This window comes from Brassica napus, chromosome C4, assembly GCF_020379485.1.
Source record: "Brassica napus cultivar Da-Ae chromosome C4, Da-Ae, whole genome shotgun sequence".
NCBI classification, from domain to species: domain Eukaryota; kingdom Viridiplantae; phylum Streptophyta; class Magnoliopsida; order Brassicales; family Brassicaceae; genus Brassica; species Brassica napus.
The window spans coordinates 22,727,953-22,872,131 of NC_063447.1; the positions used below are offsets into that span (position 1 = coordinate 22,727,953).

The following is a 144,179-nucleotide window of genomic DNA, read 5'->3' on the forward strand; positions in this document are numbered from 1 at the left end:
AATATATCAGGCCATATAAGTGAGCATAGATATTTCCATCTCAGATTGAATACGGGTCATAAACCAGACATACACCATCTTAAGAGACTTTGAATAAACCACCACAGACATATGTGCCGTCTAAGATGGAACCTCAGAAGAGGATTGGGAATATATGTTGGATAAGAGTATGACTTTCTCCCACGACTTCTAGGAGACCTTGAGCCAAATATGGGTGATCAGAAACTGGCCAGGTACACGAATTGTATGATCAATGAATCCGACTATCCAACATTAAAAAGAGAAAGCTATAAGCTGGTAAAGAGTAAAGAGTGATAAGAAACAGACTGGTATCAACCATCATTGTCTTGGCAAAGATCCTCAGATTAGAATTATAGACGTCCAAAGAAAGAAAATATTATACATAGCTAGCTAATCGAGATGCCAGACACTGACCCGAAAAGAAAAGAAAAGAATGACTAAGTCATAACCAGCTTAGCACCAAACGAAATCTGATGTCCTAGAAAGAGACACAGTCAAGTTGCTACAGAGTCTATACAAGATAGACCAAAGTGTTTCATAAGATTAGGAACCTCGGAAAGAAAAAGAGAAAGGTGCATAGAATACAAATTCAAGGTCATAAAGAAACCAGACCAGACATTGAGAAAAGGCTGCACAGCTAAACATCTAAGGTACCAAACAATGTAGTTTGGGACGCCAAGCTACTAGGTAACAAAGGTCCTGGATAATGAAATCTCAAATCGATTAGATCATGTCTGGAACACAATGGAACCATATATAAGTGTCGACACATAAAGATATATTTGTACATAAGAGAGTAGCACTTGAACATAAAGATATAAACGAGGATCAAAACCCACAAAAGAGTACTCATAAAGAATAAAAATTAGATTGAAAAGATAAACGTGGGGTTTAAAGTATTTATAAGAGAAAGATACGCGTATTGGCCACATATATATATACAGAAACGCCATCTGATATAAACCAGTAAAATAGATGGGTCTTGTGAGGAAAAAGAAACTGTGAGATATGGTACATGATCACGAGGTCTAAAGGTGTTCATGTTTCCTACTAACAGCATTCGATCATAGCTTGTTACACAAGGATACTCACAGAGACCATGGAACAGATTATAAGGAGATAAACTCCTATGTGGTGGATACTGCTACACAATTTCGAAATTGACAAAGGTCTGGTCATAAGAAAGAAATTAGATTGACATATAAAGATGTAGTAAGCAGCATATGGATCACTAGATAAATGACAACATTGTTTCTAAGCTGTTCATGGACTGAAACAAAGCAGCTGCATATAGTATGTAATACTAGTAAAGGAGTTCTATAAGAACGATCAAATTCAGTCCATATGTAAACTAATAAAGAAATTCGAATTCCTTGTGATTATACTAAACCAACCTAAAGAGAGGTTAAAAGGTATATACAGATCTGTGACACTAGCATGGACCGACTAGATTGTAGTACAGGCTAGTGGAAAAGGAAGATCAGCTATCATATGGCAGTCCATAAGCACGTGTGGTCGAGGTCCATGACCTAATATATATTCAAGTGCGTGGTATGATCCATGGCAAGAAAGGTCATGGGACGCCATCAAGATATAAATATAGGACTGCAATATCTAATGTATGTGGCATTGCCGAAGGCAAGAAGAATCGATAGTTATGTATGAGGTTCATGAGTGTATTTAGCCACAGTGCCATAGTTAGATAAGATTGTAAAATTCATTACAACAATGATCATTGATCAAGTCATGATCTTGGACACTCATGAGACAAGTTATGAACATGTATAAAAGAAGTCTATGACTCAACATGGATCGATCAGATTAGAGTATGGCTGATGATAATAAAGAAAGATCAAACTGTGATGGACAAGACATTGGTGCATATGGTCAATATACATCTGTGTGGAGAAGATGCACCAGAACATAGGCTTACGACCTGAAATTACAAGTTCATGGTACCATGCTCAGTCTATATTATCTATGAGTATGTTTAGTCAAGATCTGTCCGATCAAAGTTTAGAGTGGTCGACAGCAAAGACTCACGTCTTGTCCATGCACACACGAGTTTCCAGAAAACATGAGAAAAAGACCGGAGAGGTCAAAGTGATCCAAGTATGGTCCAGTGATAACTCGGCCGATTTGTTCACTAAGGCACTTCCTACATGTACGTTCAGGAAGCTCACGCATCAGATTGGGATGCGTAGGCTGAAAGACCTCCACTGAGGTTCGTATCAGGGGGAGTAGTACGTGTTGTACTCTTTTTCCTTCATCATGGTTTTGTCCCACTGGGTTTTCCTAATAAGGTTTTAATGAGGCAACATTAAGCGTATTACAATCTCTGAATGGTTATGGCATCCAAGAGGGAGTGTTATAAATCAATTGATGGATGTCCATAACCGGTCCGGTCCATAACCGGTCCATACACTTAGAGAGAGAGACGGCTCAACCCTAGAGAGAGAGATAGAGGCGGCTTATGCTTTGGAGAAAAGGAAACTCTATTTTCTTTTCCTTGTAATTGTTATCTTTCCATTATTATGTATTAGTAGTTTTCCTAATCCTAGTTGGTTTAGGTTTTGAATATTTTCCTTTTTCTATGAGTTGTAATCCTTATATAAAAGAACTCATGTTATGATTAATAACATACAGAAACATTCAGTCTCTAAACCGTTTGTTTTACAACAAAACTAATATTTTTTTTGTCGTAAAAAAATTAGTTCTTTTTTTTTGGGTCGGAAAAGAAACAATTTTTGTTTTCTTTTTTCAGATAAACAACTTCACAAGCCCTATACGTTGCCGTTTGCTCTAGCTCAACGTAGGCCTGGGCGTTCGGGTACCCGTTGGCATTCGGATCGGGTTTTTCGGGTTTTCGGATTTTCGGGTTTATGCTTCTAGGTCCCATACTAAAATTTTATTAGTACGGGTCGGGTTCGGATAATAACACTTCGGGTTCGGTTCAAAATTGTATTGCATCATAAAACCCATAAAGTAATCATATATCAAACGGATTCGGGTTATATCGGTTCGGTTCGGATATAACCAAAGTAAAAAACAAATTTTTTGAAGTAAAACATAAAGAAAAACATCTAAATTAAATAAAAACTAATCTATCACATATAAAATTGATAAAATAATAATAAAATGTTAAATCAAGCATGAAAACAAACATCATTTGTAAAAAATATGTATTGCCTTATAGAGAGTAGACTTTTTATTTCAATGAGCAAATTAAAAAATACTTATTTATAACTAATTGTGTACTTAAAGAATTTATTAGAATTTTAATATTTACTATTATATATAATATTACCACAAATATTGAATTTAATAATTGAAATACTTATATATATTTCAAAATATTTATATTGATTATTAATTTCAAATTTTTCGGGTTACCCGTTCGGATTCGGTTAATAACACTTCGGATTCGGATATTTTTTGTACCTCCCTACAAGATCCGTTCGGGTATTTTTACGTTTCGGGTCGGATAACGGGTCGGGTTTTTTGGTTCGGGTTTGGTTAGGATTTCCGGTTCCGAATTTTATGCCTAGGCCTAGCTCAACGCATTAAATCTCCCACTTTAGTCAATCAGACGGACTCGGTCATTTTACCTAAACCCTAGATAGACTGTATTTACTTTGTGATTTCTGATGATTTTTTTTCCCGCTCGGTCTCTGTTCTTCAATTCTCCGGAGCCGAAGCTCATATCCCACGAGCTTAAGCTTAAGGTCTCTTTCACTCTCGCGTATGGTTCATCTGCGTCTTTCCGTTTGATCTCTCTCAGTCGATCTGAAGGGAAATGTGTTCGTGGTTTTGCGTCTGCTAGTGAAGCTGAAGCTGAGAAAAGGAGTGATGACACGTTCTACGCCGACCAAGCTGTTTCGTGGAAGTCTCAAAGGCTTTTCTAGACTCTGGGTTCGGAAGACCCTCTCTTAACAGAGAAGTTGGAGAAGCATTTGCAAATGATGAGTTTCTTTTTTTATATCATCTCATTCACTCGAAATCTTGAATGGTTCGGTTACTTTATAATTGTTGCTTTCAGATGGATACGTTGTGAAAGTAAAGTGAGAATCTTTTTATTGTTTACTAGTAAACTCAAAGGCTACCCATTATTGTGAATATAAGACTGATTCTTCTCTATCATTTTACATGTTAGGCTGTTTGCATACCGTCGATATTGTCCGGGAAAGATGTGATTGTTGCAGCAGAAACCGGTAGTGGATATCTTGCTCCAATCATCGATCAGTTAACCAACAGCAACACCGTTCTTGATCCAGAGCTTACGAATGGAGAAGAAAGGCGGAATCCAGTTAAGAACATCTCTCTTGTTCTGTGTCCTAACGTGATGCTCTGTGAACAAGTTGTTCGGATGGTTAATGGTCTTCTTGGGGAAGATGGTAGTCCACTTCTCAGAGTTGAAGCTGTTTGTGGCTCACAGGTAACTAATCTATCTGTCTTTGTGTTCTATGAATCTAGCTGAATATGGGAAGTTGTGTGTTTTGCTCCAGGGCTGGCCAGATAAACAGCCTGATCTAGTTGTTTCCACACCTGCTGCTCTTTTGAATAACATTGAACCAAAGAGAAACAGGCGTGTGGAGTTTCTTCCATCTGTCAAATATGTGGTATTGTTTCGTTGTTCAGAGTTACGTTTCTGTTGCGTTTGGAATTGTAGATCCTCCTATTGAATGTTTTGTTCACCTTGCAGGTGTTTGATGAAGCTGATATGCTTCTCTGCGGAGGTTTCCAGAATCAGATTAATCCGTCTGATAAACATGCTTCGTTTTGATGAGAAACAAGTGTCTCGTTTGGCACCTTCCACATTTGGAAAACCACATACAGAATCTTTAGCACAATTTGATTTAGAAAATGAGGATGATGCAGATTTCGAAGAAGACGGGTCTATCTGTGACGAAGAGGAACTCGAGTATCTTGATGATACCACTCAGATCCCCACCGTTGACAATGGAGCTGGTCCAGACATTAAAAAGGGATGGAGAAGAGTGAGAAAGATATATAGCCGTAGCAAGCAGTATATTTTCATTGCAGCCATACTTCCAGTTAACGGGAAGAAAACTGCAGGCGGACTTCTGAAACACATGTTTCCAGATGCTGTTGGGTTAGCGGGAGCTTTCTTCACCGAAACAGTCCTACGTGAAACCTTCTCTCATTCACATCATTAGTTTGTAATCCACTTTAACTCAGAGTTGTGATTGTCGTTGCCATGTTGTAGACTTGAGCAGAAATGGGTTGAAGTCACAGTAGATACACAAGTTGATGCTCTCATAGATGCTGTAAACAACAACAACAACAGCACAGACAGGAGGACGATGGTGTTTGCAAATACTGTTGAGGCGGTTGAAGCAGTAGCTGATATATTGGAGAAAGCCAGTATCCAATGTTATCGTTATCACAAGAACCATACACTTGAAGAACGTGCTAATATATTAGCTGATTTCAGAGAAAACGGTGGTGTATTTGTCTGTACTGATGCAGCTGCACGTGGAGTTGATGTTCCTAATGTCTCGCATGTTATTCAGGTTTTTTGTTTCCATCTCACACACAGTTTGAAGTACTCACCTCTCTAAAAACTATTGTGTGATTTCCAGGCGGATTTTTCTAGTTGTGTGGTGGATTTTCTTCACAGGATAGGTCGAACAGCTAGAGCTGGACAATATGGAACGGTGACAAGTCTATACACCGAGGCTAGTCGTGATTTAGTGGAAGCAATCCGTGAAGCAGTGAAAGACGGGTCAGCCAGTGGTATACATTCTGTCAAACTTATTAATTTGGTTTTTATCATTATTCTTTATAGAATGTAGCTCCTGGTGCAAGAGCAATAGCATATTCCTTCTGGTGATTCATTCTTGTGCTGTGTTTATATGAAATATTCAGGAAACTGCATTCAGCAGGAAAAGAGGTTTTAGGGACAAGCTTAAGAAGAGAGGTAAGAAACTAGACTCCATAGATGCAAAAACATTGTGAAGCTAAAAAAACCTAAAACGTTGTGTTTTATGTTCAATGTTTCAGCTTTTCTGAAAGGAGACGCAAAGGAGTCTCAAGCTTTGCGAGTTTAAGAAGTATTCTGTTATTTTTTCAGTCCCTTAGGCATTGTTGTATATAAAAATACGTCGTCGAAATCGATTTTTAAACTTGTTTCACTTTGTTGTTCCAGAAAAGAGAGACCTAAATATGACCCCTATTTTTTCAAGTTTCAGTTTAATTGTTTTCATATTTTTCGTCGGCAGCAATTTTCTCATTTCTTGGATTTCTTTGGATTCTCAAGAATAAAATTAAAGAATCCCCAATTGTAAAACGAATCCTTCAAAACCTTCGTGTTCCAAAGAAAACTTGATAGGAGTTCATAGTTCCCATACAACATGTTCTAACACCTCCGGATCCTCATAAAAAAACACGGCTCAGAGCCTCGAAAGAGGATATATCCAGGTCATTGACCACCTGCTAGGTCTGATTTGCTTCAAAATATCATGATACTTTTTCAAAGTCTAATATCTCCTGAAAAAAGAAAGGAGAAGACGCCTAATCTCCACCTGAATGCTGTTCGTAAACAAAATGCCTCCTGCTTTGAAAGAAGCTCCGAGAAGAGAACTAAGCAGCCAGACTAAAATCCCATTGGGGGAGAAAAGATAAAAAAAGATCTGGAAAGGTGACTACAAACATAGCAAAAACTACGAGGGGCCGAAACATGGTTATCCAAAAGAAGGGCACAAAGGTCAAGTAATAGTATACCAATGGGAGGGGTAAAACTAGGCCTGGGATTTTAGACCGAACCGAAATTTTCGAACCGAACCGAACCGAGGTTTTATAATTTCGATTTGTTCCGGTTATTAAGATGAAACCGATTGACAGCAAGGCAAAATAAGTTCGGATATCGGTTCGGTTAGGATAAAAAACCATGTAAACTACTTTAGTGTTTCTTTGCTAAATTGCAATGAAGAAGACTCCTTCTACATCATTTTATTTGACTCATTTTTACTCCGATGAAAATTCTTCATCTCTTAAGGTGGCGGTCAAAACGATAAACACAGAAGTCAATTAAGGTTGATGAAGATACATGTCTTTTTAGAATTTTAATAAATGAGACTATTTCGTGGATTAAAAATGAATCCAAAACTTTACATAAAAGCCCAAATTAACCGCAGGCCCAATATTTAAGTAACCTGGCCCTAATTTTAATTATTCATCTTCTATATTATCTTCGGTCGCCATCTTAACGAACCAGATCTCGGCCTTTTCTCCTCAAGATCGTCGGCGATGACAACGGTAAACCATCTCTCAACGAACCAGATCTCGGCCTTTTCTCCTCAAGATCGCCGGCGATGCAATATCTTCATGTATGAACCGAACTTTCTATTACAAAACCGAACTAACCGAATTCAATCATAATTACCCAAAATTGTACAGCTCTAACCAGATTTGAACGAAGAAACTTAAAATTTCGGTTCAATTCGGCAGAACCCGAACTAACCGAAACCGAACCGACCCGAACCATAATTCTATTCGGTTCAATTCGGTAGAATTTTTTCAATCCGAAGAAACCGAGTAACCGGACTAAACGAACCGAAGAAACCGAATGAACCGAATCCGCAGGCTTAGGTAAAACTCAATGCGTAAAGAAAAAGGCAGAAATGTTTTCAGAGACAAAGAAAGGGCATCAAAGGACCAATGACAAGTCCAAACATAAAAAAAAATACGGCAATAAAACAGAAAGAACAATCAGTAGGATGAGCCATCATCGAATACCAATCCTCCATTAAGAATCATCATGGAAGAAGAGCCCCCCGAATAATCATCAACCCCCATAACCAAATTATACTGGCGGAATTCCTCCTTGGGCTTCCAGTGTTCAAACTGCTTGCCCAGCCATTCCCGCATAAGTTCCAAAAGAGCATTAGCGCTCACCATCTGAGTCGCTAACTCCTCATGCCTGATCAAAACTTCAACCTCCCCCCAAAGAAAGAGGATCTCGCTCTGCAACCTACCCCACTCAGATCCTTGACAAACACTCCCAAGCTCACAACAAAAAGATCTCATCACCTCCCGCCCGTACTCCTCCAGATCAACAACTGAAAGGAAGGAGCATCTCTGGCCTGCATGATAGATAGACAGGGAGCCTCCTCGATATCTTCTACTTCTGGTACTCGTCAAAAACAACAGCTGCAAGTATCTCAAACCTACTCCCTGCAAATCCGAAGGACCGACAATTTCAAAATATGAGCGACGATCCGAAAGAAGAAAAATAATACTTACCCTAGACTTGGTTGTGAAGCAAAGCTTCATGACTCACCAAGCAGGACACCCATATCCACCTCCTTAAAAGGCTTAACGCCTCCTTCACCGATGTCTCCCCTTCAAACGACACTGGTCAAGAAACAACTACGGACACGAGAATATGTACATGTCAGAAAAAATAGAAAATTATTCATATTCAGGAGTCAAAAAGTCTCACATACACGACACTAATACATGGGGAAGCCGGAAGCTTCGCCAACCTTCATAAACATGTACCTCCTATTCTAACGGCTACCAAAGGACATGTTATCATTGGTACCATTCAACGATTCCTCGACAATCGGTTTGCCGTCCCGGGAATGGATATAGTAAAATCATTTCTTGTTAGCCAAGGGAGCAAAGTAATAGGCATATAAGATCTCGTGTATACCAAAGGATATGCCACCCCCAACACATAGATGGCAACCAGAGTTCTCCAAGTCAAAAGACTGAGCTGCAAAGGAGAAATAGCGAAGTACGAAGAAACCTACGCCACTAGGACTTGTATTCCTCCCTAAAAGCTCGTCTCCAAGAAAGCTTCGTAAAAAGAACTTTCTTCCATCCATCCGTCAGAAGCCTGCTCAGACATAGACGGACTTTGGAACTCCATTGATAGGAGCAAGGAAAATCTCTTTCAGATCTCATGAATTTCGTCTTCTCCAATCTCCGAACATGGGCCGATCCCCATGTAACCTAGGGGATGATAGTGTCTTAAAGGAGCCGACAGACAGCATCCTGATCAACCTCATGAATATCACACCATGTAAGTCTAGGCAAAGAGAAAATATTCCCAAAAAGCTGTTAGTATATACTTATTTATTTTGTTATTTATATTTTTTTTTTATTTTACGGTTTTTGAAAAATTCACACTTATACATTGATATTTTGAAAGTTTGTCATATGAGTAAAATGTTAAGAATTCATCTATCAATGACATTATATTTCAGTAAAATTTTAAAAAATCAATGATAAACAAAATTTTTGAATGATGAATGATTTAAATGGATTTCAAAAATTCTCAAAACAATTACAACAGGGTTTTCTAACATTTCAGAATCCATGAACCAATAACCATCAATCTTTTTTAAAAAAAATCCTTAAGAAAAACTTTCCCACTTACTTTTACCAATTTTGAATCCTATTATTTTTTTAGGATTGTAGTTTCCTAATGAGTTTAGGAACTTAGTTTTCTATATAAGAATATGCAAGAGTGTTGCATAGATTGTGAGAATAGATTATTGTGTGTGTGAGCTTAAGTTTTTGAGAGAGTTTTCTTGAGCTAATAAAAAAGAGTTTTCTTATAATCTTTGAGTTCATACGTTTGAGTTAAACCAATAATTGGTATCAGAGCAAAACATGGGTGACATCACGACAACTACAACACCGGGGAAGACAGGGGTTTCATCTATCAGTTGTCTGATGCTCACCACAACCAACTACACTGTTTGGGCAATCAGGATGAAGATCTTACTGAAAGTACACAAAGCTTGGGATATAATAGAGAAGGGATCGGACGAAACCGATAGGAATGATATGGCCATAGCTTTGATCTTTCAGTCGATCTCTGAAGCCTTAATCTTACATGTTGGAGATATAGATGATGCGAAGAAGGTATGGGAAGTTATAAAAGCAAGGAATATGGGTGCCGACAGAGTCAAAGAAGCTAGACTACAAACCCTAATGGCAGAATTTGATCGACTTAAGATGAAGGACACAAATTCAATTGCTAGTTTTGTTGGGAGATTATCAGAAATCGCGTCAAAATCTGCTGCATTAGGAGAGAACATTGAAGAACTAAAGCTGGTTCAGAAGTTTTTTCAAAGCCTTCCTCGTAAGAAGTACATACATATTGTGGCTTCTCTTGAGCAAGTCTTGGATCTTAAAACTACTAGCTTCGAAGACATTATCGGCCGCTTAAAAGCTTATGAAGAACGAGTATGTGAAGAAGAGGAAGAGAATCAAGATAATCAAGGCAAACTAATGTATGCTAACTCATCGAAACCTCAATCAAACCGGGACTACAGCGAAGGCTATAGAAACAGAGGAAGAGGTGGACGTTTCTATAACAGAGGAGGTCGCGGGTGTGGGAGAACATACAGGGACGTCGATCTGTCTAGGATTACATGCTTCCGATGCGATAAGAATGGGCACTTCGCTCTTGACTGCCCAGACAGACTACTTAAGTTGCAGGAAACTGTCAAGAATAAAGAGGATGAGACACATGAAGTAGATGGATTACTAATGCATGAGGTCGTATAGCTTAACGAAAGGAATGTGAAACCTAAAGAGTTCGATTCTGGTATGGATAATGAAAGAATATGGTATATCGACAATGGCGCAAGCAACCACATGACATGGAACCGTAATTACTTCAACAAGATTGATGAAACTATCACGGATAAAGTACGCTTTGGAGATGATTCTAGGATCGACATAAAAGGTAAAGGATCCATCCTGTTTGTAAGTCAAAACGGAAGCGAAAAGGTCTTGGCCGAAGTATACTTTATTCCTGCGCTAAAAAGCAACATCATCAGTCTTGGACAAGCCAGGGAGTCGGGATGTGAGGTAACGATGAAAGAAGACTATCTGATTCTGAATGATAAAGACGGTAACCTAATCACGAAGGCACCAAGGTCGTAAAACCGTCTTTACAAAGTAATGATGGACGTTGTCGATACGAAGTGTCTGCAACTTTCTGAAGAAAACGAGTCAACAAGATGGCATGCGAGGCTTGGCCACATTGGAGCAGACTCGATGAAGTTGATGGTACGAAAATAAATTTTCATAGGGATGCCACACATCAAAATCAACAAAGAAATCTTCGAATCGTGTCTCCTTGGTAAGCAAGCAAGACAAGCGTTTCCGAAATCAACACAATATCGTGCTACAAAGGTATTGGAGCTCATTCATGGAGACCTTTGTGGACTGATAACACCTCCTACAGCCGCGAAGAATCAATATATATTTGTGCTTATAGATGATCATTCACGCTATATATGGTCGGTCTTGCTAAAAGAAAAAGGAGAGCCCTTCGACAAGTTCAAGCGTTTTAAAGCAATGGTTGAACAAGAAACAAGACAGACGATCAAGACGTTCAGGACGGACAGAAGTGGAGAGTTTACCTCCACGGAATTCAATAGTTTTTGCGAAGCATCTGGAATACAAAGGCATTTAACAACTCCGTATACGCCGCAGCAGAATGAAGTAGTAGAACGTCGAAATCGAACGTTACTTGAGATGACGGGAGTATTCTAATTTCTAAAGCATATGAAGATACCTAATTACCTATGGGGAGAAGCCATTAGACATGCCACCTACATCATCAATAGAGTAGCAACAAAGGTTCTAATAAATCAAACTCCATATGAAATCTACAAAGGCAGAAAACCTAAGGTCAAGCACGTGCGGGTATTTGGATGCATTGGATACACTAAAACTGACAGTGCTAATACAAAGAAGCTAGATGATAGGTCGAGAACTCTTGTTCACTTGGGAACAGAACCTGGATCCAAAGCATACAAATTATTTGATCCAATAAGTAGGAAGATTGTGATGAGTAGAGATGTTGTTTTTGATGTAAACAAAGGATGGAAGTGGAGCAACTCTAATGACACGGAAGATAATCCAGGAATTTTTAAACTTACTTTTGGAGATTATGGAAATCTGGGTATAAGCGAAGAAGTTGATGTAGCAGAAGCTGATACCGTGGCGGAGATAACCGAAGAAGATGATGAGACAAACTCACATGAAGAAAACGATGTAGATGAAGTACAACTGAGACGATCAACGAGGAACAGGAAACCACCAGGAACAGGAAACCACTGGGATACCTAGAAGACTATATATACCTTGCGGAGATAGAAGGAGAGCATCTTTTACTTTTGGTAAATGACAAACCATGGTTCTTTAAAGACGCTATGGAGGAAAAGGTATGGCGAGACGCCTGTAAGGATGAGATAGCTTCCATAGAAAAGAATAAAACGTGGACAATGATAGACCTACCTAAAGGAGCCAAAGCAATAGGACTGAAGTGGATATTCAAGATTAAACGCAATTCAGACGGGAGTATAAACAAATACAAGTCGAGACTAGTTGCAAAAGGTTACATCCAACGGCATGGTATTGACTTCGAAGAAGTTTTTGCTCCAGTCGCACACAGTGAGACTGTTAGGTTTATCATCGCTTTAGCCGCATCACATGGGTGGGAAGTTCATCATTTAGACGTCAAAACAGCATTCCTTCATGGTGATCTCAAAGAAGATGTGTATGTTACACAACCAGAGGGTTATGAAGTCAAGGGAAGTGAGCACAAGGTTTACAAGTTACACAAAGCTTTGTATGGCTTAAAACAAGCTCTTAGAGCTTGGAATGAGAAGCTAAACAAAATTCTTGGAGATCTCGGTTTTGTGAAGTGCTCGAAGGTACCTTCATTGTATCTAAAACGTTCAGAGGAGATTCTTTTGATGGTCAAAGTTTACGTTGACGATCTCCTTATTACGGGATCAAAGACGACGATGATTAATGAGTTCAAAAAGAATATGTCAACTATCTTCGAAATGAGTGATCTAGGGTTCTTAACATATTACGTGGGCATTGAGGTTCGTCAAAGCAAAGAAGGAATCATGTTGAATCAAGAAAGCTATGCGGGAAAAATATTGAGTGAATCGGGAATGCAGGACTGCAACAGTGTTCATGTGCCAATGGAGTTTGGTCTCAAACTCTCTAAAGCAGAGGACGAACAGAGCGTTGAAGAGAAGGAGTACAGGCGAATGATTGGATGCCTCTGGTACCTAATACATACTTGACCTGGCCTTTGTTTTTGTGTAGGACTATTGAGCCGCCATATGCATTTACCAAAGACGTCGCATGCCGCAGCATTGAAACAGGTCGTACGGTATCTAAAAAGTACTCTCTCGTACGGACCTGTATTCAAAGCTAACGAACAGAGGAGACTGGTTGGATATAGCGACGGTGGACATAACATTGATACTGATGATGGAAGGAGCACAACTTGACATAAATTTTATCTGAATCATTGTCCAATATCATGGTGCTCGCATAAACAAGAAACATTAGCTCTTTCGTCGTGTGAAGCTGAGTTTATGGCAGCCACTGAAGCAGCAAGATAGGCAATTTGGTTACAAGAATTACTTGAAGAGGTAACTGAGCGAACCAGTGAGAAAACAACCATCTACATCGACAATAAATCGGCCATAGCACTCATGAAAAATCATGTGTTCCATGGAAGAAGCAAACACATGCACAAAATGTATCATTTTATCCGTGAATGTGTTGAGAATGAGTTAATAGAAGTTCAAAATATTCCAGGAAATGAGCAGAAGGCGTACATTCTAACAAAAGCACTTGGAAGAATAAGGTTTAAAGAAATGAGAGATCTTATTGGAGTTCAAGAGATTGAAGAAGTTAACTTTAAGCTTAAGGGGAAGAATGTTGGAGATAAGGTTAAAGTTAACTTGGAAACCAAGTTACCCTAATCCTAAGTGAGATAGGTTTGGGATTGTAGTTTCCTAATGAGTTTAGGAACTTAGTTTTCTATATAAGAATATGCAAGAGTGTTGCATAGATTGTGAGAAAAGATTAATGTGTGTGTGAGCTTAAGTTTTTGAGAGAGTTTTCTTGAGTTATTAAGAAAGAGTTTTCTTATAATCTTTGAGTTCATACGTTTGAGTTAAACCAATATTGTAAGTCATTTACAAAAGCAGTTTCACCAAAATGGGAATATAACATTCAACCATTAAGGGATTGAGAGAGGCAAACCGGTCGGTTCTGAACTTGCATGGGCGATAAGAGAATCAAGGATCTCAATCGTTGTGCTCTCCGGGAACTATGCTTCTTCAAGTTGGTGTTCGAACGAGCTAGTGGAGATTATGAAGTGTCAAGAATCTGTGGGACAAATAGTAATGACGGTTTTCTACAAAGTGGATCCATGTGATGTGAGAAACAGATAGGAGAGTTTGGGAAGGCTCTTAAGATTGCTTGCCAAGGGAAAACAGAGACCGAGATCGAGAGTTTGATCCAAGCTTTGACTAAAGTCGCCGACATAGCCGGAGAGCACTCTTTCAATTGGTTTGTTTTTTTTTTCCTTCTAGATTAATTCAACAATATTAAAAGTTGTCATATTTGAAGTTGAAATTTAGTTGGCAGCTTATCTATGGATTAATCGGTCAATCCAATGTTTCACTACAATGACATAAGAAGGTTATGTAATCTTTTATAACTTTTTCTTTCTTGTTAGGGACAATGAAGCAAAAATGATTGAGAAGATTGCCACAAATGTTTCAAACAAACTAATTGCTACACCCTCTAGGGATTTTGATGGGATGATTGGACTTGAAACTCATTAGGGGAAGATTTAATCTTTGTTAGAATTAGATAATGATAAACCTATGACCTTAGGAATATATGGTACTGCAGAAATAGGTAAAACTACAATTGCAAGAGCTTTATACAATCATCTCTGTCAAGATTTTCCGCTTAGGTATTTCATGGAAACTGTCAAGGGAAGTTATAGAAATATTGAGTCTTTTCTGTTCCACTAAGAGTAGTTGGAGGACTAGCTAGTGAATCAGCTGTTAGGGGCAAGGTTGGGTGACAAATCGGCCATAGGAGTACTCCGGGATATAAACCAGATACGGTAGAGCTAGGACAGTTATTGTATGAGGTCAACTAATGAATGGTAGGCTTTGCCCTTCTATTAATCTATTTAATAGAAATGAGCAAGGTTCAAAGCTGCATTTACAAGAACAACTTCTTCCACAGATTTTGAACCAAAATAGCATGAAGATATGTTACTTAGATGTGATATATGAAAGGTTACAAAACCAAAAGATGCTAATCATGCTTGATGATGTAGATAGTATCGAGCAATTAGATGCTTTAGCGAAAGATATCTATATATTTGGTCCTAGAAGTAGAATTATTGTGACTACGAAAGATCAGGAGCTTTTGCAACGGTATGGCATCAACAAGACTTACCATGTGAACTTTCTATCTAATGAAGAAGCTCTTGAAATATTTTGTATCTATACTTTTAGGAGAAGCTCTCCCCATTATGGTTTTGAAATGCTTGCAATAAGAGTAACAGAGCTTTGTGGTAATCTTCCATTAGGGCTCCGTGTTGTGGGTTCACCTTTACGTGGGAAAAGTGTGGATGAATGGGAAGTTATGGTACATAGGCTAGAAGCTAGTCTTGATGGAGATCTTTTGAGAGTATTAAGTATAGAATATGAGAGTTTACATTATAAATATCAAGCTTTGTTTCTTTACATTGCAATATTTTTCAACAACAAAAACGAGGCTTATGTGAAAGTCATAATTGGTAGCTGTAATTTGGATGTAGAACATGGGCTGAGAAATCTAGTCAGTAGATCTCTTATAGACATATCTACCAATAGAAATATAGCGATGCACACATTACTTCAACAAAGGGGTAGACAAGCCATTCATAGACAAGAACCTTGGAAAAGCCACATCTTAATTGATGCTCATGAGATTTGTGATGTTCTAGAATATGATACAGCAAGTTCTTTTCAGTTTTTTTTGTATTGGTCAGAACAACTATATTACCATAAATAAGGAAGCATGGTGCTAAAATTCTTCTAATTTGGAATTTCGTTTAGGGTACTCGAACTATGTGCGGCATTTCATTCGATACATCTGAAATAAACGAAGTGTTTGTAAGCAAGGGAGCATTAAAATGAATGCGTAATCTTCAGTTCCTCAGTGTCTATCGAAGAAAATATGATAAAATGATAGAGTGAGCATACCTGAAGACTTGGAGTTTCCACCTCGTCTTAGGTTACTTCATTGGGAGGCATACCCGAGAAAGAGACTTTCCTCTGAGATTTCATCTTGAAAATCTAGCCGAACTCCATATTGTTAAACCAAGTATTGATGAAACACAAGAGTGATGAAGCCTGTACGAGATGAAGACAAACCACGAGATTACTAAACCGGGATGAGACTTGGGAAACACAAGATTGAGAATCGAAGTAGTTTCAAGTCATGAGGAAAATAAGGAAAGAAGATCTCGTGGATATTTGGCATGATCGAGTATAAAAAAAAGCAGCTGGGAAAAAGGATTGGCTGCGCTTTTCGGGTTGAACAAAAATAGGGTTTTGGGTTTGAAAGCGATAACAAGAGAATTGTAAGGGTAGATCCCTAGGTTATGATTTTCACGTTTTGAAATAGGAGTTGATCAGTCTTGATAAACGGCTATGTGTGATCTAGTAAAACTGATTAAACAAGTTTGTTGAGATTGTTTAAGTGATTCCTAATAAAAGTATTTTGAAGTAATCACGAGTTCTTGGAAAGATTACTATAGTTGTTCCGGTTCTTGGTTTTACATTTGGTATCAGAGCGGTCAACCTCTACGATATCAACATCGGCTACAGGTTGAGATCTTGGGAGAAGAACATGGAACACATGAAAGAACTGATTTCTGTCCAAAAACCACTCATGTTGAATAAGGACAATTGGAAGGTTCGCATCAGATATGTCATTTGTGGCACTGATGAAGAAGCTTGGTCGGCTGTGATGAATGGGTGGTCAGAACTCACAGTGTACGATGAGAATAGAAATGAGATAACCAAGCTGTTGGATCAATGGACGACAGAAGAGAAGAATGCATCCAAATTCAACTCGAAGGCTATTTCCACAATCTCCTCGGCTGTTGACATTGACCAGTTCAAGATAATCCAAGGATGTGAATCAGCCAAAGAGGCCTGGGATACACTGATGAATTATTTTGAAGGAGAGACGAGTGTGAAAAGAACACATCTGGATCATCTTGAGACAAAGTGGGAAAATCTGAGGATGGAAGAAGATGAACCACTGGGAGCTTTCACTGCAAAGCTGAACACGATTGCAAACGAGGCAGCTCTTTTGGGTGAGAAATATTCAGAAAAGAAACTTGTCAAGAAGCTCATCAGATGTCTTCCCAAGCGTTTTAAAGCCTACAAAGCCGTAATCAAGGCTACCATGAACTCGGATGAAACTAAGGTTGATAAACTGGTCGGATTACTCATGTCATATGAGCTGGAACAAATGGAAGATCTTCCACCTCCAGTAAAAGGGAATGCTTTCGCAGCTAATGCCGATGATGAAAGTGTTGAGTTAAGCTTGAAGAAAAAGGAAACTTAAGAAAACAAGCAATTAACCTAATCCTATCATGTTGAGGAATTGGAAGTTAACATATATTCTAGATGTGTTATCTAATAGGATTAGGAAATATAGCTCTCTATATATGTTGATGTCGATGATAAGATATGGGTGTGCGTTGTGAGTTTAAGAGAGCTTGATCGAGTTGTTGTTAAGCTTTGCTTGATTGATTGAATAAGAGAAGGACTTCTTATTATTGCTTTGTGATTCTATATTTGGTATCAGAGCTATACAAGAATCTATGACGGACGTGACGGAAGTGAAAGAAGAGACCATGGCAAACAAAGAGTCTAGCCGAACCTCCATAAAATTTCCTATGTTAACGACATCTAACTATACCGTATGGTGTATGAGGATGAAGATAGCACTTAAGGTTAGCGAGGTTTGGGAGACAATTGAACCTGGAATCAAAGACGAAAAGAAAAACAATATGGCGATAGCTTTTCTATTCCAATCTATACCGGAGGCACTAATACTCCAAGTTGGCGACTTGGACACAGCAAAAGGTGTGTGGGATGCGATAAAATCGCGTAATCTTGGAGCTGAGAGGGTCAGAGAAGCAAGACTGCAAACTTTGATGGCAGAGTTTGATAGGCTTAAGATGAAAGATGGAGATACGATTGATACCTTCGTGGGCAAGTTATCTGAAATTTCTTCTAAATCTGCAGCGTTGGGAGAGGTGATTGAAGAATCAAAAATTGTTAAGAAATTCCTAAAGAGCCTACCAAGGAAGAAATACATCCAGATAGTTGCTTCAATTGAACAACTTCTCGACCTTAACACAACAAGTTTCGAGGATATTGTTGGGAGATTGAAAGTTTATGAAGAGAGAATCACTGAAGATGAAGAAGAGGAACACGAGGACCAAACAAAACTGATGTACGCTGACTCTGGACAAGATAACTATGGTGGTTATGGAAGAGGTCGAGGACGGAGTGGAAGATCATCTTGGAGAGGAAGAGGCCGTGGATGCCAAGGAACGTTTCAAAGTTAAAGAGAGGCTTATAAGAGACGTCTACCCGGTGATACATCTCATATCACATGTTTCTGTTGTGATAAGCTTGTTCATTATGCTTCAGATTGTCCAGATAAACAACTTAAACTCCAAGAAACTGTAGAAAAGAAGGAAGAAGACACCCATGAAGCCGATGAATTGATGATGAACGAGGTAGTCTACCTCAATGAAAGAAAAGTAAATCCAAACATGTTTGAAGCAGACTTAGACACGATGAATGTATGGTATCTCGACAATGGAGCGAGTAATCACATGAGCGGGAATAGGTTATTCTTTTATGAGCTTGATGAAACCATCTTAGGAAAAGTGAGATTTGGAGACGACTCGCGAATTGATATAAAAGGAAAAGGGTCTGTTCGATTCGTCTTCAAAGATGGCGAGAAGAAAGTATTGAGCAACGTCTATTACATTCCTGGTCTTAGAAGCAACATAGTCAGTCTGGGACACGCTACTGAGGTTGGGTGCGAAGTACGAATGAAGGATGAAACGTTAACATTACTCGACCGCAATGGGAGGCTGATGGTGAAAACCACACGATCTAAGAATAGATTGTACAAAGTAGTCTTACAAGCGGATCAAGAACATTGCCTGCAAGTAGCATCAACAAGTGGAACATCAATATGGCATGCCCGTCTGGGACACATAAACGGAGAGAAGCTAAAGACGATGATTAACAAAGAGCTTGTGGCTGGAGTGCCTAAACTCTCGTCTAGTAGAGAAGAAACTTGCGTGCCGTGCCTACTTGGGAAGCAAACAAGGAGGCCCTTCCCTCAAGCAACTCAATATAGAGCCTCAAAACCTCTCGAGCTCATTCATGGCGATCTTTGTGGCCCAATCTCGCCTCCGACACATGCGCAGAAACGTTATATATTTGTTCTAATTGATGATCACAAAAGATATGACCTGTTGTGCTTTTCCCATCGTCATCATCCACATTGTGAGAGGCATCACTGTAACCCTCAAGCTTCAAGCCTTTACCACGCGCAAAGTACAAACCAAGAGAGCATGTTCCTCGCAAATACCGTAACACCTGTTTTAATGCAGCTCCGTGACACTCCTTGGGCTCCTGCATGTATCGACTCAGCAAACCAACAGAGAATGACAAGTCCGGCCGGGTATGCAACAAGTAGCGGAGACAGCCAATGCTTCGTCGATACATAGTCTCATCAATCCTCTTCTCATTTGGTGCTTTTGACATCTTTGCGTTTATCTCTAACGGAACGTGGGTAAGGTTACATGTACTCATCCCGGTTTCCTCAAGAATCCTTTGTGCATATCTTTCTTGAACACCCACTTAAGCCCAATTGGCTTTGCTCCAGCCGGAAGTTCTTGTACAAGAAAGATATGCACAAAGGATTCTTGAGGAAACCGGGATGAGTACATGTAACCTTACCCACGTTCCGTTAGAGATAAACGCAAAGATGTCAAAAGCACCAAATGAGAAGAGGATTGATGAGACTATGTATCGACGAAGCATTGGCTGTCTCCGCTACTTGTTGCATACCCGGCCGGACTTGTCATTCTCTGTTGGTTTGCTGAGTCGATACATGCAGGAGCCCAAGGAGTCTCACGGAGCTGCATTAAAATAGGTGTTACGGTATTTGCGAGGAACATGCTCTCTTGGTTTGTACTTTGCGCATGGTAAAGGCTTGAAGCTTGAGGGTTACAGTGATGCCTCTCACAATGTGGATGATGACGATGGGAAAAGCACAACAGGTCATATCTTTTACCTTGGCGAGAGCCCTATAACTTGGTGTTCAACTAAACAAGAGATAGTTGCATTATCAAGTTGTGAGGCAGAATTTATGGCTGCAACCGAGGCTGCAAAGCAAGCCATTTGGCTGCAAGAGCTACTAAGTGAAGTTCTCGGTGAGATATGCAAACGTGTGGTCATTTATGTTGACAATAAATCTGCCATTGCTCTTACAAGAAATCCAGTGTTCCATGGCTGAAGTAAGCATATACATCGGAGGTTCCATTTTATTCGAGAGTGTGTCGAAAACGAGCAAGATGAAGTTGAGCATGTACCGGGGAACGAACAGAAAGCTGACATCCTTACAAAATTGCTTGGAAGGATTAAGTTCAAAGAAATGAGAAGTTTGATTGGAGTACAAGATGTATGTGATGAGGAGTTCAAGCTTAAGGGGGAGAATGTTGAGTTAAGCTTGAAGAAAAAGGAAACTTAAGAAAACAAGCAATTAACCTAATCCTATCATGTTGAGGAATTGGAAGTTAACATATATTCTAGATGTGTTATCTAATAGGATTAGGAAATATAGCTCTCTATATATGTTGATGTCGATGATAAGATATGGGTGTGCGTTGTGAGTTTAAGAGAGCTTGATCGAGTTGTTGTTAAGCTTTGCTTGATTGATTGAATAAGAGAAGGACTTCTTATTATTGCTTTGTGATTCTATAGAAAGAGTCAAGAAAATGGAAGCAGATGTCAGTCTGATGGCAAATAGTTTCAATAACATGGTGAAAAGGCTTAACAAAGGAGTATCTAGAACCTTCGGTCGTTCTAGTAGAGGTGGGTTTCAGCGGAATTCAAGGTCATATGAAGATAGACAGGATTGGAAGAAAGATGCACAGTGTCATGAATGTGAAGGGTATGGTCATCTTCAACGAGAGTGTCATTTATTCAAAAGAAAGGAAATGAAGTGCACCGAATGCAAGGGGAGAGGACATCTCAAGGATGAATGTCCTAATGGTCAAAAGTCTGCTGAAAAAATCACTGATCTGTTTCAGTAATACTGAATCTGAAGGAGAAGAGGAAGATACCAAGGACTTGTTGTTGAATTTTGTGGCCTTAGTGGGATCAGAAAAGGCAGGTTCAGACTAAGAGTCGTCAGATGATGATGGAGATGAGATTGATGTCAGGAAGGAGTATCGAGAATTATATGATCAATGCATGAAGCTGAGTCATGAGAGTATTCAGCTGATCAAGGACTGCTAAACTGAAAGCTCATATAAATACTCTGACTATCGATGCTGGTGATCAAGAAGAAAAGGAGAACATTAGGCCAAAATCCGAAATTTTTTAGAGGGATGTGAAAGACATAGAAAGAGAACTGATGAATGAGAAGTAGAAGACTCAAGTTTTGGAAGATCGAGTGTCCAAGTTGAAGGAAGTTTTTTCTGAAGAACAAATCAAAGCTCGAGTATTAGAGTATGATTTATCCGACAATCACAAGAAGATTCGGATGTTGAGCAGTGATAGACCATAGATTTTACCCACTTTCAACCATGGTCTATAAGTGTTTTAATAACTAATTACTATTATATAGAGTCTATTTAGAGTATTTACAGGTTCAGGTACGTTCTGGAGAAATATGGTGATTTTGGAGTCTTTTGAGGTGCAGAACTGCACAGAAGTGTCATATTTCTAGCTATGGATGGAGACCTTCCCACCGTTAGATTGAGCTCATCTTATAACAAAATATATACCTTTGAGTTAGCTTTCTAATGCCACCGGTTTCAGGTCAATCAGCATCATATAGCAGACGTTATGCCCGTTTTACCGAAGAGTGGTCAGTCTGCCTCGCGAGAGGAAGCTGTCGAGAAGAGGAACGTATGTCGATCGATGCAGACCTCTTGACATCGATCGATATGGATGCCAGAATGCGGTCCGAGCATATTTTATGACCGACTGAAGCCCAGAAGCAACCTAAAATTACCAGAATACCCTTGGACGACCAGAAACCCTATTTATGTGTTTTCTAAGCCATTGTTGACGGCTATGCGATCTTAGCTTTATTTGATTCATTGTTCTTAGTTAGGAGAGAAGAGAGCAACTCCTTCAGAGTCCTCTTGGAACTCCATTGTTTTGGTTTTATATTATTTATGCTTTTCATCTATTCATCTATGATTTCTGTGACAAACTTCATGTCTGAATAGATCCACCTGTTAGATTTAGGGTTCAGATAGGTTAGAGGGATTAGCCCCAACTATAGATTTTCTAAGTTATGATATTCATTGATTGATTGTTCTTAATGCTTGTTTTAGCCTTGCTAACTAGAACATGAACCTAGGAATTTGCATGAGTCAAGCATCCTTGATCATCCTGTCCTGAATCTAATATGTCATGCTATGACTGCTAGAGAGAGCTAACCGCTGATCTAGGAGACTAGTGAGCATTATCAACCCGTGCCTAGGGCTTAGTTAGAAGCTATCGATCGATATTGTCTTCTAACAATCGCTCGATATTGCGAAAGGTGTATCGATCGATATCCCTATAGGATCATCGATCGACACTTTTTTTGTGATCAAAAGACGACAGTTGAGATCCAAGATCTAGTTAGTTAACCAGTGAAACATTGTCATCGCTGATCACTGTGATTAAGGAGTTGAGCTCTAATATATCATGCATGCAACTGTTAGGTATCTATAGGATTATAATCTCCAACACCTGAATAGAAACCTTAGATCTAGCAACCATCCTTCCATCAAACAACTCCCTGCCAAGCTGAACAATAGTCTTGTTCAACTTGTTTACTGCTTTGCTATATTTATTTACTGCTTTAAAACTATTAGCCTAGCTTAATCATAAACTGTTTAGATCTAATTGGTTCCCTAGCTCCCTGTGAATTCGATCCCTAAGTACTACAACTCGACCTCTTATTTGAGAGAGTATAAATCACTCCTTAGGGTAGTTTGAGTGGTATCAAATTTGGCGCCGTTGCCGGGGAGCTTTGATCGCCTTTAGATCTTGTCTAGTTAGATTTATTCTAGGTTTTACCAGTGTTCGAAAAACTAATAAATTTTTTTTTTTGTGTTTCAGGTACATCCATATGAGTACCAGAAGCAACAAGGGGGTATGGCTCTTACTAGTAGAGCCACTGGATTTGGAACGTGTGATCCATAAGTCTAAGAGGGCAGTCGACACCCTCCAAGCAGCGATTGGCAGCGTAGAAATCCAAGCGTCGATCGACACTATTCATCCCACGTCGATCGATACTGTTCAACCTACGTCGATTGACACTGTTCAACCTACGTCGATCGACACTATTCATTCTCCGTCGATCGACACTGTTTATCCCACGTCGATTGACACTGTTCATCACGACACTGTTCACCGTGACAATGTTCACTCGTGCACTGTTCATCCCGACACTGTTCATCCAGTGAAAAATGACAGCACTTGCGGGGAGACAGAGAAGATCGAAGTGCTCATACTTAAGGTCGATGAGAATGGGATGTTAAGAGACGAAAAAGGTTGCACTCGCGACAGCGCAAAACAATTGATTAATGCTCAGGGTGATGTGATCCCTGATTTGATTGTTGTTGCTGAGATGAATGACTTTGACTTGAGCCAAGAGTGGTATGATTGGGTAGGTCAAGACCCCTTCCAGGGTCTTCCTCACCAAGATCCCATAAACCACATCGAAGAGCTGGAGGATCTCGTGTCAAGGAGTGAGCAGAATGAAGTGTCTGAATACCACATGCTCTGCAAAATCTTCCCCTATTCTATCTCTGGGGATGCATTCAAATGGTTCAGTCAACTGCAACCAGGATCTCTAACCAGCTGGGATGATATTGAAAGAGTCTTCCTTTACAAATTTCTTGATGATGCTGAAGCAATTCGAGAAAAGGAGAAGAATGATAAATGGGACAGGTTCTTGGCATCGTTAGATGAGGAGTATATGATTCCAATACAGCTGCTCGACGACATTATGGCAAAAAGGGATGAACAACATGTGTCTGGAGAGCTGAGCAGAGTAGAGGAAGCTGGTACTGAAGACGCGACCTCAACGTCGATCGATATCACAACCTCAACGTCGATCGACGTTACAACCTCATCATCGATCGACGATGTAGACAAAGAAGTCACTATGGAAGACTCCTTAGAGCTAGAGGAATGACTTGAAGATATGGATCAAAATTCGAAGAAGAAGCTTGATGATGATCAGCATACTTCGAAAGGAGATTTGGAAACTTCAAAGGCTAGCATCGGTCGACACCAACCTGATGAAATCGATCGACAACCACCCCACATCATCGATCTACACCCACCCGACATCGATCGAATCCGCCAACCACTTATCGATAGACACCACCCACCTAATATAGATCGATTCCCATTGCTAGACGTTCCGCCAGGTTGCATAATTGAGATGGAACCGATTGAGGAGAGGATGTACATGTCTAAGGCCTCACACCTTGCAGTCCCTAAACATCATAGACCACCTATCTGGGCAGAAGAAGCTGCTGGGTTTCACAAAAGAGTGAAGAGGATACATGATCTTATGAAGATTGTGGCTCCATGTGCTGTATTTGAAGCTGAATCTCCTATTCTACCTAATAGAAGTATGCAGATCAGTTCTTACATTGTGAGGTATTGGATGATCATCAGCACGTAGATGCTTCTCAGAGAGGGTTGCGATTTAGAGATGAAGTCGATAAGGGCCCAACAGAAGCAGCATCGATCGACACCGACGAGATACCATCGAACGACACCAACAAACCGGCGTCGATCGACATTACCACTTCTCCATCGCTCGACACTGGACGTGTATCAGAGCAGAAGGAGTTCGATGTGTGTGGAAATCTTAGGGATGAAGATACCACCACGCGATCGGACAAGTCTGGGGGAAAGAAGATGAGGAATTGGAAGAAGAGAAAAAGGATCAAGGATGGTCCTCAGGTATCATTGACCCCTCACTTCTCAGATGGTGTCAGAAAATCCAGAGTTCGTAGCAGATGCTTCTCACAGCCATTTGAAAAGCTTCGAGCACTCCTTATTGCTGAGATGATAGACAAAGGAGAAGATTCTATGGAGGAGGCTTTCACACAAGAATGATAAAGCTTCAAAGAGCAGACATTGAGACTTGTTTTGGAGCATGTTCTCATTCTCTTCCGGACTAAATCATATCTCCAAAGTCAAGCTAATGACTTAAAATAAACCCTAAGTGGGAGGCAACCCACTGTTAGGTTTGTTTTAAATTTAGTTTTATTTTCATTTATTATTGATTCTTTGTTTTCTAATGATTTCAGAAAAAAAAAAACAGATGAAGGTACTGTAGCAACCCCACTGTAGCAGAGGCACTGTAGCATCGACCGACCCTGTAGCAAAGAAATCGATCGACACTATAGCAAACAAATCGATCGACACTGTAGCAGAAAATCGGGAGTCACTGTAGCAGCGGCACTGTAGCAGTCACTGTTCATCGAGAAAAAAATTTTTGAATTGGTTTTATTAGTTATCTATTACTAACTTGTAGTATTTTATTTATGTTAGGTAAAAGGAAAAGATCCAAGGAAGACGAGTTTGCAAGAGGATCGACGATGGATGCGCAGCATCGATCGACAGAGCATCACTAGCATCGATCGATCGCCACTTAACTGTGTAGATCTACAGAGCTTCAACAGTATTGATTGCCACTTAAATGTGTTGGTCGACACTCATATCAAAATCAGGTATACTATTTTTTCTTGTTAAATATTGTCCTTATGATTTATTTCCCCACCAATCTTAGACTGTATAACACTGGAGATAGTGTTATTTATGTCTCGGGGAGGTTCAACTAATATTGTGTTTTAGTTAGTAAAAAAAAAAAAACAAAAAACAGAAGAACCGAGTAAACGATTGCCATCTGTATCGACCGACGTGAACCTGTCGACATTGATCGACATTGCTTTACCTGCGTCGACCGATATGAACATCCTTCCATCGGTCGACATTCATTCCGGTCTGGTATATCGTTCTTACTTGTTACATTGAGTCCTTATGATTTATTTCTAACCATAGCTCCGACTGATTTTACACTGGGAACAGTGTAATTTATGTCTGGGGGGATGTTTACTAATATTAGTGTGTTCATGAGTCTTATCAAAATGTTTTCAAAAGAGTTTTATTGAGTCAAGAAGGGGATAATGAACTTATTAGATTTTTGCTTGTTATCTAACCACTCTTTAGCACCATTCTAGACTTATTGATTGCAGATAGTACTAAAGAGACTAAAGTGGATAGACCTGTCAACTGTTCACACTTGCTGAGATTGTTTGAAGGAACCAAAGCTGACCTCCAACGCTAAACCTGACACAACTGCTTGTCTTGGGGCTTGGTATACATGGGATCGGATTCTTCAAAGGAAGGTAAAGCCTTGTGTAGATTTATCACCTTTTCTCTCTCTATTTTGACCCTAGATTTATAAGTAGAGATATTTATTTAAAAAAAAAAAATTAATAAAAGAAATAAAAAAAACGAAAAATAGAGAAAGAAAAAGAAAAAGAAAAAAAAAATGTATATATATATATATAATAGGTGTTAGTTAGGTGGAATCCGAACAGGACTTGGTGGCTACAACCATTAAGGCTTGATTCATAAGGATTCCAACAAAAAGAATTCGAACGAGACTTGGTGGCGGCAATCATCAAGGTTCGATTCACATGAATTCTTGGATATAGGTCAAAAGGAAGTGAACATGACTTGGTGGCACCCACCATTAAGGCTTGATTCATGGAAGCTTGTCCAATCTTGGTCAATAATCTTGCAATATAAGCAGACTTTGACTAAAGAGAAGAATTAGTAGAGAGAAAAGATAGGAACTAACTTTTACCTGCAGATCCTGATACTTGTTTGAAAATCCTTGCATCCTGTGATCGATACTCCCAAGGTAAAGCCTGCACTTTTATTTATGTTAAGAAATGAGGTTGGTAGAGGGGAATGTCAGACAGGATTTGCTAAGTTGTTGACTAGGTGAATCTGGTTGCTAAGCTAGGATATGGTATAATATGCTTTTGTGATTAGGACTTCTTAGATGTTGATTGCAATATTGTAGAGGTGGTGATTCTAAGTTTTAAATCATGTGAGTCCCTGCTGTTTTCAAACCTCTTTCAGAGAGACTGCCCGTCTGTTTTGCTTGAGGACAAGCAAAAGGGTAAGTCTGGGGGAGTTGATAGACCATGGATTTTACCCACTTTCAACCATGGTCTATAAGTGTTTTAATAACTAATTACTATTATATAGAGTCTATTTAGAGTATTTACAGGTTCAGGTACGTTCTGGAGAAATATGGTGATTTTGGAGTCTTTTGAGGTGCAGAACTGCACAGACGCGTCAGCTATCTAGCTATGGATGGAGACCTTCCCACCGTTAGATTGAGCTCAGGTCAATCAGCATCCTGTAGCTTTTCAATGCCGCCGGTTTCAGGTCAATCAGCATCCTGTAGTAGAAGTTATGCCCGATTTACTAAAGAGTGGTTAGTCTGCCTCGCGAGAGGAAGCTGTCGAGAAGAGGAACGTATGTTGAGCGATGCAGACCTCTTGAAATCGATCGATATGGATGCCAGAATGCGGGCCGAGCATATTTTATGACCGACTGAAGCCCAGAAGCAACCCCAAATTACCAGAATACCTTGGACGACCAGAAACCCTATTTATGTTTATTCTAAGCCATTGTTGACGGCTATGCGATCTAAGCTTTATTTGATTCATTGTTCTTAGTTAAGAGAGAAGAGAGGAACTCCTTCAGAGTCCTCTTGGAACTCCATTGTTTTGGTTTTATATTATTTATGCTTTTCATATATTCATCTATGATTTTTGTGACAAACTTCATGTCTGAATAGATCCACCTGTTAGATTTAGGGTTCAAATAGGTCAGAGGGATTAGCCCCAACTATAGATTTGCTAAGTTGTGATATTCATTGATTGATTGTTCTTAATGCTTGTTTTAGCCTTGCTAACTAGAACATGAACCTAGGAATTTGCATGAGTCAAGCATCCTTGATCATCATGTTCTGAATCTAATCTGTCATGCTAGGACTGCTAGAGAGAGAGCTAACCGTTAATCTAGGAGACTAGTGAGCATTATCAACCCGTGCCTAGGGCTTAACTAGAAGCTATCGATCGATATTGTCTTCTGACAATCGATCGATATTGCGAAAGGTGTATCGATCGATATCCCTATAGGATCATCGATCGACACTTTCTTGTGATCAAAAGACGACAGTTGAGATCCAAGATCTAGTTAGTTAACCAGTGAAACATTGCCATCGCTGATCACTGTGATTAAGGAGTTGAGCTCTAATATATCATGCATGCAACTGTTAGGCATTTATAGGATTATAATCTCCAACACCTGAATAGAAACCCTAGATCTAGAAACCATCCTTCCATCAAACAACTCCCTGCCAAGCTGAACAATAGTCTTGTTCAACTTGTTTACTGCTTTGTTATATTTATTTACTGCTTTAAAACTATTAGCCTAGCTTAATCATAAACTGTTTAGTTCTAATTGGTTCCCTAGCTCCCTGTGAATTCGATCCCTAAGTACTACAACTCGACCTCTTATTTGAGAGATTATAAATCACTCATTAGGGTAATTTGAGTGATATCAAGCAGAGGAACCAAAGATCTTGATCAGATCTTGACGAGAGGTCAACCTCCAAAAGTGAACCGGGTCTTGGATAGAATGGGAAGGAATCTGCTTCAACAGTGTTTGTGTATGCAACCAAACCACTGGAGGAACAAGTAACCAAAATCAAACACAGCGCATGTTCGGGATCAACTAATGAAACAGAAAAACAAGTCAAAGTTGGAGAGGTAGAAGTCCGAGCACCTGTCAGTGGAAGGAAGGACAATGATGTTACAGAGAAGCAGGAGGAAACAACCGTGAATCCACCTACCATCAGATACAGAGGATGATTCGCTTGTGGGAGAATGGGACATAAGAAGGCTTTTTGCTATCGATTCACTCGCAAAATCCATCAAGCTTGGAAAGCTGGAAAGTGTTTCATTGAGAGAAGATGGTTTGGGAAAGTCTGGACCGCTAAAGATGATTTTTATCCTCGTTCAAGTAAGGTGGATGAGTCCGAGGAGATTGTGTGTAATCATGTCATGATTGACACTGAGGAAGATGAAATCAACAATGAACCCGAACTGGCATTAATGGTGAATGAACAAAACGTTGTGGGAGACTGGTACTTTGACAGTGGATGCTCAAGACATATGACGGGTAATGGCGATGTACTCAAGGACCTAGTGGAGTCGACTGGGAAGAGAGTTATGTTTGGAGATGGCAAAAAGGGAATAATCCAAGGAGTTGGAACAATCGACCAGCATCAACAACCGACCCTGGTAAACGTCTACTTAGTGGAAGGTCTAAAATCCAATCTTATCAGCGTAAGTCAACTGTGTGATAAAGGGCTGATGGTAATGTTCACTAGAACGAAATTCAAGGCTGTGGATGAAGAAGGAAATGTTGATTTCTCTAGCATTCGATCTGGGAGTAACTGCTACATGTGGAGAGAAATGGAGCAGTTGAAACAGTTCAACTGATATCAGATGGACATGACTCGAGTTACTGGCAGAAATGTTTGGGCGAAGAAATCTTGGAACTAGCTGCGTTTGAAGTCTGGAAAACACGGTCATATCAGAGCTGTCTGCACTGCTACGACGACATGTCAAATGGCCAGAGCCAATCCCAAAGTAAGCCGTCTGAGGAGATCTGCCCGTATGAGTGGAGACATGATTACCGGTTTGTCGTCACTAGAGAACTGTCCTACTTCCAAGGGTCCCTATGAAGATGCTTAAATCATGAATTGCGAGCACTGAGCCTGACAATGCGCTATGACACTGAAGCAAGCAAACTTGTAAGCCTGCAAAGCAGTCTGCGACTAATAGTTCGATGTATCAAGGCTCTCATGATCAGCCTTGTATACATAACTTCAAGTCAGCCGGAGCTATGCACTGATCTTTGTGTGTGTGAAGAAGGGGAGTTTGTTTCATTGTCTACTTATCTCCATGTAGTGAAGCGGGTGATCGAGTACATTCGAAAGGAACTAGTTTGTAATTTTTATGAACTAACTGATAAGAACACGTGCTATGGAGTTCTGCGAGATGGATGCTGGTCCAAAGTGCATGAACTGTATATTGGCGACAGTCAGGATGCATATCTAGACACGCTGCAGGAGTACTTTACTCTGGGGAAGCATTGCGTTCAGATTCTCTGGATGAGACACTTGATCAATGGTTACGGTAACATTCCTAACTACATAAAGTTTATTACTGATACTGAAGTTGATCAATTTACGCTTAAGAGAAAGGCTTATGTTAGAGCTAGGCACATTAACGTACAACATCATTTTGTGTTCAACATGTTAGAAGAAAAATTAGCCATACTCAAACATAAGACCTCGGTGAATCAATTTCTAGATGTGTATCGAAAGCCCTTGGATCTCAGTAGCCTCTTGCATGTACGAGAGGCTCTTGGAATCAAATCCCTCTGAATGCAAACATAGATCTCTAGATGATTTCCCCTTGTATATAATAAATCCCTCTTGTTCATAAACTCGTGCACCCTAGTGGAGAGTATCAAACTACCTTAGGAAAATTGGTTGAAATTACAATTGCGAGTCTCAGAAAGATGAACACTCTTGTTGGATCAGGCTGTTACAACAGTTTGAGTCTAAATTAGATGACTGTTTGGACTAAGTTGAATCTAGTCTTCGGAGAAGTTCACTGCTCCTAGTAAAACCTGACGAGCTATCTGTCTCTGTCTAGAAAGGTTATGGTCACAGACTGTTAAGAAGGGGCCTGATGAATTCTTAGAGCACTCATAAAAAATAAAATAAAAATTGAGGATGAGGTATGAATGCATCTCAATTGGGAAAAGCAGTACCTTAGTGAATCAGTTATGAGGTATGAATGCATCTCAACTGGGAATCGCAGTACCTAAGTAAATCACCTAGTGAATAGAGTTCTCTTCAGACAACATGATAACTCTTCCGATGACATGAACTTCTTTGAGATAAGATACTGATAGTAATGTAGACTAAAACTTGAGGATAAGAGGTACCACATTAGTAAGATAAGATTGCATCTCGGCTGAGAAAGGCAGTATCTATTGGTTGCAATGATGTTATTTAATGATGTGGGGTAGAAACGTGCAGGTAAGGGAAAAATGATTCGATAATGAAGAGTGTGAGTTTGTGTAGAGGACTAAACAAATTTGAAAAGCTGAGCTATGAGGTTACGTGTTTGAGTTGGTGAAATTTCTGAAAAACACTTGTCTTGATCATGTTCAAAATGATTGCATCTAAACCAAAATAGTTGTATCTCTACTTGCTTGAAATAGTCTAATACTGTGTGTAAATGAAAGAGAGGACATAACAGGTTATGGGGGAGTCGCCTTCTGGTGCTCAGATTGTTGTCTGATAAGTCTCACACCCAGGGGGAGAAGAGTCGTTTGGGTGGTGGTTCATTCCTGTGGGATGTAATATTCATACAATTCTTTTACGTATCATGACTGTTAGTGACAGGAATGTTTGAGTGATTTGTGTGCAGGATCGTTATCATTTATGATGATACTCATGCAGACAAAAAGGGGGAGATTGTTAAACCAAGTATTGATGAAACACAAGAGTGATGAAGCCGGTACGAGATGAAGACAAACCACAAGATTACTAAACCGGGATGAGACTTGGGAAACACAAGATTGAGAATCGAAGAAGTTGCAAGTCCATGAGGAAAATAAGGAAAGAAGATCTCGTGGATATTTGGCATGATCGAGTATAAAAAGGCAGCTGGGAAAAAGGATTGGCTGCGCTTTTCAGGTTGAACAAAAATAGGGTTTTGGGTTTGAAAGCGATAACGAGAGAATTGTAAGGGTAGATCCTTAAGTTGTGATTCTCATGTTTTGAAGTAGGAATTGATCAGTCTAGATACACGGCTGTGTGTGATCTAGTAAAACTGATTAAACAAGTCTGTTGAGACTTCCAACAACTACTGTGTCATCGTATAAGGAAAAGTGACTTATACCTCCCCAGAGATCATTGTTTATGCAGTTCCCAGGATCCGATAGAGACATCTGTTTATATTCCACTCCTACTTGTTTGAAGAAGAACGCGAAGTGAAGAGCATGGATATATTATTCGAATTCAGCAGCGAATTTGAGATTGTTGAATGTGGTGTCCATATTTGGAAGGACCAATCCGGAAGAGACAACAGTGGTGGATACCAAACTGCATATGGTGAGGAAGAAGTCGACAATAACAAGCAGGATACATATGTGCAGCAAAGCTTCTTATAAACAAGAAGATGGCAAGTATGTGAATTTGAACCCAGTACAGCGTTCAAAGAGATGATATTGCACGCTTTCTCTCAGTGTGAATGTAAGGGATTATATGTGTTTAATGTTGATGCAGCAGCATCTATATCAATGGCGCCAACATAACTTTGAATTCGAATAGTTTCCTTTTAGCTTATGGTATAACTAGTAATACTGGTTCAACAACGGCAACTTTAGTATGATTGGTACAAATGGTACAGCTAAGGGAACATAATAACACGGTACAAATGGTATAGCTAAGGGAACATAATAACACGTAGTTGTACCAGTTTTTAAGTTGTACCAGGTTAAATGTAGTTGTACTTTGGCTGTAAAACTGAAAAACTTAGTTGTGCATACACAAAATATAATTGCATCAGTTGTGCATTTATTTACATGTCTATACTATGTTTAACATCTCCTGAAATAATAAATATTGTGAAAATAAGTTGGGTGTATGTTTTTCCAAAATAATATGACTAAACTAGTAAACAAACTTTAAAATATAAGGTACATAATGGAAAGTTATGGAGTGATATAGTAATTGTAAAAAATTTGCAAAACTTCAAATAAATGACGAGAAAAGTTTATGACCACTTAAAATTTTGGATATCTGAATGTTTTTCCGTAATTAATACACCGTGAGTTTTTCTAATTTCTAATACATATTGAACTTTTTTTATAATAATATACTTAATAATTAAAAATTAACCATATAATATAAAATGTTAAAAAAATAAATATTGATGCAATTAATATTTATAATTGGTTTTACGTTATACAATTGATATCAAATATACCCATAATTTAATTTTAATTTATAACTGTGTTTGAACCAAAAACGGTGTGTTTGTTGAATTCATGCAATGAAGAATTTAAGAAATAAATTTCTTAGATTCTTGAGGCTTAAGAGAAATCAACATCGAAATCAAATGGAAAATGAACATCAAAAAGAGTTTATTGATCAAAGATTGTATTACAAGTATGATTACTAGTGTAAAGTAAATCTAAGAATTCATAAACTCTTTACAAGATGTGTTCTAGATGTAAGTGGAAAAGAGAGATCCTTCTTAAGGAGAAGGGTCTCCTTATTTATACAATGAGAAAGTCTATGGCTTCCTAGCAAAATGGGGGTAATTCCTTGTCTTGTGGGCCTTGTTAGAGGATCAAGATCCATCCCCAAAAGTAAGTCCCCACAAGTTCGTAGAGAGAGATGAAATCGATCTCTGCGAATTTTACGAATAGGGTTTATGAGACAATGAACTAGGCGCATTCATGCCTATGACGATTTAGGCGAGTTTACTTTGAACGTGTGCCTAGTAAAAGGCGGGTTTATTTTAAACTTGTGCTTAGTGAAAGACTAGTTTATTGGACTCATGCCGAGACAAAGGCGAGTTTACTGAACTCATGCCTAGTAAAAGGAGAGTTTGTATAAACTCATACCTAGCCAAATGCGAGTTTTTGTATACTCATGTCTAACAATAATCGAGTCGACCGCAAACTCGTGCCTAATAAAAAACAAGTTCAATTTAAACTCGTGCCCAAAATACAAGTTTACCGAACTATCTCGTGTCGAGATCGTTGGATGCCGAGCAAGTTGTTGGCTTGTATGTTCGTCGGTTTATGATGACGCTGAGGAATGTGCCGCAAGGTTGACTTTGTGGATCGATGACAAGCTAGCAATCTGTTGGAGAAGAGACACAGCCTTGATGAGCTGTCATGTTTGACTTTTGTGGGACTAAGTGATTCTCCGTCTCTCCCATATCTAATACGAACAACGCTAAATGTTTTGAAATGGGCTTGACGTGTTGTTGACGAGGTAAGCACGTTGCTAACATCCTTTTTGACGTGTTTCTAGCTTGGAAACATTGAGCCGACGAGCTCTGTGTATGTGGTGACAACGTTGCCGCCGAGCCGAATAATGAACGAGCTACTAACGTTTATGCTTACGTCTGGACGAAACAAAATTTGAAGACGTTCGACTCCTCCTTCTAGCGCCAACTGTTTGATCCAAAAACGGTGTTTACGCTGGTGATGTTTGTTGGAATCATACAATAAAGAATCTAAGAATATATATTAGATTCTTGAGATTTAGGAGAAATCATCATAGAATCAAATGAGAAAAAGAACATCCAAAGATTTTATTGATAAAAGATTGCATTACAAGAATCATTTCTAGAGTAAAGTTAATCAAAGAATGTATAAAATCCTTATAGAATGTGTTCTATGACTAAATGGAAAAGAGAGGATCTTTTGCTAATAAGAAGGTAGCTCCTTATTTATAGAAGAAAGATGTCTAGGGTTTCATAATGAAGTGGACCTAATTTAATGTCTAATGGGCCTTGAGGAAGGATGTAAATCCACCCCCAACAGTAAGTCCCCCCCCCCCCCAAGTTCGTAGAGAGAGAGAGAGACATGAAATCGATCTCTGCAAATTTTATGAATAGGGTTTATGAGACAATGAACTAGGCAAATACCCATGTCGCAGATGATTGTCATGAACGGGCCGTCATGGTTAGGTTTCCATAAATGAAGCGTCATAGACGGACCGTCTCGGGCGAGTTGTCATTGACATACTTTTGATTCCGATCAGACTTCTTACTCCAGGATGGTTGCGCGAACGATCTGTGGAGACAGTGTTCTGAACCACCGGAGTAAGTTGCCGTGGATGAAGCGTCAATCGAATAACTGCCAAGAACAACTCCCCATATACATCACCATGAACGTACCACCATGGACGAACCGTCACAATCAGATCACCACGGTGGACATGTCTTTGCGGTATTGTTGTGATCCATGTGTAGATGGAATTGTGGAGTCGGCACATCGAGTCGTCTTGTTGGTCTGCGCGCACTGCCGAGATCAAAACTAGACTGTCGTGGCTGTGACTTCACTGGTGGGGTTTGGCGCATTGAGATATCTTGTTGATCCTCATGTTGTGGCAAGCTGATAGAGCTTGAAGTCAGAACAAGCTTCTAGCGATGGAGCTGTCGAAGACGTCATGCTCGATGGAGCTCAAGAAGCCTTGACTCGTCGAGAACCAGGTGCCTAGTAACAATAGACAAGATGGCCTTCTTGCTGAGATCGTGTGAAGCTCTCTTTTGACGTGGAGATCACAAGGAGGCTCGTTTGTCTATGGTTCCTGCCTATGGATGAGTTGCAATCTCCATCTCTCGAACATGTTGCAGTGGAGATGAAACACAACTGTTTCCGTTGGGGTTGGAAACAGACTTGGTGACCTCGCGACGAGTCTCTCTAGAGCATCTACCTCACGTGATCGCTACTGTCCGAGAGGCCGAGCTTAAAGACGGGATCAGAGAGGCGACTGGAATGAGTCTTGACTAGTGAACAAGCTTGTGAAGCCTAGTGGAATCATAACAGCGGAAGTAACAAGCTGGAGCAAACTGCTGCGGTGTCACAAATCAAGAACAGAGCCGAACTCGTCTCTCAGCTGCCGTTGATGGAGCTTGGAGATGTTACAAGCTTCTACTGATGAAACGAGAATTAGAATTCTTGAGGAGCTTAAGCCGGCATTCTCGTCGGGCTCTGGACTCTCTCTCCGACTGGGTCTTCGAATCCTGCGGAGAAGATGAAGATGTGATGATGCTTCACCCCTGATCCCGAACTGCTTGCGACGAGATGTAGTCTCGAGCTTTGATGAAAAGAAGAGCATAGACGGAGATGAGAGCATCGAAGTCTTGATTCCTTCTTGTCACACCAGTTGGCCGAGAAGAATCACCAGAGAAAGCTCTCTTGTTTTGGAGCTTCGACAGAGCTTGAGATGACAGAGTCTATGAAGGTGTCCTCACCAGCCACGAGCCTGGAGGCATAGAGAGAGACAGGACAGAGCTTGACGAAGCATCTTTTTGTCTGGTTCAGAGACTCTTTGAGAAAGGTTGATCTTGAGATCGAATCATGGAGAGGTTTCTGCAATGTTGCAGCATGTTCATAGCTTCGGTGAACTCGATCTCTTTTGGCTAACTCAAGATCTTCATCTTGGAGCGATGACCAAGAGAATCAGCACGTTCATAGCTTCGATTAATTCGTCAACCTCACGAAACAGATGACGAGATGACGAGGTGATCGACTCAAAATCCCTCCTTTCTTCTTCTCTCAAGTTCTTGCCAGTTGCGGTAAGTCCGTCGGAGAGCTCCAGAGAAGACCTTATTGGAGAGTTTGATGTCGGCAAGATCATGACCAACTGAAACACCCCCGAGTGATTGCGCAGATCGACCCTTCGTCTCCGAGACCTTTTGACGATCACAAGATGGTTGTGGTAGAGCTCGAGATTGACAGAGAGAGGCAGAGAATTGGTCTTTGGTCGCAATCTATCAGGATCCAAAGATAATCGTGCTCCTGTCCAATCTAACTTGCTGTCAGCGACAATGGAATGGAACTCGACGGAGGCGAGAAAGCAGCGACAGCGAGATAGACGTGATTCCGTCCTCAAGAGTCGTGGTGGTGGAGAGAAGGTCAAGCTCGTGAGCTTCGCCGAGATCAATTCTCGAGCTTTGTTGCAATCTTTCTAAGCCAAGAGGAAACAGAGGCGACAAGCTCCTCCGACATCAGTTCTCGAGCTTTGGGAGGAGATGACTGCGAGTTTGTTGGGCTCAATTTGGGCTTTTGCCTCAGAAAGTTATCGGTCGTTGAACCCGACGAATACAGCTCCAAAGTGGCCGATAATAATTCTAAAAATGGAGTTTGAATTGCATTATTAGAATTCTTTTTATACTCTCCAACTTCAGAGCTAATCGCTGTTGTAATAATGAATATAATTTTGATAATGAAATATGATTGTGAAAACTTATCTCTTTCGGTTTGGTGACATCAAAAGAGCTTGAGATGAACTTAGATCTAGGGTTCTCACAAATTTGATATGCTTTGAAGATAGTTTTCCTTTTCCCCCTCTTTCTAGCGCCAACTATTTGAACCAAAAACGGTGTGTTTGTTGGATTCATACAATGAAGAATTTAAGAAATATATTTCTTAGATTCTTGAGGCTTAAGAAAAATCAACATCGAAATCAAATGGAAAATGAACATAAAAAATAGTTTATTGATCAAAGATTGTATTACAAGTATGATTACTAGTGTAAAGTAAATCTAAGAATTCATAAACTCTTTACAAGATGTGTTCTAGATGTAAGTGGAAAAGAGAGATCCTCTTCTTAAGGAGAAGGGTCTCCTTATTTATACAATGAGAAAGTCTAGGGCTTCCTAGTAAAATGGGGCTAATTCCTTGTCTTATGGGCCTTGTTAGAGGATCAAGATCCATCCCCAACAAACTGCATATTTGAAATAGAAGATATTAATATCTCTTATATATTAATTGAGAAGCACTACAATATTCTTTTGTAGCCACGTGTATCATTAGGATGATTCTTAGAATTTTTAGAAAACTTAGTTGGTCCATATAAACATATATTATACTTTTTATTAAACTAAATATAAAATTGATTAGTAGTATACAGAACAATATTCTTCTTTCTTCCCTTAAATAAAGGCTACGGAATTACCTAATATGATTAACATAAATGTGACAATTAATAATTTTGAATAATAAATATTTGATAACAAATTGTGTAGTTTTCATCATTTTTGTCTAATTTTATAGTGTTAAAGAAAGAAAATCACATTAATCATATAATAAAAAATAGATTTTTTATATATTATATTTTTAATTTTTTTAAATGACTATAAATTACTAATATTGTTAAAAGTCTCAAATTAAAAATAATTGTGATCAATAATTTAACTTTTTTTATAACAAGATACAAATGATCATAAGGTCATATGAATAAGAAGTTTCATTTAAGAGATATTCAGATTAAATATGTATATATATATAATATTATTAAAATTAAACTATATACAATATAAAAATACGTAAATACCTTAATTTTCAAATTTGCATTGCAAAAGTATTGAGACGTTAATATTTTAATTTTAAAATTTTGATTGAAGGTTTAAAAACCGGTTATAAATTACTAAAATTATTAAAAATCTTATACTGATATTTTTTTATTAATGGTTTAATTTTTTTGTACCAAAATATACAAATATTAATAAAATTATATTAGTAGAAAGCCTCAATTAATAAATATCCATATTAAAATATACTATATATATATGTCAATATCATTTAAATTTAATTATATAACATATAAAATAAATAAAATGATTTTTTTAATTTATTTACCAATAAAACTTATTGTAAATAAAAAAATAGATTATTTTGATTTATGTGATTAGTCTGATTTAATTATATAAATTATAGTTATTCGCTTATCAATTATTAAATATATTTATTATTTCTTAATAGGTAATGAACACAAAATAAATAATAATATGAGAAAATAATTTGTATATATATATTATTCATTCCATGTTTTTATTCCGCGCATGGTTGGATATTCACCTAGTGAATAAGAATTTATGGAACATTTTCAAGAGGTCTACTGTAATATTTATGTATACGTAATGCTGATGTAAATTTTACTAACTAGTCTACAGCTCTTTCAGTCAGGCCTGGTCTTTGGAGGAAGCCAATGAAGCATGGACTTCCGGCCTTTAATATTATCAATTAAAATCGGCCGTCAGTGTGCACAATTTCCTTTAGTCTAGTGGCAAAAGCATGTTAGTTAAATGTTTCATGTCACGAGTTCAATTGTCAGGCTTGCCATTTTCAGCCTTTCTTTCTTTCTAGCTTCTGGTCTTGACAAACTCATGACCGGTACTGCTTTCAGCAATGGTTAAAGATGTTGTCCACCATATAATGGGGACCCCATATAATATCAGAAAAGCTTCTTTAGGCAGAAGTACATTTTCCTCACAAATTGGCTATGCCATTCGTTTCACTCCCTGCAATCAAAGTTAAGAAAAGCAAATAATTTCCTTGGAGACAGAGCCGTACTTAGAGGCTTTTGAAAAAGGCATTTGCCTAGGGCTCTCAAGTTTTGTAGAAATTTCAAGACCCCTAATTACAAAAAAAAAATACTTTTACATGGTAGTTAACTCTTATTAGATTTTTATTTTTATTTGATTTTGAATTGGACTTCTGTTTAAAATAACTAGCTTTGTGATCATTTTTTGCTATATTTTGAATAAAACTATAAAGATTCTACTTCTAAAAAACTGCAAATATTTGATCCACATTGGTCTTTTTTTATATATCCTTTAGTTAGATTTATTTAATATATTTATGAGAATTTGATAAAAAAATATATTATTTTGAATATATAGTTTATCATATTTAATTTAATTGCTAAGTTTTACCTCTTTTACAGCTACCAACATTTCAGTCAAAAATTTGTATCTTTGTATTTATATTACAAATTCATACTTTTTTTATCATGATTTAAAAATTTTAGTTTATAAAATTTTGGTGAAGAATATTTAGAAAACGTTTATGTAATAATCCAAAACTTTTGAGTGTTATATATATATATATATATATATATATATATCAAGTATTTTATATAATTTGAATTTAAATAGAACTATTATTAAAAAGATATCATGTAAAATGTATTTTTGAACTTGCCTCGGGCCTACAAAAACCTTCGCACGACACTGCCTGGAGAGAATATTATTATCACACTTCAGCTTTCACTAGAGGACCTACAAAGAGCGGCATACTCTGTTCTCTAATGTCAAAACTAAGCTACAAGCTAAGCAAGTGAAACACAAACATTCATTAGAACGGTTTTGCTGAGAGTAATGTTCAGAGAGGAGAAAATATAATCAAAAACTCCAAAAAGCTTGCAATTTATTGAGGGCTGAGAATGTAGATATGGAAAGGACTGTTATGTAAATGATATTACCCTAGTTACCTCTAATAAATGTATTAAAGGTAAACACATTACATATATACTGAGCTAGTGTCCTCTCTAACTAGGGTAATATCATTTACATAACATTCCTTTCCATATCTACATTCTCAGTCCTCAATATCATGTTCCTCTTGTTCAAGTTATAACCTCTGTTTTTTTCTTGTTATAAAAATTGGTAAGCTTAACTTATTTGTGGTCTTTAAATTCAGATTAGTAATTAATGATGATACATTTTTGTGTCAAACAAGATTTCAGTGAAGGAGCATTGTATCGAGGACTGAGAATGTATATATGGAAAGTATTTTTTATGTAAATGATACTACCCTAGTTAGAGAGGACACTAGCTCGGTATATTTTGTAATGTTTTTTACCTCTAATAAGATACACATTCCACAATCTATATGGTATTCCACAATCTATATGGTATCAGAGCTGTCGCTCCTACAGACCTAATTTTCTCAAAATATTTCTCTCTTTCACGAAAATCATCATGTCATCCCCAAACAACTCTGCAACGATCACATAAACCATTACCACAAACCCAAACACACAAACCCTCCTAAACATAAATATGTCCAATGTTTCAAAGTTGTCAGCCACATATTACCTCATGTGGAGTTTCTAAGTTCATGCCTTGGTAGATGGATATGGTCTTATTGGCCATCTTGATGGATCTATGGTGGTACCATCTCATGTGGTTACAGTTGATGGTCAAACCACACCAAATCTGAAACATACGATCTGGAAAAGACAAGATCGTTTGATCTACAGTGCTCTGTTGGGTGCCATAACCCTGCCTCTTCAGCTGTTGGTCTAGAGAGCACTCACCGCTGCTCAGGTGTGGGAAACGCTTGCTTCTACTTATGCGATGACTAGTCGTGCTAATACACTCCTAGGATGCTTCTATGGTTGGAATGGGATAGATCCTTGCAAACAGAGAATCAAAGACTCAATCTGCTTCAAGGTTTGTGGAATGAATGGTGACACAAAGAGATGTGAGAGGTCTCCTTGATACTCCTAAGTGAATCCCTTGGATATGACACACCAAGACAATCACTCTTGTGGTTTTGTTAGATATGAAACACTAACAAAGACTCAAGAAATCTCAGATCTACAAGACAAGCTTGCGGCCGACTAGAGAGAAACAAGAGTTTAGAAATAAAGATTGGATAGTTCTATTAGGGTTTTCAGACACATATTTATAGAGAAGGCAAGGAACAGGCTCCTTGGTCTCTAAATGAGCCTTAAAAATAAACCTTATAAAACCTTATAAGGGTTCTCAAGTCTGGCAGCTTAATTCTCAAGTCTAGCAGCCTAATTCTGCTTCATGTTAACAAAGATAAATAATTAAAATAAAGTCTTGAACTGAGATCATCAAATGAGTGATAGGAAAGCAACATATGGCCTCATTAAAAACCTATCTTTGGAAAACCCAGTGGGACAAAACCAAAGATAGGGAAAAAGAGCACACATATGTTACTTGCTCATTTGATGTCTATCTTGGAGCTGAGATGGCTTGAATTGTGGCAAGTGTGTCTTGGTTGATCAAGCTTCTTCCAAGACTCTCTTCTTGCTTCAGTGATGTATTAAGTAATCCTCCAATGGCTTCTTTGAGTTGCTTGCTTCTGGCTCGAGTCATAGGACCTTCAGATATGGCTAGAGCTCCTCCATCAGTTGGATCATCCATGCTCTCATTATCTTCTTTGTTTGGCTGGTCCATGATCATATCATCCCCTCCCTCTTGAAAACGATTTGTCCTCAAATCTAGCTCATCTGCAACAAAAGGAGCCAAGTCAGTAACATTAAAGCTATTACTTATATCATACTTACCTTGAAGATCAAGCTTGTAGGCATTGTCATTGATTTTCTGGATGACTTCAAAAGGGCCATCAATCCGCGGCATGAGCTTAGATTTTCTTTCATTTGGAAACCTCTCCTTGCGCAAGTGAACCCACACTTTATCACCTACATCAAAGATCATCTCACGCCTGCCTTTGTTTGCTCTTTTAGTGTACTGCTTGGTTTTCTCCACAATGTTTCTTCTTGCCTGCTCATGAATCTGCTGCACCATTTCTGCTTTCTTTTTCCCATCCATGCTCACCCTTTCACACTCAGGTAAAGGCATTAGATCCAAAGGTGAGATGGGATTGAACCCATAAACAATTTCAAAAGGAGAATACTTAGAAGCAGAATGCTGAGCATGATTATAAGCAAATTCACAGTGAGGCAAGTACTCTTCCCATGATTTCAGATTCTTTTTAATGAATGCACGCAAGAGAGTTCCAAGAGTTCTATTAACTACCTCAGTTTGCCCATCAGTTTGTGGATGACATGTAGTAGAGAATAACAGCTTAGTACCTAGCTTAGACCAAAGAGTCTTCCAAAAATAACTAAGAAACTTAGTATCTCTATCAGAAACTATAGTCTTAGGCATGCCATGAATGCGCACAATATCTTTAAAGAACAGGTTAGCAACATGCAATGCATCATCAGTTTTATGGCAAGCAATGAAATGTGCCATTTTTGAAAACCTATCCACAACTACAAAGATAGAATCCTTACCTGTCGTGGTCCTTGGCAAACCCACAATAAAATCCATGGATATATCATTCCAGGGGTGAGTAGGAATAGGTAAAGGAGTGTACAAACCATGTGGTTGAACCTTAGATTTGGCAAGCTTGCAAGTGGTGCATCTACCACAGATTCTCTCAACATCTCGTTTCATGTGTGGCCAGTAAAAGTGATCCTGCAAGACTTTAAGAGTTTTTGCTATACCAAAATGACCCATCAAGCTTCCTCCATGGGATTCCCTGACAAATAGATCTCTCAAAGAGCAATTAGGCACACATAAACGATTGTCATAGAATAAGAATCCATCATGCCTAAAGTAATGTCCAGCAGCATACTTAGCACATGAATTATAAGCTTCTTGAAAGTCAGGATCAGATTCATACATTTCTTTAATCTGCTCAAAGCCTAGCAACTTAACATCAAGAGTATTCAAGAGGACATACCTTCTGGATAGTGCATCAGCAACTATATTTTCCTTACCTTGTTTGTATTTGATCACATAAGGGAAGGTTTCAATGAATTCTACCCATCTGGCGTGTCTCTTGCTGAGCTTGCTTTGTCCTTTGAGGTACTTGAGAGATTCATGGTCTGTGTGAATGACAAACTCCTTTGGCCAGAGATAATGCTGCCAAGTCTGTAGAGCTCTCACCAAGGCGTAGAGTTCTTTGTCATAAGTGGCATAGTTGAGAGTAGCTCCACTGAGTTTCTCACTGAAATAAGCAATAGGTCTTTTATCTTGCATCAACACAGCACCAATTCCAATTCCTGAGGCATCACACTCTATTTCAAATGTTTTAGAAAAATCAGGAAGTATGAGAAGAGGAGATTGAGTAAGCTTCTCTTTAAGGAGTTGGAATGCGGCTTCTTGAACTTCTCCCCACTTGAATCCTACATCCTTCTTGATTATCTCAGTCAGGGGAGCTGCTAGAGTGCTGAAATCCTTCACAAAGCGCCTATAGAAACCTGCCAGTCCATGGAAACTCCTTACTTCTCCCACTGTAGTTGGACTCGGCCACTCTTGTATTGCTTTGATCTTCTCCTGATCCACCTTTACACCATCTGCACTTACAACAAAACCTAGAAAGACCAAGTTATCTGTGCAAAAAGTGCACTTCTTCAGATTGGCATAAAGTTTTTCTTTTCTCAAAACATCCAAAACAGCCCTAAGATGTTCTATATGATCTTCTAAGCATTTGCTGTAAACTAATATATCATCAAAGTACACAACAACAAAGATGCCTATGAAAGACCTAAGGATATGATTCATCAGTCTCATGAATGTACTAGGAGCATTGGTTAATCCAAATGGCATAACTAACCACTCATACAAGCCATGTTTAGTTTTAAAAGCAGTTTTCCACTCATCTCCTTCTTTCATCCTAATCTGATGATATCCACTTTTCAAATCTATCTTAGAAAAGAAGCAAGAACCATGTAACTCATCAAGCATATCATCTAATCTAGGAATAGGGTGGCGATACTTCACTGTTATGTTGTTGATTGCTCTACAATCAACACACATGCGCCAGCTCCCATCTTTCTTAGGCACAAGGAGCACTGGAACTGCACAGGGACTCAAGCTCTCTCGGATATGACCCTTCTCCATCAGCTCCTCTACTTGTCTTTGCAATTCTTTAGTCTCCACTGGATTAGTTCTGTATGCAGGTCTGTTTGGTAGTGTTGAACCAGGTACAAAGTCGATTTGGTGCTCAATCCCACGAACTGGAGGCAATCCAATGGGGCTATCTTCTGGAAACACATCTGCATATTCCTGTAAAAGAGAGACTAGTTCACTCGGATGATCCGGTGTGTGATCAGTAACTGTTAGTAAAGTCTCCTTAAACATAAGCAAGATAATAGAATTTTGAGAGTAAAGAATTCTTTTGATATCTCCCTGATTGGCATAGAGGCTGTGATGCTTGTTCTGATCAGGTTTGAGGTCTATCTCTTTCTCCTTCTTTTTCTGAAGCTGGAGTTGATCTTCATGAACCTCTTTAGGAGATAAAGGCACCAGTACAGTCTTCTTTCCATTGAATTCAAATGAGTGCTTGTTGGTGAAGCCATCATGATTCACACGTCTATCATACTGCCAGGGTCTTCCAAGGAGTATATGACTGGCTTCCATTGGCAACACGTCACACAAGACTTCATCTTCATATCTACCAATGGCTATAGGAACCAGCACTTGAGTTGACACTCTCATTTCGCCCTCCTCATTAAGCCACTGCAATCTGTATGGTTTTGGGTGTTTCTGAATCTTCAAACCCAATTTCTTCACCATTGTCTCACTAGCTACATTGACACAACTTCCTCCATCAATAATGAGACTGCACACCTTTCCCTGAACCATACACCTTGTGTAAAACAGATTCTCACGCTGCTCAAGGTCTCTATTCTTAGTTTGCAAGTTCAAGAGTCTTCTTGTCACCAACAACCTTCCTCTCACTGGTTCTACTTCACTTTCTTCTCCAGATTGATCAAGATCAGATTCAGACTTCTCTTCTTCTGATTCATACTCTCCATTCTCAAGAAGAATCATGACCTTTTTGTTGGTGCACTCATTGGCATAATGCCCACGCCCTTGGCACTTGAAACACTTAACATCTCGGGATCTGGAACTAGTAGCTTCTGCTTTGCCTTTGTCTTTGTCTCGGTCTTTGCTGAATATGCTACCCGGCTTACTATCTTCTTTCTGCGGAGGCTTACTGTCTTTCAGGTAGGATGGTTTCTCATCTTTAGAATGTTGGTACTTGCTGGAGCTATAGTTGCTACGGGAGTGATGCTTCCTTTTGATCTGCTGCTCCACCAGAATAGCTTTGTGCAACATCTCTTCTATCTCCACATAGTGTTGCATCTCCACACTGTCCTGTATCTCGCGGTTAAGTCCTCCAAGAAACCTTGACATAGTAGCCTCTCTGTCCTCAGATATACCAGCTCTCAAAATCAGTAGTTCCATGTCCTGATAGTACTCCTCCACGGTCTTAGATCCTTGTGTAAGTCTTCTCAATTTCTGATGCAAGTCGCGGTGATAATGGCTAGGCACAAACCTCTTCCGCATAAGAGACTTCATCTCATGCCAAGACTCAACTGGATACTCCTGATTCAACCTCCTTGTAGTAACCAATTGATCCCACCAGCTCAAGGCATAATCATGAAACTCAGTAGCAGCAATCTGGATTCTTTGAGCATTGGTGTAGTGTTGGCAGTTGAAAACGAGCTCAATCTTCTTCTCCCACTCGAGATAAGCGTCTGGATCAACCTTGCCATGGAAGGGAGGAATTTTAATCTTCAAACCAGCAAACTCATCACGGTAAGATCTTCTCCCATCACGATCACGATGATATCTCCTTCTATTATCTCGCGATGATGATGATGAACCACTCTTCTCAACTCTGTGGCGCTCATAATAGTTATCAGTCTCCTGTGATCCACCATGCTCTTGTCTAGTATTATCTCGTCGGTTCTGCCTTGGTTCACGCCTCTGTTCTGAAGACTGGGCATCAAGTTCTTCGCGGAAAGAAATCAATCTCGTTTCCATCATGTTTTGCATACGGCGAGTCAAAGCTTCCAGCAAAGCTTTGTGTTCGAGACTAACTCCTTCATCCTCTTCTGGATCTCCTGCCATAGTACCTGAAACAACAGAAGAAAATCGACAGTAAGAAGTTCAAGAAACAAAAAGAAATCAATTCAAATAAGGAAACAAGAACAAAAGATTAAATAGGCGGCAAAAGAGATTTCTATCAGATTTGAATTTCCGGTAACTTATCCAATAAGAATCTCAAGAGTCTTTTCGAATTCACACGATCAACACCTCTACTTTTATCAGATTTTAACAAAACAACAACAGATCTATCAAAGAAACAACAAGAGATGATCGGATCTATCACAGATCTAAAATAGAAACTTTCAGATCTATCAATTTAAAAACACACAGCAACAGATCTAGCAATACTGAACTCAGAGTGAATCAAATCGACAGAAACAACACAACAAAACTCAGATCTATCAATAGTTATGAAACCAAGAGACAGATTTGAGTGAAAACTTAAAGAAAACGAGAACTTCCCTAGCCAGAGTTGCTCTGATACCACATAATACACTCCTAGGATGCTTCTCTGGTTGGAATGGGATAGATCCTTGCAAACAGAGAATCAAAGACTCAATCTGCTTCAAGGTTTGTGGAATGAATGGTGACACAAAGAGATGTGAGAGGTCTCCTTGATACTCCTAAGTGAATCCCTTGGATATGACACACCAAGACAATCACTCTTGTGGTTTTGTTAGATATGACACACTAACAAAGACTCAAGAAATCTCAGATCTACAAGACAAGCTTGCGGCCGACTAGAGAGAAACAAGAGTTTAGAAATAAAGATTGGATAGTTCTATTATGGTTTTCAGACACATATTTATAGAGAAGGCAAGGAACATGCTCCTTGGTCTCTAAATAAGCCTTAAAAATAAACCTTATAAAACCTTATAAAAAACCTTATAAAACCTTATAAGGGTTCTCAAGTCTAGCAGCTTAATTCTCAAGTCTAGCAGCCTAATTCTGCTTCATGTTAACAAAGATAAATAATTAAAATAAAGTCTTGAACTGAGATCATCAAATGAGTGATAGGAAAGCAACATATGGCCTCATTAAAAACCTATCTTTGGAAAACCCAGTGGGACAAAACCAAAGATAGGGAAAAAGAGCACACATATGTTACTTGCTCATTTGATGTCTATCTTGGAGCTGAGATGGCTTGAATTGTGGCAAGTGTGTCTTGGTTGATCAAGCTTCTTCCAAGACTCTCTTCTTGCTTCAGTGATGTCTTAAGTAATCCTCCAATGGCTTCTTTGAGTTGCTTGCTTCTGGCTCGAGTCATAGGACCTTCAGATATGGCTAGCGCTCCTCCATCAGTTGGATCATCCATTCTCTCATTATCTTCTTTGTTTGGCTGGTCCATGATCATATCACGTGCCCATATCAAAAACCTGAGAAATCAACTCAAATATTGGAAGAAATAAAACAAGACCATTGATGCCTACGTGCAAGGAATCACAACTAGAGTGGATCAACTTACAATCCTTAGAAAACCAATGGATCATGAGGATCAAACTGATGCCCTACTTGAAGGATTACCGGAAGAGTACAAGCCGGTGATTGATCAGATTGAAGGTCGTGAGACACCTCCAACGCTTACCAAAATCCAGGAGAAGCTCCTTCATCATGAAACCAAACTCGCCTCTAATGTGCCTGAGCCATTGTTCATTTCTCTGCGAATCTTATTCAACAAAAGTCTTAGCCTGCATATCACAACAAGAACAAGGATAGCAACCACAACTACAACTATCAACAGCGGCCATACTTCAACAACAACAATAACACGGATTGGCAGCATCAGCCTAGAAGTTAAAGACCTTACCTTGGAAAATGCCAAATTTGTGGAACTCAGGGACATGGAGCCAAGTGTTGTCCTGAGCTCCAGACTTATCAGGCAACTGCACATAAATCACCATTCACGCCATGGCAAGCACAACCTGAGCTAGTGTCTTCTCTAACTAGAGTAATTTCATTTACATAAGAGTCCTTTCCATATCTACATTCTCAATCCTCAATACATGAGAGAACCTACAGTTTCATCCTTTATAAAAAAAGGGATAAGTTTCTGACTTGTCTCCAACCTCGCTTCTTATTCATAACAATGCAATATCTCTGAAAATCAGTGTTAAGACGAAGCTATCCACCCTCACCCTCATATAAACACTATATTCTCCCTTATGCGACAAACCTCTCAATGCAGACACCTCATGCATCTTGTACATCTGGCCATTCCGAAAATCCTCAAAACACTAAACCATCTACTCAGGGATGTGTGAGATCCTTGGGTCCTCCTCGGCGTGATAAGGTACTGCACCTTCTTCTCTATGATTCTCCTCGAGTCATTTTCTGACTGTTCAGCCTCTAGTGTCTTTGGTTCTGGTTTGTGATACAGAGGATCTATATTGAAGAACACGATAATCCAAAGAGATATTCCTTAAATACCTAATTAGTAGCTCACATGCAAATGATCGTAAAGTAGAAAGATCTCTCTCAAAGATGATATCAAGAATTACACAGAGAAGTACTCCAAGAATGAAAGTTTTACACAAATTTATGAATGAATGAAAACATCTAAAACACTTTGTTTTAAGCTACTCGTAACAAACTAACATAACCAATCAGACGTCACCACGTGTTTTATTTTGACTGGCTTTGTCTTTCTGTTACGAATGTCTTCAACGGCTTATTGCCACGTCACCACCTATGTTTTCCTGTAACAAAGCTTCCTTCCTTTCCGAACCTTGACCACAAGGTTATAGCTGAAACGTTGGGTACACAATTCAAACAAGTACTCCCAAGTGGCTTCATCTGCAGTTTGATTCCGCCATTGGATCAAAATCATTGTTGCACGTTGAACCATCTTCCTCGCCAAACAGAACTCTGGGTCCTTAAGTACCACATCGGAAAGAACCGAAGGCAACTGATTGGACGTGTGAACGTTTCCCACTAACTTTTTCAACTGATTTGGAAAGAACCGAAGGCATCTTGTATGGAGTAGTCTGCGTTGATGTGTAAAAGCTCATGTTGTACCATAACTCAGCAAGAGGTAACGGCTATACAACGTTGGTTTATCACTTGTCATACACCGAATATAAGTTTCAAGACACCTATTTACCACCTTCGTTTGGCCGTCACTTTGAGGGTGATAAGCCGTTGAAAGATGAAGAGCAAACCCTTGTAACTTGAATAACTCTTGCCAGAACTGACTCACAAAGACCGTGTCTCTGTCACTGACAATAGATCTAGGGCACCCATGAAGCTTATACACATTGTCAGGGAATGTCTGAGCCACTGAAACTGCGGCATAAGAATGACTAAGGCTCATAAATATGTTGCTATGCTGAATCTGTCTACAATGACCAAGATCACCGATTTACCAAATGATAAGGGTAATCCATCAATGAAATCAAGCGAGATATCCAACTAGACACCTTCTGGAATATGTAAAGGTTGTAACATCCCCGGTGAAACTGTGTTATCGTACTTTCATTGTTTACATGTGCATGACTAAAGATAAGCTTGAATGTTTTTAGCCATTCCTTTCCAGTAGAACAGACCTTACTCTTTGTAAAGTCACATCTCTTCCTGAATGACCCCCTCGTCCAGACCCATGAAGCCACTCCAAAATTGAATCCTTCAATGATACTATATTAAGTACCACTATCTTGTTTTTCGTTCTCAATATGCCATGCATCCAGTCATAATACTTCCTACCCTTCAGATCGTTCTTTAACTCCACAATATAGTTTTCACTATATCATCATTCTCAAAAGCTTCCTGTATTTTCTTCAATAGGTCACACTCTAACACTGACCATATGCAATATCTCTGCTGTATCAACTCGAGATAATGCATCTGCAACAACGTTATCCTTCCCCTTCTATAACTGAATTTCGTAGTCGGATTCAAGAAGTTTAGGTAGCCATTGTTGTTGCACTGGAGTGTTAAGTATCTGCTCCAACATTTACTTCAAGCTTCTTTGATCCTTTTTAATAACAAAATGATTCGTCAATAGGTAATGCCTCCATTTCTGTAATGCAAAAACCAAATCCAACAACTCCTTTTCATAAATTGATAAGCTCAGTTGTTTTCCTTGTAGATGACGAGTTATGTACGCTAGAGGGTGACCTTCTTGCATCAACACAACCCCCAATACATCTGCTACATGTGTCTGTCTCCACAATTAATTGCTTATCAAATCGTGGAAGTGCCAATACTGGAGCAGAACATAACGCTTCTTTCAACTTCTCAAAAGCTGTATGCGCCTCCTCATTCATTTTGAAACCATATTTCTTGGTTAATACTGTCAAAGGTCGAGCAATGATACCAACGTTTTGTACAAAGCATCGATAATATCCAGCCAGACCAAGGAACCCTTGTTTGGTACATGCCACTCTGCAACTGCCTTCAATTTATTTGGATCTGTGGACACACCCTCCTTCTGTATGTAATGCCCAAATACTCCACTCTTATAGTGGCAAAAGCGCATTTGCTCCTCTTTGCAACCATATGATTCTTCCTCATTATTTCAAACACAGCCCTCAGATGATCAAGATGCTCTCTTAAGGAAGAACTGTATATTAAGATATCCTAAACGAAGATGAGAACAAACTTCCTCAAACACGTCTTAAACACATCATTTGTGAGTCCCTGAAACATAGCTGGAGCATTAGTCAAACCAAATGGCATGACCAAGTACTCATAATGACCACTATGTGTCTTGAATGTCGTTTTGTGTATGTCATCTCTATCCATTCTTACTTGATGATAACCTGCTTTTAGGCCTATCGTTACATATACAGCAGAGCGTCCTAACTCATTCATCAAGTTATCAATGAGTGGAATTGGAAAACGGTCTTTGACAGTCATATTGTTTAACTTCCTGTAATATACACATAGTCTTCATGTGTTGTCTTTCGTCTTGGCCAGTATCACATGAAAATCATACGAGCTTGAACTCAGTTGTAACGTTCCAGATTTCAACAAATCTTGCACCATTTTATGAATCTCATCTTTCTGGTATACATAATAACAATAAGGTCGTTAATTCACATGATTAGATCCCTCAGTCAGTACAATCATATGGATCCAATGAGTTTGGCGGCACTAGGGTATACAAAAAAACTTCTTTGAACCCCACTTAAAGCTCATCTCCAATTTATCAAAATCCCAAGTAATAGAACCAAGCTGTGCCAACCATTGCACTCCCAAAACTACATCATGACACCCCAATGGAATTACCATGAAATCAGACTTAAACTGATGACCATGAAATTTCCATTTGAAGTTGTCTATCTTCCCTCAACTCCGATCTTACTGCCATCTGCTACTGAGACCTTGGATCTACCAGCTCCCTCGAGTTTACAACCCAATATATCTGCAACCTTCTTGTCTATGAAGTTGTATGTATAGCTCGAATCTATCAAAATATATAGAGTTCGTTTTCCATAGTTGTATAATATGTGATGCCTGCAATTGCGTTCAAAGAGATTGTATCCTTCCCCATATTTTCTAACTTCTCAGTGTCCTCTGATTCCCTCGCCTCATGGAAATCTTCTTTTTTATGCTTGTGATAGTGATCAGGAGTAAACTTCTCATCGCAGTAATATCGTAGACCCTTAGCCCTTCTCTCACTCATATGCGCATCGGACAATCTCGCTGATTGAAATCCATTCTTTGTAAGAATTCCATCTCCTTCTTTTTTACTCTTTGGATTGCCTTAAAAAAATTTTCATCCTTTCGTCTGTAACACACTTCCTTCATTGTTATGAGTCCAGTTACTTTGCACCGGTTTCCTTTGATGAGCTTTTACATACAGCCTCCCCAATAATAAACAATGATGTGTGGACTGTGGTCTGAACATCCTGATGTGCATTTGTGTATCCAATCGCAAACCAGCTAGATAAGCATTCAAGAGATACTCTTCTGACATTGTAATTCTTGCGCGGATCAACTCGAACTTAACATGATATTTCAGCAATACTTTATCTTTCTCTTAGATCCTTCAACTCAGCAATAGGATCATCTAATAGTTCCTCAAATCTTTCTTTGATAACTATTTTATATATCTGCCAGTTCTGCACTAAACCACTACCTTCTTCTCTAACTAAAGCCTGATGCCAAGCTTTTGTCACACCATCAAAATGTAATGATGAAATTGATACTTTAGATTCTTCCGGTGTATAATCAATGACAAAGAACTCTTCCGCAAGAATTAACCATTCTACAACCTTCTCACCATCAAATCTTGGAAAATATATCTTCGCTAATCTTGTCATTCTAGTATAGTTATTGTGTATACCTCCCAGATTAGCATGATCATGCTCCCTTTGAATTTCAGACGTAATTGAATGTAGCAGCGAGTTTCACACTTGATATTTTTGCCACTAATCGATGCAATCATCAGTTCTTTTGCGTTCATCATCTTCTTCATAAACGCTAAGATATCCTTCATACTCTCTCCAAACGTCGCCATTGATGTTTCTAGAGCTTGTGTTCTCTCTGATATCTGATCGAACCGTTAAATCAACGCTTCCTTCGTTTCACGAGTGACTCCCTTCAACATTGCCAGCGATCTGGTTTCTGCCATTGATTCCGATTGACTTGCGTTGATTTTCGAGGAACAATTAGCTCTGATACCACTGATACAGAGAATCTGTATTGAAGAACAAGATAATCCAAATAGATGATCCTTAAACACCTAATTGGTAGCTCACTTGCAAAAGCTTGTAAAGTAGAAAGATATCTCCCAAAGATGAACTCGATAATCACACAGAGAAATACTCTAAGAATGAAAGTTTTACACGAATTTCTGAATGAATGAAAAAGATCTAAAACACTCTGTTTTAAGCTACTCGTAACAAACTGACAGAACCAATCGGATGCCGCCACATGTTTTATTTTGACTGACTCCGTCTTTCTGTTATGAACGTCTTCAACGACATATTTCCATGTCACCACCTCAGTTTTCATGTTGCAGTTTGGGAACCAATCTGGAGTGACAAAGCTGGGATAATCGTCATCTATAGCGATGGTCACTTGTTATTAAATGTGAAGTGACGACCGTTGACGACATTAGCCACCTATGGCGGATCTGTCTGTCACTTGCTATAGACGGCGAGCAAAAATTAGTACCGACGAGTCTTAACGTGTCATCCTTGTTGATTCTGACGGTAGCTCCATCACTATGTATCAAATCTAGATTTGTGCTATAAGAGACTCCTAAACCGTATAAAAGGCTGATCAACTATTATTCACTTTTGACTATAGAAGCAGCTGGCTAGAACTAGTATTTCCGGACCAATACATTGTACTCATGCTCTATTGATCAAACACTATCTTTGATCTATTCTTCTTGCTTTACTATACTACTTCATTTTTTTGTAGTATCATGAAGAATCCTACTTTATTTTACTCAAACATGTATTTGATCAATAAGAGGTATTTTTGTGTTGTTTGTCTTCTAAATGATAAAAATTATTTTGTTTCGTCGAAAACATCGCTAACGTCGGCTATATTTTACGAGAAAACAAAGTATTTCTTATTTCTACGTAAAATTTCAACGGCAAGTCCGATTGCGACGAAACAAAGAATGTATCAGACTGAATTTACACAAGAACATGATGAATAGAGGAAGTGGCGATGAGCCATGAGTGACAGGTCATGGGCGATGAGCCATGAGTGACAGGTCATGGGGGATGAGCCATGACTGACAGGTCATGGGTGATGTGGTTTGGCGATGAGGGCATAAAGAGAAGCTGAGGGCAACAAGAATGGTCGATTAAGAGAGAGGAAAAGGTGTTGGCGATGTGATTTGGCGATGAGGCCATGGAGAGAATCTGATGGAGATGAGCTTGGGCGATGAGGTATGGCGATGTGGAGAGAATATGAGGTCGTGGGCGATGAGCTTGGGTGATGACCTTGGGTGATGAGCTTGGGAGATGAGCTTGGCGATGAGGATATCCTTCTGCCTTGTCTCTGCTCTATTCTCTGTTGACGGTCTCGAAATTTTTCTTCGCTATTTTTAAAAAACTTTTCTGTAAAAAAATTTCGATGTTTATTTTAGGAAGATTGTTTCGTAAAACTGTGATTTTCCGTAAAAACCTTCTGAAAGAACGTTTTCCGGTTATTTCATGTTTGGATATGAATATTTGTTCTTTTATGTGAAGAAACATGCGGAGTGTGTTCTATGTATTTTTATTCAAGTAGGCACAGCGTACACGGAATTGCTATTCTGTCATTTGTGGCTCATTCTTGTAAATGATAAAATTATCGGCTGATTTTACCTGTTGATTTGGCGATGAGCCAGGCATAAAGAGAAGCTGAGGGCGACAAGCATGGTCGATTAAGAGAGAGGAAAAGGTGTTGGCGATGAGGCCATGGAGAGAAGCTGATGGCGATGAGCTTGGGAGATGAGGTATGGCGATGTGGAGAGAATATGAAGTCATGGGCGATGAGCTTGGGTGATGACCTTGGGTTATGAGCTTGGCGATGAGGCTATCCTCTTGCCTTGTCTCTGCTCAATTCTCTGTTCACGGTCTCGAATTGTTCTTTGTTATTTTTACAAAAGCTTTTCTGTAAAAACAATTCGAAGTTTATTTTTGTGGAAACCTTCTGAAAGAACGTTTTCCGGTTATTTCATGTTTGGATATGAATATTTGTTCTTTTATGTGAAGAAACATGCGGAGTGTGTTCTATGTACATTTATTCAAGTAGGCACGGCGTACACGGAATTGCTATTCTGTCATTTTTGGCTCATTCTTGTAAATGATACAATTATCGACTTATTTTACCCGTTGATTTGGCTAAGACCAATTTTGACCCAGAGAGAGAGAGAGAGAGAGAGAGAGAGAGAGAGAGAGAGAGAGAGAGAGAGAGAGAGAGAGAGAGCACGGTTAGGACCGAGTGGTCAACCCAACTAGGCGAGTGGTTGGATGGTCCGGTCAGAAAGTCTGGCAAGGCGGTTTGGCAGTTTGTAGAAAGAACTGAAATGGTTCCTTTTATGGTTTGCGATTTTTTTCCGTCTTATTCTTTCTGACTAGCTAAGGTGAGTGTGATGACGTAGTGCTGGAACCAAAGGTCTATGACTGACTGAATCATGGTCATGGCCTTTAGGTTGATCTAGGGTTTTTTGGTTGGATTGATTGAGTATTGTGTGATTGAAAGATAAGGCATTGAGGCCGAATTGTATTACATTTTTTTATTGCATTCATGTAGATTACTCAAACCGGCTATATTTCCTATAGACCCTAAGTATACCGTCATATGCTTGGGAGAGGGCGAGGGCGAGGGCAATTGGGTTAATCGGTTATACAACGTGCTAGGCGATTGGACTAGGCAACCAACAGATCGGAGGAATTCATTAAGGCCTTCCCTTGGGAGTGAACCATACCTAGTGTGGGAACCGGAATTCACACCGTCGAGATTTGTTAATCGGAGGAAAGTCAAGCTAACCTAGCCTTCCCTGAAGGTCCCGGTTATCTGCTGGGCCACGCACAACACAATCAATATGAAAGAGTCGAAAGTAATAAATCGTAAAAGAGCGAAAAGAGAACAAAGAGACCTTATTTCCGAATCCGCGTTTGAGCGTGAACAATAGGTAAGATCCTAGGCCACGAGAGCTGTCGGTACATTCGCTAGTCTAGCCACCTAAGTTCTAACCTAGTCGAGTCGCAGCTCGATAGTAAAAACGGAAAAAATGCCTAAATTGCTCTAAGTATTAAGTTTGCTCTGAGAAAGCTCTCTCTTGCTCCTCGCCTTAAGCCCTCCATATATACTCTCTCTAGGTCGGTTTGCGCCTTTTCCTGGGCCGGATTCATCGCGAGATGGGTTTTTCCATTTTTCGTCACCCTTCATGATTATCTTTGGAAACTTGACATTTATCTTTTCCTGCGAAATAAAAAATAGACCGTCTTGGCCGTTTTGGGACTTAGACGTTTTTACGATTTTTCCTAAGAAACAGCCGTTGGTTTTTACGAAAGGATTCCAATTCCCCGTATAGTCAAGGCAACTGGTGTTCAAGCTAACCATAGCCGTTTTATACGGCAGGCAGGAATCCGTTTCGACGACCAAGTTTTTACAACTTTTCCCGAAGTCTTTCTTTGATAATCCTAAGCGAGACAAGACATGGGTATTGCGTCCAAAGGCCCGAGGATTGTGTTATGGGAACTTTGACGAGGATGCACGGTTTCGGGACAGGAGGTCGGTCTTCTCCCATGGGCGAGGTGACCTCGGTGCGGGTCGTCCTCACCCATGGGCGAGGTGACCACGGTGCGGGTCGTCCTCGCCCATGGGCGAGGTGACCTCGGTGCGGGTCGTCCTCGCCCATGGGCGAGGTGACCTCGGTGCGGGTCGTCCTCGCCCATGGGCGAGGTGACCTCGGTGCGGGTCGTCCTCGCCCATGGGCGAGGTGACCTCGGTGCGGGTCGTCCTCGCCCATGGGCGGGGTGACCCGTGTTGGGATGGTCCTCACCCTAGGGCGAGGTGGTTGGTCCTTGCTTACGATCGAGACCTCATCCAGACTGATCCTCTTCTCGACATTCCTCGGTTCGCATCCGCGAAAAACTGTCTTTTACTTGATTAACCGTTTTCCGGGAATATCTAATTTTCAAGGATCGATCGAGAGTTGGTTTTCCGGGAACTTTCACGCATTGATTCCGTCGTGACCGGTTTTGACCCCAACAGTTAGCCCCCCAGCTAGCTAGGATCCGTGGACCTGGGTGTGAGGTCCTAGCTTGCGGTATGACTTGTTTTGATGGAATTAGACGTAATCGTTTACCGAAAGTCCGAGAATGAATAGTAACCATTTTTCCTATATATAGGTGGAGTAAGTTTTTTTCAAAGTCTTCATTAATTTCTCTTCACAAGAAAATTTCTCCAAGGTAGAAATTTCTTTTATCATCTCTCTCTTTACTTTTGTGTCAAAGTTTTTGTCTTTCAAAAAATGACTTCAAGAAAGATATCCTCTAAGAAAAAGACTTCCCCTCAATCATCTTCTGGCAAACATTCCAGTATCACATGTACACCTCAAATCTTCTCTTTTCCAGATAATTTTCGGCTGTCTTCTAGAACATCAACACATTACCAAAACCATCCCAAATTCCATTTATTATTAAGCAACAAAGTCACGGGTTGGTTATAGAACACTAGCAAGAAACTAATCTGGTAGGTTTAAAAAGCAGTATAAATATAAACTAATTAAACATACATTATAAATATAAACTAATTAAAGGATACATTACGATTTAATTATGCAGTCATTGAAGAAGCTTAAGAACATGAAAAGTCAACGCGTAGCCGAAGTTTTAGATTAAAGAAGTCAAAAACATCATAAAACATCTTTAAGCCGAATTGGAACACAAGACCTGGTCAGCCGTCCGCATTACGTAAATGACGACATTACCCTCCTCTAGATTCGCGTGAAAGCCGAGTAAGTGGAGGTCGTTTTCGTCAAAGCGGCCACGCTTTGGACATTGGACCGTATCTCATGAATTTATTTTTAGCATTTATACTATTATTTGCGAAATAAATTTTTGCAACGAAATTCTCACCTTAGAAATTAGACTGGTTAATATCGTTTATACTCTTAATGAATAATTATATAAATTAGTCAAAATATAAAAACGAATTTCAAATCTATCAGATTCAAAAAGTGATTAAAATTAATTATTAGTCGTTTATACCCTTAATGAATAAATTATATAAATAGTCAAAAATAAAAACAAATTTAAAATATATCTGATTAAATAAGTGATTAAAATTAATAATGCTAAGAATTCTCTAAAATATAAATAATTAAAAACGAATTTCTATTAATACTATTATATTTATATATTATATTAGATAATTGACTATAAATAAATATAATAAAAAAATTAAAAATAAAAACATGTTTTAAAACATAAGATAATTCTTAGATATATTCTATTATTATCTGAAAATAATATTTTATTATAAAATTTATAGTTAGATATAAAATAATTTATAATTAAATGCTAATCAAACAAATAAATATATTTTCTAAAATATATGTGAATGTTTTTAAAATTTAACACAACAGTAAGCATATATATATTTTGATAAAAACTAATGAATATATTAATAATATTTTATTTATATGTTATATTTGATAATTGACTATAAGTAAATATAATAAATTCTCAAAAATAAATATATTTTTAAAACATAAGATAATTTTTAAATATGTGTTTTTATCTGAAATAATATTTTTTATTATAAAATATAAAATTTAATGTTTGATTTATTTTTAAAAAAATATAATTAATAATTTATTATGTTGGTTTTGATTTAATATTTATAAACAAATAAATATTTTTAAAAATATGCGGGCAGAACCAAAAAGAGAAATAAATATCATTAAATGTGTAAAATCATGAAATTGGTTGTCATGTTCATCGAATCATTCAACACATTTCCTTCTTCGTTGTCAAAATCCACATTTCAAAAATCATTCAACACCATCTTAGCTCCGCCGCGTGAAATTCTAAACTCCGGTAAAGAACCGCCGCGATGTCTTTCCTTTTCCGTAAGAACGGAAGTAGTTCGCGGAGGCGGATCAAAGAAAAACTTCGAGGTCGGAACTCAGATCGCGGGAAGAGAGAAGACGAGGAGAGAGTAAGATATGAAGGCGGATCCGATTCGTTACCTCCACCACCTTCTCCATGGGGTTTTCTCTTCCCGGAGGATTTCGTTCGAATCGACGGAAATCTCAAAGCAGTTATTGTAGATGAAGAAGGATTAGATGTGATTTACTGGAAAAAGCTACTTGAGCTTGAAAATAGCGGGAAAATCAAGAAAAACCCCAAACCGAGAAGAGGTCCCGGTGAGAAATCGGACGGTGGATTTAGAAGAGCTGGAGCAGATGAAGAAGACGATGGAGGATCGGGCAGTAATCAGAGGGGAGATGAATCGATTGAAGAGGCGTTTTCGTTTCATGTGAAGAACTCTCAATCTGCGGGTGGTGAAGTTGGAGATGAGAGTAATAATGGAGGCGAAGTTAGTGATTATGGAAAACAATCCCAATCCAAGTTTCAAGCTCCTGGCGGCTCCTCTTCTCCCTCCCAGATTCCGGCGAACCAAATCACTGGCGGCTGCGGTCGTTATCCTCCACTTCCGCTTCCTCCAGGTCAATTAGCGGCCGCAATTGCCTCGTCCTCTACATCGTCACCGCCTCTTACAGTTAACCAAGCTGTACCAAATGTTCCGGCTAACCAAAAGCCACCACCTCCATCTCCTCCGCAATTAGCTGGGGCACCACCTCCGCCTCCACCACCTCTTCCGGCTAAGAAAGCACCTGCTCCACCACCTCCTCCTCCTCCTCCGGGTAAGAAGGCACCTGGGCCGCCGCCACCGCCTCCAATGTCTAAAACCGGGCCCCCTAAACCACCAGGACATGGCAAAGGACCGACCAAGGCAGCTGAGAGTTCTTCAGCCATAAGCAAAACGGAGGATCCAGCGCAGCCAAAGCTCAAGCCTTTACATTGGGATAAGGTTAATCCTGATGCTAGCCACTCAATGGTGTGGCATAGGATCGATGGTGGCTCCTTCAAGTAAGCATTTCGTTACAATCACTAAGGTTCTAGGATGTGATGTCCTCAAGTACTGAATGATTATGAGTTCTTATGAATGTGTATTTTATTTTCTTGGATTAGCTTTGATGGTGATCTCATGGAGGCTCTGTTTGGATACGTTGGCGCTCGAAAGCCAAGTGAAGCTAACACTGTACCGCAGAAACCGACTGTTTCAACCACGCAGACTTACATTCTCGACCCTCGGAAATCTCAGAACAAAGCAATTGTGCTTAAATCTTTGGGAATGACTAAGGAGGAGATCATTGACTTGTTAACAGAAGGCCATGATGCTGATTCTGATACACTTGAGAAGCTTTCTGGTATAGCTCCAACGCCAGAAGAACAGACAGAGATCATAGACTTCAGTGGCGACCCAACGAAACTTGCTGATGCAGAATCTCTACTGTTTTACATCTTACGAGCAGTTCCTTCAGCGTTTAACCGGTTCAACGTCATGCTCTTCAAGATCAACTACGGTTCAGAGGTTGCTCAGCAAAAGGGATCTTTACAGACGCTTGAATCCGCATGCAACGAGCTCCGTGCTCGTGGTCTGTTCATGAAACTTCTAGAGGCAATCTTGAAAGCAGGTAACAGAATGAACGCTGGAACAGCTCGTGGGAATGCTCAGGCTTTTAATCTGACAGCTCTAAGAAAACTGTCTGATGTGAAGAGTGTTGATGGGAAAACTACTTTGCTTCACTTTGTTGTTGAAGAAGTTGTAAGATCTGAGGGAAAACGAGCTGCGATGAATAAGATCTCCAATGAAAATACAGGTGGTGATATTGCAGATGCATCTAGAGAAGAACAAGAGATTGAATTCATAAAGCTTGGTTTACCCATTATTGGTGGCCTTAGTTCAGAGTTCACCAATGTGAAGAAAGCAGCTGGAATCGATTATGACTCGTTTGTAGCCACGACCTTGGCTTTAGGGACCCGGTTGAAAGAAACAAAAAGGCTATTAGAACAAAGCAAAGGGAAAGAAGATGGGTGTTTGACAAAGTTGAGATCTTTCTTTGAATCTGCAGAGGAAGAACTGAGAGTTATTACAGAGGAACAGCTCAGGATAATGGACTTGGTGAAGAAAACCACGAATTATTACCAAGCTGGAGCATTGAAAGAGAGGAACCTGTTTCAGCTGTTTGTTATAATCCGTGATTTCTTAGGGATGGTTGATAATGCTTGTAGTGAGATCGCGAGGAGTCAACGGAAGCAGAGACCAGCAGCAACGGTAGCAGGAGCATCAACGTCGACAGCAGCAACACCGACCGCCGCTGCACCGCAGAGAAACGCGGTTAGGTTTCCGATTCTGCCCCCAAATTTCATGTCAGAGCATTCAAGGTACAGTTCAAGTGACTCGGATTCAGATTCTTGATAGCAAGGAAAAAGAGAGATTCTTTGCATTTGTTGTACGTATATAGATGTTACTATGTTAGGGAAGCTTGTTGATTTTTTTTCTTTTCTTTTTAAGATTCTTTAGGTTATTTGGAAGTGGCTTTTATAATTCTACATGTCTTGCTATTGAAGTAAAACGCTGATTCTTTTTTTACAGAAGTGACCATTGCTCTTTGTATTTCATGGTCATATTTTTTTTTTTAAGAAAAACTCTACTATTGGAGTGCAACAATAAGATCAAAGCCAATTGCTTGAATCTGAATCCTGAGATGGAACAGAAAACAATCAGAAGTAAACTTAGATCTGAACACACGAGCTTCACAAAAATCATATGTTTTTCTTAATATAAAAGATACTCGGACAATAACTCGCAACGGTCCTGAACAGAGCACACAACACTGCCCAAAAGCCTCTTTATTTCATGGCTTCCTATCAAAGAACTTGTTCATGCCACGTGGCAGTTTAACGAACAATACCTTCATGGAAGCGCAGCTTTGACTTCTTTTCTGTCAGCTCCAAATGACTGCCAACAGAAAGAGAAAACAAAAATCAACAAGAAGTTCATTAAATATAATGGCAGAATGTGTAACTTAGTAATTACCTTGGTGCCAAATCCCTTCACGTACACATTGGTGAAAAGCTCAGAAGGCTCTGGCATTGAGCAATCCTGAAACCGCACAGAGTTTGTGTGTAAGTGTTAGGTTTATTAGCTTTAGAAGCTAAACTCCCTAATGAAAAAAGGGAAGAAACGTGAATGTTATTTTTACCTTAGCTTTGGCAATGGCGTCATCTACCTCTTTTCTAATTTCCTTCTCCATATCCTTGCAAATAATCCCATTTTTAGCGCATTAGATAATAAAAACATCTGAAAATATGTTTCCAGGACATAAAATATTGAGAGGTTTATAAAAAAACCTTAAGCTCCTTCTCGGTTGCTAGGTCATGAGATAGTACCAGCTTCTTTATTCTCTCAATTGGATCTCGTTCCTGGCTCATATAATAGCAGATAATTGTTTCGAGATTCACAATAACCGAACCCTCAAACACGAAATGGTTAGTGCAGGCAAAGAGACTAACGAACCTGTCTCACACCAGATATCTCATCTCTTGTACGGTATGTGCTCCCAGGGTCAGACATGGAGTGGCCATGGTACCTGTACGTGTCCATTTCAAGAATCTGTAAACAAAGAAATGATGAATTGATTCTCATGTATATCATTTGATAGGGGAAAAGGAATCACTAGAAAAAAATGGCAAGGCAAAGCTACTACTATTCTATATCCGTAAGGGCTTAGGGCAGGTTGTTTGATGTTCACTGATACAAAAACCAGTGAGCCATTTCTGTCGCAGACAAAAATCTGAGAACTGTACAGAAAATAACAAACAACTAACCAGCTTGTCTCCCCATAAGGCCAACAATATTCAGATATTGAAATCCAGTCCTAGAACTGAGTGACTGTATCTTTCAACTAGAAAATACACAAGGAAAGAAAAAGTTTTACTCCCAAGGGACAGTAGCTACATTAGATATTGTTCAAACCGAATTCACAAAATGTGACAGACGGCAAAGGGATACAACAGAATACTTACTATCGGTCCATTCTTCAAGGCATGCTCTTTAGCAAATTTGCACGCTTGTTTGACAGCAAATGCATCCATACCATCTACCTGTTCATCCAAAAGAATCCAATCCATAAACCAATCAATCTCAGAATAAAGTTGATAACCGAAGCAGATTACAAGAAAACAAATGCATTTCAGCCTTGAACTGATAGGATAGTGAATTAAAATTGTAGAGTAGCAAGCTGCTCATACTTGCAACAACCTGTTTTCTACATGAAAACTAAGCAATTCAATCAGGAAACGACATTAATCCATCCGCTAATAGACAAAGATACAACTTAGCCCAGCAAAATTAAAGCTAGATAAGACTCACAGTAGATCTTTCCAACAAACTCCTTAGTATAATGCAAATGAGAATCTATTACTAATGAGTAAACACGAAGTAGTAGATGTTGGGGTCAAAATCGGTCACGACGGAATCAATGTCTGAAAGTCCGTAAAAACGGCATGAACGTTTTTACGAAAAATAAATCTTCGGAAAAAATTTATTCTTACGAAGAGCCCTGCAGAAGAAACACGAGACATCGGAGAAAAGCCAGAAAAAGGTTGCACGGTCGCTACGTAGCGAGCTCGGTCGCCACGTAGCGACCGAGCACACGTCCCGCTCGGTCGCGTTCCGTTCGGTCGCTACGTAGCGACCGAGCTCTTCCGAAACGTCGATACGACACGAATCCATGCATTCTCGTCTACCCTTCGATGCTGTCTCTTGAAGACCGTAGCGAACCCATTTCATGTTTTCCGCCATTCGAAGTCATCAATCAAAGTTTATGATAAAATCGAAAGAAGTCGTAATAAACGCTTCAAGTCAAAAGACGGCCCAAAGGGACCTAAGGCATGACTCGAAGCCCACCTTACGATTTTTTAACCAGCAGCCCGTAAACCGTCTCACGGTTTACGCTTGGTTCGCAAGGAAAGATAAATGTCAAGTTTCCGCAGATAAATACGAAATTTTGAAGATAATTACGAAGATCGGAAAAAATGGAATATCTCCATTTTTAGGCTATGACAGCTTAAGGGCAGAAGGGGAAAAGCGTAAACCGACCTATGAGCGAGTATATAAGGAGTCCTAGGCGAGAGGCATGAGGGACAACTTTTTAGACTCAGAACTCTCGGCACTTAGAAACTCTGAGGCATTATTCTCGACATGCTCTGTTTCCATGACTGGCACCCGATTACCAGACGAACGTGCACAAGCAGTTCGATCTCTTGGTTCACTCTTGAACTACGTTCGGCTTGATCCTCGAAAGGGGTACGTAGGCAGCCTTTCATAAGGTTCAGTCCGAAATCAATCAAAAACTTTTTCTGTATTTTCTTCGTCTTTTGTTATCGAGCTGCGAGTCAACTAGGTTTGAGCTTTTAGGCCGCTAGAACTAGGTAACTCGCTGACAGCCTTTGCGGCCAATGCTTTTATGATCTCTTGTAATGATCGCAATGCTCTCATGCGGACTCGAAATAAGATCTACTGTTTTCTCTAAACTCGTTTGTTATCTTTTCATGATTTCCGCATACATTTGGTCACTTGCCGTTGGCTCACGCAAAGATCCGAGACCTCTGGGAAATTAGGATTTTCTTAGTTTCCTAATTTAAACGTAAATCGACAGTGCGATTTCGGTTCCCAACGTTTGGCGCTAGAAGGAGGGAAGGTACAGATTACTCTAACTCATAGCCGCAAAACACTTACTCTATTTCATGTTTTCCGCCATTCGAAGTCATCCGCTCTCATTCCGCTTGATCACGTCCGAGCAGGAAATCACCCCGCAACTGACTCCGCACGGGCTCTGTATCGAGCTTCTTAGGCTTTATCTCCTTCGGAAACAAAGGAAACAACTTCCATACGAATAAAGGAAACATTATACGAAACTTTCATCGTATAAATGAACCCTAAAGTGGAAAAACGTTTTCTACCACCATGGGCATACTCGGCCTATCAATCTCGATAAACGCCATTCGTCACTCGCCCAATTACCCCTTTCCTTCGAAGCCGAACTAGGTTACATCATCCCCTTTAAGGACAATTCTAACCGACTTGACCTTATTGACAGCACGAAAGTGTCATGGTTTAATCCTTTGGCAACAACGTCCTTGGCTATAAAGCTGAGCACAGCCTTCATGCAAAGTCAAAACAATTGAGCGACCACCGCTCCAATAACTTGACAACTAAACGGTAATCCGGAATTTGTCTTGAAACACCAAGTAACGATTTCACAAACAATTATCGTACCACCCAAAAACGAGAATCATACGGTAAATTCGTCATAACAAAACTCAGTCCTAACAACCAAACAATTAACGGAAAAGTTCTACTTGTCAAAAATCGACCAAGTTCCATATACTACGATTCACTTTAAGCCCGTTGTGTTTTTTACTCGTAAAATGCGGCATGTAAGGAAAACTCGTAACAGAGCTCCTATAGCTATATGGAACATCCTCAAATAGACACGAAAGAAATCTCGGAAGGCCAACACCACACAAAGCACGTTATAGGAGGATGCCTCTTTCCGGGGACAAATTTACGCGACTCCTTGGTCCTAACTCCTCGATCGCAAATCAAATTCAAACAGGAACAACAATTCTGGCTGCGAACATCCGTAGTCAAACCAGAATGTTTCCCAAACGCAGGGCTAAGACTAATCCCTTGCAACATCGCGAAACATCTTCAAGCCCACGAACATTTCAAGCACGAAATGCAGCATACGAAAGAATAACAAATCTTCAGCATCGCGAGACGTCGCAGACGCCTGAAGATTCGTTCTTCGACGAAATTTTCTTCCTCGATAAAAACACTTTCTTGGAAGACCAGACAGTCATACGCACTAACATCTTCTCAAAACATATCTTTCGCGAACACTCGAAACGGTAATTTTAACCATTAAGTTTGTTGATGATCACAACAAACTCTTAACGTCCTAAACAGACTTAGCCATCTCGTAGAGATGACTCTCGTACATCCGACACAAGAATAATAGCGCTATAAAAGAAACCCAAAATTTTTGGTCAGCACTTCTAGGAGGCTTAAAAATTGTCCTTGGAGAGATGCTCGGTTCCAACCATACAAGTCGTATAAGCCAAGCACCTATCGCGGACTTTAAATCGGTATGGAATCAGGATGAAACTGAAACGGGATACGTAAGTCGAATTAGTCATCGCACCCTCTAAAACCAAGAGTAAACCTAGGTCTTACTCTAAACCCAGCGCACTGGTCTCTAACATCTCTAGGCATAGTATCAAAAAACTTGATACGAGATCCCAAAATTTGTCTCTTTGCCAATATTCGACCGTCTTCAGAAATCCCGCAAGTTTACACACTGCGGAAAACTCTCGAAACAGATCACGGATATAGCAGTTCACACAGAGTTAGATTACGAGATGACAACTCGTAGTCTTCCTTCTACACCCATATAAAATGCCATCGGCAGCAACACGCTTGATAACCTCTACATAAAAACCAGACCTTCGCTGGAAAACTAGTCATACAAACCTTAACTCCAAGACGAACTACGAAAGGCTTGATCCCTTCAACAAGGGTACGTAAGCAGCCGTCATAAGGCGCAGCACCAATCTTATCGTGTTCTACTCTTAGAAGAGCGAGAAGACCACTTACCACAGACCTTTTCGACCATAAATTCCGCATAACTCATCTAACTTGCCTAACTTGCCAAGCCAGTCGCAAGAACCTCACGCTAGAAGCTCATGGTTCTAACAAGCTGGGGGGCTAACTGTTGGGGTCAAAATTGGTCACGACGGAATCAATGTCTGAAAGTCCGTAAAAATCGGCATGGACGTTTTTACGAAAAATAAATCTTCGAAAAAAAATTATTCTTACGAAGAGCCCTGCGGAAGAAACACGAGACATCGGAGAAAAGCCCGAAAAAGGTCGCACGGTCGCAACGTAGCGACCGAGCTCTTACGAAACGTCGATACGACACGAATCCATGCATTCTTGTCTACTCTTCGATGCTGTCTCCCGAAGACCGTAGCGAACCCATTTCATGTTTTCCGCCATTCGAAGTCATCAATCAAACTTTACGATAAAAGCCGCAGAAAGTTCGTTTTTATCGAAAGAAGTCGTAATAAACGCTTCAAGTCGAAAAACGGCCCAAAGGGACCTAAGGCATGACTCGAAGCCTACCTTACGATTTCTTAACCAGCAGCCCGTAAACCGTGGGACGGTTTACGCTTGGTTCGCAAGGAAAGATAAATGTCAAGTTTCCGCAGATAAATACGAAATTTTGAAGATAATTACGAAGATCGGGAAAATTGGAATATCTCCATTTTTAGGCTATGACGGCTTGAGGGCATAAGGGGAAAAGCGTAAACCGACCTAGGAGCGAGTATATAAGGAGTCCTAGGCGAGAGGCATGAGGGACAACTTTTTAGACTCAGAACTTTCGGCACTTAGAAACTCTGAAGCATTATTCTCGACATGCTCTGTTTCCATGACTGGCATCCGATTACCAAACGAACTTGCACAAGCAGTTCGATCTTTTGGTTCACTCTTGAACTACGTTCGGCTTTATCCTCGAAAGGGGTACGTAGGCAGTCTTTCATAAGGTTCAGTCCGAAATCAATCAAAAACTTTTTCTGTATTTTCTTCGTCTTTTGTTATCGAGCTGCGAGTCAACTAGGTTTGAGATTTTAGACCACTAGAACTAGGTAACTCGCTGACAGCCTTTGTGATGCGCCTCGGATCATAGACCCGGGCCAGGATGATGCGACCATGGCTGAGCCAGGTGATTCTTCAACAAAAGACAAACTAGTATGGATTAATGGTGAGGATACTGATCTAAAACCAGCTGATGAGACTGAGGACGAGCTGGAACCAACTGAAGAGAGTATGCTTGAGCTGAAACCAGCTGAAGTGATAGTAGATGAGCTAGATGAGCTGAGTGAGCTAAGTGATACTTGCTTGGAGCTGAATGAGCTAAGTGACACTGAAGATGAAGCTGGTTTAGTTGCTGGGCGAAATAAGCATTTTTCAGCCCAAAGAAAAATTCATAACAAATTCAATTTGGGTCGGTTTTACACCAAATTCGACCAGACCTTTCCTCAGTCCATTTCAAGCCCATTCTCATCAAGAATGCCAAGAGGGAGTCAGCAAGGAAGTCTTGGTCGTGCATGGGAAAAAGAATTCAACAAAAATTATTAATTTCGGTCTTTAGTCAAAGTCTTCATTTCTAGTTTCCATGCCTTGTTTTTAGCACATTCTTCTTTGGATTTCTACAACTTGTAATCCTATATATAGGGCCTAAGAGCCACGAAATAAGAGAAGCTTTTTCCCCTTTTATTTGAGTTTATCTATTTGTTCTTTGTAGAACACTTCTTTGTTTCTTGGTGAGGTTATCTCCGAGTAAACAGCCTCTAATTCGTTGGACCTGTGCGTCATATCAGGCAACGTTTAGAAATCCTTCTTTTGGTGGACTTGTGAGTCATATCAAGCACCAACTGAAGTCTGGTAGTATCATTGGGCCATCCGCAACCCATTGTGTCACCGTTCAATCCATCAGTTCTCCTTTTTGGCGAGTTCATATCCCTTTAGTCCGGTCGAGTGATCCTTCCCTATTTTAGGGCGTATCAAGTGGTATCAGAGCCACTCAACCGGTACTATCTATCCATCTTTCTCATCTTTCATTTCTAAACACTTCTTCTTCATCTTTCTATCTCAAATCCGGGCCACTACCTTACCTATCGCCATTCTTCTATTAAAAAAAAAAAAGAGAAAAGAAAAGAAAAAAAAAAAAAGATCTATCAAATAAAAAGAGAAAAGAAAAAAAAAGTTTGATTTATTTGGCTAGGTGGTGGAAGAGAAATCCTGCTGGCTGAGGAGAAATCCAGCCTTGGAGTGGTTAATACGGATTTCAAAACAATTCTCTTTATCTTTCTATCTTGTGTTCATCTCTTGCTTGCTTGGAGAAATCCATTGGGTTATTTGATTTGTTCTCTTAGAACTTTGAGAGGAGACTCTTGAGTGACCATAAAATCTGAGAGAAACACTTGTGTGGGTGAGATCAAACACTTGAGAGTGTGAGGATTATTTTTATCTGTTAACCTTTTGTGTTGAGAACTTTCAGGTTAAGATGTTTGAAGCTGATCAAAGAAGGCTTTTCAGTCAGTTTGAAGTCTGGGAGTTTTGTGACAACCTTGTGGAGGGTGTGGTGAAAGCCCTCAAGGACGTCAGCAAGATCCAAAAGAAGAGCACAACCACACGTGCATCTGTAGCTAAGCCTTCCTTATTCATCAATGAAAAACCCAAAGGTAAATCTGAAAACAACCTTGAAGATCAAAAAGATTTTTCAGATTCTTTACCAATTTTTGATGAGTATGATGAAGAGATGATTGAAAGTTTGATCATTTGTGAGGATGAATGTGATCTTCCATCTCCAAAATCTGATTTTATGTTTGATGATGAAGAGACTAATGGACTAACCTGTTTTGAACCGGAGCATCCGAGTAGTCTTGTTCTATTTTCACAGGATTTTAAGGAAGAACCATTCGACTACTCACATCAAGGACTGCTTCTTGGCACCAGGAGACCCATGGACGATGATCTAGGTCCCATATTTGATGAGGAAGGCGAACCTGGTCCAACCTTTGAAGCGGAAGCACCAAGCATAACATCCATCATCATGGAGAACCAACTTTGCTTTGATCCCGGCACAACTCCTACGCCTTTGACCACATACATTCAAGAGCACTGTGAGAAACTTGATTTGATTAATTTTCTGCCTGATCTGTTTGATAAAGTCAGTTCCAATGACATAAAACTTTCTGGTCTTGATCATCTTGAAAAGTCATTTGAGCTTGATTTGCAACAACTAGTTTTCTGCTCTAGAAAATCGTTTGATTCATTTGTCTTCAAAGAAAATAGCTTTAGTCTGAGATCTTATGGACATGAACTGATCACTGGAATTTTGTTTGCATCCTCATATGCTTTGGAAGATTTTATGGTTAGCACATTGCTGGAACAGAATTCACATAAAGCTGAAACAGATTTTTGTGGTGATTCTGTTTTGAAACCTGTCCATTCTTATTCTGAATCTGATCTTGAACTAAAACTTTTGTGTTCTGAATCTGATCAAGTTAGGCACGTTTTGGAAATGTTCTATGGTAGTTCATGCCTCGAAAACATTCTGATTTACAACACCTTCTTTGATAAACATGCTGAGCCTTGGATAAGAAATTCTCAATTTGAACTTAATCTTTTGTGTTCTAAATCTGAGAAACTTGCGCATGATTTGAATTTGTTCTTTAGGAACTGTGCTATCACGTGCCCTGACACCATTCTGGTGTACAAGACTTACTTTGATAGGCTTCATGATGATCTGAAACGTGTGCTACATGTTCTAGGGAAAGAAACTTTGGTTTATGATCTGAACAAGTACTTGTCTTGTACATATGATCCTGGTATTTTAATGTTTGTTTTGAGTGTCCAGGATAAACAGGATCAGTCTCCAAGAGGTGTCAGGAACAGAAGCAGAGATCGTGCTTATCAGTTTAAGACTTGGAGATGCATGTACTCGAGGAAACCAACTTCAAAACTCCAAGGAAGTTTCTTTCCAAAATTTTCCTTCACTAAATTTTACATGATTTTTAAATTCTTTTTGTCTGATTCATTTCCTTTTGATACAGGTAAAATGGATTTGAGGTCAAATCCTTTTCAAGAGGGAGGGAATGATGCGCCTCGGATCATAGACCCGGGCCAGGATGATGCGACCATGGCTGAGCCAGATGATTCTTCAACAAAAGACAAACCAGGATGGATTAATGGTGAGGATACTGATCTAAAACCAGCTGATGAGACTGAGGACGAGCTGGAACCAGCTGAAGAGAGTATGCTTGAGCTGAAACCAGCTGAAGTGATAGTAGATGAGCTAGATGAGCTGAGTGAGCTAAGTGATACTAGCTTGGAGCTGAATGAGCTAAGTGACACTGAAGATGGAGCTGGTTTAGTTGCTGGGCGAAATGAGCATTTTTCAGCCCAAAGAAAAATTCATAACAAATTCAATTTGGGTCGGTTTTACACCAAATTCGACCAGACCTTTCCTCAGTCCATTTCAAGCCCATTCTCATCAAGAATGCCAAGAGGGAGTCAGCAAGGAAGTCTTGGTCGTGCATGGGAAAAAGAATTCAACAAAAATCATTAATTTCGGTCTTTAGTCAAAGTCTTCATTTCTAGTTTCCATGCCTTGTTTTTAGCACATTCTTCTTTGGATTTCTACAACTTGTAATCCTATATATAGGGCCTAAGAGCCACGAAATAAGAGAAGCTTTTTCCCCTTTTATTTGAGTTTATCTATTTGTTCTTTGTAGAACACTTCTTTGTTTCTTGGTGAGGTTATCTCCGAGTAAACAGCCTCTAATTCGTTGGACCTGTGCGTCATATCAGGCAACGTTTAGAAATCCTTCTTTTGGTGGACTTGTGAGTCATATCAAGCACCAACTGAAGTCTGGTAGTATCATTGGGCCATCCGCAACCCATTGTGTCACCGTTCAATCCATCAGTTCTCCTTTTTGGCGAGTTCATATCCCTTTAGTCCGGTCGAGTGATCCTTCCCTATTTTAGGGCGTATCACTTTGCGACCAATGCTTTTATGATCTCTTGTAATGATCGCAACGCTCTCACGCGGACTCGAAATAAGATCTACTGTTTTCTCTAAACTTGTTTGTTATCTTTTCATGATTTCCGCATATATTTGGTCACTTGCCGTTGGCTCTCACAGAGATCCGTGACCTCTGGGAAATTAGAGTTTTCTTAGTTTCCTAATTTAAACGTAAATCAACAGTGCGAATTTCGGTTCCCACAGTAGAAAAGACAGAGCTTGTAAGAACCTACTGTTTTCCTTGAAAGTTCAAAGACTGGACGAGTTAAACACACCAAAGTTAAAGACTTTATATGTACAAGTGCTTCATTACACACTTCCAATTTAATGATTTGAACATAACAAAAACCTCACATTCTTAGTTGAGATTTCAAAGCTAACCTTCAAACCAGGAACGTAATCACCACGCTTATAGTAAGAGGGGCTCTTGGCAGCTCTCCACTCAGCAGTTCCCATCCCATCTACACAAACCACATCCAATAAGAAACCTCAAGGAAACTTTAAAAAAAAAAAAAACAAAGAAGAAGTAAAACGCTAACAGTGATTGTTCTCGCAGACGAGAATGGAAGGCAAATCCCAAAGAGCAGAAATATTCAAAGCTTCAAAAAGCTGCCCCTGATTCGCAGCACCATCACCATACATAGCGAACGTCACAGCCTCTTCCTTAACATACTTCTGCGCGAAAGCAATTCCACAACCTAAAGGAACCTGAGCACCAACAATCCCATGCCCACCGTAAAAGGACGAATCCTTCTTATAGAAATGCATCGATCCACCTTTCCCTTTCGAGCAACCGTCTTGTCTCCCCATAAGCTCCGCGAACACCTCGTACAGCGAACCTCCGCGACCTAGGAAGATGCAGTGGTCGCGATACGCCGTGATGATGGCGTCTTTCTTCGTGATCACGGCCTCCATTCCGATGGCTACCGCTTCCTGTCCGTCGTAGAGGTGGCAAAACCCTCGGATTAGCTTCGCTTTGTAAAGCGAATCGGCTGCTATTTCCATCCGTCGCATCAGAGCCATGGTTCGGAAGAAATCGAGAAGCTCTTGAGTTGATGATTCGACGGAGCGAGAGGGTGGGTCGCATAGGTGAGCGGTGAAAGGAAGCGAAGTTTCGATCGTGATCGGCGTGGTGTCGGTTGAGATGAAGCGGCCGAAGGCGGTGGAGAGAGGACGAGAGATGCCGTTAGATCGCGATGTTAGGCGTGATAGAGCCATATCCCCACCCTTGATTTTCACTGCGAATCTGTGTTGAAAACCTCGCGCAAGACCAAAGGATTGGGGGAGAGTATTCCAGAGGGGAAGATAGGATATATTTCTGAAATGCCCCTTCCCTTTTGTGTGTTCATTTAATAATTAAATTTAATTCAAAAAAATAGTTAAAACGTCCTTTTAAACCACCTCGGAGCTTTAATTTATTTATCACCCTAAGAGCATGATTATCCCTAGCACCTCTAATGTGACTCTTAATCATTCTTTTAGTAACAAATATGTCTTAAGAACTTTACTTAAGAGATCTCTAAGTTTTTATCTTCCAATACAAATATCTTATTTAAAGATTCTTAAAAAAACATGTTTTATTTTAGTTAGCTACAAACTACATAATTGGCATCAACACAAGTCACTACAACTAATCAAAACCTAAGGAATCATACAAACTAGGCAAAATTTATAACCACTTTGTAATGAAACTCAGCCCATAAACATTTCAACAAGAAAAACACAAAGAATACGGTCCTAATCCATCCTTGTCCTAAAAAACTGGAGATTCTTGTACATAGAATCGATCAGAGCCGAAAAGAGGAACTGGACGTCAGCCAACCGCATAAACCCTAGAAGATGGAGAAGGAGAGAGTTACCTGCCAAACGCAACTGACACAGGTTTTTGCACTAGAAGAAATTCCACACTTTCATGAACCATCACTTTACCGTAGAGAGCACCTTCTTTCTCAGCGTGGTCAAATTCAGACTGAGGCATCACCATAGGCTGTAACTTAACCCTCCCACCACGTTTGTTCTACTCACCACAAAACCAAAAACAAAACAGATTCAGAAACAAAACAGAGTCAGTCCATCAACATCTCAGCGTGGTCTCGTTCCTCCACACCCGTTCTTTAAGCTATCCTAGACACTGCTTTACACAACTAGCATTGTCACAGAGCAACCAAATATATAAACAGCTTCACAGAGAATTATACCACAAGACACCAATAATACATCAAGATGAAACATCAAAGTTCTCTCCTTTATGTTCTAACAACGTTTCAAGGTTCAAACAAGTTAAAGCTTTAACATTCAATAAGATCAGCAGAAAAAGTCAGATTCTCATATGCTAAGTAAAATCAAAGATCAATTCAACACAGAAGAGAAACTATGATTCCACATAAACACCATACATATCTCTCTACATTCCAATCAAACGAGTAAAAGTAACAAAATCAGCATACATGATGAACCAATCATCAACGATGTACCTGATCGCCAACTATATGAGAATCTGGAAACTCTTATCAATCTGAATCAAAAGAATTAGACTTGGATGCAGAAGCATAATCAAAAGAGAGGGAGGAGCCAGTGCTGGGGTAGTTATGTTTGTCGCCGCCGGGATTCTCCGGAAACTCCTTGGCGATTCGGTGATTGACGAAGTCGAACAGGATCGATCACCGGTTGGCGAAGAGGAATAGATTTCCGTTGGGAAGAAGATGAAGAAACGTATAAAGATTGCTCTCGAGTTCGTCGAGAGAGAGAGAGAGAGAGAGAGAGACATCGAGAGAGAGCCGTGAGAGAGAGACACGTGTTACTAAGAAACATTTCTTTCATCGCTTAATTAGGATCCATTGCTTAGCTTATTTGCCCTTTTTCTTTTTCTTTAATTACTAAATACACTAAAAACCACCTTAAGAGCTCTGCGTTAAAGATGCTCTAACCACTAATTTTATCAAAACTCATTTATCTTACCCATACCCCATCCAAATAATAACCCTAAATTCTTAAATCCTCTTATTTCTAATCTAAATCCCCAATTCTCTTTGACAAAAAAAAAATTTGAAACTTCTATTTTTTTTTGGATCTCATCCACAAACAGTTCTCTTCTTTTCTCAAATTGCAATCTTAAAAATCAATACAAATTAAAACTGAGTATCATATCTTCTATTTCCATTTTCTTCATTCTCTTATCTACAATTATCATCTTTTCCATTTTCATCTTTTTTCATCTCATAATACTTTTGAAAACATGATTTGACCATCTATAGATGTGTCTATCAATACCATGAAATATTTAAAACGGTCCGCATGCTGGGTGGATCATCCAACATATATCACCATAATTTTTTTCCAAAAAATGTTGGTAATTCATTCCCAATTTTACCCATGATTGCCGAGTTATAAGTTTTCCTTGAGAACATGCATCACATGTAAACTTGCACGTTTGCAAATTTTTTTTGTTTTTCAACGTAGCATCTCTTTATTTTCATGTATAATACCGCTCATACCACCACCTCCACCATCACGACCTCTCCCCACCATCGTACTAGTGGTCTTATAGATGGGCTTCAGATTTGAAAATATGAATATCTGAGGTGCCCACCACCGACAGAAAGATGAGATCGAGAAAAGCTTATCGCTCACAAAATTCTAATGTGTGTCTAAACATCCACAAATAAAAAGAAATCTCAATAAGAAAATATAAAAGAACAAAAGAGGGAGCAATCTTTATCGTTGTATGTGTTTACTTCTAGTTAGGTTATAATTAGGATGGATGATTAAAATATGTGCAAAAGTTTATGAGGAGCAGGGTGTCCCCTTGTGTAATAAATAAGTAGAAAGTGATTTATAATGTAAAATACTCTATTTGTATATGATATCAAAGCTGTTTTTTTTAACACTGGTCAAATATCAAATACATCATTGTATAATCTCTAATTATGTTACGTATGAGGATCAACAATCTACAACATATGCGATATTTGATAAACAATTTCAGCGAACGATGCTTCCACGATGCAGCTCTCTCCATAACACTCGAATTGACAGATATTCATGCATGTACGATATATTCGATGGACAGATTCACTTCGCATCACAAGACCACAACAAACATCTTCGATATCAAAGTATTATATGATACTCCAAATATTTTTGTTTTGTTTGATAGATTATTTTGTTTATCTCTATTTTCTTTCTTTCATATCAAACATCTCTTTTATTCCAGCTGTCTTCAGCACAATGGCTTCAATACATGCTGAAACAATTGACACAAATATGATTTTGTTTATTTGAACATATTAAATGTCACAAAATTTGCATCTAGCAACAATCTGATGTAGAGTTTTCAGTTTCATGTTCTTCTTGATGATTATGATTTCCCTGCATAATTCAGTATATCCAAATCACAACTAGGTGCCACCATCACAATCAATAACTCTACAAATTTTTTGTTAGTAAAGTCGACGCTCAACGATTACAAAGAATTTAGGTTATCGAAAAGATGATCGACAATTAAATAGAGGGTGGTTGATATATTTATAATATGAAAAAAATATTTATGAGAAACTTCTTTTAGTTTGAATTTTTTTTTCAATTTTGTTTTGTCGATTCTTTTTCAAAATTTTATTTTGAAATCTGAAAATTATTTTTGAAACTATTTTTAAAATTAGTAGTTTAAATTTTAAATATTATTTTTGAAAAATCCTAAATTCTATCCAAAATTCTACTACTCAAATCTAAACTCTAAGTCTAGATTAATTAACCCTATCAATATATGTGTCTTTTACCTCTTTAATGAAATCTATTTGATCATTTTGATCTTTGTGTGATATATTTATAATAACATTTTTTTAGTACTATCATAGGAAATTTCTTATCATCTCATTTATACTTCTAATACATTTGATGATCAACTATGTACAACATATGTGATATTTGATGAACAACTTCGCAAACAACGCTTACACGATGCAATTTTCCCCGTAACATTCAAATCGACGGATAGTCCTGCATGTACAAGATTTTTGATAGACATGTTTTCTCTGTAACACATGACCATAATAAACATCTTCGATATCAAAGCAGTCTATGATACTCCAAATATTTTGTTCTTTTTGATAGATGATTTTGTTTCTCTGTATTCTCTTTCTTTCGTACCAAACATCTCTTTTCTCATGCCACTTTCAGTACCATGACTTTTAACACATACTGAAAAGTCGACACAAATAAAAAATATTTCTTTTTAAGAAATGAACATATTGAATGTCACAAGACTTACATCTAGTAACAATCTGATGTGGAGTCTTCAATTCCATGTTTTTTTTCATGATTACATCTAACCAGGCGCCACCAACACAGTTAATAACTACAAATTTTAATGATCGGCAAACGAGTAGAGGGAAGTTAATATATTCACAAGTATGACTCATGAAAGACTACATAAATATACGCTATAATTAGGCATTCTGCCATAGGGATGGATATATTTTTGTTTATTAAATAAAGCATATATTTGGTTATTTTTATTTCCTTTTTTTTTTTTGAGATCGGCTAAGATCTTTTTCTTTCTTACAAACTTTTGTTGTGGAAATTTAGGTTTTTAAGTATTTTGGAAGGTTAGCTGGTGAAAGTAAGATTATCTGCTGAAAGTGAAACTGATGGCTACATAGAATGATAGATGAAGAAAGGGATGAGAAATTGAAATGAAAAAGAAACATAACTTTAGAAGGAATCCAACATTTGTTTTAATGAATGAATTAAAAGTCTCCCACTTTAGCATTGTCTGGTACATGTATAATCTTAACACTATATACCAAAACTGGCGGCTTCAGACGCAATTTAGGTTGCCATATGAATCTCTTCGAGCCAGAAATGATGCAAGAATCGTTGTCAAAGACAGTTTGATCTCTACTACGAACTCATGCCTGCAGATCTCAGCCAAGAACTTTCACACCTGCACAAATAATATATAAGCCCTGTTCTTTAAACTTTGATCTCGAATCAGAGATTTCTGAGATGCAACATTGATCACTTACGGCTTGAAGCCGCGTTGTTAAGGCAAGGCAGCAAGTCTACGGTTCAGACACATGTGAAAACGCGATAGTCTTCTCTTTCTCGAGATTTCACTGCTACTAGGAGTTTTATCCTTGTCAAGTCCATTTGGTTTCTTCTGCTTGCGTCTATACAGAAGATCTGATGTGTTTGGTTCATACTTGACCTAATAACAATTAAGAAACTCTCATTAATCATATTCACATTAAAATACAGAAAAATTATCAATATGATTTAATTAGCATGTACGTACCTTGGAAGAACTGCAAGCCATCTTACATTCGACCTCATTGATAATCTTCAACCCTTCCATTGCACGCAGTATCCCTGAAGATTCATCTGGACCGCTCATTTTCGCCTTGTTCCTGAAGAAAGCATATAAAAAGATGATTACTAAATGCACTTGCACAACTGAACACGTTAACAAAGTCATGCTCTTATCTCACCTCTTCAGAAATAGACCAGGTCTTTCTTCATCAGGTACAAGCGAAAGAAAGTCATTCTGCAGATAATTTGCAAAACCTGGTTCCACCGTTACAGCTGTAACTTCAGGCTGATCGTTCCCGTTGTTCATAAGTTGAAATGCCAGACGGGTTTGAGCAGATGACTGCATATAGATTTAGCATATGAGACCAATATAGACAAGGTTTCCGAAAATATAAAGAGAAACATACATATTCAATCCGGTATATGTTCTGATCATGGAGAAGGGCTCGTGTATTCTCATGGTACACTATATCAAAGAACCTTCCCGGTTTTCTGTAGTTCTCATATGTGTATAGTTGCAGTAGCTTTGTGTCTGTCTCATCAGCCGCAACTACATGAAGCTGAAGCATTTCCAAATCCACTTCCATGATCAGTACAGAAAAAAAAGAAGTAGAGTCAAGACAAGAACAAGTTGCAAGTGAAAATGGAAGCTTACATGCTTGACAAACTTCTGAACTAGCTTATCCAATGTGAAGAGAACATATGATTGTGCTCCAATAATAGCTCGACATTCATCTTCAAACTTTGTATTATCACTCGAGCCATCAAGTAAATTATAGAGAGCATCCATAAACCTGTCCTTCAAATTATCAAGTAGGGAAGGAACTATCGTTTCAATTTAAAAGCAAAGAAGATAAATCACCTGGTATAAGAATCAGGAGATGTGTTATCTGGATCTGGAGCTTTCCATTTCCTCTCCGAATGTATCTTTGCAGATTGTATTCTCTCGTACAACATCTGGGGAAAAAAAACCAAAATAGTTAAGACAATTGACATTTGAAGAAGTTGAGAAATTTGGTTCGTAGTCCTTACTTGATGAAGCCTAAAAAGCACATAACAGGAATCATTCCCATAGAAAACTCGAGAATCATTCGGAGAGTTATTTTCACTGACTTGTAGTTTCACAGGCACATGCTTTGCAAGGGGCTTTACAGGTTGCAGATACCGTTCTGAAATTGTGAGAAAGGAGGAGCCATCTTCACTGCGAAGCCGATCACAGTTCATAGCTCCTTTATGCTCTTCATCGGAAGAAACTTGGCCACCAAATTTGCCTACTGCGGCAATATCTTTAGAGGCGTTTTCATTCGCTTCAGACAGCTTTTGAGTAATTTTATTTCCATCATCTTTAGGGAGAGTGTTGCTCTTTGTTCCGGCTTCAGTACAGACTGCACCTTCTTTGTGCTCCTTCTCTTTATTGTCTGTCAGTTTCTGAACAGACTCAACGCCATTGTCTCTATAAACCTCAAAACTGTCTTGCTCATAACTTTCAGTGGGAGATAATTCACCCTCTTCTCGCTCAACCTTTTGCTCTCCCATTACTACATCACTACGATTCTCTACACCCTCCATTAACAGATCCTTTCTGGGTGGTGAAACCGGCTTTGGAGGCTGGGTATCCTGTAAGAACCACAGAGAAAAGATAGATGAATATCTTTTTCAAGACCCATAATAAAATAAACTTTGGATTTGTCATGCCTAAGGCATCTAATTGGTGCTCAAGGAAAGTAACTTCCATTAATAATCCCCACATTTAAATGCGCTCTCTACCACCAGCAACCCAAATTTATGAGAACCTTTGACTACATTTAGTATACGGCCCCAAATCAAGAACAAGGACAAAATAAAGGAGAGACAACCCAGTTACCTCAATATTCATAGCTGCGCCAACATGCAGATTATCTTGCTGAATGGTTTCTTGTGCAACAGAGCTTCCTTGTACTGTTGGGTTTTCTTTGGTAGGTGTTGTTGTAGGTGTTAGTAGTTTTAGGTTTGAAACAACAGAAACGTCACATGTGCTGTCCTTCACTGCCTCACATGCCTCTTCCTGCTCTTGGTTGTCTTTGGACTTGGCCACATCTATCATTGCCTCGCTAGTTTGAGACCTAGAAGGAACTCCAAACATGGGCTCCAAAAAGGTTACCCACAGCTTCATTACTTTATCCGATTGTTCAGAAGCACATATTTCTTCGCAGTAATACTTGATTAGTTGATATAGGTCAGCATGAACTTGAGTATCAGAATAACTAAACTCCAAGTCTGGGCTAAAAGAAGGCTTAGTTCCGACAGCAATGGCATGAAGTGGGTCTTCTTTATGCTTTCTATCACTGATATCTTTTATTTCTGCCACTAAACCTGAATTTGGTACATAACAAACAAAGTTTACTCAGCTGCAAGTTTCCTATATAAAGCATTCTTCTATAAAGCTTCAAGTGCGGCCAAACAAAATCAACTGTTTTCAATAAAGCTCATTTAGGTAGGTAATCTAAACAAAATGAACTTATGTTTGGAGTGAAAACAACTGTAAGAAAAAAAACATACCTTTTGTGCTAAGATTCTTGGAGTCCTGCTGCTTGAAATAGAAGCTACGGTGATCTAGTGACTTGTGATGATTCTTAGCATATACATCAGCCCATACTTTCCTGAAATCAAAGCGACACCTAGCCCATTCTTCTTGTTTCTGCTTCAAGCGAGTTAGTATCACCGGTAAAGCGACATGAGAATTCTTCTTCAGAAGATCCATAACGTCAAGCCCATTATCCCCATACAACCGCTCAATGCATCTTAGGTTCAGCTCTATTAAATCGTCACTTATAAAGGCATTAGCCCAGGGAAGAGAATCATAGACGTACATATAGCACAGCCAGATATGATCGAATAACTACTTGCCTGATAAGTGATCTTTGATACAAATTGGTGTAGAGACTGTGTCGTTATTGATCTTCTCCAGAAGAGTTTCAACACGCTTAATGGCTGCATTCACAGACTCTAATAACATATCCAACTCAAACCTGACAAGACCATACCAGGATATTAACAGATCAGATGGAAGTTGAATTAGCTTAGGAGTTGCATATATGCACACAAATTTCAAACCTAAACAAAATAACAGAACAATCATGAATGTTATTGTAAGAAATACATAAACCTAATATACCATATACGTCTTACCTGTCATCTTCACACCGAAACAAGCTTTCTTCATACTGGTTTTTACGCATGTGTTTGAATGAGTAATCCTCACTCCCCGATGTGACAGATACCCAGTGATCATTAAGTACCTTTTCACCCAGTGAATTTCTGTAGCTTGAAATGGGAATGGGATACTACACAGGAGAAAACAAAAGCAATATGCTCAAAATGCAACATCAAATTGAGTATTGTGAATAAAACTATCTAAGGTTTCAGAGGCGCTCACATCATCTGGCAGGTGACGATAGCTTGGTGTACATTGTACACAGTCAGAAAGATCCAGTTCATTTATACCCTTGGCCATATTATTTTTGTGGCCTCCGTTGCCAAAGACTACATTTTTATGACCATCCTCGTTGTCTTCTACCTGCCGCCATTGGCCTTGATTAAGGGATTCTGCAAATATTAACATAACACCAGATAATTGACTCACCAATCTCAAAGATATATACTTTTATTCCTTTTGTATCAAAATCACTGAAAACATAAATAAGAAACGGTACAAGTGATCCAAATACTCACTTCCCCGAGAATCACCAGCAGCCACAAGATTCTCGTCACCATCTTCTCGTTGATCAGTATACTCATCAGGCCTACTCCCAAATTTCATTCTCTGTGGCAGGTAAGAGCCCGTATCAACTTCTCAGTCAAAGTCTCAACTCTGAAGAATCAAGTTCTTAAAACACATTTGATCTCATCAAGTTGCTATAAGCTGTGTCTTAAATCCTAATATTTATCTAGCATTTGATTTATCACTCTTAGCACAATTTGGGAAAGGGATGTTAATACTTTCCAAACTAAACCATTCATAAGAAAATGAACAAGAGGAAACCTTGTCAAAATGCATTGGATGCATGGCAGGTTGCGCATTCCTTGCGGAAAGAGGGTGTTGAGCAGAACCTGATCCTGATCCTGAATTATTAGGTAAGAAACTAACAAACTCAGCAAGCAGATCTTCATGGCCCTGGAACAATAGAGTAACCTGAAGAACAACAGATGATTATCAGTAAAAAAACACTCACAAGTGACCTGGCTTTATCGAATAGTATACAGTAAACATACCTCTTGATAGACAGAGGAGATGGACTTGCCTTCCTTCTTATAGATGTTCAAAATGTCCAGGAATCTTCTATACGCACGTACATCATTCCCAAACCGCGCCTGCATTCAGAAATAAATCTCAACTAGCGTTAACTGTCTGGATAATGAGAGAATTTAAATACATCAGATGCATGGATACCTTGATCTTGTTCACAAAATCGATAGCTTCTTCGAAAGCCACAGGCTTCTTCTCCGGAAGGGTTATTCTGTAGCCCTTAGGCAAGAAGGTATTAAAACCCAAAAGCAAGTCGTCATAGCCCTTGAACAACTCCTTCACTTTTTCTATGACGCCATCAGTGTTAACTTTACAAACCCAACAAGAAACTAAACACACACACACTTGCTGTTGTAGAAAGTAGAAGAGACAAAGAATGGGTATTATACTAATTACCTCTGAGCTTTAAACTCCTTCATGAGTTCAAGGAAAGTGTCGTACTTGTCTTTCTTGTCTTGGAACATATCCTTCACAGCTTTGAGATAGCTCAAAGCATCGTTCGTTGTTAGCCCTCCCATGTCCCCTCCTCCACCTATCGTTAAAGGCCTACTCCCATTTCTGCATTACACAACCATAAATTAAAGCTAATTTCCCCTTCAAATGCATTAATTTTGCTTTAACCACAGCATATAGAATGAAAATTCATATCCACAAACAGCAAACTGATTAATTAATATCTTATCAGCCTTCAAATTTCAACTTCGAATTTGAAAAAGAAGACAAAACAAGAGAGATTGTGATTAAGACAAAGAGCTTACGTTTCTCCACGAGACGAAACAGTTTGTCCTCGTGTCTGAGCTTCAACGTAAACCTCTTCTCTAACCCTCTTCATCTCTCTCTCTCTCTCTCTCTCTCTCTCTCTCTCTCTCTCTCTCTCTCTCTCTCTCTCTCTCTCTCTCTCTCTCTCTCTCTCTCTCTCTCTCTCTCTCTCTCTCTCTCTCTCTCCAACTTTCGAAAATCACAATAACAACAAACGCTTCACTGCAATCAACGACAGGAAACAAATTCAAATCAGAAACCAGATCTATCGAACCAACAATCAACGACAAGATAAGGAGATTTGTCGTTATTTCAAACCTTAAAGAGACAGGATCACATTCTCCAGAGGGACAGAGACAAGTTCTAGGTTCCTTCCGAAGAAGATAAAACGTAGATAGAAAGAAGAGTGGATCGCCGCCGTGAGTTTGCCGGAGAAAACGGATACGAATCTTCACACGAAAGAAAGCGGAGAAGGTTGCTTCTGGTTTTGGATCTCTCTCTCTCTCTCTCTCTCTCTCTCTCTGAGATACAAATAGTTTTGAGGGGAAGCGAGAGAGGTTACCCGAAAATAAAAATCAAAGGCTGAAAGCTCGAGCAAGAGAGGGAAAGAGAAGGAAGGAGCCTGTGAATATTTTTTATGTATGTATATGCGCAGAGGTAATAATCAAGTGTGTTTATATCTCGCATGTACTCATGCATCTAAAGTTTTATCTACAACAAACATAGTGAGATAACATGATTCTTGCAATGAATATATTTTAAAAGTAATAAAATATTTTTTCGATATATAGAAAATCACATTTCTATAAAAGTTTGCAAAAATTGTCAACAAAATAATAATAGTCTTTTACCACCTAAGGTAATAACATGATTTTTGCAATAAAAAGAAAATCACATTTCTATAAAAGTTTCTAAAGACTTATCAAAAATAATAGATTTAAAACAAAAATATCTGTCATTACCAAACTCTTATAGAAAGTGAATATTTTTCACAACCTCTTATGAAAAATGAAAATATATTTCTATAATATTTTTGAAAACTTGTAAAAAAAATTAATTATATTTTTCAAAAATACCGTATTATCACCATCCTCATAGAAAATTTCACATTTTCAAAATACTCTTATAGAAAATAAAAATACCTTTTCTGAAAATCTCCACCTATACATGTAGTTGACGTATCTATTTTTAATACAGTTGTCTTTATATTAAACAAACATTAGGATCTAAGCCGTGCTTAACATGGTTTTATTTCATTTTAATTTAAAACTTTAAACTTGTATGAAAATGTGTTGTAAGTGTTTAAAGTTCATCAAATATGGAGTTTATTTTTAGATAAATTTGCGGTATGAATTTCATTTAGTTATTTATGCATCTTGGTATTTGGTCTATATATCAAAACTGTTATTTAAAGTATTAATGAAAATAAAATCTTAGTTTTATATTATGAATTCAAAATCATACATTCATTTTCATACGAAATTTTTTATACTATGATACACTATCATAGTACCAGTTTAAAATTTATTGTTTAGCTTTAGGGTTTATGCCTAAAGACTTAACTAACCCAGTCTAAATTTTCTCAATTACAAAATTGGTTTGGTTTAAATTATTTGGTTTGCCTAAGCTTAACTCGCCAGATTATTATGAATTCAAAACCTGTTTTCTTCATTCATGTTATAAAGTTAGATGTATACTCGAAACATATACGACTAAGTGTTTACTGTATTGAAAAATTCATGATTCAAATGGGTTTCCAATTCTTAAACATATATATAATTACTTCGAAAGTATGTTACACGATATTTTGCTATGTATGATACACAACAATAATGGTTTATAATTTAGTGTTTATTTTTGAAGACATGTAGGGTTTATTTTTTGGGGTATAAGGTTTAGATCAATGTATACTCCATATATTTTCATAATCGATTGATTTATAGCCACATAAAATGTGATATTCAGTTTGATATAGTTTCTATAGCTATTTCCTAACATATTCTGATAATTGATTGAATGATGACCATATAATGAAATACTAGGTAGTAATCCGTGCCTTGCGTGGAAAGAGATGATTAAATTTGGACTTTGCGAGATTAAAAAACATTAAATCTGATTAATTTGGATATTAGATTGTTTTAAATTGATAGTTTCGGGTGTTAATGAGGAGGATATAGATTGGCCATTTTATGTAGTAATTATATAAAAACTACAAAGAAGTCAGTAAGAATCAGAAAACTATTTTAAATCAAAAACCTCAATTCCATTATAATAAGTATGCATATCTCATTTTTTCAAATACAAAGAATGGTCTAAATATAAATAGGTATTGTAAAAATAAATTCAAAGGAAAAGTAAGATTGAATAACTTCAAGACTTCAGAAATCGATGCTTGGAATCCTGCAATTAAAAAATTTCAATATATTAGGAATAACCAATGGATATATTTTATATATATTACTCATATAAAATAACAAACTTAAAATGCTATGCTTGCTGAGATTTGAAGAACTGAATCTCTGGGATGTTAGAATCAAACAAAATATCAGAACCACCTTCCATGTTTGTAACATAATTGAAACCACCTATAAAATAATATCGACAATAAGAACACAAACCAAAAAATTCTGAATATAAAATTAAAGATTGCAAATAAATATATTATACCGTCTCCCCACTCAATTCGCCATAACCTTAAAACAGTTACTACAACATATGCAGTATTAGCACGCCAGAATGCATTTAAACGATGGGCTAGAGCTCCATAAGCAACACACTGTATATGAGTGTACCTGATAATATCGGGAAAGTTATCAGTCAATATTACTTCTACAGCCATGGTCGTATTTAAAATTAACAGATGTATCAAATGAAAAGTACAAACCCGAGATTTATTAAGGAGAACTCCAACGAATACAGAATTGAGTTATAAATGTTGGCAGGTTGAGCTAGCTTAGTAGCTATAAGATCTCCTACACGCACCAATGCTCCACAAAGATCTACATAACAGTATTTTTTTTTCAGAGTTTAGTAGCATTAGTTAACAATCTAAGAAAGAGTACAAGATAGTTAACATACCGACGCAGTACATAGGATGATAAAGACCCCTCTTTATACCACGAAAGTTTGCACAGCATAGAAAGTTAGAACCGTTCACTGGTTGTATCTTCCTAAAAAATAGAGGGTTTGAATAAAATAAAATATTCAAAAAAAGAAAAGGAAAACAAAACCCAAATTAAATAGAGTGCACTGAAAATCCAATACTCAAACATAAAAGAAGGAAAGCTGAAAAAAAAACATCTAAAACGTCTATTCCTGGTTAAACTCATTTAGCCACTTTCCTCGGTCTTTTCCTTCTTGATTCCAGTACTACATGGAGACCTTGTTAAAGAATTCTGATCAACTGCTGCCTCCAAGTTATCAAAGAGCGTTCCTCTGCGTTTTGCGGGAGTGAGATCAGTTGGTTCACATTCTTGAGATGACTCATCAGAAACCATGACGGAACCCTTTACGAAAAACCAAATAGTAGATGACATATAATAGAAATATAGCTTGTAGACATGGCGCAGGGGGAAATATAGCATAAAGCAAAAGCAAACCTCTGTTGCATCAGAGAGGATGGAGTTGTCGCACGTATAGGTTACACTTGGTTTCTGGCAAGCTTATAAGTATACAGATTATAAAAATAACAGAGAAATGATAATAATAAAATTCAACGCAAAAGTCATTCAATTTACCTTTGGATAGACGATTGTTTGGAACTCAGTAATTATATCATGGTTGGTGATAATCTTACTGATTATGTAAGTGTCATGCTTATAGAGATAGTTTTCTCTTTCAATACCAACCTTGAACAAATGTCTTTCCAATCAAATTGTTAAGGGCAAGAGGTATAGCAGCCGGTTCCTCAATCTACACAACGATTTATATTATAAATGGCATCTATTGTAAGATTAACACCTATATTACCATATAAAATAATATAGATAGAATACCTCATCAGCATTGGGTCCAACCAGTTCAGTGCAAGGCTGATGAAGTAGCTGAATAGCAAGATTGTCGAATAAGAGGAATTTTGAATTTCCAGTACTGTCTAAAACAGTCAAATGCAGCTTGTATCTATATATAAACATTTGTTAATAGATTAATTTATACATGGTTTACGTAAAAATAAAATACCAGCAAGCCATATGAAACCTGTTAATACCTAGGTAGAAGCTTGGGATTCGAAACTTTGCATTTAGGACAATAGTATGTGAACAGTATGGGATCATCGTCATTCCCATCTTCATCAAAGTCATTAGGCACATTCAAAACCTTCTTTGCACACACTTTGCAACTTAAATAATACCATCCCATATCAGAATCAATGGCTGCAATGGTGCACATCACAATACACTTCTCAACCTAGCAAAAGAAAAAATATTTATTATTTCACATACAAAAACGTTGCCAAACAAAGTTGATAGAAAGAATTTATAATTAGAGTAATAACGAACATGTCTAGCGTCAGACAACTGAGATATGGTTTTCCTTGGTGTGTGGACAAAAAAATCATCCTTTTGAGAAACACCACAGCAAATAGACAATGGTTTAGGATCGACAATTGGTAAAACCAATTCGTCCTTCGGTAACCTAATAAGAAAGAAATAGGATGGATTGATTTCATATATACTTTTCCACCAAGATTAAAAATTAATATATAAACAAAAACACTAACACTGCAATAAAATCATCAACTTCCACCATAGGTGGATTAAGTGAGACATCAGAGACATTGTATGCATTGGATATGCTGCGCTCATCTGTCAAGGTAAACAAATGTATTAACTACTATATAATAAAGGTGCCATATGAGAGATATCACGACCAGGATATAAGAATAATAATATTATATATTTACAACTTGCCTTTCCAAACATTTATCTTCCCAAATCTGATGACAAAGATTATAGCATGGTTCCTACGCATTTGGATAGCTTCCATAACATCCGTTGCAAAAACACCCCACAAAACCGTCTGTAGACGTTCGTCACTATAAAAATATATGCTAAGTATGGAAGAAAAATTCCCAAGACAATCGAGTTAGACAAATAAAAGAGTCATAATATTACTTAGAATTTCTTAGTTCCAAGGAAATCTTGTTTGTGTCTTTCCCATTGACGGTGACAACTTCAATTGGGGATACTTCAACAATTTGCCCAATGACATCTGAAGAAAAAAAAAAACATTGCTGAACATATATTATTTTCTTATGACAAAAATATTATCTTAAAACAATAATTATTTTGAAAAAATACATACCAACCAAGTAGTCTGAATTGAGTGACCCATCACGTATATCACTGTAGGTAGCAGGATCAAACCCGGAAACCTCAATAGGAGACTCGCAACTTCTTACACGTGTGGTTTCAAGGAATGAAATCTTGTATGGGTGTTTAGTAGTTCGGTACGAACCATATGAGTGTCCCACTGAGAAGTTGATAAATATCTTAGAACTACCCTGCGAAAGAAATGGATCAAATTTAGTAACCAAGTCCTTCATCACAGATGCATGAATCTTCACTCCCTGAAAAATACATAGATGTAAAAGGATAATTAGAACTTATCTTTGATAAAAACATACAGTAATATGAACTTTAATAAAAACAATAACAAAATTACGTTAGAGTCGACCACCACCAGGTTAAGTAGAAAAAATTTAATAGTAGATCGTTAATAAATAAAAACGAAACTATAATAAATCGTTTTACTCACTCTTCATTTTTTAAGAGTAATGAAATCTTTTTCGTGTCCTTCCCATTGAGAGATATGATTCAACATGAGTTACCTCTACTATCTGACCCATAATATCTACAAAATAAGAAAAAAAACATAAGTATAATATTTGTGATCACGGTTAATGGTGAGAACATCAATTTCATTTAGACTTACCGATCAAGTATTCAGGGCTGAGAGTTCTGTACGGCAAATCGTCACAAAGTCGAATCCGAGTGGTGGCTTGGAACGAAATTTTGTAAGGATGCTTGGTTAATCGATAGGAGCCACATGCTTGAGAAAGCGAAAAATTGATGAATATCTTCGAATCACCTTCTTCGAGGAAAGATTCAAAGATCGGAACCACATCCTCATTAACAGTTGCTTGAATCGTATCCCCCTGTCATGCGTATCATTAAAACCATATAAATACCAATATATTTCAATAAAGTTTGCATAATAACAATGGACATATAAAACTGGATCATAATACCAAAACAACTTACATTTGAATCAATTAACACCATCTCAATACTGTCAATATCGCCTGCGGAGTATTGTCTCCATAGATGAATTATCTTGACCTTAATTTTCCACGTAGTTTTCGCAGGACTCAAGTCCATATCCTTGTCAAAATTAGTAGCCATCTTAACGTCTAACGTACTCTAGGTTATTTTTTTGGGATGGAGACTAATAGAGGCGAGGGTTAATATATTTACTATCGTATTAAGATTATGTTAGAATATACGTACCCTTAATAAATAAGGCAAGAACCTAGTTATTGTAAATGTGAAAATATCCTAAATTTATTACAACTCAAAATACACTTCCGGACCAAGCAATATAACCAACTTTCTATAAAACTTGGGTCTGTTAGATGTAACTAATAATCAAAATTGACATTTAACATAAATCAAAACATTACCAAAAATTCGTTACGTTATTAATTGATGTGACAAAACGAACACAATCTATATAGTCTTACGCCATATCTATATAGTCTTACGCCATAGAGTTTTATATGTCGCTTTTCATTTTTGTATGAGACATATGTGCATGTGAAGTCCATTGCATGTACCTTAGGATACTTTGATTGTCAAGCTCGTAAGTGTATCTAACCAAGAATATTGAAATCGTAGGTACTATCTAGGTACTTTGCATGTACCTAATAATCATATCCTTTGGGTTGTATTCTAAAGACATTCTATATAAAAATTGGACGGTTAATATTTTCTAACATGTTTGCATGGATCTGCATCCAAACTTTTAAAGAGCCGTGTTTTGAGGAGGATCTCAATCACACCACTTATGCATATGTGCTCGAAAAATAATTTCCGAAACCGCATTGATCTTTACCAACCAAAAATATATGTTAACATCAAAACCTTTAACATCAAAACCATTTTAGACAAATTGAGATCCTCCTCAAAACGGAGATGAGAACGCATGAGAACGCATGCGAGCCACATGAGTTTGTTTATCACAGCCATCATCTGTTTCTTGGCCTTGCTCTCTATCACCACCACCGACGTCTGATCCACCACAACTGCCAAGGAGATGAAGAGTGCGATGGAGTCAAAGATGAAGAATATTATGAACGGTGTCGTTGATGCAATGTTGGCTTCTCCTAATGAATGTCCATCTGGAAGGTTGCCTGTGTCTTCTACGTACTGACCCGGGACAGTGAAGATAGCTGCGAACGCCACGGTAGCTATCAGCACGGCGACGACAGTGGTTGAGTTGATCGCGTTGTTGAGACCTTCCGTGTGCATTTTGTTGAGCACTTTTGCGATTCCTTGAACGCGTCTTCTGGTCTGGCGCGTATGCTCAAGCTGATTATGAACCTCATGCTTGATATTGCTCACCGTCTGTTTCAGCTCACGAGCAGGGTTAGTAGCCCCTGAGGGCTTAATGGTCTTGGCGCTGGGGACGCCGTGCTTCTGCAAGATGAGAGCCACCTCTGGATTCCCAACCTTCTCCACTGTGTCGAGCGCCGTTTCGCCTGTTCTGTTAACAGCTTTTGTGTCTGTTATGTTGTTGTCTAGCAGCAATTTGACGATATGTGATCTGCCTTTTCTAGCTGCGATGTGCAGCGCAGTGTTTCCCTTTGTGTCTGCTATATTGATAGAGGATCTATCCGCTTTGATAAGCTCCTCTACGACCTCCACGTTTGTTCCTTTGGCTGCCATGTGAAGCGCCGTTTGGCCTTTCTTGTCCATCCTTAATGCGATAGCTGGCTCTGATGCTAATAGAGCCTTGACGACCTTCACGTGCCCGTTTCTTGACGCAGAGTGTAACGCGGGTTATTACCGTAGCAAGCATATATACCTTCCACAGAACGGCACGCAACAAGCTATTGCTCACAAGCTAATTCCCTATGCCTCTTACGTAGTCATCGAACACGAACACATCATGTACGGTTGGAGAATTGGAGAACCAACATAAGCACTTAAGAAAATAACACCCGGTTTACGTGAATTTATGTTTCAGAAGGGCCACAAAAATTATGGAAAGTTTTGTTTGCATTTAAAGCTTCCGTTTTTTTTAACATAGGTTCTCCAAGTGACATGTGTGCTATTTTGTAAATAGAAGCCTCTCATGAAGCCACGTCAGATTAGACTTTTAAGGAAATTTTTTTAAGTGCTTCTCCTTTTTTTTTTTTTTTTTTTGACGTCGAACGGCTATTCAATTACTCAAGCTTGAGGTGGTCTGGGTAACCAGACCGGAATAGAACAATCAATGAAAAGTAACTCTCTACGAAAGGTCCTAGCAGTTTTAGCCAAAAAATCAGAAAACTGGTTGCGCACTCGTGGCACATGGGTGATTTTGAAGTCCGGGAAGCAAATCTGCAGCGTCTCTATCTTCTCCAATTCTGTCGCGAAACTTGGCCACTCTTGGGGTTCCTTTATCATTGCTATCGGTTCCTTGCAATCTATTCCAAAGCTCTGGCATGGCGAGTGTTGAAGCATATTCTCCATCGCCCATCGCAGTGCTTCTACCTCCGAATGCAATGCTGATTCACATCTCATGAAATTCCGTGTTCCCATAAGTTGTGTGTTCTCCCCGCTATCTATCCAGACCCATCCACATCCACTAAAGCGATCAGAAGCTGTCCAAGATCCATCTAATAGGCAAATATTACCCAAGCTTAAGGCTTGGCTTTCCTCATTATTGCTGACCTGAACTACTGGTGGTATTATGTCGTTTGCATTAAACCAGGCTTGACATTCACTTTCTGCGTATCGAACTAGTTCCAATGGGTCTCTGTCTATTCCCCTGAAAAGTTTATCATTACGAGCCTTCCAAATATACCATATTATCCAGGGATAAGGATCCCTGTCTTGGTCTGGTTCTAAGATTTCATTCTTCCTCCAGAATAGATAGTCCATGTTCGTGTAGACGCTTGCCACTGGAAATATACCTGGGCTTGTAGGAGTTGCTGATAGGGACCATACTTGGAGTGCTGGAGGGCATTCAAATATTGCATGTGTTACAGATTCTTCTAATTCTCCACACCTTGGGCAATAATTATCGCACCTCATATTCCGCCTTACTAGGTTCCTCGTTACTGCCACCTGACTCGTTATCAATTGCCATATAAGATGGCACATCTTCCTTGGTGCTTTTAACTTCCAAGCAAAGGCCTGAAGTTTAGTGATACTTGGTTCCAATATTTCTTTTTCCTCTTTTGGCTTCAACAGGTTTTGCGCAACCCAATACCCAGATTTAACTGTATACTGGCCATTCTTCGTGTAGTTCCAGCAGAAAGTATCACGGCAATGAGTAGAGCTTATGGCCATACTACGTATGAGAGATATGTCATCGGAGTGGACATAAGCCTCCAGCAACCCTACGTCCCATTCCTTCAAATCTTGGTTAATGAGATCACTCACTCTCATATTCGGGTGCATCACAGGTGCTACAGGTGTAGCTGGTCTAGCAAGTATCGTTGGAATCCACGGATCCTCCCACACTTTGACTTCATAACCAGAATGAATCTTCTGTCTGATCCCCAGAAGTAAAAGCTTCCTTGCGGCGTAAATGCTTGTCCACACATATGATGGACTACTTGCAGAGATTTCTCCCAATGGCGAGGTCATCCTATAATATCTGCCCCTCAAGACTCGGGCAACCAGTGAATCAGGGTACTGAACCAATCTCCATAATTGCTTTGCCAACAGTGATAGATTAAACTCATGGATTAAACGGAAGCCAATTCCGCCCTCTTCTTTTGGTAGACAAACCTTTTCCCATTTCGCCCAGTGTATTCCTCTTTTCGGTGGTTTCGAACTCCACCAAAATTGTGCAATGGCACTAGCGAGGTTTTCACAAATCTCCAATGGGAGCAGAAACGTCGACATAACGTATGTCGGAAGAGCGAGCAAAATGGATTTGATCATTACCTCCTTCCCCCTTTTGAGAGCCATCTACCTGTCCATCCATTTACTCTATGCATCAGGTTATCCTTTAGGAATGCAAAGAGTTTGCATTTAGAGCCACTAATATCCTCTGGAATTCCCAAGTACTTTCCCATCCCACCATCATTATGTATGCCAAGTACATCTTTAATCTCTTGCCGAGTAGTTGCATTAATCCTCTTACCAAAGAGTAAGGAAGATTTTTCAAAGTTAATACATTGGCCAGATGCTTTACCATATGTCCTGACTACTTTCATTACTTCTTCACATTCACAGGGCTCCACCTTACAGAAGAAAATGCTATCATCAGCAAAGAGAAGGTGGGATACCGAAGGACAAGCGCGTGTGACACGCATACCCGTTATCTTCCCTTGGTTTTCTGCATGATTAAGAAGGCTAACGAGCGCTTCCGTGCACAGAATAAAAATGAAAGGGGACAAAGGATCTCCTTGACGCAAGCCTCTACCTGGAACAATATTCCCTCTTGGCTGCCCATTCATAAGAACTTTATATTTTACCGATGTAATGCACCTCATGATCCAGGTGATCCATGTTTCAGAGAAACCCATCTTTCGCATCACAGCTTCAATAAACGACCATTCCATCCTATCATATGCTTTACTCATGTCTGTCTTGATGGCCATCCTCTTATTACGTCCACTCGGTTTAGTTCGCAAGGCATGAAATATTTCTTGAGCAATCATGATATTATCTGAAATCTGTCTTCCCGCGACAAAAGCTGACTGGGTTTCTGATATCAAACTTGGCAAGACTTTCTTTAGTCTCTGGCATAAGACCTTAGAGACGATCTTGTAGCTTACATTGCACAAGCTTATGGGTCTGAATTGAGCCATGTCATTGGGCTTAGTTGTCTTTGGTATAAGACATATATTTGTATCATTCAGACCATTGGTCACAGTCCCATCAAAAAAGAATTTATTAACCATAAGAGTTAAGTCCTCCTTGACTATATCCCAAAACTTTTGGTAAAAAAGTGCAGTCATTCCATCTGGTCCCGGCGCGTTATCTGGATGCATGGCAAAAAGAGCTAGTTTGATTTGCCATTCAGAAACAGGAGCTGTAAGGCTGTCATTCATTGACCCCGTAATCATCGTAGGGACTTCAGATAGCGCCTCTTCAATGTCCTCTGGGATAGAAGACTCAAAGATTTTCCGAAAATAGCTAGTAGCAATGGCTACCAGACCTTCCTCGTCCTCAACTATGTTACCATTTGCATCCAGTAGCTGCGTGATTTTGTTCCTTGCTCTCCGTTGCTTCGTTAGGGCATGGAAGAATTTTGTATTTTTATCTCCCTCTCTCAGCCAAAACACTCTACTCTTCTGTTTCCAGAACATTTCTTCTGCTTTAAGAGCATCAGAGAGTTCTTTCAACGCTGCTGCAAGTGCTTCTCCTTTAATATATAGGGGATTCAGTTTGATATAGTTTCTATAATCTACACTTCCTATATTTTCTGATCACAGGTCCTCTCACATATATGATAATCTAAATAGGGGTTTTTGCCAAAACTAACCCACAACTTGATTTTAACTCCAAACCTATACCCAAACTTGAATCAAATGCAAAACTAACCTAAAAGCCTAGTGAAATTACAGGTCAGCCTCTTGTGACCAAACAAAAAAACAGAAGCTATTTTTACGAATATAGCCCTAGTAAATCGTCTGAGTCGTCTGAGATGTTGGAAGTCGTCTGAGATGTTGGAAGTCGTCTGGACGACTGAAGTGTAAGTCGTCTGGTACCGGTTTATTTTAAAAATAATTTATAAATCTTGTAAAAAAATATTTTGATGCGTGAAAAATAAAAATCAAGTAATTATAAACAGTTTTAAGTGATATAAATTAAGATATGATAAAATTGATTTGTTTTGAAGATAGATGAGTGGAAGTAGTGAATCATGAAATACTTTGGTTTAGGAGTTTGGCAAACGTATGTTGTAGTATTGTATGTATTGTTAGGGTTAAATTTTGGAAAACTAAAATGTTTTTTTCAAAAATTAGTTTTCACCTATATGTGTTTATTTATGTGTATAGTAAACACTTTTCAAGTTTGATTTGATTTTATGAAGTTTTTAATTAGATAATTAAGTTTAGGGGTTATGTTTAGGGTGTGGACGACTTATATTTCAGTCGTCTGTTGAATAATTTACTCGGACGACGTATATTTCAGTCGTCCACATCGTACCGAACCTTTAATTTTACCAATGTACGTTTTAACCTAACCGGATCATTTTACTCGGACGACTTACATTTCAGTCGTCTGGTGAAGAAATTAAAACAGACGACTTACATGTAAGTCGTCCAAATATTTCCGCCTAAATTTTTTTAAAAAAATTATTTTCCCGCTTAAATAATTTAAACCAGACGACTTACTTGTAAGTCGTCTGAAAAGTCTTCTATTTTAGTTTCCCGCTTAAAATATTTAATTTCCCGCTAAAAATATTAAACTCTTCTGGATGACTTACATGTAAGTCGTCTGTTTTAATTTCTTCACCAGACGACTGAAATGTAAGTCGTCCAGGAAGTCGTCTGAGTCAAAAATATTTAACCTAATTGGATTTTTTGTCTCCCTATATAAAGAAAAATTTACACATTCTCTCTCCTCCTCTCAAATGGCTGCAACAAAAATGTAATGTTCATCATTCTAAAACTCTCCAACCTCTCTCTAATCTCTTTGACTTGAAAACACCAAACTTTATATGAATTTTTCAGTTGTGTCTCATGTATTTCTTACTAATCTATCTCTTTTGCAGGTTTTTAATCAAATGGTACTCATCTTCCACTAGTTTAAAGGTAAATCTATTAATTTTAGATATGTATTTTTGTGTGTTCTATAAATGTAGATTTATCTAATCTTCCACTCATTTTCTCTATTTTTTAGTCATTTGAACGTTTTTGGATATGCAGGTTTTTCAGATCTGGATTTGATATGCAGGTTTTTCAGATCTGGAAGACTTCTTGGACGACTTACCTGTTAGTCATCTGGAAGTCGTCTGGACTTCTTGGAAGTCTTCTGACAAAGTCGTCTGGACTTCTTGGAAGTCTTCTGACAAAGTCGTCTGGACTTCCAGGAAGTCGTCTGGACTTCCAGGAAGTCGTCTGGACTTCCAGGAAGTCGTCTGGACTTCATGGAAGTCTTCTGACGAAGTCTCCCTTTCATAATAGATCTGAGCGTTTTGGTAAGTTCTTATGTCTGATTTTTCTTCATTTGGTAACTTCTTGTTGTGTAAAGTTCTTACTTTTTTTTCCCAAACTAAAACTCTCCAAACCCACTCTAATCTCTTTGACTTGAAAACACCAAACTTTATATGAATTTTCCAGTTTTGTCTCATGTCTTTCTTACTAATCTATCTTTTTTGCAGGTTTTTAATTAGATGGTACTCATCTTCCACTAATTTAAAGGTAGATCTATTATTTTTAGATATTTATTTTTGTGTGTTCTGTAAAGGTAGATTTATCTAATCTTTCACTCATTTTTTCTGTTTTTAAGCCATTTGAACGTTTTTGGATATGCAGGGTTTTCAGATCTGGATTTAATATGCAGGTTTTTCAGATCTGGAAGACTTCTGGGATGACTTACCTGTTAGTGGTCTGGAAGTCGTCTGGACTTCCTGTAAAGTCGTCTGGACTTCCTGTAAAGTCGTCTGGACTTCCTGTAAAGTCGTCTGGAAGTCGTCTGAACTTCCTAAAAGTCTTCTGACAAAGTCGTCTGAACTTCCTGGAAGTCATCTGGACTTCTTAGAAGTCGTCTGGACTTCTTAAAAGTCGTGTGGTCTTGTCTACTCAAGTGGAATCCAAGCTTGTCTTTGTAGATGAATGATCTATAATAGTTTTGTTTGTGCTCTGTTTTGTGAATTGCATGTCTACTCTTTTAGTTGTGAATTTTTTGTAAAATCAGTAATAATGTTTTCCAAGATGTATTAAATGTGCTATCAATGTGTTTACACATTTACAAATCAATGAAATAATAGGCTTCAGTAGCCTTTTTCTTATCTTTGGATCTCTCATATGCAATAATAAACTCCAATGGCCTTTTTCTCATCTTAATAAACAAGAATGTTGGTAGCTTTATATTGATACAACATTTTAAGAAGCATTTTAACCCTTCTTCCAACTCATAACAATAGTCATCATTATTGTCTATAACAATAATACTTAAGAGATGGAAACAAACAATAGTAACTAGTCAAAGCATATCATATTTTATTATAAGTTTGCGTTGAAAAACTTAGTCAAATTTAGTAAAACTAAGGGAGAGAACATATTTTGTAAATATGAGTTTTACATATCTTGAAGTTACTTATCACTCTTAAAAATACAAGTTATTCAAAAACTAACGTAGAAGACTTAAAAACTAGCGGAGAAGACGCGGACGACTTCAATCTAAGTTGTCCAGACGACTAAACTATACGTCGTCTGGTCAACGCAGAGGTTATTTTTGCAATTGACTTTGAAATCTGTTATTTCGGACGACTGAAAAATAAGTCGTCTACTATTGTTTGGCCAAAAAAAAACTCCAAAAAAGCTAGACGACTTACATTTCAGTCGTCATAGGTTAGTTTTGCATTTGACTGGATTATTTCAGAAGTTTGACTTTTCTGGACGACTTACATTTCATTCGTCTAGTGAAAATTAAAATAATAATATTTTTTTTAAAGTAGACGACTTACAGTTAAGTCGTCATAGGTTAATTTTGCAATTGAAAAAAAAAACTTCAAGATTTAATTATATACAGACGACTTATAATTCAGTCGTCCACGAGACGACTGAAATGTAAGTTGTCCAGGATTTACGAGGTTTGACCAGAATCTCGGAAAAAAATCCTGGACGACTTACAAGTAAGTGGTCTCGTGGACGACTGAATTATAAGTCGTCTGTGTATAATTAAATTTTGAAGTTTTTTTTTTCAATTGCAAAACTAACCTATGACGACTTAACTGTAAGTCGTCTACTTTAAAAAAATATTATTATTTTAATTTTCGCCAGACGAATGAAATGTAAGTCGTCTGGGGAAGTCAAACTTCTGAAATTATCCAGTCAAATGCAAAACTAACCTATGACGACTGAAATGTAAGTCGTCTAGGTTCTTTGGAAATTTTTTTGAAACCAAACAAAAACAGACGACTTAACTTTCAGTCGTCTCAGGTTACAGATTTCAAAGTCAATTGCAAAAATAACCTCTGCGTTGACCAGACGACTTCCAGGTAAGTTGTCTACAGCCAGACGACTTCCCAAGTAAGTCGTCTGACGAACAGATCTGGAAAAAAACTCGATGTCATACCTTAAATTGGTGAGATAAGTTCCTTAGCATACATAAGGCTTCTCCAAGCACACCGAATCACAAACGAAAGTAACCCACCCAGAATCGTTAGCTTCTATGACTCTATGAACCATAAAAAATTTAGAATCAAAATCTTGGATTTTTTTAGCTCATTGTGGAGAGAAAGTGAGAGATATGTTGTGTTTAGTTCACAAGAATGGAAAAAGAAGAAGGGTAAATCGATTTTGGGAGCATTAAGAGCTTCAAATTGGTTGTTCATGGTGGTTGTGGTATTGATGACAATGACAATCTTGTAATTACTTGAAGATGATGAGGGTGAGAGAGTAAAAATGTCATTTTCGAAAAAAAAAGAAAAAAAAAATTGATGGCATTTTCGTAAATTATATGAACTTGTGAGGTGAATAGGGCTAAACCAATTTTCAAATAAAAAAGAGGTTAGTTTTGTGTTTGACTTTAAATTATAGGTCAATTCTGCAAAAAGCCCTTCTAAATAATCCAATAAAATTTCTTTTCTAAAATAAATCTTTTTGAAAAGATATTGTATCAATTTAAATAATGTTAAACATGAATATTCGTTTAACATATTTGAATTATAATATTATTTTTACATGTTTGAATTGTATTTTCTGATATAAGTTTTACCTCCTTAAAATTCTCTATATAATGAATCGAGATCTTTTCCTAATGACTCAGACCTTAAACGTCCACATGTGTAGCTGTATTGTTTTTTCTCTTCATATCTTCCATTTGTTTCTACGTTCCCTTTTTGATCATTTTCATATTTACCACCATTTTTTACTAATATAGTTAGTTTTTAATGATTTTATTATGTCTTTTTTATACTCATAAAACTATTATTCCATTTCTCATGCAAATGAATATTAAAGACTTGGAGAGCCAAACAAGTGAAAAGGTAATGGATCATGAATTGAGTAACCTTACAGATGCAATATTGCATGAGAGATTTGATGAGAAAAAAAATTCAAGAATTGGCAGCGAGAGATGAAATTATATTTAACTTGTTTAAAGTATTATACGTACATAAGTGAAGACAAACTGGTTAATCTTGTTGGAAATACTGATGTCTTCATTTTTGCAAGTGATGATGTTTGATCGAGAAGCTTCATGCGAATCAGGTGAATTTCATGACATATTAAAGCCAAATTTGAAGTAGGTTTATATCTCTAGATGATATACCAAGAACTATTCCCCTGGCTAAGAGCAGGACACATGCCTCCCGCCTCCAGCTTCTGGCTTCCGGGTCAAGTGATTCCTTCTACATCTGGGTAAAGAGAAAAACTTCTAGGTAAATATGAATATATTCACATATCTCAGGATGTGGTCGAATCTTCTTAAATCTAAGGGAAAAAGGATGGTTTATATTATCTAAGGATATCTTCAAGAGAGAAGGAAACCCCCTATATATTAATCATGGAACATTGCAACATGTTTTTGTAGCCACATGTCATCACAAAAATGATTTTTAAAATTGTTAGAAAAATAAGTTGGTCCATATAAACATATAATATGTTTTTTATTAAACAAACTATCAAATTAATTAATAGTGTACAAAAATATTTTTTCTTTCCTTAAATAAAAACTATGGTTTGATCCCTCACTGTAGGGTACGTAGGCAATTCCCAGTTAAGAATGCATCTATAGATAACTCGGCGGCAGGAACCATAAACTGGATCAGGAAGACTATGCGGTCATCACTATAGAAAGGTAGCCACGAGCCATAAGATCCATCTTTCCTACTGCTATCAAGATAACCAGAGTAAGACTGTCTTTGTGATTAAAAACCTGAAAGGTTAAGAGTCCATGTGTCTTTTGATCGATATTCCCTCGATGAGACTGCACTTTAAATCTTTAAGTGATGTCAGTGATGGTGGTTTTGTACATCTATTACGAGCTACGGCTGAATGGTTAGGTTGCTAAGATGAGGTCGAGTACATGGAAGTACCTTCTAAGTTTTGTACTAATTGATGTGGCTTGCAACAAGTAGTGGTTAAAGTGTTCTAAAGAATATGTGAGTTCTTATGTTTTCAAACCTGTTTTACAGATCCAGTTCTCTGTTTTGCTTGAAGGCAAGCAAAAGCTAAATCTGGGGAAGTTGATATATCATTGTTTTTATGGGGTTTTGGCCATGTTATAAGTCCGGTTTTATAGCCTTGTACGTGTGTTATGAGTCTTTATGTGTCCTTGTAATTTCAGGTGAGTTTTGTAATGGAGCACTTTGGAGCATAAGGAGAATGACTGCTGAAAATATCAAGTCAGAGACCATATTTTGGATTGAAACCCATCTTGCACACCATTCCTCAACAAATTTTGAAAGAAGTTTCAAGAATTGAACGTTGGCCCAAAGTTTTCACTTATTTTCAATTTAGTCCTTAATGTGTTTTAGACCTATATGTACTATTTATGAGCTATTTTTTAGGCTAAAATTTATTCTATCATTCATGTTTTGGAGTTACAAATCAGAACTCACACTAGAGGGGAGACTTTGAACTTATGTTTTTATCTTATTTATTTATTTATGCAATTTATTCATTCAGTGATTTCTGTTTCATTAATCATGTTTGAGTAATCTACTTGTTAGATTTTGCGTTTTCTAGGGTTGAAGATTAATTGTTAGATTGAATAGAATTGTTAGGATAATCTTATAATTCTTCATCTATATTGTTCTTAATGCTAGTTCTAGATTGACAACCTGAAATTTGGATCTTAGGATAATTGGTAGACACACAAATGTTACTGATTCCTTGAAGTAATCTTAGATGATCAAAATACATATTTGCAAATAAATTTGGTTTGTCAATTTTAGGAACTTATCAAACATGTAGTTAATGTTAGTCTGAACTATTAAATTTGCAAAGAGATTTGAAATTCTAGGATCACGACATAGATAATCTTTGCAATGAAAGTTGATTGATGTGAATATTGTAATTTGAGTTCAAGAATTGTTCTTAATTAAATCCTTAGCAATATGTCTGGTCTGCGATTCTGAACCACATGTGAATATCTTTAAGTTTAGTGTCTTTCCTACTTAACTTACAACTGCTTTAATTGTCTTTTATTTATATTACAACAACTATTTTTTAGCTTAATTTAAAACTAAAATCCATTGAGTGATCAAACTAAAATCTATTGAGTGATCCAGAGTCTTTGTGGATTTGATCCCTTAATACTATATTGCACTTCTGAATGTGCAGAGTAGCTCATAGAGACTATATTTGGGAAGTTTGAGAACTTAGCATCGATCATCAAGTTGAATGGCATCTCAGAGGACTACTTTTTCTACAAATTGTTTACATACTCTCTTTTTGGAGATACATCTTGTTGGCTCAAGCAATTGCAGTCATGTTATATGAACTCTTTGGAGGACACTAAGACTGTCTTCCTTAACAACTTCTTTGATGATGCAATGTCTAAAGAGTTGAGAAACAAGATCTCTATCTTTTTTCAACATAATACTGAAGCATTCAAAGATTTTCGGGTGAGATTCAGACTATACCTGATGGATTGTCCACACTGTGATTTCAGTGATGTTCAGTTGTCAGGCATCTTCTTCAGAGGCCTTGATTAGAGGTACCATATGGATTTGGATGCTACAAGTGAAGAAAACTTCAATACCATGAGTCCATAAGCAGCTCAAAAGCTTATTCATGAGAACTTGGTATTTAGCAATAGTACCAAGAAGGCAGACCTTAATTGGAAGAGATTAGTTTCCATGGATGGATGTCATATTGATGAGGTGAAAGCTAAGTTGGATTCTGTTCACAATCTCCTTGTGGGTAAAAAGCAAGTTTAGTTTGCTGCAGAGGCTGAAACCTTTGAACCAACTGCATAGTTTGAAGAGAAAGATGTAAAATTTGTCAATGGAACAGGATTTTAGGGTTACACTCAAAGATCTCAATTCAGAAACCATTTCAGAACGACAGCAGCCACAAGGATTATGGTTCCTCCAATTATCAAACACATCATACACCAACTCTATAGATTAGGATGAAATATATCATGGATCAGATCCTGGAAGGACATCATAAACAGACTATGGAACTTAATAGGAAGATGGATTCCATGTATGCTAACATGAATGGAAAATTTGAAGCTTTTAACTCTCATGTCAAGATATTGGATATTTAGGTTGCGCAGACTGTTGAGTCTGTTAAAAGGCAAGAATGATTGTTTTCTGAAATGACAAATACCAACCCAAGACACTATGCCAATTCCATCGTGGTATGGAGTGGAAAACATGATGAATTGTTGAGTTGAAATAGCTGAACGGAGACGATTTTGGAGTCACGAGCTTAGTGGAGGTCGACTCCCTAGACTGGTGTCAGTCAACACTCACACAAATCTTCAGGATTTTGAATTTTGACGAAGAGAAATTGACAGCGTTCGAGACTCATGAGAAGTACCAGTCGATACAACTGGTGTCAGTCGGCACCCACCCAAATTCTCGAAAACACGAGGCAAAATCGATCATGCTCAACAGAAAAGTTACACTGAGGTTTGAGAATTGGTTCTCACAATTTTGGTGGATTAAATTTTGAAAATTTGATATAGTAGTTGAATACATTTACCCATGGTATATATTATATAATTTGATAGGATAAGGGAGAAATGTGAGAAGTCTTTAGGAAGTTGGCATGATAGTGTCATTGCTTCCAAGGAAAATATTGGAAGAATTATAGCCACTTTTTCATTTACTCAATTCACTTCATTCTCACAATTATTTTTGTACTCCCTAATCATTTATTGGCAGTCCATAATTCGGCAAAGATAATAAGTAGTAATCTATATATAAAATTTTAATCTATACATTATCTTTGTAACTTTATATGAATCAATTGTAGTGGCTTGTAGGTGTGGCTTCCAGTGACTACACTGTCCATGAAGAAGTCAGAGCTGGAAGCTTTGATATTTGCACTAGCGAACTAGGATCAATCGTTGAAAGGCATGGAGCTAAGAAACTGAAGTTCCATGGTGGAGTAGATGGGCTTGCAGGTAGGTTCAAGGCATCTCCCACTGATGGACTCTCGACAGATGCTGCTCAATTGTACCAAAGGCAAGAGATTTTTGGAATCAACAAGTTGAGTGAGGGTGGACTTCGTAGTTTCTGGATGTTTGTGTGGGAAGCTCTTCAAAATATGAATCTTGGTGTTTGCGCTTTCGTGTCTTGGATTGTGGGAATAGCTACTGAAGGATGGCTTAAAGGCTCACATGATGGTCTTGGCATCGTGGCTACTACTCTCTTGGTTGTGTTGTTACAGTCTTTGCATTGCCATGATTTGAGTGATTAGAATAAAATGATCACTGTTCAGGTAAGCAGGAACGAGTTTTGACAGAATATGTTAATCTATGACTTGCTTCCTGGTGACATTGTTCATCTGGCGATTAGAGATCAAGTTCCTGCTGATGGTCTATTCCTCTCAGGATTCTCTGTTGTGATAGATGAGTCCAGCTTGACTGGTGAGAGTGAGAATGTGATGTTGAATGCGCAAAATGCTTTCCTTTTGTCTGGAACCAAAGTGAAATATGGATCTTGTAAGAGGTTGATTACTACAGTTGGGATGAGGACTCAATGGGGAAAGCTAATGGTGACTTTGACTGAAGGACGTGATGACGAAACTCCATTTCATGTGAAGCTCATTGGAGTTGTTACCATAATAGCAAGATTGGTTTTTTTCTTTGTTGTGATACAAGGGACGTTTATGAAGAAACTCTCACTGGAAACTCACTGGATATGGTCTGGTGATGAAGCTTTCAATCTTCTAGAATACTTTGATTGCTGTCACAATTGTTGTGATTTTGATTCCTGAGGGGTTGCCTTTGGCTGTGACTCTTATTAATTTGTTTGCAATGAAATGATGAATGATAAATGTTAGAGGTGGATTTCATCTCATTCCATACCCGGTCCAAGAATCTAAACCAGTATCATTAGGGTCCAAAAGAAGATTATATACCCACAAAGGTCCAAGGACCAATCCGAGCTCATGAGTACGCCGAGCTAAAATATTCAAACCATAATTTAACGGAGGTCAAAGCATTGAAGACGACCATAAATGCACCTTATGCTCACCAAAGATCAAGTTGTTGTTACGATCCATCATTGAAGACCTATAAATATAAAGACCAAGGACAAGAAGAAGGGGATCCGAGTTCTTCTAGAGAAATTTTATATTTTCAATACTTACATATCTTATTGTTCTTAGATAAATGTTATCTTCGTACTTGTATTTTATTTATATTTTCAATCAAATATACCTTTTTATACAATATCATCAATATAAGTACTTTTTACACACTTCTTTTTATACACGTTATCGAAAAACTAAACCAGAGTTTGAGATCCATCAATAAACCTCTTTTAGGTATTTAGAAACTTGTGAGACTATGGGCTCTGCAACTACTATTTGCAGTGAGAAGACAGGTACACTCACTAACAGTCACATGACCATTGTGAAGTCTTGCATTTGCATGAATTTGTAAGTGTAGCAAATAAATATTTTACTAATAATCACTAGGAAGATATAATTGATATCTTATAAGAAAATCAAACTATTAAGAAAAAATACACAGTCTACTTTCTGAGAATAAACTGAACCAGATCCAAAAATTTTATTTATTAAACAGTTTTGATAATTTAGATGTATTCATTAAACCAATGCCCAATTATGAAAGGGTTGGGCCGTTTTATATCCTCTTGTATGGCCCAAAAATGATTAAACACTCATCGCATCGACATAGATTGAATACAAACTCAAAATATAAAATATAAAATTTTGAGGCTTGAATCACCTATCTATTGTGGAATCCTTTTTGGTCCAATTGGTTTGACTAAATGTTCATAATGCTTCTACACCAGGAGTATGGCTTTCTATCCCTAGAAAAAGCGGAATTATGCGAATTAATGAAAAAACTAGATTTTGACCCGTGCTTCAAAAGCGCGTGATTAATTGGGTGATAAACAAAGTTGGATATGAATTCATATTTTGGGTTTGTTGTATATTATTATGATATAAAATCGTATTATATTGAATAAAGAAATTTTCATAAAATAATATAATTTATGAATTAATTTATTTGAGATTTTTTCTTAGGCATGAAAATTTACCCGATCAAAATAACGAACCGAAACCAACATGAAATACAGGTTCAAGTCTGGGATATGGAAAATGTACCTATTAGATTTTCTTGGACTCGTGAGTTTCTATTTGACACCGAGTACCCAAATACCCAAAATATTTTGTGTACATTATGTGTATTTGGGTATTTCATATATGTTTTCAGTATAAATACACACACATATATATATATATATATATATATATATATTTTTTTTTTTTTTTTAAAGTTTTGGGTTCGCGTTTTGGTTATAGTTTCAAGTTTCAAGAAATTTTTCAAAATATATCTTTGGTATTCAGATAAAATTGTGGATAAGATTTTGGGTAAAATTAAAGGTCTTTTGGGTATTTGAATATTTTTGGATAGTTTTCGTGTTTTGAGTTTTACAGGTTTTTGGATTCTATGAATCTTTTTTAGTCTTAAATACCCGAACCGCCGGGCCCGTCACATATCCAAATTACATGTATTTTAGATGTACTTGAATTATGGACTTGAACTGACTCGGATCCGAAAGAAACCGACCCGAACCTGAACCGAATTTCTTTCAAATACCTAGTTGGATCCAAATGTTGAGGAACCAGAGCAAATCGAATTTGAAAGGAACCGATTTGTACCCGACCCGAAAACCCAAACTCCCAAACATAATCTCTCTCATTATATTTTGTGTGTATTTATAAGAGTTACATATGCTGAGTTGGTGAGGCTTAATATTTATTTATAAGACTTTTGACTAATTTAATAGTATATATTTGTAATTATTTCTCTTTTAGTTGAACTAAAAAACAACAAACAATTTTGTAGGGATTTTAGTAACTTTAAACTTATCTTAAATAACAGATTGTTGTTATAAATAATTTTATAAAAATTAATTTAGCGTAATATATATATATATATATATATATAATTAAAAATAAAATTTGATATATATATTAACAAATGGTTTACTAAAGTGGTTTTATCAATTTTTTTTTAATATTTGGAGTTATCTAATATAAGATGATATGGTATAAATGATGTATCATATATGATAACTCATTTTATAATTGATGTCTAAATGTTGTAGATCCATCTTGAGCAAAAGATATGGTACTTAACATTATTTCATAATAACCATAATGCTGGGTGATAAAATAATTTAGAGAAAAAGTGTATCATATGAAATGCGGAGTAATAATAATATTCATTAAAAATATTATTTAAATTTTATAGATAGAGTAATTAATAGTAGGATCAAAAATAATAAATAGTTATAAATAATTATATGGATAAACAAGAGATTTGCATTATAGTACGAGGAGTACCGTCGAGCATGAATCCCATAGAGCGGCTCAGGTGATGCAATTAAACATGAATCTTATGCGTATATATAATTGTCGGTTGTATAATAGTTTGTAATATTTTTCATAATGCTATAATTATTCAGCGTTAAAAAGAAAAGAAATACCTATCTATAACAAGAAAACACAAACCCCTTTAGGAACCCAAAAGCACATTCTTAACTAAATCAGGATCATCATTAAAATATAATGTATAACAGAGATGCATGCAATGAAAGATGCAATAAATATTGGTCAAATATAAGCATACAACTAGGTAGTGACCCGCGCCATGCAAAGAATGAAATATTTAACAAATATTATATTACTTACTTGTAATTATGTGTATTTTTTTCATTGTAGAGTTCCCGTTATCATGCTGTTTAAATATCTTAGCTGATAACCTGAAATTAAATTAAAGGTCTTTAGTTTTTAAATACATGTATTATACATGTTTTTAAAACTACATATATTATACTTGTTTTAAAAAAATACATGTATTATACTTTTTTTTTAAAAATACATTAGACCCTGATCCGCGCGCCAGCGCGGGTATGAATTTTCAGTTTTTAATTATTTATTTTATTAAATGATGTATTTGTAATATTCGTTCATATTATATTCATTAAGTAAATATTTTTTTTTTGCATCTTAAACTATCTATTTTTTTTACGAATGTGTGATATCATATAAAAAATATAAAAAAATGAGTATAGAGTTAATTAGATAATTTTAAAAACAGAAATTTTTCTTTCGTGTGCGATATCATATAAATAATGATCCGCCCAGTTAACAAAAATCATGCTTATTTTATGTGTAATTTTTTTTTTTTTGACAATTTCTTTAAAACTATATTAAATTTTAAATATTTTAATTAGAATATTTTTAATATCTTTACCTTTTTATTTGAAATGCAACTCAATATTTTTTTAACAATTATAACAAAATATTTAAAAAATATTTTTAGAATTTGTTTGAAAAATATGAAAATTACATTTTAAATTAAAATTATCCTAAAATATGATAAGTTTTGATGTAAACGAAAACTCAAATTATGTCAAAAATAATGATATTCAATGATAATAAAAATTTTAATTGATTATTTTTTTAAAAAATACATTTACAAAAATATTGTTTGAAAAAAAATTCATTTATCTTTAAAATATAAAATGAAAATATTATAATTAAATAATAAAAAATATAAATAAAAACCATAAATTTAACAAATGACAACTGAGTTATATTATGCTAAATTTTTTTTTCTAACAATTTATCAAATGACAAATGAGTTATGAGCAAATAATACCATATAATTTTTTAAAAACATAGGCATTCTTAAATATTTTTTGAATAAATAATTATTTTTAAATTTAATCCACTGAAAATAATATCCGTACAATTGTGTGAGTCAAATTCTAGTTTTATTGATGCATGTTATATATTAGTGCTGCATGTTTTAGGTAACATTTTAATGATGTACGTTTTTAAAAATCTCTATTATTAAAATTATTGCACGTAAGGATAACTCATGAGTTTTTTTGGTTGATTAAATGACTTTATGTCCAAATTTATTTAAAGATATTTCATTAAGGTAACTGAAAAAGACAAACAATAAAATAGGAAGTTTAAATTCATTTAAGCATATTTCATTAATGTAACTGAAAAGACAAGTAATAAATTAGGCAGTTTTATTCGTTTTAGGATATTTCATAAATGCAAATAAAAAAGACAAGCAAAAAAAAAGGAGTTTAATTAATGAAGTAAGAACATTTTCAAATGGGTACTTCTCTTTTAATAATATAGACTTAATATACATGATTAACATATACATGTAATATACATGTTTACAAAAATCAATTGTTATTGGACCGAATTAATGAGCCAACAAGATATGTTTGGCTCGTTCAATTTAAATGTTGAGGCTGGAAAACACCAAACCGAAAAAACCAATGAAGTCTTACTCTTATCCAAAAAAATCAAGAGCATTTGGCGAAAGGGGGTTACGGTTTTGTTCAATTCCAAAATCGATCCTACTCTAGATCTCGCTTATTTGAGATAAAGATCTGTGACAAAAAAAAAAGAAAAGATCTTGCTTATCGGCAACAAAGTCATGTATTTCTTTCATCACGATCTCGCTTATTAAAAAAATTAACCATTTTTATCGATCCAGTTTCTAATCTATAATATCGACTTCTCCTCCAATCTTTAAAATTAGGTTTGAGATATTTAGGTTCTTCAAGAGTGTCCCTTATATGTTAATTACTTAAATATGATTTTAGTGATAATGATGTTACTGATTATCTAACCATTTTCTTTAGAATATGTTTAGATCAATGTGGTGAACGAAGAGGTTAGTTACATTAACCAAGAAAGCCAAACAATTTGGGACTGAAGTTGAGACTCATGGATAATTGCCAAAGAAGTCGATATTAATTTGTTCCATCACTGAAAATATTTGTCGGAAGGATCTGTACATATAGGCTGAGTCAATCGACTTAGAAGGTATATTTTGTATATACATTCAGTTACTTTAGAACTTAGCCTACGAAGCTAATATGTTTGGGGAAATTACACAATCCTGCTTGATAGTTTTGCTCTGGAAAACAAACTGGAGTGAGAGTTCCAAAGCTAATTAGTGTCACAAAGACAAGGGATGAGCAAGATGAATGTAAGAACAACACTGTCTATCGACCTTTTTCAAAAAGAAACAATATTTTGTGTTGTGATTAGTGTTATCAAGTACTCAAACGGATGTCATTGAACTTCAATATTAATGGTTTCTACGCCCAGATTGGCTTACTAATATACAGCTTAGAGTTCAATATTTTAGGTACTTTGTAGGTATTTAAAAATCCAAACAAACTTAGTATGGTTAGACGGGTGTTCGCTTATTAGAATAAGAAAATATTCATTTCCAAACTAGTACATAAATATAATAAAATTCTGCAAAGATCAGAAAAATATAGTTGCAGAATGTATGAAAATGTTTACCGTCATTAAACCTCTGAAACATAAATTTATTTTCCCACCGACAATATAGTAAAGCAAATATAGTTGCAGGTATGCTGATAAACTTTCATTCAGATCATATCAATCAAGAAAGTGAATAATTTTTTCATCAAAGTACTTTTTTGACACACCGTCAAATTACTTACATCGAGCTATTTCTGAACGGTTCTTGGCCACTTCTTTGTCTGGCGCGGTGGTCGGTGACCTAAAGCCGCCTTCAAATCCTCCTATATTTCCTTTTTCTACAGCTTCACGGAGAACTTTGGAAGCACCGTCATCTTCGCTTCCAACACTCCGCCTCTTTCCTTCACCACCCTCGACGAATCTTTTCTCGGCGATGGATTCACTATCCTCTCCTCAGCTGGCTCCTTGCACGCGTCTCCTCTTTTTATCAGCTTCCATGGCTTCACCGGAGAAATCTCCCTCTCCTTCTATTCGCCGGAGCTCTCAAGTTTCTGTTCTTCGCTTGCTCCTTGAGAGTTGTTTGATCGAGAAACGGTAATAAATAAGATGTGGGTTTAAACAAAGACGTCTTATTAATGGTCGGAGAAAGAACGTTCAATCGGTTACAAGGGAAAAAAAGAGAACGCGACAGAAAGAAAGTCGGTGGCTCGATAAGCTACCGGAAAAGTACAACTAACGGCGAGATGAAGCAAATGTGAAAACCCTAATCTAGCCGCCAAGTGTTAGTCAATGATTTCGGATCCTCTTCTCGTCGTCTCTCCTTTCCCTTATATAGGCGTCCTGGTGCCTCGCCCTTGACCTAATTTACGCCGTCTTGGTGGGCCTCCTCTGCTGGGCCGAGAAGCCCGTAGGCATCCGAGCAGCCGCTGAGCTGAACGTACTTCAGTCGATGATGATTAACTAAAAGTACTCAAGAGTCAAGCCGAGAGACCTGACTCTCGAGCCGACCGATCGAGCCGTCGCTCCTCCTAATTCGGGCCAGGCCTTCCTATTCCTCGGGCCTTGTGGGATGGTCAAATCCATCTTCTACAGTAAGTCCCCCCCTAGTCCATTAGTGAGCGGAGTGCTTTCCAGCTCGTGATGGATTCTAAGGTTTGGAGGTTTGAGGGAATAGAAGGCCTGTCGGAAGGTTGGAACGGTTGGTCGATGAGTCGCACTGCGTTGTTCTCTCGAAAGCGAGCAGTAGAGGCTTTTATCTCTTCTTTTGGTCGTCGTGTCGCAGGAAGGGTTCGTCGCGAGGGTTCGCTGGACATTTGGGAGAGTTTCAAGGCCCATTTAGGCCCGTTTAGGCTTAATGACGACACCTCGAATTCCCCCCCATCTCTTTTTTTTTTAATGAACCGAGAAGTCGAAACGTCGCGAGGGTCCGCTGGGTTTCTAGGGCGGATTTCGAGGCCCGTTTGGGCCCGAATAGACCTAATGATGTCGCCTCGAGTTCCCCCCTCTCTCTTTTCCTTATAAATATGCAGACCCCCCTTCATTTCTTCAAGTTTTTCTCCGCGATCAAAGGTACTTTCTCTCTCTATCCTTTATCTCTCTAAGCGTTGTTAGATTCATTCGAAAGATTCTTCACCGTTCCGTTCTGCAATGTCGTCGGGTCAGAGGCTATCGAAGCAACAGAAGGGAAAGGCAGTCGCAGCGACGTCGAATCTGACTAGGAATCCTGACGGGGGTCGTGTCGGTGATCCGGAGGCGATTCATCGCGCGGCAATGATGGACACGGCGAATCTATCCCGCTCTCATCGACTTTTGGTTGCGGATGCTGCGAGACTCGCGAGAGAAGGATGTCAGAACGTCGTTGCGAGGGATGCAATGGAATGTTCGAGAGACGGGCAGAGCGGGGCAATGCCCGTTGACTCGATCACTCTGAGAGCTCGACCTGCGGAGGTTGGTCTCTCGGAGGACGATGATTCTGAGGCCGAGTTCTTCCCGACCACTTTTTACCCCGATGGGATTTTCGAAGAGCTTCCTCAACTCCATCCCGATTTATTGCGTCCTGCCTTCTTGGCCGGTCAGGACTGGGAAGGCGTAGAGGAGACAAAGTCGACTCTTGGAAGCGTGAAGAGGGTTCTTCGGGCCGCGGGTGCCGTAGGCGTGACCTTCCTTGTGCCTACGGAAACGCAGAGACCCTGGTCTCCTCCGATGGGGTACCAGACGGTGTATGAATCCTATTTTCAGGAAGACACTCGTTGCTGGTTCCCCATCCCGCGACTGATCACAGCATATGCCAGACGTCGAGATCTCGCGATCAGTCAGCTGCTGAATGGCTCGCTGCGTCTAGCGGTCACTTTGTCGGTTTTGGCGGAGCAGATCGACATGCCGATGAGCATTAGGTCGTTCGAGGAGATGACCTCGATAACCGACATGAAAGATGGCACTTACTCGGTGAAGATGCGACCGAACTGCAATGTGTGTGCCGGTCATCCGAATAAGACGCAGAATTGGCAGCGCTCCTACTTCTTCCTTAAGTCCGACAGCTCGGCCTTCGAGGAGCCTCCCCAAGATGATTACCGAGTTCTTTGGAACCGTTCTTGCGGTAGAATACTCTGTCGCGAACCGTAAGCGATTTGTCGATTCTAACCAACCATTTTTTTGCTTTGTATGCAGTTGGCCATCCTACCTCCCCAACTTATCCCGAAGATTTCTTGAGGAGTGTTCGCGCCGTCGCTCTGCTTCGAGTCTATCGTTGGTCTGAGATCTCCGTCGAAAGGATCCGTGAGCTTAAGGATCGAATCGCTCGAAGTACGTTCTCTCGCACCTCTAGACAGTGCTCTTTTAGTCGCAAGTTTTTTCTGTCAATTAAGCCAGCGTTGGAACCATACGGATCGAGACCCGCCAGAATCCGAGCATCCACAAACTGAGATTCCAACACGAGAGGAGAGAGTATAAAATCGCTTTCAGGGATCTCGCCAATCTTCAGCTGCTCAGCCTCTTGTTCGTACTTCCTCTCGTACTCGACGAACATATCGATAGAGGCTTGCGGTATGTCGTTCCCGGCTCCTTTCAAGGCCTCGAGGCACTTCCTAGTCCCGAAGGCTTGGCTGTGAAGTAACCGAGCCTCGTCGTAAGGACCCCGACGCTCCTCTCGAGAACGAATCCTGGCGAAGCAACGACTAGCCTTGGCGGTCATTTCCGCCTCAACCCTCCCCCTTTCTCTCGTCACCTCCAAGATTCTGGAGTCTCTCAGACGTTTCATCTCTCGCTCGTGCGTGGCAGCGAGTGAAGCCTTCTCGCTCTCGAGGTCAGCATTCTTCTGTTCAAGCTCGCGGATGGTTCTTCGAGACGACTCCAGCGCGGCTTTAAACTCATCGCGCCGAGCAACGGTGCGAGCCATCACCCCGTCGAGCTTCTGCAGATTGGCCCTTGACTCGTTCAGTTGACGAGCAGAAACCTCTTCCTTCTCAGCAAACTCTTTCTTGGCCAGCTCGAGCTCCCCCAAGGCTCCTTTAAGCGCCGTGTCGTATTATCAATCACGACATTCATCGTGCTATCACCCTGAACACGCGACACAATGGAAATCGTGAGAGGTTAGGAGTCAAGGAATTTAAAAAAAAAAGGACCAAGCCGTTTACAAGCAGTTTGGCCCTTGCAGCTTCTTCGTATTCACCCCCGAAGATAAGGTCCTTCACAGCAGGAAGAGGTTTCGCCCTCCCTCTTAGTTGACAGAGAAACTCCCCACATTTCTCTGGAACGTACACTAAGGGAGCCGGTCCCTCATAATGGAAGTCGACCTTATCGGGAAAACTGAATCCGGGAGCCCTCCTTAGGATAGCCGAGCCACGGGAAGAAGTACCGATCTGGATGGCCCCTCCTCCGACGGGAACTGGAGTTCTCTCGCGAGGAAACGTCAGGACAGGAGACCGCCTCTCATCATCGTCTTCGTCGTTTCCCCTCCTTATCAGGAGTGGCGACCCTTCGCTATCTTCCTCGGAATCACCCGAGCAGGCGGCGTTAAGAGAAGTCTCGCGTTCCCCTCCTTCGCTTACTCCCTCCTCGTCATTCTGTCCCTCCGAGGCTTCAGCCCCAGAACCCCCCTCTTCGGGCTGAATTTCTTCTCCTCGAGCATCCTCTTCCTCTTGCTCGATCTGCTCGTCAGCATCTTCCAACTGCTCGCCGGTGGACTTCTTCTTTGTCCTTTTCTTCTTGCTCTTCTTCCGGGGCTCACTGGAAGGAGGGACATCACTTGTCTCCTCAATACTCCTCCCGGCTCCCGAACCATCGCCTCCTTTTCTTTTCTTGCCCTTCCCCGCACTTCTGGCATCGGAAGGGAAAACCTCGTCAGAACGAGGAACCGCCGTTGAGGGCCCTTCCCCGCTAGTCAGCCCCAGCTGGGCCGCTATTATTGCGCTCAAATCAGGAAGAGTGCCCATCTTCTTCGCCTCAGTGATTTGTTTTTGGATGTCTCTCGGGAAGATGTCCAGTCGCTTAGCACGAATGGGAGTCGACAGAGATGGCTCGATAAGCTACCGGAAAACATAAGGCAGAAGGCTCAGGACGCGACAGAAAGAAAGTCGGTGGCTCGATAAGCTACCGGAAAAGTACAACTAACGGCGAGATGAAGCAAAGGTGAAAACCCTAATCTAGCCGCCAAGTGTTAGTCAATGATTTCGGATCCTCTTCTCGTCGTCTCTCCTTTCCCTTATATAGGCGTCCTGGTGCCTCGCCCTTGACCTAATTTACGCCGTCTTGGTGGGCTTCCTCTGCTGGGCCGAGAAGCCCGTAGGCATCCGAGTAGCCGCTGAGCCGAACGTACTTCAGTCGATGATGATCAACTAAAAGTACTCAAGAGTCAAGCCGAGAGACCTAACTCTCGAGCCGACCGATCGAGCCGTCGCTCCTCCAAATTCGGGCCAGGCCTTCCTATTCCTCGGGCCTTGTGGGATGGTCAAATCCATCCTCTACAAGAGTATACATGAATTGTATGATATTATTCCTCACCATCTTCAGATCCGACATAATCTTCACCCTGAACTCCTTGATCCCTTCTTCCTCGCTGCAGTTCTCCACAGATTTGAATGGTGTTGCTGCTGTTGCTTCGATGCTCAGAGTTGACGAATCAAAACGGAACGAAACAGAGGAGCCAGCGAATTGAAACCGGAGATTGACGTCAAATTTGGTAATCGGTGACATTGTATGATTCTTCTTTCTTGAAAGTTGATATATAATTTCTCCAATGATAGATTAGACGAAACTTGGCTTGTGATAAAACTCTTGACAGCAGACTCGCGTCTTCTATCCATTACCAATCCAAACTTGAAACATATTTAATTTCTTTATTAACCCGATTTTTGGTTAGAAGCTCTATGGAACCGACATGTAAGCAGAGTCATTTTTAAATTTATGTGAGGCTTACACGTGACTAATATAGGGTGAACACATTAAAGTCAAATGTTTCTCTTTTAGGAGATTAACACAAAATCCCCGGATAAACCTATATGGTAACAGTCAAGTGTTGAAATTTTATTTGTAGAAAGTACCAAAAAAGAAAGCAAAGTCAACTTAGTTAGAACCGGTGTGCATTCCAAGTCAACGTGAAAGTGGTATTGGACGGACGTAAAAGGAGTTCATAAAGCGTTCGATTTTGCCTTTGGGGTCAGAGTATCTGTAATGACCCTCACGAACCAACAAATGTTTTGTCGACAAAAATCCCGCTCGACTAGTTTGGAAATGGTTCGACCGAAATTAAAAATAAAAATCGAACCGCTCGACTTGTCTATCTTGTGATGGAAGGAAATTCCCTTGATATATCTGATTGACTGTTAATTATATTGGTCGAATTTTAATCAAGTTGGACGAGTTTAACCAGAAGCCGGACGAGAACTGAAGAATGAGAAAAATTTAGTCGAAAACTGTCCAAAAAAATAAAATAAAGTAATTACCTCCTGATTGTTGCTCGTGTCTCTCAATCTCAGTCAGCTGCTTTGCATTCTCAGTTAATTAATTAAACAGCACATGATTATCACAAGCAGTCTGGTTGCTTGCTTAATCAATTAAAATTAAATCAGGTGGCTGGGAGAGATTTCTTCAAAGGAAGGAATTAGTGAGCTGCTTATGTGGATTATTATGAATTAAGATGCCAGCTGTCTTGTGATCACCAAGCCTGGTGTAAACCGAAGGAACTCAGCTTGCCATCAGATAATGGTTCTCAACTTTCTCCTCCTTGTCGTGATAAACAAAAGAAAAATCATAGAGAATATTTTCAGAGAAGTTAAGAGAGAAAGAAGATAGAATCAGTGAGAAAAATCAAGAGAATTTTGGGTGTTGTTTTCTTCAACCAGGCTGTATTGTTGTTGATGTGTGGAAGAAGAAAGGTAAGCTGATCAGATTAAATCACCAGCCTTGCTCTGTTCTGAACCAAGTTCTGTTTCTGTTTTGATGATAGTCAGATCGTGAGCTTAGCTTGAAAGGATTGTTCAGTCAAGATCATCAAGCCTTCTAGCTGTTTTGGTAAGCTGTCGTGAAGTGGTTTGGATGTGGTGATAAGAAAACCTTAGTAACCGTCATGAACCTTGTCCATTCTTAGGATTGTTTCAGCTTGTTTGAGATCAGTTTCAAACTTTCTTAAATTTGGTTTCAAAATTTGTATCAAGGTGAGTCTAGATAGTTGGATGAATAAATCATGTATGAGTGTAGCATGAGTTATCTGCAGTGAATAGTCATGAATGATTAAGTGTTGTCTAATCATTCTTGAAGTGTTCAACTCATGTGAACTCTTAGGAAATGTTCTCAAGTGTTCGTGGAGGTTTATCTGTGACTTAGTACTTGTTCCCAAGTACTAATTATATATGCATTCACATAGTTAATAATTATGGAAGTAATAATCATATGAAGTCTTAGTCAATACTCAGTACTTAAATATCCCCATAATACAAAGAGCCTTGATCGTACATGGTTAACGTGACGTTTCAAGATCGTACATGGTTAACGTGACGTTTCAAGATGTACGAAGACACGGAGTTACAGTATTGCAGACTAGGGTCGTGTACTGGGTGACGATCCAGTTTCGTGTGTTCATAGAGTGATTACCCGAAAGAGAAGAATTTTAATTATTTTTTATTTATTTTAATTACCCCCTAAGCTCTTAGCCTTTTGTGATTTCGGGTTTAGCATATACCTATATATAAATATAATTATGAACTAAGGACGGATGATATGAAGTGATGTATAGGACGAGATTCATAATGATGGAATATGTACTATTACTTGAATGGTCATACTTATTTATTATTGTGATTGCTTGTGTTGATGATTCTAGATTCACTGAGTATGTTGTTACTCACGACTCATTTGTGTGTGCAAGTAACCATTAGGCGGGAAACTTACTCTTTCGGATTAGAAGGAATGGCATTCAGTTGTAGTTTTTGTTGTCTTTGCAACAAACCTTTTGTTATATATTTACTGTAAAACGTTGTTGGGCGACATACCGTAGGTTAAAACGATTGGTAAGATGTTCAAAAATCAATAAATAATGTATAAAGAATGTTTATAAATCACGAGTTCTCATATGTTACTAGTACTTTTCCGGGACGAACCAACTATCAGTATTGCTTGTCAGGTTGAAAAGCCTAGAGTGATATCCGATAGGAGCGTCAGTGTTCTCAGTTTTTGGTGTAAGCTGATCGGAAGTATTCCGAGAACCTAGGGTCGGCCTTCCAGAAACATCGACCGTGTCATTTCCGATCATCTATGATCGGGGGTGTCACAAAGGTGGTATCAGAGCATTAATCTACGATGCTAGAATGGGACTTGTTTCAAAACAAATTTTGAGTGAAAAATGTGTCATAAGGATAATTTGGATATGCTGGTTTGTTCCTTCTCTTAGAAATAGATAGAACTAGGTAGAAACTTACCAGAATCTTTCGTTGCAGATGCCACCGAGACATGCCAGACGTGGTGGACCTTATCTAAGGATACCTTTTTCATAATCTCCAGACTCTTCACTGCCATCTACTCCGGCACCACTTCCGACCCCTAGCTTCGAGGCTACACCTCGGGCTCTAGTTTTGAGTCTGATCCATTTGAGGATTCACATGAGGATATTCCACTTCAGATGTCGAAGCCTATGTCACCAGTTCTGTACTACATAGATATATAGATTGATGTTGTTCATGATTATGCTGCTGATAATCATGCTGCCGATCATCATGCTGCCGGTCATCATGCTGCCCACGCTGTTGATTATCCTGCTGCTCATGCTGCTGCCGGAGAAGATGTTCCACACTTCCATGCTGAAGCACCGCCAGCAGCACAACCTGAACTAGCGCCAACTGATCCAGCGATAGTGGCAATTCTAGAAATGATGGCGGAGATGGTGAACTTACAACATCAAGCTCTAAATGCACAGCGTGTGCAGACAGCTCCGGTACCTACCACTTGACATCTATACTTTTTAAAGATCGTTATGCTCATGAAGAACTTGGGTACTGCACACTACGGAGGAGGGACTGATCCGTTAGAGTGATGCTTGGCTACAGAACCTTGAGGGAAACTTCCGTGCAACTCGCTGTCCGGACGAGTTCAAGAAAGATGTGGCTGTGTACTACTTGGAGAAGGATGCAATGAGCTGGTGGCTGTGTGTGGATCGCTACCTAGGTGATGTGACAACGACTTTGCCAAACTTCTGTCAAGCATTTCAGCGGAAGTATTTCCCACCAGAGGCTAGAGATCGTCTTGAGGCTCAGTTCATATCTTGAGGCTCAGTTCATGGCATTGGTACAAGGAGATAATTCTGTTAGGAGGTACGAGTCGGAGTTCACTCGCCTCGGGCAATATGTTCATTACGGTCAGGAAGACGAGCCTATGATCATCAGAAAGTTCCTTTGGGACGTAGTCCATACATTAGGAGCCGTCTTGAAGCTGTTGAGTTTGGTAGATTTTCTGACTTGGTGGAGCGAGCAATGAATGTATAGGAAGCTATCGTCGCCGAGAGGGCATCATGAGTCATTCCGCAGAAATACGATGTCAGGCTACACAGAGTCAGCGCCCGTCTCCATCCATGATGAATCGGGGTCATAGAGGCAGAGTAGTTCGTGGAGGACGTTCAGGGGACACCGTCAAAGAACTCACACTTGTTATGGTTGTGGTATAAGGGGCCATATTGCTAGAGATTATCCGAATGGAGGACAATACCGGCCGGCTGTACTACCCAGCGTTACTTGCTTCACATGTGGAGAGCGAGGACATTACGCGACATTGTGTCCGCGCATTCATCCTACATCTTCAGATGCATCACGAGCCCCACATGATGCATCATCTCGTCCTCCATTACCCTTCCCCATACCTCCAGCGAAGCATCATGCCATTTCTAGTAGGGCCTATGCCTTAGAGTTACCTGGACCATCGGGACCGCCGAAGGATCCTATCACAGGTTTGTTTTCTTATCCTACTCAATGTTGTGTGATCTCTTTTAAAAAAAAAATTGAGTGGTGCATTAGTAAATAAAAAATGCTATGTGAATGGTTGAATTATTAATTGACCTTGAAGTCAATTATCTATAAGTACTTTGGTTGTGAGTCCGCTCATTTCTTGTTCATTCGGCAGCAACACATATTTTTGTAGTCCCCGAAGTAGCATCTAGACATAAGAGAGAATTCACTAAGGTGAATTTAAATATTCATGTTTTAACTCCCGGTGATTAAGTTCTTGAAACCGAAGACTGCATCTTAGAAGTTCTGATCACTATTCAAGACGTGATCTTTCCTGAGCTACCGAGCTCATCTCGATTGTGGTCGAGGGAGGATTGTCTTTGAGAGAGATACCCAATCCCCTTTAGCTTACCATGGTGTTGTACCGAGTGTTGCAGTGTCGCTATTTTTGGCCTTGAGAGTAGATAACCTTCTAGAACAGAGTGAAGAAGTTTATCTAGTTACCTTAATTGTTGGGCAAGTAGAAGATGAGCATGAACAGAATTTAAAAGATATCCCAGTGATCCGAGAATATGATCCCAGACATCCAATGCCTTAAAAACGTCCTCATATTCTCGGACCACTGGGATGTCTTCTATATTATGTTCATTCTCATCTTTTCTTTCCCAGCTATTAAGGTAACTAGAAACACTTCTTCACTATATTCTAGAAGGTTCTCTACTCTCAAGGCCAAAACCAGCGACAATCCAACACTCGGTACAACGTTATAGTAAGCTAAAGTGGATTGGGGATCTCTCTCAAAGAAAATCCTCCCTCGACCACAATTGAGATGAGCTCGGTAGCTAGACAACCAATCCATTCCTAGGATAGACTTCATAACGCTCTAAGGAAAGTTAACAAATGGGGCTGGAAAGATCACATCTTGAATAGTGATCGGAACTTCTAAGATTCAGCTTTCGGTTTCAAGAACTTGATCACCGGGACTATGTGTTGCTCCCGAATCAAACAAGATATGAGCGGAAATTCCATCCACAACCAAAGTACCTTAGATAATTGACTTCAAGGTCAATTAATAATTCAACCATTCACATAGAATAAGAAAACAAACTTGTGATAGGACCCTTCAGCGGTCCCGATGGTCCACGTAACTCTAAGGCAAAGGCCCTACAAGAAATGGCTTGACGCTTCGCTGGAGGTAGGCCTGGGCATTTTAACCTGGATCCGAAAGCCCGAACCGGAACCGACCCAAAAATACCCGATCCGGAACCTAACCGAAAATTTATAAGTACCTTTTGGGTCTAAATATTTTTTATCCAAAAGAACCGGAACTGAAAATAACCGACCCGAATAGACCTGGACCCGAAAAGAACCGACCCGAATAGACCCGACCCGATAAGAACCGATTTGTACCCGACTTAAAAACATGTATATCTAAAACTATGATGTTTTTTTTGTTCTATTTTATGATTTAGTTGAAATATATTTTGTTAACAACATTTGTTATTATTTTGTAACATTTTTTAAGTAATATGAAGCTTTAAAATGTTAAATTTAGAGTTTAAAAATAGTTTATTTTAATTATTAATAGTTTCTTTTAAGTTATTTTGTAAAATTTTAGATATATATGACAAATATCAACTAAATTTGATGGAATTGGGTATGTCTTGTCCTTTTCAGATCCTAAATACCCGAACCCGACCCGGACCCGATATGGACTCGAAAAATTATGAGTATTTTATGGGTATTTTAATTATAGACCCGAACCGACCCGGACCCGAGAAGAACCGACCCGAACCTGAACCAAAAATTTCTAAGTACCCATTGGGTCTAAATATTTAGGACCCGAAAAACCCGAACCCGAAAGGAACCGGCCCGAACCCGACCCAAAGACCCGAACACCCAGGTCTAGCTGGAGGTATGGGAAAGGGTAATGGGGGACGAGATGATCCAGCCTGTGGGGCTCGAGATGCATCTGAAGATGTAGGATGAGTGTGTGGACACAATGTCGCATATTTTCTCACTCTCTACATGTGAAGCAAGTAACGCTGGGTGGTACAGCCGGCCGGTAATTTCCTCCATTCGGACAATCTCTAGCAATATGGCCCCTCAGACCACAACCATTGACAGTGTCCTCCTGAATGTCCTCCACGAACTACTCTGCCTCTATGTCCTCGATTCATCATGGAAGGAGACGGGCGCTGACTCTGAGTAGCTTGACGTCCTATTTCTACGGAATGACTCCATGATGCCCTCTCGGTGATGATAGCTTCCTCTACATTCATTGCTCGCTCCACCAAGTCAGAAAATCTACCAAACTCAACAGCTTCAATATGGCTCATAATGTCTGGACTAAATCCCCGAAAGAACTTCCTGATGATCATAGGCTCGTCTTCCTGACCGTAGTGAACATATTGCCTGTGGCGAGTGAACTCCGACTCATACCTCCTAACAGAATTATCTCCTTGTACCAACGCCATGAACTGATCCTCAAGACGATCTCTAGCCTCTAGTGGGAAATACTTCCGCTGAAATGCTTGACGGAACTCTGGCCAAGTTGTCGTCACATCACCTATGTAGCGATATACACAGAGCCACCAGCTCATTGCATCCTTCTCCCAGTAGTACACAGCCACATCTTTCTTGAACTCATCCGGACAGCGAGTTGCACGAAAGTTTCCCTCAAGGTTGTGTAGCCAAGAATTCGCCTCGAACGGATCAGTCCCTCCTCGGTAGTGTGCAGTACCCAAGTTCTTCATGAGCATAACGATCTTCAAAAAGTCTGGATGTGAAGTGGTAGGTACCGCAGCTGGCTGTGCATGCTTTGCATTTAGAGCTTGATGTTGTAAGTTCACCATCTCCGCCATCAGTTCTAGAATCGCCACTATCGCTGGATCAGTTGGCGCTGGTTCAGGTTGTGCTGCTGGCGGTGCTTCAGCATGGACGTGTGGAACATCTTCTGCGGCAGCAGCATGAGCGGCAGGATAATCAGCAGCGTGGGCAGCATGATGATCGACAGCATGAGCAGCATAATCATGAACAACATCAACCTTTATATCAATGTACTACGGATCTGGTGACATAGGCTTCGGCATCTGAAGTGGAATATCCTCATGTGAATCCTCAAATGGATCAGACTCAAAACTAGTGCCCGAAGGTGTATCCTCAAAGCTAGGGAACGGAAGTGGTTCCGGAGTAGATGGCGGTGAAGAGTCTCGAGATGATGAAATAGGTATCGGTAGATAAGCTTCACCACGTCTGGCCTGTCTCAGTGGCATCTGCAACGAAAGATTCTGGTAAGTTTCTACCCAGTTTTATCTATTTCTAAGAGAAGGAACAAACCCATCATATCTTAATTATCCTTGTGAAACATTTTTGACTCAATTTTGTTTTGAAACAAGTCCCATTATAGCATCGTAGAACAATGCTCTAATTGTTCTAATACCACCTTTGTCACACCCCCGATCATAGATGACCGAAAATGACACCGTTGATGCTTTCGGAAGGCCAACCCGAGGTTCTCGGAATACTTCCGATCACCTTAGACCAACAAACCGAGAACACAGACACTCTTACCGGGTATCACTCTAGGCTTTTCAACCCGACAAGCAATACCGATAGTTGGTTCGTCCCAGACAAAGACTAGTAACATATTAGAACTCGTGATTTTTAAACATTCTTTATATATTATTTATTTATTTTTGAACATCTTACAAACCGTTATAGTTTTAACCTACGGCCCATCGCCCAACAACGTTTTTACGTTAAATATAGAACAAATGGTTCGTTGCAAGGACAACAAAAACTACCGCTTCCTTCTAGTCCAAAAGAGTAAGTCTCCCGCCTAATGATTACTTGCACACACGAATGAGTCGTGAGTAACAACATACTCAGTGAATCTAGAATCATAACACATTAAATAATCAACACAAGCAATCACAATAATGCATTAGTATGACCATTCAAGTACTAGTACATATTCCATCATTATGAATCTCGTCCTATACATCACTTCATATCACCCGTCCTTAGTTCATAATTGTATTTATCTATATAGGCATATGCTGAACCAAAACCGCAAAAGGCTAAGAGCATAGGGGGTAATTAAAGTAAATAAAAATAATTAAAATTCTTCTCCTTCGGCTAATCACTTTATGAACACATGAAATTGGATCGTCACCCAGTACACGGCCTTAGTCTGCAATACTGTAACTCCGTGTCTTCGTACATTTTGAAACGTCACGTGAACCACGTACGATCAAGGCTCTTCGTATTACAGGGATATTTAAGTACTGAGTATTGACTAAAACTTCATATGATTATTACTTCCATAAATTATTAACTATATGAATGCATATATAATTAGTACTTGGGAACAAGTACTAAGTCACGGATAAACCTGCATGAACACTTGGGAACATTTCCTAAGAGTTCACATGAGTTGAACACTTCAAGAATAATTAGACAATACTTAATCATTCGTGACTATTCATAACTCATGCTACACTCATACATGATTTATTCATCCAACTATCTAGACTCACCATGATACAAATTTTGAAACCGAATTTAAGAAAGCTTGAAACTGATCTCGAACAAGCTGAAACTATCCAAAGAATGGACAAGGTTCATGACGGTTACTAAGGTTTTCTGATCACCACATCCAAACCACTTCACTACAGCTTACTAAAACAACTAGAAGGCTTGATGATCTTGACTGAACACTCCTTTCAGGCTAAGCTCACGATCTGACTATCATCAAAACAGAAACATAATTTGGTTCAGAACATAGCAAGGCTGGTGATTTAATCTGATCAGCTTACCTTTCTTCTTCCACACATCAACAACAACACAGACTGGTTGAAAAAAACAACACCCAAAACTCACTTGATTTTTCTCACTGATTCTATCTTCTTTCTCTCTTAACTTCTCTGAAAATATTCTCTCTGATTTTTCATTTGTTTCTCACGACAAGGGGACAGGAGAAAGTGGAAAACCATTATCTGATTCCAAGCTGAGTGCCTTTAGTTTACACTAGGCATGGTGATCACAAGACAGCTGGCATCTTGATTCATAATAATCCACTAAGCAGGTCACTAAATCCTTCTTTTGAAGAAATCTCTTCCAGCCACATGACTTAATTTTAATTAACTAAGCAAGCAACCAGATTGCTTGTGATAATCATGTGCTGTTTAATTAATTAACTGATAATGCAAAACAGCTGACTGAGATTGAGCGACACCACGGTATAGATATTTCTTTTTTTACCTACATTTTATTTTTACTTATTTATATTTTCCATAAACAACATAAATACAAAAAGAAATATCTATAAACCATTAATAACAAGTGTTCGAGAAAGTGGCAAGTGTTAAGCGGGCGATAATCTTCTTCCTAGTGCCTTGACCGTTTAGCTGGAGCCTAGACGATTTTAGGAGGTCTAGGAGAATTTTTAACAAACAATATATATTATATATAAAAAATAAATTAAAACTTGCTTTTGTCGTGAAAATTGAAATTTGTTTTTTAAAAAAAACTCAACTTAATATAGTGTGCAAACATAAACTATAAAATAAGAAAAGATGTTTGTCCCATAAATTCTAGCACTGATCTATGTACATGAATTTCACAAGATATCACAAGTTAAATTTATCGATACAACGCTGACGTTATAGTTTTGTTTTCAATTTTTTTAAAATAATATATATCAACTTTTAATTTTAAAAATAAATATTTCCAAATATAAGAAGATAAATCCAAGGAAATAAAGTTGAAAATAGTATCTAATTTTAAACTAGCTAAAATAAAACAGAAAAACCGTTGTTCAAGAAATCATTACGCCGCGGTTAGGCATTTTATAGAGAAATATTTTTTAAGCCTTTCGAAAAATCGTTAAGTATGTTAGATCCGATTTACCACCTAGTCGGGCGCCTAAACTAAATTTTTGAACACTTTCTAAAACTTATAATTGAAATCACATGTCTATTGAAAATGAAAACATAGTGATACTTAATATATATATATATATATATATATATATATACATGTAAATTACAAAATAATTTTAACACATTAATTCTCACAAAATTCACTAAATTAATTAAAAGTTATACCTAGTTGCCAGTATTGACAATTATATATATTGGCTTTTTATTAACAAAATTTAGATATACTTTTAAATTTATTTTAAGATAATATATATATATATATATTGTAAATACATATATTACAAATTTTATTTTTCTTACTTTATATTCTCCATAAACATCATAATTAAAAAAACTCCATAAAGCCATTATTAACAACTAATTTTATTTATTTATTACCGATTAATGGTTCATATCTTTTTAATTCAAATTCTCCTTTTTTTAATCAAACCATTAATAATAAAAATAAAATATTTATAAAACAAAATTATATAAATTTTTTATAGATATAAAAAAACTTATTTTCTCTTATTTTTATTTTCCCTAAAAACTAAATAATAAATAGATATCTGTAAATTTAAAATATATTGGTTTAAATACTCTCTATATTTCATAAAAAGTGTCATACTAAAATAATAATAATAGCATATTAAAAAGCTCTCGAAAACTCTATTTCATCTTCTTTTCACACACTAAAATTTTGTCTCTCTCTAACTAATACACAGATACAGTACAGTTAAAAATGAATATTTATTTAAAATTTTGAATTAAAAACAAAAAATAACATTTAAAAGAAACTCTAAAATGACAGTTTTTAAGAAAAAAGATGGAGTATAAAACATAACTTTACATAACATTTGCAAATTATATAACTTAGATATTTTTGTCAACAAATAAATTAGGTATTTTTTTTAAAAATATATATTTTTATTACAATTATAATTTGATCTAATGATAAAAAGAAAATAATATTTGAACAACATAAAATGATCATCTAATATCATACTTCTTAAATGACATGCCTAATTATAAAATATAATCATTAATAATATTCTAATTAACTTTCATACCTATAAATGGAAAAATGTCTTCAAACTCTTAAATCACATGCCTAATTATAAAATATAATCATTATAAGAATTTAGTAATTTTAAAATATTCATATATGTACATGAATTTCAAAATATTACAGATTGTGTTTATCAATGTAGTTAAATCAACTGTTATTTTTCTACTTTTTATCATTATAAAATATCAATTTTCTTATCTAAAATATATTTACAAATTGAAGGAGATGAACCTAACTAAATGAAGTTAAAAATAGTAATATAATTCTAAACTAACTAAAAGAAAACAGATAAACAGTGTTATATTTGAAATAATGGATGCAAGTCAACATACCTAAAAGTGAATACTTGAACTGATTCGAAATTTTATAACTGAAATCACATATCTAGTTAAGATTAAGATATAGTGAAACTTAATACATTTATATATTTATATATACAAATTTCAAAATAATTTAGGACATATTAATTCTCACAAAAATCACTAAATGGATACCCTTAATAAATTAGAAGTTATACCTAAACAATTATTTATATGGCCCCACAAATTAATAAATAGAACTATTTGTAAAATATAAAATATATAAATTTGTATATATAAAACAATTTTTATTTCCCTAAACAAGGTAAACAAAAAGAAGATATCTATAAATTTTCAAAATAAATAGGTTTATATATATATAACATAAATTGGAAATATATTTGAAAATAAAATATTTTAGATATACGTTTTTCAAAACATAATATTTTTATTATGATTATAATTTTGATCAATTGATAAAAAGAATATAATACTTGAAATTTTTTTTGATCATCTAATATCATATTTCTCAAATCCTATGCCTAATTACAGAAAATATAAACTTATTAAATAATATTCTACTCAACTTTCATACATATTAAATTATAAAATGTCTTCAAATTTTAAAATAATTAAAAATAATTATTAACCGATCCAACTTTATATTTTTATTTTCTATTTTAATCAGAATAACATATATCAAATTTATATTTAAAATATATATTTACAAAAAATAAGAGGTTGAATCCAACTAAATGAAATTAAAAATAGTAATCTTATTCTAACCTAATTAAAATAAAACAGAAAAATAAAAGAATTTTCAATTTGAAATAATAGATGCAACTCAACTAGAAAAAAATATTTGAACTGATTCGAGCTATTAGTAATATTCGAACTATTAGTGATGATAAAGATGAAAAGTAGTACCATGAAAGTGATAAACAAGAAATTCTCTCTTATATTTGAAAGTACATTATTAGTTAGGATGAAAACAAAATAACTACTTAATACAATTTTATATATATTACAAAATGATTTAAAACTTATAAGAATAAACTGTAGACTGGTCCTCTGGATTGAATCTCAAATACTATAATTACCACTGTTAACTTGACAGTTGGAAATGTTCACTTTAAATGTATCAAGTTTGGCGCCGTTGCGACGGGGACCAGATATTTTACCTTTGTTTTTCAGTTTTATATTTAGTCTAAAACATCTAACTTGCTTTCCTCTCTTTGTTTCAGCTAATGATCCAGGTGCATGACCAGTAGACATACTCGAAACAACGCACAAGGACCATTATTCACGCTAAGTAACGAAGAGCTCGCAAGATTAGAAAGACAGAACCGTCAACAACCGCGGCCTACTAACACCACAATGGTTGATCACGGAGGCCAAGATGATCTCACTGCTGCAATGGCGCTTATGCAACAACAGATGCAACAGACCATCAATGCACAAGAAGCTGCTCGCCAAGCAGCCGCCGACCTCGCTGCTCAGCAAGTCGAGCAACAAGGCGCTCCCATTGGAGAGCGGAACCTTCCGCGAAACTTCCCCACCACTCTCTCCGCCATCATCCCTCCTCCCTACACTCGACATGATTATGAAATCAAACATGCTTTGATCAGCTTGGTATAGAAGAAAACGTTTAACGGTCTCGCGGCTGAAATCCCTTTGGACCACATCGAGAACTTCGAGAGAGCCTGCAATTTCTCTCGCGCGAATGGAGTGCCACCAGACTACGTCAAATGCACGTTGTTCCCATTCTCCTTGGAAGGGAAAGCAGCTCGATGGCTTGACTCGCTCCCAACCGGTACATTCACTAAATGGGAACAAGTCAGAGCAGCGTTCTTAAGCCACTTCTACACGAAGTCCAAAACCGCAGCTCTGAGGCATAAGATCTCGAATTTCAAGCAAAAGACCGACGAACCTTTCTATGATGCTTGGGAGCGTTACAAGGAATATCGAAGGGAGTGCCCTCACCATGGGTTTGAGGATGACTATATACTGAAAGTGTTCTATGATGGAGTGAGCTATGAGTTTAGCAATGCTCTAGATTCCTCGAGCAATGGGGATTTCATGACCCAAACAACACCTGGTGCATTCGCACTGATTGAAAATATGGCGTCCAGCTGCCTCAACAAGAACAAGGAGAATGATCGCTCCAAAAGCGTAAACAGCACAGACGACCTCGCGGCCAAGGTTGACCAGCTGTTGAAGGGTAATCAGAGCCAAGTGTTCATCATGGAGGAAGCTGCATCAGAGAACAATGTTTCAGACGCTACACCTGAAGGAGACAATACTGTGGATGATCAGCAAAAGTGAGCTACATTAATGGACAAGGATGGCAGTACAAAAACTACCACCCGAACCCCAAAGTTAGGAACAATCCTCACCTCTTTGCGTATCCCAAGGCTGAAAAACCGGTTGACAACGCGCATAACAGTCAAGGGCAGAACAACGGCTATCAGAAACCATACCAGGGAAGAACATATGTCCTGAGCCAAGTGCAGCACAACCAGTTCCAGAACCAGAAACAGCAAACTGCTCAACAGACCGCTTCTTCGCCAGCGATTGCTCCGCAAGACGAGATAAATGGTCTAGCGACGATGATGCAGCAGTTGCTCCAGGGTCAGCAAATTCAAGGGAAAGCATTGAATCAAGTCACCACGGACATCAACTCCAGGATGAACCACATGTTCAATGACTTGAGTACCAAATATGATAACGTAGCTAGTCATATGTGCCAGATGGATGTTCAGATCGCGCAGACAGCCGAGAGCATCAAGAGGCAGCAAGGTACTCTACCTGGAAAGACCGATAAAAACACTAAGGAATGCAATGCCATAGCACTGAGGAGTGGAAGAACCCTACAGGATACAATTCCCAAGAAGTTTTCAGCAGCGGAAAAGGGTAAGCGGAAAAGGGTAAGAAAAAAGAGGGTGAGCAACCACGATCTGAACCACCCCCTTTGTCTGACGAGGAACCGGAATAGTCTGCTGAGACTGATCCAACCCCTGTCGCTCAACCGGTTGAGCCAATTCCTCCGCGCGAATACACCCCTAAGGTTCCATATCCTGTTTCGGCAAAGACATCTCGCAAGGATCGGGAGGAGACCAAGTGTAAAAAGATGCTAGAGGATCTAACTATCAAGTTACCTCTTGTGGATGCGATCCAGATGATACCTTATGTTGGGAAAAAATATCCCGGTATCATTTCCTCCAGCTTCCAGGCAGGACCCAGACCCTCGGGTCCCCGATAAGGGAACGCTCCAGGTCCCCACTAGAAGGAACCCCGAGTTCGGCCATTGGAACCGAGCTCCCTTCCAAGAAATGGAAAACTTACGATAAGGAGAACCTTCCATATTTCCGAATATGGAAGAGTTTAACCTAATGGAACCAACTCCCAGACGACTATATAAGAGCTACTAAAACCCTAAAGCAAGGGATCGACCTCTCCAAGGCTTAGAGACTAAGACTAGACGGCTAGAATTAGGGTTCTTACTCAATACCTTGTAATCTTGCTTGTTCTATCTAATAAAAGTCTCTTCAAGCCTATCTTTCCATTATTCTCTAAAACCCCTACGAAATATATACAAACACACCCGGTTTACCAGCCTATCCATCGTTCCGTAGTACTCACAAAGAGCCTACACCAAAATCCCCTAACAGTTTGGCGCTAGAAGGAGGGAAGTAATCTAACTACGTGATGGTGGCGGTGGATGAGCACGGCGAACCAACTAAAGCTGCTCAAACGACAACTGAGCTTCAAAAGAAAATAGACGGCTTGCAAAGCCAAATCACCGACATGCACCGAGCTCGGGAGACTACCGGAGAGAACCCCGACCTCTCTTCAGAAGTTCAAAATCTGAAGGAGAAACTTGGCGAACACTCCAAACAGCTGGAGCAAAGCGCCGAGAAGCTAAGCCAGCTTCAGGCATAGAACACTGTCCTCCGGGAACAGAATCAAGCCCTCAACGCAACATGCAACAAGAAGCGTCGTTTCAATACCCGAATTCGGCCCATGGGAAACCTGAACACTCCCAATTCCGGAGAGGACACAACCGATACACCTCCTACGTCGGGAGCAGCTGGGCAACTCGGGAACGGACCGAGAATCCTTAAATCCACGACCTGGAAGAGAGCAATTCCGAGCCGGAACCCGGGAAGGAAGCACCCGAGAGGGCTGCGGCAACAGAGTCCTCCATAACTGCCTACCTGGAGCAGATTTTTTCTAAGAGATTCGACGCAATGCAGTCCATGGTAGAACGCCTAGCAGGAGTAGTTCCCCTAATCCGGAGGAGCAATCCAGATTCCTACGCCGATACCCCCTTCGTGGAGGAAATTGCCTCAGTCGAGATGCCTAGAAAGTTCTCCTTCCCAACATCAAGATGTATGACGGTGCTGGCGACCCTGACGATCACATTTCGCAGTACAAGCAAAGGATGTTGGCGGTTGCACTACCTAAGGAGTCCCGCGAAGCCACGATGTGCAAAGGGTTCGGTTTCACTCTGATCGGACCTGCCTTGCAATGGTACATCAATCTCCCCACCAGGTCCATATCTTCCTTCGCAGGCCTGAGCGACAAATTCATGGAGCAATTCGCAAGTAGTAGGAGCCTGGAGAAGACTTCAGATGGTCTCTACGAGATCCTCCAGCATCGAGTGGAACCCCTGCGAGACTACATAGCCCGCTTCAACCAGGAGAAGTGGCGGTATCCGAATGCAGCATCCCTACCGTGATCTCTGCCTTCAAAAGAGGTCTACTTCCAGATGGGTGGCTATACAAAGAGTTGACCATGTACCGTTGCAAGACCATGGAAGATGTGTCCCGAGCCTGGGCGCATGTGAAGTGGGAGGAAGATGTGGCTAGCCGTGCCAAGGCCCAGCCAAAGCAGGACCAAAGGTCAGCCCGATCAGATCGACGAGAACGAGAGGAAAGATCCTCCCAGAAAGGATCCAAAGACTCTGGTAGTAGGAACGGGGGCAGGTTTCAGTATCGGCCTCAAGAAAAGGAAGAAGGGATGTCGGTATCTACCAGGCCCGATATCTCCCATCTCTCAGTATCAACCAGAGCTAGTCAACGCACTGAGACAGATGGGCCAACATGTTAAGTGGCCTCCAAAGATGAAAGCACCTGACTCGTTCCGGAACCCGGAACTTTGGTGCGACTTCCATCGCGATCATGGCCAAAAAACCGAAGACTGCATCGCCCTAAGGATCGAGGTCAACGAACTACTCCAAAAGGGGCATCTCCAAGAATTCCTCTCAGAGAAAGCCAAGGCCCACCTCAGCAAAGAGATAGCAGGGAAACCCAAAGCAGCTGCACCAACCTCACCACCTCGCCAAGATCGGGTGATCCATGTCATATCCGGAGGTTCGGAAGTAAGCGGAGTGAGCCACGCAGCCGCAAAGAAAAGCACCCGTAACGCTAAACATGGTCTGGAAACAACCCAACCGAAGCGCCTACTTCTAGGCACCGACAAGATAAGCTTCACAGCTAAGGAGCAAGAGAAGATCCTAGCTCCCCACCATGATGCTCTAGTTATCTCTCTCACCGTAGCAAACTGCTTGGTGAAAAGAATACTAGTAGACAACGGCAGCTCCAGCAACATTATCTTCCAGACGGCATACCAAGATCTAGGGCTGGAGGGGAGCACCCTGACGCGCAAGGTAACACCACTCATCGGGTTCAGCGGCGAGGTCAAGCAAACCGCCGGAGAGGCTATCTGATGTTAGGAGTTTTCAAGGCTCCTAAGACAAATGTTGTAGTATAAATGATTGTCGAACCAGTTCTGAGAGATATCAAAGCACCGAGAATGCATGTAATCACTTAATCTAAGTGTAACCAATGGTTTTTAAAAGGGTTTTTAAACTATAACTAACTAAAAGGAATAACTAAATGATACTTTCTTAACTATGGAAAAAGAGAACTCATGGATATAGGGATTAGACCTCGGGTGATCAAGTTTCGAACTAAGGATGGCAAACGATCAATCAAACTATCAACCTTAAGCTTGGACACAATCCTAAACATACTCTATGTCTAGATGAATGTTCATTTACTAACACAATTCAAACATCAAATGTCTTTGGTTGAATAATATGAAAGCAATCATAACTAGCAAGTCCAATGGCTATCCTAGCACCTCTAACAACAAATGTCTTTGGCAAAGTATGCTAAAAGCTTAGAAGAGTTGTCTCGGGCATTTCCTCGAACACCTTTCGGGTGAGAAATGCCTAAGGATCAACAACTGAGTGGCCAACTCAGAAGATGCATTATGTTCACTCTGTTAGCAAGGAAATATGAATGATCTACACTAAAACATCCTAGCTCTAACCTAATCACCCTTAATCTCCCTAACCCATGAATTCAAAAGGTGATTACTCACTAATCTCCATGATTCCTCTTAAACCCATGTTGGATTTCAGATTAATCATGTAGAGAAACACAGAAAATAGATATAAGAACACAGAATTTCAATAACAAAACTGATCAATTGATTCAAGAGATGACTTTCCAAAGGTTTTTGGTGGTTTTTCTTAAGAACAAAGATGATCTGCCTCCTGGTGGCTTACAGTGTATTAAAACATAGGTTTAGAAAATAAAAACGTGCATAATGAAATGACCAAAAGGCCCTTGAGAAATCATAAGTTCGAGCAGAAATAAGACGCGCAGCGACCTCCGCTCGTCGCTCCGACAAGTCGCTCCATGCTTCGGGAGCGACCTCGCTGTGTCGCTGCGAGAGGTCGCTCCGGACTCGTTCTCGCGTCTTCGAGTGATGAAAACGCGAGCGACCTCCGCTCGTCGCTCCGACAAGTCGCTCCATGCTTCGGGAGCGACCTCGCTGTGTCGCTGCGAGAGGTCGCTCCGGACTCGTTCTCGCGTCTCCGGGTGATCAAAACGCGAGCGACTCTTCCCTGTCGCACCGGTAAGGTCCCTCTGATAGGGAGATCAGAGCGACTTGATGGTGTCGCTCCGGACTGGTCGCTCCGGTAAGGTGCTCGCCCAATGATCACTTTAAACACTTCTTTTGAACTCCAATTGCACCCAAATGTCTCCAAGAACTCCATGTGGTACTCCAATACCTGATAAGGACTCATGTATGCAAAATGCAAGCTAAACATGGCTAAATCCTAATATATATGATCAAAATGCACATGGTTGAATGGATAAAACAATAGAAATATGCAAGATATCAACTCCCCAAAACTTGTTCTTTACTTGTCCACATGTGAACTTTCTAGAACTCATAGGGAGAGAGGTTTGAAGGTGGGAGCTCATAGCCAAAAGAAACACAACTAGCAAACACAATTAGCACACTCTCTTATTACACTCTAGCTTCTCTAGGCCTATCTCAACTCCTTTTGCCCCTACACTCATCATCAAGCATCCACACATTCAAATCAACCAACTCTCACATTCATTAAGCACAAAACATCTAGTGAATTCTTGCAAATGGTCAGTCGGTCCAAGTCATTTGGGTAAGGGAAGGCTTTTATTCAAGTGATTCAAGAGGTTCGAAACATAAAATCTTTAAGGTGGTTTACTCTCGAAACAAGTAGCCTTGACATTGCACATAATATATCTAAGAAATGGACCAACTCATGCATACAATGCTCAATCTCCATTGTCCTACCCTTTTCCCAAACATACAATTACACAATCTTTCCCCAATGTCAAGCCCAACTCACATCTCTCACCAAAAGATCTCAAGAACACCCTGCACACAAAACTCTTTTCTTTGAAATCTCATAAGGATTTTTCTCAACTTCAAAACAAAAATTAGCTCTAAACAGTTTTGCTAGCCCCCTTTCTTTATTTTATTTTATTTTATTTTATTTTTTTATTTTTTTTTCGGGGGCCAAGACTTTTCATAAACTAAGCTAGAAGTTTCTCTACTAATCCCATAAAGACTAGTCAATTAAGCACAAGAGTTTCCTTCCACTTTCTCATACTCCCAAATCAAACTTTACAACACTCACCCCCATCTATGGCTAGACAATGATGTGCCTAATCTAGCAAGAATGAAGATCAAGCATTGTCGTTCCCGATACTCTCAACATTATGCACATGTAAGACTTTCCTAAGAAGGCCTCACTCATCAAACAATGAACGCTTAAAAGGAGGGAAAGGTTTTTGGGAGTGGTCTACCACTAGAGTTTGTCAAAAAAGATTGGCATAAAAGATGTGACAACTCAAGTGTGTATAGCCATGACTCAGTACACAAGGGACCCTAAGCAAGAAGCATTAAGTTCGTTTAGTTCAAATAGGGTTGTAGTTGGATTCAAAGACTAGGTTTCAGCAATCAACAAGTTTCAAGAAGAGTTTTCAAGGCACGAAACATACAAGTCTTTTCGAGAGGTGCATAGCTTTTCAGGTGAAACATAGTGTTCTTTATAAGGCATTTAAAATCATTGCTCCCAATGCAAGTGAATGCAACCTATATGCTAGACTCTCCTAGAAATGCAAAATGATGCAAACTAAATGAATTTGTTTTTTTTTTATGCAAATAGGTATGCAATGCATGACTCATGAAACAACATCAAAGCAAACATGATCAAATGCTTGGTACCTCCCCCAAACTTGAGTTACACAGTCTCTGTGTTGTCAAGTAAAGAGAGAGATACCGAAAAGAAAACTAATATGCAAAAAGGAAATGGTATATACAAGGGAGAGAAAGAAGTACCTCCTATGGATAGTAGGTGGGGGCAGATGCCCCAGCATCGTCGTCGTCAGGTGGGAAGGTGGTGTAGTAACCACCGGATGCTGAACCGGAGCCTCCATACCATGGTTGGCTCTCAACCTCGTCAATCTCGACCTCACTATCAGAAGAAGCGAGGGATGGGGACTTGTTACCGGAAGTGGAAGGTTGAGTGGGTGGGTTCCTCCACTTACGCTGAAGCTGCGCAGCAGTGAGGGGGAAGCCAAGAGCATCAGGCGGAGGTGGAGGCTGGGGGTTTGAGGTGTTCGCGAAAGCGAAGTCTGCTGAGCTACATCCAGCTATTCCTCCCCTGGTTAAGACATCAGCTACTTTCTTCATGAATTTGGCTGAGGTCTTTGCCTGCTTCTTTACTGTCTTGCTTAGCGCCTTGCACTTATCCTTCAGCTTTTCTATCGTTCTGTCCTGAGCCTTGTTCCACCTCTGAAGGCGACTAATGTGGTCATGAGCATCACGAAGAGCTCCAGGGGGAAGAACTCCGTCATGTGGCTTGAAGTAGTAGCGCGGAGGTCCATAGATATGCTCAGAATGGTCTGCAACAGGCGATTCATGTCGCATAGGAACACTCCTTCTCCTTGATGGAGCAGCATTAACTGGATCGAGAGGCCCGTGTTCTCCAAGAAAGTACTCCTGGGGTATGTTGAAGCTGATAGCTCCAGGTATCTCTAAACTCGTCAGGTTCCGGTTTGGAAGAACCACTTCGACTGACTTGCCCTGCAAGTAGTAGTGGTAGACGTAGTCCTTCCCATACATCCCACTAAAATAGGTAGCAATCCTCAAGTAGGTGCCATCAATGAACTTAGGTCCCGCTGCGTCCTTTCCCAAGGGAACATTCAGAAATTGGAGCAGTGGTGTGATCATTCCACCTATCCCCATCTTTGGGCGCGAATCAGTGGTGTACCACGCCCAGTCTCTGTAGTGCTGGAGACGACCCACAAAGAAACTGACCATCCCGAAGGTAGCATAGATGTCGGTGCTGGGAAGGGGTAAAACTCCAGGTTGGGCGTAGGGACGGATAGCCGGACAGAGCAGTCGCATGTCTTCCTCAGTAACCGTACCAGCTTGCTTCCGTGGGTAGAATGCATGGACGAGCATCCTGTGGAGGTAACGTACGGACGGGTGTCGGATGTGTGAGTTCTTGTCAGCCCCGGTAGTGTGTTTGTTTCCAGTGATCAACTTCCAAAGCTCCGTGGGAAGGTTCTCACACTTGGGTAGGGAGTGGTCTTCTAGGTCTTGGAACCCCATGACTCTCCCAATGTCCTTGAAGTTCATGTTGTATTCTCGTCCATTGACCTTGAAACTGATTTTGCCCCATCCTTGCCTCACATGCGCGGTGTCGTGGTAAGTGACCGCAAGAGAAGATAAGAACTGACAAGTGACATCCTTGTAGAAAGGATATGCCATGGTGAGGAGTTTTGGCATCTTCAAATGTCCTAGCATCTCCTCAATGTCAGATTCAAGACCCAACTCCTTCAGCAGATCAAGGTCGGCGAACCTGGTTGGAGTCCAAGTGACCTCATTCTTCAAGTGATCATACAGCTCCTCCACAGATGGAGTTTTCGCCCTATCTCGATCAACCGCAACCCCTTTGCCTTTGGACATCTTGGCTTTCTTCGTAGGTGCCTGCTCATCAGCACTCTCAGTTTCACTTTCCTCATGGTTGGGAACTGCTACACTTTTCCCTGCCCTCTTCTCCTGTTCTTTCGATTTCCTTGCAGCCAAAGTCTGCTGTCGAACAGTCCTCTGCGTCCCTGAGCCAGTTGGCTCGCAGGGTAAAGCTTTTCCTCTTAGTGCAAACTCTTGTCTTTCAGCTTCTTGCCTCTCAGCTTCCAACTTTCCCTTTGTCTTCTTAACCATTTTCACCTGAAAAATTAAAAACTTGAAAAGGGATAAGTAGATGGAAGTAAAGAAGGGCAAGACTTTGCAAGTGAAAATTGCAAAAGTGAACTTAACAAATGAATTATCAATTTAAACTCAAGTTCAACACAATGCAACAATTCTCACTCTTGTAACACCTTAACGCATCTAGTTCACCCACAAACACACCCAATTAAGGTCAAATTCGAAAACCCCCAAATCCATGAACCCTAATTTTGCCAAAGTGCAAATTAAACTCAATTTCACCATTTATTCGACAACCCAACTTGATAGATAAGCTTTCCCTAGTCTATTTCACCACAATCTAGCAAGAAAATGACCAAATTTCGATTTTCAAATCCTAGGGTTCATGGACCTACGAATTTGAATTTAAAAACTCAATACCTTGCTTTGGATGAAAGGAAATGGTGAATGGGTGGTGAGGAATAGGCTACAGGGGCGAAAGCTTGGATTAGAAACAAGAACTAGTTGATTTGGGTGAGAATTGAGAAAGTTTTGGGATTTTTGGTGTGGGTGAGTTTGAGAGAGTTTGAGAGTTTGTGAGAGGAGGGGAGAGTGATAGAGATGGAGTCGCGGGGGGTTTGGGGTAGGTTTAGGGTCGTCCGGCTCGGTCTAGGGTGGTTAGGATCGGTTTACTTGAATTAAACCGGGGTTTAGAGTTAGGAAACTTACCTGGACCGGTTCGGGAGCGACGTGAGGGTGTCGCTGCGAGAGGTCGCTCCCGAGTCGTTTTCTCGCGTCGTGATTCGACGAAAACGCGAGCGACCTTGGAGTGTCGCTCTCGAAACCTCGCTCTGGAGCTGGAGCGACTTCGAGGTGTCGCTCTAGGACGTCGCTCCAGGCCAGTTTTTGAGCTCCGTGACGACGAAAACGCGAGCGACCTCGAGGTGTCGCTCCCGTAACGTCGCTCCCAGCTGGAGCGACTTCATGTGCTCGCTCTGAGAGGTCGCTCCGAGAGTGTTTTAGACAGCGTCTTTAAAGCGACCTCGAGGTGTCGCTCCGTAACGTCGCTCCCAGCTGGAGCGACTTCGAGGTCTCGCTCTGAGACCTCGCTCCCGCTCGCTCGCTCGAGCGACGACTTCTGCAGACGTCTCCTGTGCGCTCGCTCGTGCGCTGTCATCGCGACGATTGCTATGCATCGACTCTGCACTCGCACTTCTTTTCATCAATCCATCATGATATACCATACAGAGACATTGTTCCTCCCAAGTGAGCTTGTTTTAAGTCTCTAGCTTGACTTTGCCTCTTTTTGGATTAGGCCGGGGTAGGGTCAGACAGTGGAGTTGAAACCCCATCTTCCTCTGGTGCAGTAGCCATGTAGAGCTTAACCCTTTGCCCATTGACTGTGAAGTCTCTTCCATCAGTACTCCACAAAACTATTGCTCCATATGGCCTAACCTCTTTGACTTTGAAAGGACCTGACCACCTTGACTTAAGCTTTCCTGGAAATAGCTTCAGCCTAGAGTTGTAGAGAAGAACTTGATCTCCTTCTTTAAACTCTCTCTTCAGGATATTCTTGTCATGGAAAGCTTTAGTCTTCTCCTTGTAGATCCTTGAGTTCTCAAAAGCATCCATTCTTATCTCATCAAGCTCATGTAGCTGAAAAATCCTTTTCTCCTTGGCACTCTTGATGTCAAAGTTCAGCAACTTTATTGCCCATAGTGCCTTGTACTCAAGCTCCACTGGCAGATGGCAAGCTTTCCCATACACTAGGTTGAAAGGTGTGGTGCCCAGTGGTGTCTTGTACGCTGTCCTATAAGCCCAAAGTGCATCATCAAGCTTATTGGACCAATCCTTCCTTGTGATCCCCACAATCTTCTCCAAGATAGACTTGATCTCCCTGTTAGAAATCTCAACTTGGCCACTTGTTTGGGGGTGATAAGGAGTTGCCACCTTGTGCTTCACACCATTCTTCTTGAGAAGTCCCTCAAGCAGTTTGTTAATGAAGTGGGAACCTCCGTCACTGATCACAACTCTTGGGACTCCAAACCTTGGAAAGATGATGCTCTTGAACATCTTGGTTACAACTCTAGCATCATTGGTGGGGCTTGCAATAGCTTCCACCCATTTGGAGACATAATCAACAGCCACAAGGATGTATTTGTTTCCAAAAGATGATGGAAATGGTCCCATGAAGTCAATACCCCACACATCAAACACTTCAACTTCAAGGATTGGATTCTGAGGCATCTCATTCCTCTTGGTGATGTTTCCTCTTCTTTGGCAAGAATCACACTTTGAAACAAAGTCTTGTGTATCCTTGAACATATGTGGCCACCAGAATCCAGCTTGTAACACTTTCGCAACTGTCTTGAAGGTGGCAAAGTGGCCTCCATAAGATGATCCATGACACTGTGTAAGGATCCCATCAATCTCCTCATTTGCAACCACTCTTCTATAAAGCTGATCCTTGCAGAGAATGTAGAGATAGGGTTCATCCCAGTAGTATCTCTTCACATCCTTGTAGAACTTCTTCTTGGCATAGCCCACAAGATTCAAAGGTTCTCTTCCTGTGGCTAGGTAGTTCACCAAATCAGCATACCAAGGTTCCTTCTCTTCTGTTGCCTTGACTTCTTCCAGCTTCCTACCAGTCTCACAAACTGCTATCACTGCTTCAATAGCCATGATCTGCTCCTCAGGAAGTCCTTCGTCAATAGGAATACCAGACTCTACCCTCAACCTGGACAAATGATCAGCTACACCATTCTCAACTCCTGGCTTGTCCTTAATCTCCATATCAAACTCTTGAAGCAAAAGGATCCACCTCAAAAGCCTGGGTTTTGCATCCTTCTTGGCCAAAAGGTGTCTCAAGGCAGCATGATCTGTGTAGACAATGACTTTAGACCCAACCAAGTAGCTCCTGAACTTCTCAAAGGCAAAAACAATTGCCAGCATCTCCTTCTCTGTTGTGGCATACCTCATCTGAGCATCATTGAGGGTTTGGCTGGCATAGTAGATCACATGGGTTTTGCCATCTTTCTTCTGCCCCAAAACAGCTCCCACAGCATAGTCACTAGCGTCACACATGATCTCAAAAGGGAGATCCCAATCAGGTGGCTGGACAATTGGAGCACTAATGAGTTCACCTTTCAGCTTCTTGAAAGCTTGTAGACATTCCACATCAAAACTGAAGGTGGCTTCCTTGCACAGCAGCCTGGTCAAAGGTCTAGTGATCATGGAGAAGTCCTTGATGAACCTCCTGTAGAACCCAGCATGACCAAGAAAACTCCGGATGTCTTTCACTGTCTTTGGTGGGGGCAAACCAACCATAACATCGATTTTGGCTTTATCCACCTCAATCCCCTTCTCTGAAATCTTGTGTCCCAGCACAATCCCTTCCTTGACCATGAAGTGACACTTCTCCCAATTCAGCACAAGGTTGGTGTCTTCACATCTCTGTAGGACCCTGCACAAGTTTGACAAACAAGCAGAAAACGAAGATCCGTAGACAGAGAAATCATCCATAAATACCTCCACAACATCCTCAATCAGATCAGAGAAAATTGACATCATGCACCTTTGAAAGGTGGCTGGAGCATTACATAGACCAAATGGCATCCTTCGATATGCAAAGGTACCATAGGGACATGTGAATGTCGTTTTCTCTTGATCATTGGGATGTATGGGGATTTGGAAAAATCCTGAGTACCCATCAAGAAAGCAATAGAATGGGTGATTTGCAAGTCTCTCAAGCATCTGATCAATAAATGGTAATGGGAAATGATCCTTTCTAGATGCGGAGTTTAGTTTTCGGTAATCAATGCACATTCTATGACCTGTGATGGTTCTTGTTGGTATCAATTCATCCTTGTCATTTTTAATCACAGTGATACCACCTTTCTTTGGTACAACATGCACAGGTGATACCCATTTAGAATCTGAGATAGGGTAAATAACACCAGCATCTAAGAGTTTAAGAATCTCTTTCTTTACAACATCCTTCAGGTTAGGATTTAACCTTCTTTGATGCTCGATAGAAGTCATTGATTCATCCTCAAGATGTATCCTATGCATGCACAAAGAGGGTGATATTCCCTTGATGTCATCCAGTGAGTAACCTATTGCCTTTCTAAATCTTTTAAGCGTTTTCAAAAGTTCAGATAGCTCAGTTTCAGTAAGTTCACTACTCACAATGACAGGATAAGTTTCATTAGGACCAAGGAATGCATACCTTACACCATGGGGGAGAGGTTTAAGCTCCACTTTAGGTGCCTTAAGCTCACTCCAGTCATCTTGCTGAGTGGCTGAGACTTCTTGGTGAACCATCTGTGGAAGCTCCTCGTACTGATCCTTACTGACAAACCCCTGGTGTGAATCCAGCATCATCCCATAGGCAGTACTCTCCAGGTTCTCAATCACCTCAGCCTCTCTCTCTACAGTCAAAGCATGCTGTAGAGGGTCCTCTAGTGACAACTCTTCAAGGAGTTCATCAGCAAGGGCGTCCATCTCTTCAATGTAGAACACTTGCCCTTGAACTGTTGGCCTCCTCATTACCTCCTTGATGTCAAAATGGAGAATGTGCCCTTTACCCAGATGGAGATCAATCTTGCCTTCTTTCACATTAACAATAGCTCCTGCTGTTGCTAAGAAAGGCCTTCCAAGGATTAAAGGGTCTTGAGCTTCTTCACCCATTTCAAGCACCACAAAGTCTGTAGGGATCTCATAATTTCCAACCATCACTGGGAGGTCCTCTAAGATACCCACAGGGTACTTCACTGAACGATCAGCCAATACCAGAGAAAGTCTACACTTCTTGTACTGAGTGAAGCCGAGCTTCTTAGCAACAGATAGGGGCATCAAGCTGACACTAGCTCCCAAATCGCAGAGACATCTATCAAATACCATAGGTCCAAGAGCACAAGGTAATGTGAAGCATCCTGGATCTTCTAGCTTCTTTGGAATGACAAGCCTCTGAATGATAGCACTGCACTCATGAGTGAGAATCACCATGCCCTCCATCTCTTTCTTCTTTGCAGCTACAACATCTTTCAGGAACTTGCTGTATTGAGGAATCAGCATGAAAGCATCAATAATGGGCATTGTGACCTGGACTTCACTCATTTGCTTTTCAAATAGAGCTTGGTACTTCTCTAGCAGCTGCCTCTTGAATCGACCTGGGAATGGGAGCTTGGGTTCATAGGCAGGAGGAACAAAAGAACTTTCACTTGCAGGAGTGACAACTTCACCATCCTTAACTGTTTTCTTCTCTTCTCCAACCTTTCCTTTTCCTTTGGCTTCCACTATCTTCTCCAAGATCTCGTCATTGATCTTCTCATCAACAATCACCACTTCATCATCTATGTTGATGGCAACCCCCTCACTTTGTTTCTCAGCATCCTTGGTGAGAGCTCTCTGAGGTAACTCCTTACCACTCCTGAGAGTGATAGCTTTCATGGTTTCCTTTGGGTTTTGCTCAGATTTTCCAGGTAGAGAACCTTGTTGGCGATTTTGTTGAGTGTTCATGGCAGCAAACTGGTTCTCCAAAGCTCTGAACTTGTTGTTGAGCTCATTGTAGCTCCCATCAATCTTTGAGTGAAGGTTCTTCAACTCATAGCCAACATGCTTCTCACTTCTTGTTTGAGACTCCAGGATTTGTTTCAGTAGAGCTTCAGTGCTGTTGACTTGAGGAGTTGAGGTAGAGGGATTAGATTGCTGTTGGGAAGAATGGTTGCCCTTGTTGTTGAAACCAGGAGGAGGGTTTTGCTGAGGTTGATAGCTGCCTTGCTGATTATTCCGAGGCTGATAACCACTCTGTTGGTTGTTGGAATAGGATTTCTGTTGGTAGTTGTTGTACTGAAAGTTGGGCTCTTTCTTGTACCAGCTACCATTGTTGTTGATGAAACACAGCTCTTCCTGACCTTCCAAACCCTCAACTTCATGGACAACAACTGGTGTCTCTTGGCTTGGGTTGCCAACAAAGTGCAGCTGCTCTTGGGTAGCTTTGTCAGCAATGAGGATGTCTATCTTATCTTGTAGAGCCTTCAACTCCTTCCTCGTCTGCTTATCATCTGTTCTACTACCTCTGTCGTGGTCTCCACTGTAGACTGCATCACTCTTAACCATGTTGTCAACCAGCTCCTCTGCATCCTCCTCAGTTCTCCCCAAGAAGAACCCATTGCTAGCTGTATCCAGTCTGGCCCTGTACTTAGGAAGAGCACCACGGTAGAATGTGCTCAGCAAACTCTCCTTAGAGAAACCATGGTGTGGGCATTGAGCTTGGTAGCCCTTGAATCTCTCCCAGGCTTCACTGAATCCTTCCAAGCCCTTCTGTTGAAAGCTGGAAATCTCATTTCTCAGCTTAGCAGTTCTTGAAGTAGAGAAGAACTTCTCCAAGAATGCTTTCTTGCAGTCATCCCAAGTGGTGATGGAGTCGCTGGGTAGAGACTTCTCCCACTGACGTGCCTTATCCCCCAAAGAGAAGGGGAATAGCTTGAGCTTTAAGGCATCTTCGGACACACCATTGGTTTTTGACAACCCACAGTAGCTGTCGAACCTGTCCAAGTGATCAAATGGATCCTCTAGAGCCAAGCCATGATACTTGTTGTTCTCGATCACGTTGAGGAGTCCTGATTTGATCTCAAAGTTGTTGGCTGCCACAGCGGGTGCTCGGATTCCCAATCTATGACCATGAATGTTGGGGCGGTCGTAAGTGCCAATGGGTCGAGCTGCTCGCTGTTGGTTAGTTGGAGCATTGTTATTAGCGCCATTGACGCCTGCATCATGCTGATGAACGTCTCCCATATCAGTGTTCAGTCTTTGCAGTTGAGCCTGTTGCTCTTCTTCTCTTTTCTTTCTAGCACACTCTCTCTCTAAAGCTCTGATGTCTGCAGCTCGTGGAACTAGGTTTGATGGACCGTTGCTCCGCAAGTTCATACACCTGTAGATTAAAGGGAGGTGAAAAAGAGTCAGTAACAAAAGAAAATAAAAATGACTTAGTCTCAA

The 144,179-nt window shown here is 39.1% G+C and overlaps 8 protein-coding genes, 2 non-coding genes and 1 pseudogene across 14 annotated transcripts; 5 read left to right on the top strand and 6 right to left on the bottom strand.

Moving 5' to 3' along the window:
- Positions 1-3,674: 3,674 nt before the first annotated feature.
- LOC106390901 lies at positions 3,675-6,249 on the top strand (annotated as a pseudogene).
- Positions 6,250-36,540: 30,291 nt separating this feature from the next.
- On the bottom strand, positions 36,541-47,331 carry LOC125585901. Its single transcript, XM_048755617.1, has 2 exons — positions 43,996-47,331; positions 36,541-36,905 (listed from the first exon to the last, which is right to left on the bottom strand). The coding sequence occupies exons 1-2, from the start codon at positions 46,574-46,576 to the stop codon at positions 36,541-36,543; spliced, it is 2,946 nt and encodes a 981-aa protein (XP_048611574.1). The 5' UTR covers positions 46,577-47,331.
- Positions 47,332-58,925: 11,594 nt separating this feature from the next.
- LOC106396484 (formin-like protein 7) lies at positions 58,926-61,704 on the top strand. Its single transcript, XM_013836880.3, has 2 exons — positions 58,926-60,108; positions 60,211-61,704. The coding sequence occupies exons 1-2, from the start codon at positions 59,069-59,071 to the stop codon at positions 61,499-61,501; spliced, it is 2,331 nt and encodes a 776-aa protein (XP_013692334.2). The 5' UTR covers positions 58,926-59,068; the 3' UTR covers positions 61,502-61,704.
- A 134-nt stretch (positions 61,705-61,838) lies between these two features.
- Positions 61,839-74,529, bottom strand: LOC106396486 (pyruvate dehydrogenase E1 component subunit alpha-1, mitochondrial-like). The gene is made up of 9 exons (XM_013836882.3): positions 74,216-74,529; positions 72,281-73,758; positions 72,123-72,202; positions 63,112-63,189; positions 62,603-62,698; positions 62,437-62,508; positions 62,289-62,342; positions 62,123-62,188; positions 61,839-62,044 (listed from the first exon to the last, which is right to left on the bottom strand). The coding sequence occupies exons 2-9, from the start codon at positions 72,957-72,959 to the stop codon at positions 62,000-62,002; spliced, it is 1,170 nt and encodes a 389-aa protein (XP_013692336.2). The 5' UTR covers positions 72,960-73,758; positions 74,216-74,529; the 3' UTR covers positions 61,839-61,999.
- Positions 74,530-77,426: 2,897 nt separating this feature from the next.
- LOC106396483 (paired amphipathic helix protein Sin3-like 5) lies at positions 77,427-83,736 on the bottom strand. 3 transcript variants are annotated; one of them, XM_048753912.1, is made up of 20 exons: positions 83,410-83,736; positions 83,091-83,313; positions 82,729-82,890; positions 82,477-82,642; positions 82,299-82,397; positions 82,069-82,218; positions 81,759-81,849; positions 81,463-81,632; positions 81,216-81,370; positions 80,934-81,055; positions 80,586-80,840; positions 79,912-80,399; positions 79,080-79,664; positions 78,910-79,004; positions 78,703-78,841; positions 78,455-78,607; positions 78,227-78,387; positions 78,034-78,145; positions 77,765-77,946; positions 77,427-77,682 (listed from the first exon to the last, which is right to left on the bottom strand). In XM_048753912.1, exons 2-19 carry the CDS (start codon positions 83,162-83,164, stop codon positions 77,782-77,784), a joined length of 3,342 nt encoding a protein of 1,113 aa, XP_048609869.1. In that variant the 5' UTR covers positions 83,165-83,313; positions 83,410-83,736; the 3' UTR covers positions 77,427-77,682; positions 77,765-77,781. The 3 variants fall into 3 exon arrangements, with proteins under 3 accessions (XP_048609869.1, XP_048609870.1, XP_048609871.1); XM_048753913.1 differs by having other exon boundaries at positions 82,477-82,543; positions 83,410-83,728; XM_048753914.1 differs by lacking the exons at positions 83,091-83,313; positions 83,410-83,736 and having other exon boundaries at positions 82,477-82,640.
- A 6,092-nt stretch (positions 83,737-89,828) lies between these two features.
- On the bottom strand, positions 89,829-91,142 carry LOC106383641 (ankyrin repeat-containing protein At5g02620-like; the record flags this gene model as incomplete). Its single annotated transcript, XM_013823718.2, has 1 exon — positions 89,829-91,142. A coding segment is annotated over one exon (942 nt), but the record flags the coding sequence as incomplete, so codon positions are not given.
- An 8,325-nt stretch (positions 91,143-99,467) lies between these two features.
- Positions 99,468-125,193, bottom strand: LOC106391942. Of its 3 annotated transcripts, none has more exons than XR_007321884.1 (3): positions 124,167-125,193; positions 124,031-124,091; positions 99,468-99,843 (listed from the first exon to the last, which is right to left on the bottom strand). XR_007321884.1 is itself a non-coding variant. In XM_013832689.3 (3 exons), the coding sequence occupies exon 3, from the start codon at positions 122,208-122,210 to the stop codon at positions 121,437-121,439; it is 774 nt and encodes a 257-aa protein (XP_013688143.2). In that variant the 5' UTR covers positions 122,211-122,621; positions 124,031-124,091; positions 124,167-125,190; the 3' UTR covers positions 121,077-121,436. The 3 variants fall into 3 exon arrangements, 2 of the variants coding, with proteins under 2 accessions (XP_013688143.2, XP_013688144.2); XM_013832689.3 differs by lacking the exon at positions 99,468-99,843 and adding an exon at positions 121,077-122,621 and having other exon boundaries at positions 124,167-125,190; XM_013832690.3 differs by lacking the exon at positions 99,468-99,843 and adding an exon at positions 121,077-122,621 and having other exon boundaries at positions 124,031-124,095; positions 124,167-125,190.
- A 2,822-nt stretch (positions 125,194-128,015) lies between these two features.
- On the top strand, positions 128,016-129,900 carry LOC125585902. Its single transcript, XM_048755618.1, has 4 exons — positions 128,016-128,141; positions 128,277-128,959; positions 129,022-129,565; positions 129,634-129,900. The coding sequence occupies exons 1-4, from the start codon at positions 128,016-128,018 to the stop codon at positions 129,898-129,900; spliced, it is 1,620 nt and encodes a 539-aa protein (XP_048611575.1).
- LOC125586678 lies at positions 128,523-128,629 on the bottom strand. Its single transcript, XR_007323214.1, has one exon. It is a non-coding gene; the product is annotated as a small nucleolar RNA R71 (small nucleolar RNA).
- A 1,599-nt stretch (positions 129,901-131,499) lies between the features above and the next one.
- On the top strand, positions 131,500-132,369 carry LOC125585903. The gene has a single exon (XM_048755619.1). The coding sequence runs from the start codon at positions 131,500-131,502 to the stop codon at positions 132,367-132,369; it is 870 nt and encodes a 289-aa protein (XP_048611576.1).
- Positions 132,370-143,430: 11,061 nt separating this feature from the next.
- On the top strand, positions 143,431-143,537 carry LOC125586617. The gene has a single exon (XR_007323155.1). It is a non-coding gene; the product is annotated as a small nucleolar RNA R71 (small nucleolar RNA).
- Positions 143,538-144,179: the final 642 nt, after the last annotated feature.

What these genes read in the sequence shown, in the direction of transcription:
- LOC125585903 (XM_048755619.1), top strand. Translation starts at nt 131,500, where the DNA reads ATGTGGCTAGCCGTGCCAAGGCCCAGCCAAAGCAGGACCAAAGGTCAG.
- LOC125585902 (XM_048755618.1), top strand. Translation starts at nt 128,016, where the DNA reads ATGGTTGATCACGGAGGCCAAGATGATCTCACTGCTGCAATGGCGCTT. An exon ending in ACTGTGGATGATCAGCAAAA is followed by an intron (nt 128,960 to 129,021) that starts GTGAGCTACATT and finishes CCCCAAAGTTAG; the next exon opens with GAACAATCCTCACCTCTTTG. An exon ending in AAAAGGGTAAGCGGAAAAGG is followed by an intron (nt 129,566 to 129,633) that starts GTAAGAAAAAAG and finishes GAACCGGAATAG; the next exon opens with TCTGCTGAGACTGATCCAAC.
- LOC106396486 (XM_013836882.3), bottom strand. Translation starts at nt 72,959, where the DNA reads ATGGCTCTATCACGCCTAACATCGCGATCTAACGGCATCTCTCGTCCT. An exon ending in CGTCTGCGAGAACAATCACT is followed by an intron (nt 72,203 to 72,280) that starts GTTAGCGTTTTA and finishes TGGTTTGTGTAG; the next exon opens with ATGGGATGGGAACTGCTGAG. An exon ending in ACGCCATTGCCAAAGCTAAG is followed by an intron (nt 62,189 to 62,288) that starts GTAAAAATAACA and finishes GTGCGGTTTCAG; the next exon opens with GATTGCTCAATGCCAGAGCC.
- LOC125585901 (XM_048755617.1), bottom strand. Translation starts at nt 46,576, where the DNA reads ATGGCAGGAGATCCAGAAGAGGATGAAGGAGTTAGTCTCGAACACAAA. An exon ending in TGCAGATGGTGTAAAGGTGG is followed by an intron (nt 36,906 to 43,995) that starts ATCAGGAGAAGA and finishes TAGATTGGACAG; the next exon opens with GAGCACGATTATCTTTGGAT.
- LOC106396484 (XM_013836880.3), top strand. Translation starts at nt 59,069, where the DNA reads ATGTCTTTCCTTTTCCGTAAGAACGGAAGTAGTTCGCGGAGGCGGATC. An exon ending in ATCGATGGTGGCTCCTTCAA is followed by an intron (nt 60,109 to 60,210) that starts GTAAGCATTTCG and finishes TTCTTGGATTAG; the next exon opens with CTTTGATGGTGATCTCATGG.
- LOC106391942 (XM_013832689.3), bottom strand. Translation starts at nt 122,210, where the DNA reads ATGGCGGAGATGGTGAACTTACAACATCAAGCTCTAAATGCAAAGCAT.
- LOC106396483 (XM_048753912.1), bottom strand. Translation starts at nt 83,164, where the DNA reads ATGAAGAGGGTTAGAGAAGAGGTTTACGTTGAAGCTCAGACACGAGGA. An exon ending in ATCGTCACCTGCCAGATGAT is followed by an intron (nt 81,371 to 81,462) that starts GTGAGCGCCTCT and finishes TCTCCTGTGTAG; the next exon opens with TATCCCATTCCCATTTCAAG. An exon ending in TTTCGGTGTGAAGATGACAG is followed by an intron (nt 81,056 to 81,215) that starts GTAAGACGTATA and finishes TGGTCTTGTCAG; the next exon opens with GTTTGAGTTGGATATGTTAT.